The sequence below is a fragment of the Anolis sagrei genome, chromosome 5, assembly GCF_037176765.1.
Source record: "Anolis sagrei isolate rAnoSag1 chromosome 5, rAnoSag1.mat, whole genome shotgun sequence".
Classification (NCBI taxonomy): domain Eukaryota; kingdom Metazoa; phylum Chordata; class Lepidosauria; order Squamata; family Dactyloidae; genus Anolis; species Anolis sagrei.
In genome coordinates, this window is record NC_090025.1 from 138126322 (window position 1) to 138235493 (window position 109172).

The 109172-nt window shown below is 39.0% G+C and overlaps 1 protein-coding gene across 1 annotated transcript; it reads right to left on the bottom strand.

Moving 5' to 3' along the window:
- Positions 1-10365: 10365 nt before the first annotated feature.
- SLC38A1 (solute carrier family 38 member 1) lies at positions 10366-81169 on the bottom strand. The gene is made up of 16 exons (XM_060777565.2): positions 80542-81169; positions 61378-61560; positions 57947-58022; positions 55293-55408; positions 42611-42684; positions 40657-40749; positions 38796-38877; positions 35579-35661; positions 33595-33653; positions 31592-31726; positions 28469-28548; positions 26136-26236; positions 24968-25086; positions 23234-23375; positions 23033-23130; positions 10366-21712 (listed from the first exon to the last, which is right to left on the bottom strand). Exons 2-16 carry the CDS (start codon positions 61494-61496, stop codon positions 21617-21619), a joined length of 1473 nt encoding a protein of 490 aa, XP_060633548.2. The 5' UTR covers positions 61497-61560; positions 80542-81169; the 3' UTR covers positions 10366-21616.
- Between the last annotated feature and the right edge of the window lie 28003 nt (positions 81170-109172).

Genomic DNA, 109172 nt, shown 5'->3' on the forward strand with positions numbered 1-109172 from the left:
GACTGCTCACTGGAGAGAAGGATATTGGAGGCAAACATGAAGTACTTTGGCCACATAATGAGACAACAGAAAAGCTTTGAGAAGATAATGATGCTGTGGAAAAGGGAAAGAAAAAGGAAGAGGGGCCAAGCAAGGACAAGATGGATGGATGGTATCCTTGAAGTGACTGGCTTGACCTTGAAGGAGCTGGGGGTGGCCATGGCCAACAGGGAGCACTGCGTGGGCTGGTCCATGAGGTCAAGAAGAGTTGGAAATAACTCAACGAATAAACAATACAATATACTTACTCCTAGATGTTTCTGTATCTAGTCTGGCTGCCATGTTTTGAACCAACTGGAGTTTCCAAACTTGGTACAAAGGGAGGGTAATGGTCTGAGTGGTTCAAAGATAACGGCAAGTCTTCTTTTATTTTCAGTTGGGATCTCAAGTAGGATAACTCCTTCAGTCTCGGACACCCCGAGTCTTAGACTACAATGGATTATATAGTTGGCATGTGTACAGACATTCCATTCTCATTGGGTATCTCTAAGTCTCATGATGGGGTCATACACCCTGGAAGTGTCTAATCATGTCTTAAGCATTCACTGATCATGCTTTGCTACTGAATCTGCACAACCTACTGGTTTACAGATATTGCCTTTCAGTAGCCCAACTGAAAAGTGCATTGCAGAAGTCCAACCATGAGGTGACCAGTGTGTGAACTTCAGGTCCTCCGAATCTAGGAAGGGGTGCACCTGGTGTATCAGGTGCACCCCTAGTAGTACACTCCTGACCGTTATATCTACCTGGGATGACATTTGGATCCAGGAGCACTCCCAAGCTGTGAACACAGTCTTTCAGGGGGGAGTGTAACCCCACCCAGAACTAGTTGACACACCTCCACCCCCAGATTAGGACTCTTAATGACAATCATCTCTTGTTTTGTCTGGATTCATAGAATCAGAGTTGGAAGAGACCTCATGAGCCATCCAGTCTCAATTAGATTTTCATTACCCAGGCCATTACCTGGATGATATGAAAAGAGTTCTCGGTGTGAAAAATTTTCAGTGTCTCACTCTTGGCAATGCTAGAAGATTGGGGACTAAACGAAAATTGAATTCTGTGGGGCAGAATGCTTATTGGGAGCAATGTTCTCATTTTGACACACACAACTGAACTGTGTTTTACTTCTGTGCTTTTAATGAGTTGCTGTCTCAGTTCAGAGTCTAACTTTCCTGGCCTCAGAGTCATAATTCATCTATAGAAAATATCATTAATCACCTATGGTAAAAAATTAGTTAATATCTTGAGTTTCGAGCAACTAACGTCCAGACATTTCAATTAATTTGGATATCACAGAGTCTGTAGAATGAGTGCTGACATTTAAATCAAGTATGGATTGTGTGAAGAATTTGTTTATTTGCTCAGCCATTGAAACTCTCATTGGGTGACTTTGGGCAAGTTATACCCTCCCAGCCACAGAGGAAGCCAATGACAAAACTCCTCTGAAGAGAGTTATCAGAAGTCAGGGTCAACTTGAAGGTACACAGGAACAATAAAATATGCCTTCCTGAACATTTGCAGAGTGTTCCATCCCTTGTTTGTAAATCTCAGTTGAATTATTTTGCCTGACATGGTTTTGTATCCTTGTATATTCTGATTACATGAATTGGTCAGTGTGTTTTGTATTATATTGCTTTATTTGTTGTATTTTATCTGGACGATTTAGTTTGCAATTGTATTGTAGTTTTGTGTTGTATTCGTCCTTCCCTCTGTATCTGTATGTTTATGCATATATATTTTAAATTGCATGCCTTTGGAAGGACTAATTGGTTTTTAGTTATTTTACTGTAAAAATCCATGTACATTTGATGATGATGATGATGATGTGTGCATTTCCATACAACACATACATACATATGCACAACAACAATAGAGGTGCAAATATCTATTGTGCAAATAGAGGTACATAATGTGTTGGTTTTAGGAAATGGAGAGTCCAGTCTGAATTAAGAGTTCTTGATTCATTGGGTGAATTGTAAGTGACCATTTTTCTCCATTATGATAGATTGGGAGTCCCTTTGGACATACAGCTCTTACTTTAAAAATGCATTCTTGAATCAATTGAACCATTCATGATCCAGCTCTGCAAATATGTTATTTAGGCATTGTATCCATTGTTTTAGTTTAATTTTAATAAATGGAGCCCCCTGGTGGCACAATGGGTTAAACCCTTGTGCCGAAAGGACTGATCAAAAGGTTGGTGGAGGAGGAGGATGAGCTCCCGTCTGTCACCTCCAGCTTCTCATGCGAGTACATGAGAGAAGCCTCTCATAGGATGGTAAAACATCCAGGCGTTCCCTGGGCAACATCCTTGCAGAAAGCCAATTCTCTCACACTGGAAGTGACTTGCAGTTTTTCAAGTCACTCCTGACATGAAAAAAAGTCTTAATATGTTGAAGCTGTGTGGATTTCAATGGCAAAATTGTGATCTAATTCTCAGATCTGTTTGTTTCCTGGAACAGAAAAATAGAATCTGTAAAACTGAACAGTTATGTATAACTGAAGTTTCCATGCTGTGTTTCATACGCCCAATTGACAAGCAGTGTCATCTACTGGTAATGGCAGGAGACGGAAGAGACCATGAATATCACTTATGTCTTCCATAATGTTCTTTATATCCCTGATTGGGAGCTCATTTTTAATAGGAGAGTCATATTATCAATAAACCAGATGAGAGTGACACTGACCCTGCTAATTTCTTCACTTGGGTTTAAGGAAACTCATAAATGAAGGCTCTAATTCAGTGGTTCTCAACCTGTGGGTCTCCAGATGTTTTGACCTTCAATTCCCAGAAATCCTAACAGCTGGTAAACTGGCCGGGATTTCTGGGAGTTGTAGGCCAAAACACCTGGGGACCCACAGGTTGAGAACTACTGCTCTAATTTCTTCAAAAGATCAATCCTTTAGAGATTTCAATTAGTTACATATACAAGCAATGACCTAGCATGCAGAATACAAACATGTAAAGGTCTATCAATACTGGCTCAACTGTTGAAGGATTGCACTTGGTACATTTCATGGAGATCTAGTGGTAGCAATCCCAACAGGTTGTGAAGCAGGGAGAACAGAAATTATTCCTTTGCCTCTTTTGAGACCAGCTGTCTTTGGTCTTATTTCGGTTTGGTCTTCCTTCCATCTAGCAGCCTCCATGTCAGCAGGTTACTTGAAACATTTCTTTCCAGCTGGTCGCTGAACAAACTGGACTTTTCCCTCTTCCCTCCTCAACCTTTTATCCTTGTGCCTCATGTCTTCGATTTAGATTATAACCATGAGGGGAAAGACAATTGAGCTTTTATTGTTTAATAATAAAAATACATTTTAAAAGCAAGGATGGAAATCATATAGCCTTCCAGATATTATGCTGATCGTTCCAGAAGCCCTTGCAGGCTGAACCAATGAACCATCCAACAAGATCTGGAGGGTTGCATGATTTCTTCTCCAGGGCTAGTTTTCTTTTATCTGTTCAACAACCAAACAAGTCTGATTAGTAGTTATCATTCGTACAAGCATGTCTGAAAGAGGCCTCTGCTTGTTTCCTCAGCATGGTGAAAGCTGCTTGGGAAAAGCTCCCCTCCCCTCCAAAGGTAAAGTGGTTGTAGGCATTCATGACTATTATTCAACCTTAGCTGCCATGTTTCCATGCTGTAACATCCTCTAGCTTGTTTGTGAGCTGTCTTGGGTCCTGTTCTGGGAGAAAAGTGGCATATAAATTACATAAATAATATGAACAAACTGCAACAGACTGAAACTTCTAAATACTCCTCCCTAAACCCCTCCATAAGACGGAACTCTGGCAGTTAATTTGGAATAAAAGCTCTATAATTCTGAAGTGTAAATAGCCCCTCAATAAACACCTATACTTAGTACTTGTGACACAATCCAAACACAGTGCTCATTCAGGATCATACTATCCCCCCCCCCCCCGAATGTGAGTTTTAGAACATGTCATGCATAATGATGCAGTCCACATGTGTCAAACTCAAGGTCTATGGGTAGAATCCGGCCTGCCATGTCATTGTATGTGACCTTCCAGATACTGGGCTACAACTCCTGTATTGAGCATTAGATATGACTAGAGCTAATGGGAGTTGTGATACAGTAACATCTGGAAGGCTTCTGTTTCTTCTGTTTAGTCAGGATAGTGGGGTTTAAATTTAGGTAAATATGTCTGACTTTAAAATGTCCTTTAACCTTTACTCAACCTTCGAGCCACGAGTGCTGTTGGGTTGCAATTTCCATTATTTCCAGTTCGCATGATGGATAATCAAAAGTTATGAGGGTTGTTGTCTAATAACACATGGGGCCCCAAACTGGTAAAAACTAAAGACATCTACCACTATGTAAAATTTATAGTTGTCCCTCTGTATCCACAGATTTTCCATCCATGGATTCAATGGCCCTTTGAAGGCAACCATAATGCTGATGTAGCCTTTGATGAAAGTGAGTTTGACACCCCTGATGTAGTCTGTATCTTGAATAACTAAGGGCCCTTCCAGACAGGCCCTATATCCCAGGATCTGATCCCAGGTTTTCTGCTTTAAACTGGATTATATGAGTCCACACTACCAGATAATTTGGGATAAACAGAAAACCTGGGATCCAATCCTGGGATATAGGGGCTTTCTGGAAGGGACCTTGGACACCTAATTTCTTTTTAACCATAGAGGGGTCAGAAGCAAAATTCCTGAAAGCGAATGGTTTCTGATTGCTCATATTTTGTTACAGAGCTGCATTTGGTATCTTCATGTTTTCTAAGTTGAAACACCACTTTTTCAAAGGTGTATATGGTCAAATCAATAGTTCTGGAAGGCATATGATCAATGGGATCCTGAAATCATTGTGGAACCTGTAAATGCACTCTTGAAATATTTGACATAATGTAAAGTTTCTGAGAAAGAGGAATAAATCTAATTTTACTTGAGATGGATCAAGTAAAAAGAAAGAGAATGCCAAGGGCAAAGCCCTTTCTACAACCTATCTTCTTGTACAAAGTCCTGCCCAAAAGGCTGACTACAGAGGATGATAGTGATTTACTGTTAACTACTGTCAGCTTCGTTGTTTGTTCCTGCAGCAAAATTGAGAGGCAGCCGCATGGGAAAAATAAATAGCAAACTATGAAATGATCTGATACAGATCTTTCTTTGATCTCAAGAGACAGAAAAGGTTTTTTTTCTTTTGCAGTTTTAGGAACTCCGATTCTGTGGTATCAATGAATGAACTAGACATGTTTTCTATCAGTAACTCAGTTAATAATGGCCCACATCCCTGTTTCTATGTAACTGTGAATCCCTCCAGACAAAGCACACTCTTATTATTAATAAGTATGAATAATTACTGTGAAGTAAAGCTTTCCTGTGTTTAGGGCATTGAAGAAACAGGATATGAAATACTTATTTATGATTTATGTTATATATACCACTTTGCTATCTCATTTGAAAGGAAGCAATGTATGTTAACCCCTTGTGAAGCACTGTGTTCCACTTATTGCAAAGCGGATTGGGAATTCCCATCAGTCATGCATGAGTATGTGCCACAATGCATTTATTCATTACTCTGTCCCCTTAGGGGCAGACATCTAACATGATGAAAAATGTTGAAATATTAGCTGGATCTATGTCAGGAATTATGAACATGTCAAATTCAATTTGCAAATCAACTCACTTCAAATTTGGGTGGCATTGTGATTTGGAATTGGACGTGTGGGAAGAAAAGAGAACCACCCGCTGAATATAAGAACAAAAGGGAAGAAGGCTGTAAGACTGTGAGGCAACAATAATTAATCTGAGGATGAAATCATTCTAATTATGAAATGAGGGTTCATTAGCTTTCATACAACAGAATCGAAAACAACATAATTAGCAAAACATATAATCTAAAACTGTCAGTAAGCCAATGTTACTTGTAGTTGGATCAGTCAAAGTAAAAATTGTATGGAGAAATATTTTGGTTTAGTGAGATCTAACAGATATTTGCCATGGCTATGGAGAGATCCAGGGCTTCACCAGAAAAATAAATATCCTTATTCTTGTGTGGTACTTAAACCATGATTTTGTATTCTCCAGAACATGGAACCTCTGTTATAACAAAACTGCCACTGGATGGCAGCAATTCTCACTTTAATCATTTGTATATGTTCCAAGGCAAATGGTGGGAACACTGATGAACCATAGCTTTAGGATCAACTTTAGAACAAGGTACCAACAAATAGATGCTTGGGATGAAATAGACCAGCTGATTTTCCAGCAAAATGTAACAGGTTATAACATTACTCTTAAGCTTTTCTCTGGAACAAGGGAAGATGTGCTGGCATGTGTATTTAGAATTGGTGTACAATTAACATAAGCTAGTACCTTACACTCTGTAACCAGCATCTACATTTAAAACACACACACAACTTTGTCTTCCATTGATTTAGAAGAGATTGTATGCGTGCTTTAAAGTGTCCCACTGACTGCAATCAGTACTTTGGAAGCATTTCCTTTGGAGTGGTTCATGATCACACCTCTCAAATTGTCACAGTAAGGGACAACGTTGTGCAATTGAATTTTCTAAATAGCATTAATCCATTCACCCTGAATAATGATGCAGAGTACATTTTTGGGCTGGAATGGGAAACGTTTAAAAAATTGGGGGCTGAATTACAATTTAGGAAGGATCTCAGTAGTACGCAAAGCTATGGGCTAGACCTAAACTACATGGGGTTTTATGTTCTTTAAAGTTGCCTGGAATCAGACTGGCATAGATTTAATAAGATTAAAAGTCTAAAAGTAAAAGATCTGTGGCCATTTTTGAAACATAATAAAAGATTAGAACCTGATGCCCTCCAGTTTTCATGACTTATATCTCATTTGTGCTGATGTTCTTGTTAAGAAGTCAGGCTGATAGTTTTGGCCCAGTCTGATGTGCTAGTGGCATTTTAACTGTATTAAATGGCAAACATTTAATTAGATCAAGCCAGGTTCTAATTATTGCCTTCTGCATATACAGAAGATGTATTTATATTTAAAGAGCAAACTATTGTTGTTTTTGAGCAGTATAATCTTAAGACAGCACATAAATGTTTGGGGCAGATAGGATCCCACTTGCATTTAGAGCACTGTTTTTTAGTTCTCAAGAAGTCCCCCCGATACCCTCACAAGGACCCCCATTTCAGTTCTGGGACACTTCCAGGACACGCAAAAATATTTACACTCATGGGGGTCTCCTCAAATCTCTCCCCAAGCCCCCCCCCCCCGTCACTTCCAGATTTTTCCATCCTAATGTGCTCTATGGCACATGTTGGGGACAGATGTTTGGATGCAAAGCCTTTCAGAGAAACTCCTTATAGACCCCTTGTCAATTTCTATGATATTCACAGAATTATGTGCTTGAAATTCCTCAGAAGACTAAGTTCCTGTGAACCTATTCCTAAACAGACCAAACCAAAGATGGTCCACACATGGAGTGACCTGTTTTTGACCATGCCTCAAGCATTTCAGCTCCAAAAGTTGACTTGTCATTTTCTTTCATCATAATAAACCATAAACATTTGTTAGCAGTTTCTTGAAATGTTTTCCAACTATTAGATATCATTTAATTGGATGCCAAATTGTAAACATCTCTGGACCATTCCTCTGCATCCACAAAGATAGTACTGATGAAAATGCTATTCTGCAGTATTTAAAGAACCTGGACTTCTTGGCTTGGTCCCTTAATAAAGTGCAATGAAGTTCTAACAAATGTATATGGTAGAGTGTGAATTGGAAACATTCAACATACTCCTTCAATGCTTTTTGGCAAACTGAAGCTTTTTATAGGCACACGGACATTTCCTACCTGGTGTTGTGCTGCCATGTTTATGGAAATGAAAGGATGCAAGCTGACGTACATAATGACGTACGCAGAGTTCTTCCAGTGATATCAATATACACAAAACCAGAATTTGTTTCCAAACAGGGAACACTGTGTACTCAAGCATTTTATCTAGTACTACAACGGACAAAACTATTGTGGCTGCCTTTTGAAAAGAAGTCACAACCAGCAAGCAAAGAAACTAATGATCCATGGAATGAGTGGGCGTATCACAACAGATACAATTGTTAAACTCATTCCCACTGATTAAGTAACATTAGTCACACATGTAGAAATAGGCTACCGGAAGAGGCCAATGTTGAGCAGAAATCCTGACACAAGTAATGGAAAAGGCCGCAGCTCTCCTAGATGTGAATGCAATGGTATATATCTCTGCACAGCAACAATGTACAAGCAACTATGCCAGCCATAGACTTAAGTGGGATAATGTATAGTCTCATTTAGCTAACAAGAGAAATTTGTTTCCATGGAAACCATTTTTTAGAAAACAATGCAGGGGATACTCCAATCATGATAGCTTTGCAGTACAATAAATGAACAGTTAATCTGAAAGAAATAAATGATTTGCTGTTTTTACTAGGATCAATATTCAGGAAAAGCAAACAATAAAGAAGACAGTTCTGTTCTTTTCATATGAGCTGAGACGAAGCATAGATGAAGTAATATAATTTAATAAGCAAAGAAAATAAATGTTGAGTCTTCCTATTAAATATTGGCATTAGATGGAGCTTCTTGGCAGGTTTGTTAGAGAAGCAAAAAGTCAAAAGTGAACATCACAAAGGAAGATCATATGGAATCAATGTATGTGATTAAAATCCGAGAACTAGGGTCCTGATGAAACTCAATGACCATGCAAAATAGGGCACTGTTCTGTTGAAACTGCTCTAAGCAGACACATTGCACTAATTAAAATAGATGAGGTAAGCGGGACTCAACCCTACTGAGAGTAAACACAATTAGACGAGGCCAAATTATTGAGAATTTCATGCTTTCAAGCCTTCCCTCCTTTGAAAAGCTTAGATAAAACGATGACATTTTTGATGGCTATACATTTTGCGAAAATGACAGTCTCCATAACTGTCAATGTGATCAACGCTTTTGTGAAAAAGTGAGAAGCCAAATTCCATATGGATTTTTGGAAACCCATGTAACATGCACAGAAACCAGTTTTTGTTTCAGTGATGCAGTTATAGATATGGGAAAATATTTTGGCATGTACATTGGTACATTTGGCATGATGCTGTTTTTATCTTAGATCAGAATTACATCTTCAGTCATGAGAATCCAATAGTTGATTATTGGTAACGAAGAAGTCGTACGTTTCAGCTGTCTTGTCTTTTTGGAAGTTATCACTTATAATTTGAGACTCTTCACAAAAGCATAGAGACATTTAAACTCTTCTGTATGTATGTGTTTTCAAATCATCTGTCAATTATGGTGACTCCACCTTTTCTCTTTCCATGTTAAAGTAGATAGGTGATACTGTGATTGGTTGCTCATCTTGCTAATCTACTTTAGCCAACTCATAGGACAATGATATCTTTGAAGTTGGCATATTCTGAATTTGCAGGCTGTAATATAACCAATGTCCCGACAGGCTCCTCTATAATTTCCCTCCCATTTCTAACAATGGCTTGCAATATGACAAAAAATTTACACACCAGTCCCAGTGGTGTCATAACCCCCCCCCCCCTCCCCAGGAGTTTGTTGAACTGGTGACTGCCTTGATTGCCTTCTCTTAGTACATGTTGAGTATCTCCTATCTGAAATGCTTGGGGCCAGTTCCTGTGTTTGTGTATATGAACATAATGAGATCTCTGGGAGATGGGACCCATGTCTAAACACAAAATTCATTTATGTTTCATAGATACCTTATATTCATAACCTGAAAGTAATTTTATACAAAATATTTTTAATAATGTTGTGGATAACACAAAGTCTGGCAACATTGAAACCAGAAGTGTGGATATTTTTGTATTTTGGAATATTTGGGGGTTTTGAATTCTGGTTTAGCAATGTTCAACATGTATCAGAAATAAAAGGTCTGCAAAAATGTCCTTACTGGTGGGGAGAGAGGATGTAAAATCAGCTATTGTATCCCTCAAGACTGGAGCTCTTTATCTGACCTCCAAGTTCTTGCTTATGGTCACTAGTTGCAATTTAAGGGGTGAAAAGAATGATCTGAGAGCCATCTGAAACTCCTCCCAGCCTGTCTGTATTGGAAATTATTTAGGTCTACCCCAGTGCTGACCTAACTTCTTCATCTTCTTTCTTCTTCAGCAGTTCTATTGGCAGACTGCTTTCAGAAAATAAATTTAAGCTTAAACTCCTGATATCTGGCACAACTTTAAATTAGGATTGCACTGGCCACATAACAAGCATACCCAATTGTCTTATCTTTAACATGAAGAAATAAATCTTATGATATTAGGACATACTTTTCACATTTCCAATCTATATATATAACAGGAATTTCAGAATTCAGAACCTTGTTTTATTTACATATAGTATCATTTATATGTATATCATTAAATACAAACACAAGGAATGATAACGTACAAGCCAGAGCGACAACAACAAAATTACAAATAGTTCTTTTTGAAAAACAAGTGGGTAAATAAGGCAAATATTAACATTGGTTCAGACTTCAAGAATCTGATTTAATCCAAACAAGTGTAAATTCTGTTCATTTCTTAAGAATCAATGACATTTCTTTCAGTACATTCAGTTTTAGTGTTTGCAGCACCAGAAAGAAGAAATAACACAGTAATTTGAAAAGTAACAGTTTAAGCCCCCCCCCCCGAAATTGATGTTCATACTTAAAACTGTAGCTCTTTCAAGTTCTCCATCATAATCACAAAAAATTACCCTCAAAAATCTGAACAGATATATTTCAAATTAGGAAAATATTATTAATATGAAAAAATTGAGCAGGATTATTGTTTTTACTGTAAGGCCCAATTTAGTAGGTAACTGAAAGCATGGCAAAATATTTTATCATTGAATACTTAAGGTCTGGATTGTCCTACAAAAGACCAAACAAAATGCAATTATCAGTGCTCACTTAACATTTCGGTGAACGGTGTTTGTTATATTTCTATATATGGGAACATTTCCTTGACAGTGAATAGGAAAGAGGATAACCCCTATCAGTAAAGAATACATATCACGCCCTCCCTCTAGAATAGTAGTTCTCAACCTGTGCATCCCCAGATGTTTTGGCCTTCAACTCCCTAACAGCTGGTAAACTGGCTGGGATTTCTGAGAGTTGTAGACCAAAATACTTGGGGACCCACAGGTTGAGAACCACTGCTCTAGAAGCAGAAAAATAACTTCTTCATGAATGCAAACTGTCAGAATGACTATCTCTTATTCCTTGTCTATAGCTCACTTTTGATACACTATAATGAATGAGTCTAAAATCAAACCAAAGAGATTGAAGGATTAGCACTGATTCCCATTGTCACAGATATACAATAGCTTCCTCAGGCAATGTCACTGAAAAACCTCAATTTCAAATGTGCTTATATGTACAAGTCTTTTTGGAAAGCAGCTTGAACCAACAGTAGCCAGTGAACACCCAGCAGTATATAATCAGTCATCTTGGTATAGAAATCACCTCTTGGTTTATTTCTTTTCTGTATGGAGCTGTACCATCTGGAGATGAGCTACACCTTGCTGACAGAACATATATATATAAAGTTCAATCGTAAGCCTTTTCAACTCACATAGCAGAGGAAAACTAATATTTGGAGAACTTAATGTCAGTACACCATTGGGCTACATAAACCACACAGTTGGCTTCTTATAATGTTGCTTTCATTGTTTGTGGTCACAACTGGGCACACATAAAGCTCTGGATCACAGTACAGAACATTAAAGACAGATCTTGGACAATTGCCGTTCTACCCCCAGTAACAATGCACAGTTTCCCAAGCTCTAGTTAAAGGGCACTGCAAAAGGATTACAAGCTATTTCCTGATGACACAGATAAATCAACTGTAGTTAGGAATAAGCTCTGGCATTTCATGGGATTGTGCTCTTAAGAAATGTGCTACAATAAACAACGCAGTTGCAGAACCATTACGATTTGCTCTAGGAAACTTTCTTACAGAGTGAAATGGTACACGACAGTGGAAAAAAGGAGAGGGCAGATGTAATTAAGTTAAAAGCTAAGGCGTTAATGCTACTATTCAGATCTGGCTGCAAACACTTTATATTATTCTTACAGATGAACTAACTCAACACCTTTGTTTTTATGGAATACACAACTGCAAAAATAGAAGCATCCTATTTATTTACAAATATATATACATACATACATACACAATAATAAACTTTATTTATACCCTGCCCCATCTCCCCGAAAGGATTCGGGGTGGCTTACAACACAAATGAAACATTTCCTACAGTACCACACACCTGCATAGATTCTTTTTGTTGCTGTGAACAAAAATCAGTCCCAGGGATATATATATATATATATCTATATACAAAGTATGGAATATCAATAAGTCCTTCAACATTATCATCTTCACATTTGAAAACAGAAGGCATTACACTGTGAAACAATGCGAACATTCAGTTTAGAACTATGCACACTACATTCACAAAGTGATAACTTCTGACACCAAGCAGCACTTTCAGAGATACTTATTTTAGAGAGAAGATTTGAGGGTCTTTTAGAAAATCCATCTGAACAGATACATTCTTTTGGGGTTTTATAAGAATGACTTCAGAGTGAAGGACCAAGGAGAGCTAGCTAAAGAAATTCTAGTCTTAAATTTCATCCAGATTGTATTTGGTGCTGAAGCAAAAGTGCAAATTCATACATAGGGGATGAAGAGCATATGCTCCAACACTTCCCCCAGCTGAAAACTGAGATACACAAGGCCAAGCAACAAAAGTCAGTAATGGGGAAGAGCGCATAAAACCACCATTTTAAGTGATTAAGCCCAGGAGTTTATATATATTATATATTGAGTTTAGGAAATCTTGGGAGAGGGGGATCCTAATGGGAAGGCCAAGACTATGCTCCTTCTCTCCTTCTTGCTGGTTTAATTCAACAGTTCAAACTACTAGGTTCTTGTGGGTTTTTTTCGGGCTATAGGGCCATGTTCTAGAGGCATTTCTCCTGACGTTTCGCCTGCATCTATGGCAAGCATCCTCAGAGGTAGTGAGTTCAAACTACTTTTGTACTCTGAATTCAGCTTGCATCAATAAAAGAATGAATGATGGAAGAAAGTGAGAATTAGAAAACTGGGGCACTTTAGAAAGGGGCTGGTAAAACTGGGTGCCAAATGGTTAACCAGCTCTGTCCCTGACAAACCAAGATACTGGATCCAACCCCCATGTTCTTCATTTCTTCTTCATTTGATGCAAAATTCTCCTGTTTTGTATGTGAGGAAATGTGGCTTTTCTCCAGCAGACATCCTACCAAGTTAGGCAATGAAGAGGTATTTGGATCCTTTACAATAACTGTACACTTTTTGTTCCATAAAGCAATGCTTAGGGGTGACCTTCAACATGAATTAGACAGCTGGTTCCAACTACTAGATACACTGAATCAATGGGATTAACACAAATGATGATTTATCATCCTAGCAACAGAATTAATGCATCTGCCCTAATAGGAAAGAACAGATTTAAGACTTTGACACGCTGTCAAAATCTAAGAATCCTGCTGTACAAAACGAACAGTTCATCTAATCCAGGGATGGGCCAAGTATGGTCCATGGGCCAAATGTGGACCTTCCAGTCTGTTTTAGAAAAGCTCTACAAGTCACAATTTTTCTTCAAAAACCCCCCTTTGCTTCAAAATTACCACTAAGGAGACCCCCCTCCCCCAGAAAAGTATTCTGGATCTCAAAGGTGAAAACAAATTTTAATTTACATGAAAATGGCTCAAATGTCAAAGAAAGTCCCTAAACAAAATGGGAATAATGTCACATCACCTAAAAAGTGATTAGGGAACAAAACATATTCGATTTTTTTTGTGGGATAGGTAAAGTGGAGATTGCAGTCCTCCAAAGTCTTGGGGGGGGGGGGGTAATCCAACTTCCTAGCTGTCCATACTTGTCTATCCCTGATCAAATTTCTTCGCCAAGGATGTCAACATGAGACTCCATGCTCCAACAGCAGTAGCATGACTTCTAACATACAGCAGCTGATGAAATTGTGTCTCTGTTTGATGGACTCACCAAGTATCACAGCAATTATATTCTACAGTACAAAAAGATATTTGAGTATCTTTTAGCACCATAGAGACCTGGAGAAGAGGACAGACAATATCCTTTCCTTTCAGAAGAGAAAGGAGAAAAAAGGTTTCACTGCACAGTTTCTTTAGAAGCACTATCCAATGGTGATCAGGTCCGCATGTGACTCACATGTAATGATAAGAGGGCCTGGTGTTGCCCTCTTATCATTCATCCCCAAAGGAGTCAGGAGAGCCCACAACTAGTCTATGGTGGCAGCACTATTCATAGTTAGTGATTAATGGACTGGTACTCATGGGCACTCAAGTGTTTCCATTGTTAACTGTTACTTAGCAAAGCTAACAGTTGTTGATAGATCTCTCCTCCGTGTATTTATGGATTCATCCTTTAAAGTCACCTAAGGCAACCTTCCTGAACCTGGCATGCATTTGGTGTGTTAAAATTACAATTCATGTCATTCCCAGCGGAAGAGAAGTGTAATGTACCAGTTTGGGAAAGGCTGTTTTAAGGCAATAAAACATCACTCCTAGACACAGAGAAAGTGCAGGGAAGCAGCACACTGACATTAAAATAGAAAACTAAGTAGAAAGAATTCTGAATTATTCTGTTTGAAATCTCTCCATAATTTTGTTTGGAATATAAAAATAACCATAAGAAATTCTGTATTTCTTAAATATATGTGACCTAGCTATCACTGAACTTTCACAACATTACTATTAATCCTATATGACCCTAGAGATGTGCTTTTTCTGTGCTCAATGCTTTGTGTGCTATATACTCATTACAAATAATTTGCTAATTTATCTGGAAGCGTGCCACAATATTTTAGTGACTCCTAAGACAGTCACCAAGTAAATTATTTTATCTCATTAGTTTTTAAAATAAAAAATCTAGTGCAAAGCTTCATAAGTCAGATCAAATCCATACACAATTTCCCCTACTATTCTTTGAACCTGTCTATATATTGTATTGTCGTAGGCTTTCATGGCTGGAATGACTGGGTTGTTGTGAGTTTCCCGGGCTGTATGGTCATGTTCCAGAAGCATTCTCTCCTTAAGTTTCACCTCTATCTATGGCAGGCATCCTCAGAGGTTGTAAGGTCTGATGGAAACTAGGAAAATTGCTTTACTTACTAAGGCGATTCCTCGTTGTCTGAGTAAGATTGTCTTCCAAGTTCGGTGTCCTGGCGATGGGTACATAGGTGACTGGGAGCCCTATTCTTGACCTGCATGTTCTCTCGCAGTGAGGGCATCAGTTTCCAGGTGGAAGGTGGTCCCTGTAGGGGGTTGGCTTGATGCGCCTTCCTCTTGACACATTTCTCTCATTCGCCCTCCATTCATGCCTCTTCAAATTCTACAGCACTGCTGGTCACAGCTGACCTCCAGTTAGAGCATTTATGGGCCAGGATTTCCCTGTTCTCAGGTTGGCTTTGAGTCCATCTTTAAATCTCTTTTCCTGTCCTCCAACATTCCATTTTTCATTCTTGAGTTTGGAGTACAGCAAATGTTTTGGGAAATGGTGATTGGGCATTTGGACAACATGGCCAGTCCAGCGTAGTTGATGGCAGAGGACCACCACTTCAATGCTGGTGGTCTTTGCTTCTTCCAGCACGCTGACATTTGTCCACTTGTCTTCCCAAGAGATTTGCAGGATTTTTCGGAGGCAATGCTGATGGAATTGTTCCAGGAGTTGCATGTGACATCTGTAGACAGTCCACGTCTCACAGGCGTATAGCAGGGTTGGGAGGACAATAGCTTTATAAACAAACACCTTGGTATCCCTACAGATGTCCCGGTCCTCAAACACTCTGTGCTTCATTTGGGAAAATGCTGCACTCGCAGAGCTTAGATGGTGTTGTATTTCAGTGTCAATGTTGACTTTTGTGGAGAGGTAGTTGCCGAGGCAGCAGAAATAGTCAACATTTTCTAATGTTACATCATTAAGCTGTATTTCTGGCATTGTAGATGAGTTGGTTCATGACTGCTGGAAGAGCACTTTGGTTTTCTCGATGTTCAATGAGAGGCTGAGCTTCTCATATGCCTCTGCATAGGTGTTTAGAGTGGCTTGTAGGTCTTCTTCTGAATGTGCAGAGACGACATTGCCATCAGCATATTGGAGTTCTATAATAGATGTTGTTGTGACCTTGGTTTTGGCTTTCAGTCTGTTGAGGTTAAACAGCTTGCCATCTGTCCGATAGACGATTTTCACTGCAGTGGGAAGCTTCCCATCAACAAGATGAAGTATCATAGCAATGAAGATGGAAAATAAGGTTGGGGCAGTAACACGTCCCTGTTTGATACCCGATTCCACCTTCAATGGGTCACTTTGGGAGCCATTGCTGTTCAAGACTGTTGCCATCATGTCATCATGGAGGAGCCACAGGATGTTCACAAATTTGTCAGGGCACCTGATTTTTTGGAGGATGGCCCAGAGAGCGTTGTGATACAGATATATAAAACCCATCTTCCAGGAGAGAATGCTTCTGGAACATGGCCATACATCCCGGTAAACTCACAACAACCCACTGTCTGTATATATATGTATTTTTTTAAACTGTTTAACAGACACATTGCTAGGCTTAATCTGGAGACCTGAATTCAACTCCTTGCTTGGCAATAAGCAAGTCATTTTCATTCTTGGCCTCAGCTGTCCATCTGTAAATGGAACTATTACCAATCTACTTCACAGAGCAATTTTGAAGATGAACTATGCGATACAGATAAAGCACTTTGAAGAAGTGATAAATAAGACATTCCAAAATAGTACACATTCCACAAAGAGGCAAAATAGTTACTGAATGGAGCTCATTAAGTAGGTACAGGTGCCCCTGAAAATTTTGGTTTAAAATATACAAGTGGCTGAGTATCAGGATGACTAATGGTTCCAGAATCAGAACTTGATAAAGTAAAGACTTGTAACTGCAAAACATGAGTAATAATGATCCACAAATCATTATATAAAAAGAAGAAAAAAGCTCTCTGTATTTGATAACAGGCGCTAAAGCAGTTGGATGCTAAACCCAATGAGAATGTGAACCAACAGCAGAGAAGCCTTTTCTAACCTAGTACCTTCCAAAGTTTGCAGAAAACCATTCCCATCAATCCAGTCAGTATGGCCAGTAGGCATGGATGACAGGAGCTGTAGCTGAAAATAAAAAAAGGGCACTGGGTGGGGACGATTGCATTAGGTTTCGGCTACCTTTCAAAGCAATTGGTTTCGTTTGATTCCACTTCATCAGAAACTTACCTATTGAGTCTAAATAGCTGACTATACTAGCTGATTGTCTGGACTGCATTCTTAAGCTGCACAATTACCTACAAGTAACTCGACTCAATGGGAGTTAATATACATAAGGACACAGTCTATATCAGTGGCTATTTTCTCTTGACTGGTTCCAAAACAAATCTCTGTGTCATGGGAATCTACAGGAAAACCACATATCTCAATTTTCTGTATTACAGATGTTTACTCAAAACAATGTGTGGAGCTGAGAAACATATGATTGAGTTGATAGGTACACAATGTAATTTACACAGGTTAAATTTCTTCTTTTATGCCTATTTTATCTCGGACCTGCATTTTTATGAACATTCTAGGAAAAAAACACCTGGGAACACTCTGGGAACCTCTAGGTCCTCCAGTATGAGTCTATGTGCAACTTCTGATGGACTACAGTTACACTAGAAGATTCCTAGAGATCTCCACCACAATTCAATAGCCAACCTTTTAATCAAATCCATGAATAATCAAATTCACAAAAATCAGAACCACAAATGTGGTGGGCAGACTGTTATAAGCTAGAGGACCTACGAAATGAAGCCACAAATGGGGAGAAAAGATTACATATTCTTCTCCTTGTGGTGGTGGAAGCTTCTTTTGAGGAAAAAAAAAAGACATTTGCTTCCATGTAACTCAGTGTAACCCAAACAGTTCATGATGTGTGGAACTTCCCCTACTCCTATTACTCATTGGCAGCATAACTAAATTTATATATGTTATACTGTAGGTATAAAGCACCACTATGAATTATGTTCAGAAATGACCCGGCAACCAGTGTAGTGTGGTCTCACAATGGTCACAAAGGTGACTAAAATGAGATTGTAATATTTTGGACATATCATGAGATAATGATGATAAAGTAGAAAGCAGTGGGCAAAGTGGGAGACTGCACAACAAGTAGATTGATTCAATCAAGGAAGTCATGGCTCTGAGTTTGTAAGACCTCAGTAGAGGATATTGGAAGTCTCCCATTCACAGAGTCACCATATGTTGAAGTCAGCTTGACAGCAAATAACAGTAAAGATTAATGTCACAAGATCGTGTTGTCCCATGCTATACTGTCCCATGTCAGGCAATAATATTCCATTCTTAAAGTTTCTCATGTGGAGTGCATTACAATAATCTATATTTCATAGTCTCTTGTCAAAATGGAGACTGATCAGAGCTTAGGAAAGTTAATTTCCAGAATTCAACTAGCTGTGTAAGGAATGTTGGGAGTAGTATTCCAAAAAAGATTTTTTCCCAAGCTCTAGGATATGCCTGCACTAGGATATGCCTGTGGCTCTTCAGATTTTGTGGATTCTTGACCACTGACTCAAGAGTTGGAGCCCAACATCTGGAAGGCCATTTGTACAGGGCTGCTTTAGGATTATGGTGAATGAGTACAGACAGGTATATGGAAAAAAAACTCTCTTTTTATCATTTTGAAGAATGAAAACAGAGTGGATATAGAATAATAGACTCACAGAGTTGGAAGAGACCTTGTAGGCCATCCAACCACCTGCCAAGAAGCAGGAAAATTGCATTCAAAGCATCCCCGACAGATGGCTATCCAGCCTCTGTTTAAAAGCCTCCAAAGAAGGAGCCTCCACCACACTCTGGGGCAGAGAGTTCCACTGCTGAACAGCTCTCAGTTAGGAAGTTCTTCCTGATGTTCAAGTGGAATCTCCTTTCCTGTAGTTTGAAGTCATTGTTCTGCATCCTAGTCTCCAGGGCAGCGGAAAACAAGTTTGCTCCCCGAATGAATCCAAAGGAAAAAACAGCAATGGTCAAGGAGATAGGGAGTTTTAAAGGATCTAACAAATTAAGTATACTACAAACTAAATAGTGTGATACACCATCCTGAAAAGCCAATGCAATTCTAGGCTTGATCATCAAGGGCATAATATCCAGATCAAGCAAAGTAATAACACCACTCAAGTTTGCACTGGTCAGACCACATGTGGAATGTTATTGTTTTGTGCCTTCAAAGTCATTTCCTACCTATGGAGACCCTACAGTGAAGCTATCACAGGTTTACTTGGCAGCATTTGCCTTTGCCTTCCTCTGAAACCCAGAGAGTATGATGTGACTGAGGTCACCCAGTGGGTTTCCATGGCTGAATGGGGATTTGATCCCTGGCATGAAGAATCATAGTCACCTTTGTGTTCAGTTAAAGAGGATACTGACGAGCTGAAATATGTCCAGAGAAAGGCAGTTAAGAGTATCAAAAGTCTGAAAATCAAGCTTCACAAAGAATGTCTGAGGGATATGGGCATGTTTAACTTGGAGAAGAGAAGAGTGAGAAGTGACACAATAGATAGTTTAAGTATCTGGAGTGATGTCACATAGAATATGAAAAAACTTCATTTTTGCTGCTATAGGGACTATGATAGACACCAATGGATTCAAATGATAAGAAAAGAGATTCCACCTAAACATTACAAATAACTTCTTTACTGATGGAACAGATCAACAGTGGAGTTACATGCCTTGAAGGCTGATAGAAACTCCATCATTTGGGATCCTTAAGCATAAGTTAAATGGTCATCTTTCAGCAGTACTTAGTTGTGCATTCCTACATGGCAGGGGCTTAGACTACAAGGCCCTTGTGGCCTATTCAAACTTTCCAATTCTATGAAACCTTACTAATTTAGGCTTAGCTTTAGTACACAGTCATACGTGTACTGCTTTAGGACTTAAAATTGTTGCCTATCTGTAGCCTGCATGAAACGTTCCTCCTCACTTGTTTTTCAGTAAATTAATTTTCTCTCCCTACCTCTCCAAGATGGTTTACTTTTTAAACACATGGAATGCTTATGTATTGTGCTTTTCGGCTAATTCAGCTTCATAACCATTGCTTTGTAGAAGCAACTTTGAATCCAACTTTGAAATGTCTAATCCAGGAGCAATGGATCTTTGATTTTCCAGATGCTTATGCCCCAAATGGCATGGTCAGCGGCAAGGAATTATGAAACATTAAAAACAGCTGGAGAAGCAAAGGTCTAAGCAATCCATCCTTTTTTTCTTACAACAATTTAAGACATTATCAACACTGCAGCTTCTGCTGGATTCCAGCATTCTGCAGTTGCTAGCAATTCACGTGACCAAAGCCTTTCTGATCATTGTCTCTCTGATCCACAGTCTGTAAATATTATTTTTTTAAAACGATAACTCCCCAGGATTCCCTACCTTCTGTTCACTGGCTAGTAAGGAGCCACTGATCACGCTGGTTGAGGAAACGTGAGAGCTATAGTCCAAAACTTAACTGCCAAACTCTGACTCAAACATAAACCATAAACTTTTTCTGAAAAAGAAAAACACCAGGTAATATATATGCATTAACTTCCACGGATTAATACAAAATGTAATATACAAAGATGATTCTCTTAGGGTGAACTACTAAGGCTAAATTGTGTACAAGCTTTGTTTACCAATATCAACAAGCTTCCAGATTTGACTGGTTACCAACTACTAAGTTATGTATCAATTTACCACATTGCTATACCAGTACAATTAGGTAAATGCAAAGTTACCTAAAAGGACTGAGAACTACATCTGATTAAGGCTGGCTAGTTGATCTTAAACTGAAAATGAATTGAGGCATGAACTTGCAAGAACAGATTGAGTATCCCTTGTCTCAAAATGATTGGAACCAGAAGTGTTGTATTTTGGATATTTTTTTTGGATTTTGGAATATTTACATGTACACAATGAGATATTTTAGAATGGGACCCAAGTCTAAATCCAAAATTAATTTATGTTTCATATACATCTGGTAAACATAGCCTGAAAGTAATTTTATACACAATTTTTAATCAAGCTTGTGCATACACAAGGTTTGTGTACACTGAACAATTAGAAAGCAAAGTTGTCACTATCCTAGCCACTGATGTGGACACTTACGGATTTTTGAATTCTGGATAAAGGATACTCAATCTAAGTATAGTATCCTACTTCCATTATTTTTGTAATAATAACCACACACAGAGTACCTATTACTCATGAACAAATTTGTGAATATGTAGAATTGTAATAACCACAATCATAAACTTACTACTGATCCAGTAGTTTCTGAAACAGAAAATTGAGTGAAGCATTACAGTAAAGTGTCTGTCTCCAGCAGGAAAACATGGGCTGCTAGTATTTTGATGTCAAAAAATGAAGAATGGGATATACTGACAAATGGGCTGGATCAATTTTGGTGAGTAGCAAAATATACATGTTTTCTTCTCAATGTCTCAGTGGCCTCAGTCAGCAGTGTCTCCTGAGTGTACCCAGTCGTAGATGACAAGAGGAATGCTGACCAGGGAAAACAATATTCCCAGTGCCAAAAAGAGAGAAGCCTAGAAACAGAATTACAGAATATTTCAGGTAACAGAACTTCTTTGATAAAGACTTAAACAAAACAATAACAGACTTCAAAACCAAACAAGATATCTCAGGAGAAGACAGGTATGTGCTCAGAATCAGGATTTTTACCAGTTATTCATGAAGATCTGCATCATGTTCTGTGATTAAAGCCTTTGATGGCATTTCCTTTAAAAGTCATATTATTTATTGAATTAAAATACCATTTGAAGACAGAAGGCACTCTCTGCTAGAAGTCATGAAATTAACATCATGTGGAATGGACATGATTGTGATCCCTGCATCCCTACTAGCCCTGCTCCCCACTTTCCAAATATTGGAAGACATCTAAATGTATTATTATTATTATTATTATTATTATTATTATTATTATTATTCCTGCTCACCCATCTGATTGCATTTATGCAATCACTCACAGGAGTCAGACTTCCCTCACCTTATTTTAAGATTGCAAGGTAGATAGAGCCAACAGGAATTACAACTGGATAACTGTGGTGGACATGGGCTCACTCTGTGAGTGAAGCATTATGTGATATGAAACATGTGGTGGTGGAGGTGGTGAGGAGGTATTGATTCCACAGGGCACAAAAAGTGAAGAGTCTGGTAATGTTTTTCCAAGATTCCTGCACCAAGTTTTATTACATCTAAATAATATCTCAATAGTTAGGAACACCTCCTGGGAATTGGGTTTTTCAGTAGTACAAATACTTCAAACCCAAGTGATCTTGGAGATGTCATCTTTTTATTACCCAAACTTTTTATTACCCTTTTAATTTCTAACTTACAGAAGACTCTGGGTCCTTCCAACTCAGAATATCAAGGCAGAAAACCCCACAATCTCTTCTTTGAACTGGGTTATCTAAGTCCACATTGTCATACATTTTAGTTCAAAGCAGATAATGTGGGATGTTTATTCAGCTGTGTGGAAGGGGCCTCTAAGATATCAACACACATTTTTGCGAGCATGAATTTGTCCCATCTTCACTGAAATGATCTAGAATGGCAGTTCATACTGCAATTCAATTTCTGTACTGAGGCACACACGGGGCTCTTTATGGTGGTGAAAATATTTTCTTTGATATTTTATTAATTTTAAAAAATGTACAGTTTTTCACACTTTAGGGGAGATTATGATGGTAAAGCCTGAAACCTCTAGCGACTGAGTCTAATTACTAATCCCAATTCAAGTATACCTTTTGAATAAATTTATGAGTGATGAAAGAACACTTAACTAATTCTCACTGATTCTAATTAGGACTGACAATTAAATTTAAGTTCGAGTTCAGAAAACTTACCCAAATCCTCTGAATCAGTTTTGAGCCATCTTGGTGGGTGATTTTTAAATAGAGTGAAGATGGGAGAATAAAGATCAGCATGTTGGCAGAAGTTACCCCTGTGAAAACCAAACACATGCATTTTGTTTCATTTTGTTATAATAGACAAGAATAGACAGGAAAAAAAATATATAATAATGAAATGTAATTAGAATACTGTACCTACAACTCCAAAAATATCCTTCATGGAAGGTATGAAAATGACTAACAGATTAATAATCATCAGAAGGATCAAAGTGACTACAATGTGATGGCCTAAGTTAAATTTGGTTTTCCTAGCGAGCTCAAAAATAGAAGAGCGTACCTGTAGGAAAAGAAGGATACATCTGTCAGGCAAAATTTGCATAGAGAAGCTATCCTGCTCATCAATTTCTACCCTCCCTCTGGCTCTGTATACTGCACTTAATTTTTTTTTCTGGCCCCAAAGTTATTCAGGAGAGTGTATGTGACTGTGAGTGAAGTGGAAAGTGGGTTTAGGAAGAAAAGCGTGTATTTCTAGCAGATGCTATTTATTGCAGCTGCAGGCTTTTTATGTTAGCATTGTTTGCTTTAGTGTCAGAATGAATTATTCTTCTGCCAGGGTTGAAATTTCATCTTTTCTCTCACAGAGCCTAGCAAATCATACTTCTTGTGATGAATCAAACAGAAAGGGGAAAGGATAGAAATGGTTAGCTACATCAAACTATGTAATTTTCTTTGCTTTCCAATGCCTATCTGAGCCCACACTAAGATGTAGAATGGTATCCATTAAGGGTGGAATGGTTAGCTTCACAGAAACTAAATCTTGCATGTTATCTGGTGAACTTCCACATTCCTATACCAAGCTTGGCCTTTTGGAAGATAATCTTGGAGACCATAAACTCTGGACAGTTTATTCTTGCTGATTATTATTTGTCATATTGTTGTGTGAAGGAACAATGCAAAGTGTGAGCAGGTGTAAAGAAGTGTGAATCAGATTAGTGTGCATTGACTGAAAAAACTGAACACTGAGGTTATAAAGAAAGCTATTCTGTATTATACAGATTTCTGTATAATAGGATATGAGTGGGCAAAGAGATGGGAAAAACTTAGCAGTTTTGATGACTGAAAATGATGATTATCTGTCATCCTGTCAGAGTTTTCCTTCTGAATTTAGTTGAAATCCTCAAGGATCTTATATGTGTGCAAGCATATGTATGTGGATTCCCTTCTTTGATATACAGGCAGTCCCCAAGCTACAATCAAGATAGGTTCAGTAGGTTTGTTTTTAAGCTGAATTTGTACACAAATAAAAATAGGTTCATTTTAAAGTGTAACCAGCCCATATCCACACACACACACACAATCTACCTACCTACGTACGTACATCTTTTAACTTTGGATAGCATAGGAAAGGGTTCACACCCTTGTGGTGTTTGTTTTGCTGCCTGTACCCCTATTCAGAATATTTTGCCTCACTTTCTGTCCCTGCAGTAATTGGATTTTGAAAAATTTGGCTTGCTGTGGAAACACGGATTGGGAATAAAGCTTCAGTGCAGTCATCTTTTCCCATGATAATTCTTTCAGGAATGAATTTCCCTTTGCAAGGGGTAGATTCCTCTCACTTTCTGTTGCCTCACCCCTGTTCTTAACTAGTTATTTGTAAGTCGGATGTTTGTAACTCAGGGACTGCCTGTATTGCTGTAATCTATCCTTGTTGTTATACAAAGTATGCTGAGATGGCCTTGTCTCAGAAGGAAAGTTAAGATCCATTAGATTTATAAAAACACAACTCCTGATGGAGATGAAAGCAGACAAGCCAAACTGGATTCCTGCTAAAATGTGTCTCCTAGACTGAAGTCCAACTCTCAACAAGACAACATCTATCTATGAGGCTTCTAGCTAATAACTTGAACTACATTTATAAACATAACTTACAGTGAAAAACAACACTGGGACTGTGAGGATAACTGCAACGATGACAGCAACGCGGACTGTTAAGACCAGGATGTCATCTTTACTCTGGTACTTGTGAAGCAGATCTGATTGCACATTTTCTGCGGGGAAGACAAGGACAGGGTTGTTCCAGCAGTTAAGCAATTAATTTATAGAAGCTGCCACTTAGTAAGAGCCATCTCAAACAAAATGTGATTAATCTACAGACAACAGAGCTGGCAGTGAAGCAAGCTGGTTCAAAAACAGTCTTTTAAGCCATGCCCCAGTGAGCCTGGAAATTCACATTCAGGCTGAAACCTGATCTGTATTTGTTTGGGAGTAAACTCCACTGAACCCACTGGAAGCTTACTTTCTGCTGGAGTTCACCTCTTGCGTAGGGTAAATTCCAGCCTAAATGGCCCTGAGTAGAAAAAATATATGCCTGAATGCATGTGCTTCACTCCGAGCATTTTCCACAGATTCATTTAACTCCAGTCAGTTACAATCAAATAATGTAAATATATCAATGTTTTACAAATAGAACTAAGAAATAAGGATAATTTCAGACTCACTCGATCAGGACACAAGGTGAGTTCCCTCTTGGTCATGAAAAATCACCATATGACCTTGGGCAAGTCACATTCCCTCAGCCTCAAAGGAAGGCAAGGACAAAACCCCTCTGAACAAATCGTTCAGACAAAAACACCCTGACAAAGTCACTTTGGGGTCATTGTATGTCATGAATTACTTGAAGTCCACAAAATCAGTGACATTTTATGCAGGTTTTCTACTCTTATCATATTTGATTTAAAGATAAGGTATGATATATGATATGACAAAGGACTGTGGCCCAATTTTTCACAGTAGGCTGTGGCCCAGTTTCCTCCTGTACTTTCTCTCACAATACAAAAGAAAGTACAAAATTCAAGGGAAGAGAAATGTCATCTTCAAATATAGCATCTTTGATTTGTATACTTCCCACTCATCGTGTGGTGACAATAAAGATGAAATACTTCATGCCATTCTACAAAAATCAGTGAGCAAGGAATAATATGTATATTTTAAATAAACACAGTATCTCCCCATACCAACACTTCATTTCAAAAGAAAAAAATAAGGCTAAAAAGACTACTTAGATTTTTACACACATCAGCAAAAACTGCTTACCTACCATAAAATGTCAAATAGCCAAAAATGGCAGTCAGGAAGTACATAACAAACATGGCAAAGAAAGATATTTTTGAAACCATCTGCATCTTTTTCTGAGAACGACTGAAAAAAAAAGAGAGAGAGAGGAATGATATTGAATAATAAAGAAACAGTGACTAACCCTGGCTGGCAAGATTTTAACACAGATTACAAATTACAGCAGGTCCTTGGTATCCATCAAGGTTTGGTTCTGAGACCCCAGTGGATACAAAAATCTGTAGATGCTCATGTCCAATTATATACAATGGTGTAGTACAACCACGTCCCTTATGGCAAAATCAAAGTTTGCCTTTTTGATTTCCCCCTAATATTTTCAAGCCATAAATGGTGGAACCTATGGTTGCAGAATCTGTGGATCAGGAGGACTGACTGTAAAAGCAAAGTAGTTACCTGGGAAGCCCCCTTTGGGAAATAATTCCATAAATGGGCTTCTGTTTAGCCAGTAATAGCCTGCTTTAGCTCTAAAGGTATTGGACACCTGCATGTAGGCTTCCAATAACAATGTCAATGCACTGTAATTGCGGCATTGCAGCTACTTATCTGCAGTTGACTCAGGATAAATGAACTCAGTCTCAAGGTCAAACTTATGACATCAAATGAACATTATCTTTCTCCCTAAAAACAACAGGTGCTGGGAAGTTCAAAAGTATCAGGTCAACAGTGAGGGGCGAGTGGCTCCATGATGACAACCTCAAATACTTATTTGGTATAAAAGGGCCAAGAGAAGCATTCTTCCTTCAACAAGCACCATTCCTGGAGAGATAAAAGATTTATCAGAGCTTTGGTATGAGAAGAAATTAAAAAACAACCAGAGCTAGCAGGCTTGGAAATGGATAAGTCACGTCCAGTTTACAGCAGGCCTGATACTCTCTAGAACCCTGCCCTGTCAACAATACTAGGCTAGATGGCCCAATGACATTTTGTGTCATTATGAGGCAGGTTCCTATGTCTTTATGAACATCTTTTCTATCAGAGTATTATATCCCTTCTGCCCTATCTCTTAATCCAGGTCAGGCTTTTTGGTAGTTGTCATTTTCAAATGGGGGTGGGGGGGGGGGGAAGAGAAGATGCATATGGCATTAAACTACATGCTACTAAAATACATGGTTTACATCTTGTTGCTTATTAGATATGCATATTTACCAAAATATCATATTTCATTGCATAACAGTAGCCACCGCGTAATATTTCATGGTGCAATATGGTAAGTTGAGTCCAGCAAAAAAAGAGACTACATGTTTCATATTTGGATGCTTGAAATAATCTAGTTTAGGCTAGAAATGTGACAGAATTCTGGTGATCCCAGCTTTGATTTTAAAAAATTGACCTCTCAATTTATGGAAGAACAATCATTAGAAAGAGCAAGGGCATCATGTTTGAATTGGTTAGAAAAGAGAGGAGGAACCTCAAAACAAAATGTTTTCAAAACCCTTAATTTCCAGCTCTGAAATCAAATTGTGTCTCCCTCTCTTCTGTTATCGTGCCTGTACCTCTGTATCAAGGAAACAGTAGTTACCAGGAGATCTAATGATAAGAGCTTGGAAATCAACTTTTTGGACTAGAACTCCCAGAATCCAGCATGGCTACTGGTATGGAGCCACAACACCTTAGTGATCTGGAATGTGCTCTTTTTAGTCTAAGATGCCAAATTAAGAAAGCCTTATGGCTGCTTTGTGGCTTCTTCAAACAGAACCCTATTAAACCGTGCCTTTATAGCAGTGCCCCCCAACCTGTGGTCCGTGGACCACCAGTGGTCCGCAAGAATGAAAATATGGTCAGCGGCCTCACCATTACTACACTGTTGTCTCAAAACCCTGGTTTCTTGTGAAACCCTGTTAATAGTGCCGAGGTAATGGGGATGTCGGGAGGGGAGAGGCTGACTATCCACAAAAGATTACTACTACCACATCAGCTCTAGATTAAATATGGTTTTCTGTGGGTGAACGGATGGCAATTACTGGATGGCTTATGTTCTTTATCAGAAACTAGAGCTGACGTGGTCTATCCAATGCAGTTTTCTGAATCAGAATCCCAAATAACCAAATCAAATGTAAAGTTCACCAAAAACCGATTTGTAACCCTTTTAATACTACTTTTGAAGAGTGGTCCCTGGTCAAAGCGGTTTCTGGTTTTAAAAAAAAGTTGGAAACCACTGCTTTAGAGGGTAAGTGGATCCTGTTGTTTGGATGAAACAAAAGTTCCTTTGCTCTGAAAAGTAACAATGTAGACTCCAGCATCAACATTCTGGAGACATCAGGGTTCACGTTTATAATGAAACAATAAATATGTTCTTACTCTTTAAGTTCACTGTAGATTGGAAGGACTGAAGGGTGACACACAAATGCAAATGCAATGGTGGGCAAAGCATACACTGTCTGTTTAGAAACAAAAACAAAAATAAGAATCATTTCCAGTCATATCAAGAAAACTTCATTGATTCAAATATCTGAACTTGATACATACTCTCTATACAAGCCATTCCCAAACCTTTTGGCCATGGAATCCTTCAGAAGACTTTCCCCCAACTGAACTCTAACTCTGTCCCTAGGCATTGTGAACCCACAAAGTTTTCTTTTCTTTCTTTCATCTATTCCTATTGTTTAAGTATTTTTTGTATGTAGTAGGTTTGGAAATACAGAGAAAATATTTTAAATACAACCACAAACCTTTATTTTGGTACCAGAAAACATTTATTTGGTATAGGAAAATACTGGATCCAAACTGAAAGTGATGAATGAAATTATTTCATTTTTGTAGTTAAAACAGTTTTGAATTTGGGCTTGATGTCTGACAGCTGAATACATAAAAATCTGGGGCAGCAGCCAATTTCTTCCTAAATTCGTTGTTGGTGTAAGCATACGCTGAAAGCCTGATTTGCATCAATAGGTGGGCATAGAAGGGAGCGTTGCTTGGATAGCCTTTCCAGCTACTGATGGGTTTAAGTCTATCAGTCCAACACAACAAGTCACTCAGTGGCACAGATTCAAATTTTATTTTTAAAGCAGAGCTAGCTACACTGAATTTTAGCAAGATCTTCATTTTTTGGCACTTAAAAAATATTTTAAAGATTTTTCACATAACCTCTTGAATGCTTTTGCCCCAGGGTTCTGTGGAACAGTTTGGGAACCGCTGCTTTATACTAATTAACTAGGTTCACCACCTTTTTGCTTGAGGTGGGATGACTCCTTTGCCTTCAACTGCTGCATATCATATTTACTACTCCCCAGAGTATGGAAATATTCCTTCTATAGAATACAACTCCCAGAATCCCTTAGCCAGCATGGTCAGTGCCCGAGAGATTTGGGGAGTTGTTGCCTAAAATAACCTTTTAAAGATATACTGCTGCTTATATTGTAATGAGACCAGAAATGCTTTCATGTTAAAAATTCCTTCTGCTGAAGGAAGAATTGTCCTATCAAAGAAAGGGAGCCTTTTGAATTTTGTCTGCCCTATATACTCCAGAAATAGAAATAGAACTAGCTATAGCTTCAGTGAGAAGATAATACCTATTGAATAACGTGCATGCAATGACATTTCAAAAATGCCTTTTCACTACCAGAATATCTGATTACAATGTTGTCATTAGATTTGATTCTTTGACTGCCATGGAATAAGGGGGCATGGAAAGGTAAGGCTTGGCTTTAGTTCCTCTTCTCCCTTAAATGTCACCTCTTGATGGACAGCCTACTTGGTTGCCATGAAAAGGAGGCTGAATTGCTTCTGCACAGATCATTATAAGAATAGCACATTAAGGACTGATCCTTACGTTTGCTTTCTTTCTCTTCCCTCACCATATTTGGCACCCTTGTCTGTTATATATTTTGGTCCCAGTGGTAGTCCTGACTAGAGTAATTACTTAGATACAACTCCTGAGTGATAGCAGTTGCATAAACCACATTTTTTTCACTGGGCCTATTCTAATGCCAGTACTGTTTTTAGCCTACAAAGCCCTAAATGGTTCTTACCTGTCTGAACATATCTCCCTCTATGAACCATCTTGGAATTTAAGATCTGGAGAGGCCCTACTCTTGGTTCCACCTCCATCGGAGGCATGATTGGTGAGGACAAGAGACAGGGCCTTCTCAGTGGTGGCCCGGCTGTGGAATTCCCTCCCCATGGATATTAGATCAACCCCCCCTCACTCTTGACCTTCCATAAGAGAGTGAAAACGTAGCTCTATGACCAAGCCTTTGGAGAACTTGTACAATAGATAGATATGGAATGATGTGCAATGACTATAGGAACGGCCTGGATGATGCTTATGGATCACGTGATTGTGAATGTATTGTTTTAAATGTTTTAATCATTTTAATGTATTTTTATTCTATTTTAAATGTTCATTTTAATTGTAAATTGTTTTTAGTTGCCTATGTGTAAAGCCGCTTTAAGTACCCTCTTGGGTTGAGAAAGGTGGGGTAGAAATGTTGTAAATAAATAAATAAATAAATAAATAGTCCAATTAATGATTGGATTCAGGCCTGTAAATGTGTTGCATAATGCTTAGGAGATTTTAGGTCCTTTTCAAATATTAATATTTTGCATTTCTGCAAACCATATTCAAGGTAATTACCATTTCAATATGTTTTTCTTTTTCAGCAACTGACATCTGCTTCAATGTTACCTTCTGTTCTTTACTATGTGTGTGTATGTGTGTGTGTAAGCCTTCAAATATTACACAGGGGAAATTCCAGTAAGAAATAAAAGGCAGAACTGGAAGTGCAGAAGATAAATCTCAATGAATTTGTATAACCATGTTCACAGAGTTCTTCAGCTGGCAAAGTTCCCATTGGTCACTTAATTTCTATCTCTAGGCACAGCATATCTAATAGTCTCAAAAGATTTCTCACTAGCTTTTTCTTATATAAAAGAAAAAACATTTCACAACCTCTCAAGCCAGAAAATTCCAGCAGTAGACTGTTTGTTCCAACATGTAATGTAAACCCACAACTTTTACAATGGAATCCACAAAACTGGCCATTGCTTCTTATAGATGGTTTTTATCTGTCTTCTGCTCCCGCACTATGGCCTATGTTCTCCTATTAGATACCCACTGCAATGACATGTTTTTCTTCCTTTCTCATTACTGTTTCAGCCCTGCATGCAATCCGCTCCAGAGGGTTTCCCAAATCCCAATAGCAGGGTTTGAATGGTTGCAGTGCTGCCCCTTAGCAATTGCATCAATGGAATCACTCCTTGGGATTCTGCCTAAAGCAGAATTTTCCTCTTTTATACATTATACTACCTGGTTTATTGTAAAAACAAATTCAAGTTTCTTTGAACACTTCTGCCTTGGAAAGAGCATAAATCCAAAATGTAGCCTGTTCTAATTTTTAAAAAGCCCCAATTTTTCTCCTTTCAGAGTCCATAACTGTCTATAAATAGGATGATATGATAAGTGAATTGTGGAGAGAAACATACCTTAGAATTAAAGGTCACATACTTGGGAGTGCACATATCCTCAGAAAGAGAACTAGAGTTTGAAAATGCAGAGTCGGTTCTATTTGTGTTTCCTTCTAGAAAGGGACAGGGAAGCTGAAATTTCTTGTAGACTACCTGAAATAAACATTGGCAAGAGGAAACAATTAGAACATAAACTGCCAAGATATTATAACATGAAACAGTAAAGATAAAATACTAAGCATGCTAACATTTTAAATGTCAAATGGTTTAAGCCAACCATAAAAACACTAATGTAAGTAACACATTAAGTCCTAGACTAGATGGACTGAAACAATGTAATGTGAATAAATGGTGACTTAAGTTCCCATTGATTTATTGTGACAACTATAATTGGATTTAGGTCAAAATGCCTGCAAAAATGGAAAAATCTTATCTTGACAGTTAAATGTAAACAAAGGAGATGCCAAGTAAGTCGTCATAATAATATTCTACAGAGCACAGCAGGGGCTGGGTAGAGGAACTGGTAGCCAGTATTGTACCAGCGAGTTGTAGTACCCAAGAAAAACTTCAGGGGATGATTTGTCAGGCAGAAATTAGGAAAGAAGGGGCTCCTCCAAGTAGACTGTTCTATCTAAGTGAGAGATTTATAAAACTCAAGATCAACATTTTTAGTTGGGCCCATAATCTGACTAGCAAGTAGTGCAGTTATTGGTACAGTATTACAGTAATATGTTTGAAACGGTCCTGTTCCTGTGAGTAGTCTTCCTGGTGTATTCTACACTATTGACAGGTTCTAGAGCCTTCAAAGTTACTTACACATGCAGCCAACTGCAGCAAGCCAGACACTGCATGGATAAAATACAGTGAGGCCATCTTCCTCCAGATAAGGTTACATCCAGCATATCAGCTAAAGCTGGTAGAAGATACACATGTTTGAGAGAGCTAGATGTATTAGAACTCTCAGAATATGAAACTGTTCCTTTGGAAACACAACTCTATTTAGAGAAGGCAATTTAACCAATGGACAGCCAATATTTTAGCATAATTTCCATCTTGTCTGATTGAGTCACAGATTATCAGTCTTTATTCAGCCCGTTGCCATATCCAGCTATTTATTCAGGATAATCTGCTTTGAGTAATTTGATGGGAATAGACCTTAGTGCTGTTAGCACCTCACCCATTACTTCCAAATCTTCCAGTAATCTCACGAAGATGGAAAAACAACATGAAAATATACAGAACCTGAGGTCTAAACAATAGCAAAACATAATTTCAATAAACACAACTAGCTTCCTCCAACATTATCTTCTTGAATGAGTCATCCAAATAGGTATATAGTAATTCAGACTGCTGCAGGATTTATCATAATGAAAGGTCCTTGAGACCCTCTGCTTTTCCTCAGCAAAGGTCATATTTTGGCTGTGATAAAGCCAAGGCAACCATGGATGAAGAGTAGAGGAGGCTGGGCAGACAGAGCCAGCACTTTCTTTGTATCCTCATGTCTCAACTCTTGAAACTTATTCAAAGAATTGGACAAGTCTTTGACAGGGGATCCCCTAAAAGTACATTGTAAACCAGTCACAAATAAAAGGATCCAAATAGATATTTTGTTTGTCCATCTTTCAGAAAGGCAAACTAATCTGAAATATCTCTGCAAGGTTACAATGTGAGGATGTAAAAGTCTTCTCATTAACACTGATACCAGAGTATGGAACTTGGACTGGATCTTCTTCTGTTTGTGTTCAAGATATGTTCTTTTCACTGTATGCGGTGGAGCCTCATGGCTCAGTTAGAGGGAGCAAAGCACTCAGACACAATGATGTGATACCACAGGTCCCTCTAGGAGACAAAGACTTTGATATGAATGGCAGACATTTCAACAGGTAAAACCCTCACAGCTATCAGAAATCTGTTGGATTTTTGTTCCCTTCAGAGTGAGGAAAAGAGCCACAAGTGTAAATAAATGGCTTTAACATAGGTGTTAGTAATTCAAATTAATTAACACATTAAGTAAAACTTACCACTATGAGAAAAAATACCATGCAGGTCAGGGAAAAACCACTGGTATAGCCGAGATATCCTGGGAGGAATTCAAATACAACATATTCAGTAACTCATTCTGTCATCATATATATTTAATTACATAACAAATTATAGTTAAGCAAGGAGAAGTGGGTAAGAAATAAAATTATTATTTTTATGAATAATTTGTTTATTTTTAAGTATATATAGGCTGCTTTCCCACTAAATAATCATAAAACAACTCAGATAAAATGTAACCTAATTGCTAATACATAACATTAAGAGCATGGTTGAAAACCAAGTACAGAATGAGAAGAGAAAGCAGAAACCAAACAAAAAATAATTTAAAAATCCATAACAATGTCAAATGAATTAAGTGAAAGCAGATGAAAAAAATTAAAAACATATTTAAAACACATACTGAGTGAATTTCCCATGGAATAGAATTCCAAATTAAGAGACCCCCCCCCCTATTATTTTACCGGGTGACCGATAAATAGGACATCAGGATCAAATCCTAATAGCCAGACAAGCTTCTATGAGTGTTAGTGGTTCTTCAAATAACTTGGCCTCAAACTGGTGATGGTAAAAAATAATCACCTAACTTGGACCCATAAGTGCTCTTGACAACTATTGCATCTGCTATAGAAGCAGTATTATAAATTCTAGCTGTTTACATACAACAGAGCAACTTTATTTAATTGATATTTCTAAACTACATGTCCTACTTTATGGAGAATATCTGAAAATGTTCTCTATTTGAAGTGCACTCTAGTTAAAGTCCAGTTTAAAGAACCCTAACAGGGAAAGCAGGGACTCCTGCTCCTGGAAAATAGACCAATCAGGGGCACAGGTCAGTCATTCCTAGTATGGAGATTACAATTTAAATTATAATAATTATTTTTATATTTGCATCTATGAGTATATGTTGGCATGTGCAAAATTCATGCAAATGATTATATTCTCATGCTAATTTAATCTATTTGGTAATGTATTAGTGACTACTTTAATCCTCAAAATTAGCACCATGTGGAGATCATTACAGTTCTACTGAAAGGTGTCAAACATGCATTTCAATTTTCACATCACTGCGGGAGGGCCCTGCAATTTTTCTGTCTAAGGCAATTGCTTGTATTATTCTGAATGAAACACTTTCTTCCCTTTTCCAGGCTCAACCAGAAGTGCTACCCATAGTTATGAAAGTTTATTATGTATTTTATATATTTTTAACATTCTGACTCAACCTTTTAGCATTGAGGATGACAGAGTGCCAATAATATCCATTTAAAGAACAAGCGTTGAATTGTGCGGCAGGGAGAAGATCTTGACTGCACAGACAATTCTAAATGTTACAATCTGAGCGTATCAATGAATAGCGAGAGCTTTTACTGCACAAGGAAAGCCTGTTAAATAACCTTTATAAAATAAAAAAGAAGAGAACTTTAAAATTGCATAGTCTGGCTTTTTAAGAAGAAAGTCTGTCTGGAGACTTGGCAACAAGTCTGAGAGTTTGTGCAGAAAAAGCTGAAGAGGACTGGCAGAAAGAAAAGGGGTATTTTCAGAGGTGTTTGTTCATCTGAGGTTTACATATAATTGTTCACACACAAATTGATATCTGACAAATACATTCCTTAACCTTAACCCTTTTTATTTTGGGAATAATATAGATTTAAGTACTTAATGAGGCCATACCATTTATTCTGTCCCAGGGAAAATAAATCTGTTTTAAAAATGCAATCTGTGCTCAAAATAGACATGTCAAATGATCACTTTATTTCTCCTCAGGTTCAGACAGCCAAATGTATTCATACTGAATCAAATTGTAACTTACAGTTCTTTATTATAGTTCTCTATGTATTGTTTACTCCGAAGAACAGAGGGTAAGAATCTGCAATCAGACTAAGATGTCCCGGATTCTGAGTACACCTTAAATATTACATCTTAAAACAATACTTAACTCTAAGAAAGGTAATACATCCTTACCTAAATTCTTAAGAAGGCATAATGGAAGGATTATGCAGAATGTCACCGTTACAACAAGAACTCGCCCATCCACATACCAGGCCCTGAAAAACATTTTCAAAAGTGTGGTGATAGTATCATAGAGTCAGAAAAAGTCACAAGGGCCATACAGTCCAAAAATCAAAGGACAAGACGACGACAACAACAACACCATCTCCGCAAAGGGATTCGGGGCAGTTTACATATGGGACAAAATGTCCAGAAAACATAAAAACAAAAACAATCCATTAAACAAAACACATTAAAATAGGAGCATCATAAAATATTACAACCCAGATAAAACACACTAAACGTAACAGAATAAAACAAATTGCATTGGAGCTCCATCAGACCAAGTTCAACAAAAACAATGACCAAGATTTCTAAATTGGGCAAAACCAAACTATAAAAGGGCTGGGCAAGGGGCAGTGGAAATAGTGTACTATAGAGCCGGGGAAGTAGATGAAGTGCAAAACACAGTACTATCTTACAACCTAGGGACAGGCATATATAACTCTCAAATGCTTGCTGGAACATTCAGGTTTTCAAATCCCTATGAAAGCAGAACAGTGGGGGGGGGGGGGGCGTCACCTAATCTCCCTGGGGAGGGTGTTCCAAAGTCAGGGGCCACCACCGAGAAGGCCCTCTCCCTCATCCCCACTAACCACGATTGCGATGGTGGATGTGAAAGGAGGGCCTCCCCAGCATATCTTAGAGCCCATGCCGGTTCATAGGGGAAGATGTGATCACGAAGATAAGCGGGGTCCAAATCATTTAGGGCTTTGTAGGTCATAACCTGCACCTTGAATTGGGACCGGAACTTATCAGCAGATAGTGGAGCTGTTTTAACGGGCATTGTGTGCTGTTAGATGACATCACTTCATTATCGTGGATGTTCATATTTTATTCTCCCTTTTTAATCACTCAAAAAGAGGCTGAATATTCTCTAGCTACACTAGAACAGAGGAAGAACATATTGCCTTTTAGAAGTTGTTAGACTGTGAATTCCATCAGCCTTGATTGGAACAGCTAATGGTAAGAAATCATGGGAGCTGGATACCAGAGGGTACATACTATCTGTCCTTGCTTTAGATGGTATAACATATTCATTTCAAGAGGCTTTTCACTGAATCTAGGCCATATTCACTCAGTAAGAAAAGCATTGCTTAAGAGCTATGGGAGGGAGGGCATAATCATGCCAACTGGCATTAGACATGCCACAAGCTGTAAAGACAGGAAAAGATTACTCAACCAGGCAGGCAGTTCTTGCAATACATCTTTGTGGCCATGGAAGAGCAACACCTCTTTTAAATGAAAATCAATTCTTCAAACAAATCTGATTCTATGACTAGAAACTTGTTTAGTAATAGCTGCCTATTAGAAAAATAATCACCTACAGGACTTATTTCCATGCACTCCTCCTCTGCAGACCTAGTCATCCATCTGGTCAGCTACTGGGTATGGGCATTGATACCACAAATGTAAACACACTATCAGCAAGATGCTGGCACATCTAGAACCTGTTTCAATTAGCTACACAGGAACAAGTCTGGTCTTATTTTGTATCTTGTTGTAAATTATTTTCAGTTCCGATTATCCTATTTTGTCCTCAGGTGTGAATGTTGTTAATGGAGAAAGGAAAACAGAAGGAAACAAATCAAATATATCTCAGCCAATTTCAGTATTACATTCAGGGCCGTACAAGACTGAGGCACATGAAAAACAGATTGTATTATGCTACTGTGCACAGAATTAGTCTTCCTGGGAATGTCAGACTTTTTAATAGTCTTGTACAGCCAATTACCTTGCTAGTTGTGCCTTCTCTCTGCTCCCAAACTAGCATACAATTTCTTGTATAAAAGGGACAAAGGCCACAGTGGCATACTGAAATGGAACCCACCCACAAACTTTTACTTGCATTAAAATCAGTGTTCAAAGAGGGCTCAGATTTTAAAAACCTGATGTAGTATCACATCCTATAAGTATTACCTTTCTGGACTAAAACTACTGCAGTTGTGTATGCATATGACACATCCAGCCTAAAAGAGGTATTTCTGAAGCGTCAGGCAAGTAATGACTACCTTCCAAGTCTGGAGTATGTATAATCAGCACTCAAGACACTTGTCTCCAAATCCTTTAAATATGTCTATGTAAAGGCAGAGGCGGCCCTAGGTAATTTTCAACGGTAAGCAAACAGTATTTTGGCGCCCCCCCCCCCCCCCCAACCAATCATTGATATATATTTTCTGTTCGTCGTGGGAGTTCTGTGTGCCATATTTGGTTCAATTCCATCATTGGTGGAGTTCAGAATGCTCTTTGACTGTAGGTGAACTATACATCCCAGTAACTACAACTCGCATATGTCAAGGTCTATTTTCCCCCAAGAGTGACCCTGGGCAAAATCAACTATACTGCAAATGCTTACTTTGCATAATGGGTTGAGCCGCCCCTGTGTAAAGGCAAGACACCAACACAGTCAAGTTTCCATCACAGGAAAATAAAAGGGTCTGGCATGGGAAGCATGATGACATCTGTACTGAAAACACAGTGTGCAGATTTTTTTTGTTTTTCTATCCACATTATTAATGTAATGTCTGTATTAAATCTGCAAAGCTACATTATATGAAGACCATATTTTGTGGATCTGATCCAACATTTGGAAAGTTCTGATGGAAGATGATCCTGGCATCCCACAGATTTGGGGGATTAAAATGTATCTCAATGGTTTAATGTGGTATTTCTTCGCTATTTCTAAGACACAATTGATTGCAAGATGCATACTAATTTCAGTACAACCAACAGAAAATTATGTGTGTGTGTGTGGGGGGGGGGGGGAAGAGAGGGAGAGATGCATATAAAATCGCTAAAACGGAGTGCTACTTGAATTGTAGGTATTTATGCAATTCTAACATGCACTCAGTTTTTAAATATGTTTATATGGGGGGAAAGTGCATCTCAGAATGGAGGGAACACAGTGTTATGAAGTGTCCTTGTTTTACTGTTCTAATTTTTAAAGGCTTTCTTTTTAGGTTATATTTTCTTTTATCACCCTTATTAATTCTAATTGTAATCTTGATGTGACATATTAACATAAGGAGAAGGGTGCAAATACAGTACTTCTATCACTGAACCATTTATGTAAGTCTATAAATAAGCACAATAAATTTTTCAAGTCAGCAAAGCCACTGTTTAAACTTACGAAAATGATTCTTCTTCTCCCATAAGGAACTTTATGGCAGCAGGTAGTTCATTTTTAACTATGAAGAGATAGCTCAGCATTGCTAAGGAAAAGAAATTATTTTTAGAAAGGAAATACAATAAATCCTGATGCCAACAGAGAATGACAAACTTAGTTTTTATCCACAGTACTCAAGGGTTCATGTGAAATAAGATCTTAGAGTTAGGATGATAATATTTTGGGTATAAACCAGTCTTTATATACACATCCTGTACACAATCTCTTTTTCAGGAGCCAGATTACAAACTAGAAGGTTTTGCCATGTCAAAATGGGAAAACAGTGAGAAGTTTAAGAAAATTTCAAGGTATTAAACTAGCATAAAATCATATCATAGTTTTCCAGTTCGAGCTAAATGGGGAAAATTAATCCAACGCTTCTTGGTTAGTTGCTAGATCATGTACATAGGCTGTGCAGAAACAAAATGTTTATTCATATCGAAGTTACTCAAACTTATGCATATGTAAGTGGAGCCAATATAAATTCAAATATAAACTCCTTCTATTAAAAACTGAACACTGATCATGCTGAAACATAATATTCTTGATCCAATAAACCCAAATAGTATTGCTCTGGGAATGAATGATGAGGTTAAGCATTTTTTCCTCCTACTGTATACAAATAGAACTGACTTCCTGATTTGCTAAATTTCAGACATCTCATCTCTGCCAGATAAATGTAGTTTAAGTGCTTCATATACATGATTATTACAGGCAGTCTCCAAGTTACAAACACCTGACTTACAAATGACTCATAGTTAAGTACGGGGTGAGAACAGGAAGTGAGATCCACTCCTGGAAGAGTTATCATGGGGAAAAGGTATCTCAAATGAAGCTTTATCACCAATCTTTGTTTCCACAACAAGCCATTTTTTAAAAAAAAAATCCAATTATCACAGAAACAGAAAGTGAAATGAAATCTTTTGAACAGGGTGACAGAGAGCAAAGGAAACACCACAGGGGTGTTAACAATTCTCTATTCAAAGCATGCAGACAGACAGACAGATGGACAGACAGACAGATATATTGGTTGGAGTTACACAAAAAGTGTGCCTGTTCCAACTTATATAAAATTCAGCTTAAGAACAAAACTACAGAATTTATCTTGTTTGCAACTTGGGGGCTGCCTGTACAAAAAAAAAGATCAAGCTGTGGTTTATAGTTTTGCTCAGGGGTCACTGGAAACAAAATGCAGAAAGGAATTGTCAAGACCAATGTTGTCTTTGCTGTACATGTTACACTGTATCTGACCTTTGCACGTATTTATCTGAATTACACATATAAAACATGCATTTTGAATTGCTTCTCCTTTAAAATATATATGAGAAGGGCTTGATCCACTTTCCATTTGTGTATAATTTTAAAAAGTCAGATAATTAAAAATGCACATGATTCAATTTCAATTTCAGACAAGTGACATATGTATTTTTTAAAATAAAAAATGTATCTCCAAGTACAAAAACGTCTTCTCTGAAATCATTTAGGCGATGGTCTATGCAATACATAGTATTTACAGATCAAGATAGTATTACGATAACTATATAACTAGGACAAAACACTTGATAGCATGAGCTATATTACAAAAAAGGTCCAAAAAGCATTTGTAAGGCTCACCTGCTCTTGAAAAATACCACAGAAGTTTTATTAATGGTGGTGGATGAAAAGGGAAGATGCACAGAGTGAGCTTTGCCCAAAGAACTAGAAACAATCGAGTCACCCAAAATTTATTACATGATATATGGTTATTTAAGAGAAGTGATAATTTGACCAGACTTGAAAGTGCTAAGTGAACTACTCATTTTATCTACATGTATATTTTGTTTACCTCCAGTGTTCTGCAGAGATGTAGATCCAAAAACAATGAATTTTCCCGGAGTGCCAAAGACTTGCTCACCAAGTTTTTCATAAACCATGCAACCTGATGAAACCAATTTGAAGATGAATTATGAATTAATGCACAGCAAGGAAACAAGTCATTTCGTTTTCAACTTTTGTACCAACTGGGAGTAATGGAATTTGAAACAGGCAGTTAGGATTCTCTCTAACCTTGTCTGATCACTACTTCCTTGCCTATAGGCTAACATGTCTATGTCTGACCTTACTTCCTTTGACCTAATCATTTACCCAATAGCCAGGAGAACCCATCTTTATCCTTAATCTCTTCATAGTTGACTCAAGGATTCAATGTTCACCAATATGAATTGCATGAGAAAACGCTATTATCAACAGACCCACTCAAGTCTTTCAAACTCAGGGTCTTGGCTTCCTTGATTGAGTCTATCCCCCTCACAATGTCTTCATCTATATCAAGCATTATCATCTTGGGCTTCTAGTAAGAGATCGGACTTGCTCCTGGATACATTTGTCTTTTTTGCAGCCTGCTGTATCCCCAGATCTCTTCTCCAGCACCACATTTCAAATGAGTTTATTCTGTTTCTAACAGTTTTTTTTCACAGACCAGCTTTCACTGGCATATAAAAATCACAAATAGCACTGCCTTGGAGATTCTGACTTTGGTATTCAGTCTTTACACTTGAGGGTCACTGCCTGGGTCATTCAGACCAGAAGCTCCCACCAAATTCACCACCCCATTAACATGGAACATACCTACTGTCACTAAAAGCCATAACCAAATTTACCACCTCACTAACAAGGAGGCCACCAATTATCAATTTTCCTCATCAACACTGTCAACTGCAAACTGGAGGACAAACATTTGTGGCACTAAGCTTGCTAAATTTGTACAAACTCAATAAATTTGCATACATGTTCTATTTTCATGTATAGAACAAGTTGCTAGCCTGCAGAAGTTTATCTTACAACTTGTGAAAGATGAGAAGAAAAACAATGGTGTGTGGCAGAATGTGACTGTTATTGCAGGGAGCTCAGAATGCCCAAATTAAGGTTTCAAGAAGGTGGAATTTGAAATCAAATCTCTTCCAACTAAAGTCCTGCCTTGTTTTATGCCCAAAAGTGCTAATGTCTGCCCTTTGACGCCTCATCTTAATATGATTGATTTGTTGACTGATCATAATAAAAACAGCAAAAGACTGTACATCCAGAGCTCCTGTTGTAATGCTAGGAGAACAGTGCATTATTTTCTGGGACTATAATTTTCAGACTATAAACAGGCAGCAGCCTTGTCTTACTATTGATAACAAACAAATGGAATACTAATAAAAAATATGGGTACCCTCATTCCAGACTAAAATGAAATGTTCCCTGCCTGCCCCTCTACTTTGGCATGCCAGCAAAACACCAAACATACCACGTAGAGAAAAAGGATGGAAGTTGTTTGAAGCTGTAGAAGACTGTTGACACATTGTACCAATCCTAGGGATAATCCTTCCATTAGCTTAGCAACCCACCCATTTCAAGAACTCCCTTTATGCTAATATACTGCAATCGTGCCAACCATACACAAAAGTAAAGAAACTATCTTGTATTTCCCTTGTTCTCTATCTATCTGTGCCTTGTCTCAGAAGGAAAGAATGCATCAATAACAGGTGCTGCTCTTTCTTATACTTTCATTTTTGTCCCTATCTGAACTTTTGAATTCCAGCTCAGTTAATGTTAATTACAGTTTGACTTCAGATACTCTAGTGAAATAGATTTGAATTTATCTATCTATTGTATTCAGGGGCACTACAATTTTTCTCCCTTCCTCTCCATATTATAAAATTATGGAAGGTGTGCTATTCAGAAGGTTTTATTTTCCATATTCTTCAACTTTATTCTCTTTGTTGCTGTAGATTTAATTCAATGTTACTAGGAATTACCTGTTTCCTTGGCACAAATTAACAGGAGATTTATTGAATAAATAGAAAGCAGTGTCACTGAAATCAGAAGCATTCTATGAAAGGGAAATAAAAAAACATAGAATGTTAATCATTATTATAAACAAATCCAACACATAGACAGAAATATTAGTTTGCTTTAAAACCACAAGTGGCTTCATTTGGCAGCATTAAACCTCTCGGCTTTTTGCAATCTTAATAAACTAGTGAGAAATCAAGCACAACAAACCTTTGAAAGTATTTACTTTATTTATTTACAGTATTTATATACCGCCTTTCTCACCCCTGGGGAGACTCAAAGCGGTTACAGATGTGCATATAAAAATAACTGCCCTCTTATTTTCATCAAGGGTTGAAACAAAACCCACATATACACCATACTAAATCCTCTAGATGAAACAGACTATTGGTCCTAGAGTTTTACTTGGAAAGGCGGAAAAAAAACCCTCTTCCTCGGCCTTTTAATTTACGAGTGCAGTGATTTACATATAGCAATTCTTAATAGGCAATTCAAACAATGTTGACTGTAGAACTTGGCAGCAACTTTATTTATTTCTTTTTTATTCCCTCCCAAATGAAATTAGATCTCCCCCCCCCCCCCGACCTTTAAGAAGCTAGTGAAAACCTGGCTGTGGGACGAAGCTTTTGCGGAATGATGTCTGAGACCGGCAATTGACCAAAGTTACTGACCACAATATATGGACTGAATATACGGGCTGAGTTGGACATGATTTTATCTTGGTGAATGGCTTTTAGGTAATTTATCCTATATGTATTTGTTAATTTAATGTTGATGTATGATGTTTTAGATTTTTAGTGTTAGCATTGAATCCTTGCTGTCAGCCGGTCTGAGTCCCTCTATGGAGGTAGAGAAGATTGGGATATAAAAGTTTTAAATAAATAAATAAATAAAATATCTAACTGCAGTAAATGAATTCTCTTTGTAGTTATGCAGAAAACAATGCAGTCTTGAAGAGCCAGTTTATAAACACTTGTATAGATAATGCAAAAGAGCTTTATAAAACAGTACAACCCCCATATCCACAGGGTATATGTTCCTGAACTTTCTGCGGATGGACAAAAACATGAGTAATAGTGAACCTATTGAAATGAAGGACTTCTGATTCAAGGATAATAAAGTATTGCTGAAGGACCTAGAATATGTCTAGAAAGGATATACTTTATTGGATGTGTATAAATAAAACCATGGATACTGGTCGTGCAGATATAGGAGGTCATATAAAGAACTGCAGTGTTCTCAAGACTCAACAAAAAAAACTTCCCAACTCTCTTGTCCTGCTGAAAGAGTTTTCTTCAAAGGCTCAAGACATTGTATTTGGCTGAGAAATAGTAGCCAATGTTCAAGCTTTCCTGTAGGGAGTTGCATAAAGGGCTGGTAGAAAATATTCTGGTATAACAATGTGTATGGATCTCCAAAATAAATTCAGAAAGATCAGGAACAATATTTGGGACTTTCTGATCTTCTATACACACATGAGTTAATTGATAGATTAATCCCAGTCTCTGGAATGACCAAATCAAATATGGTGTTTTATATATGAATGAATGAGATTTATTGCAATCAACAGATAAGACAAACAAGTAGAATCATCGAGCTATCATTACCACGATCATACAAAAACAAATACCATTAAATACAGGTAAAAATTTCTCTAAGTTTATTTTGTAATTTTTAGTCGACAAAATGAGCTGCAGCACAAAACCCAACCACATTAACTTTTACCATTGGAGTCTGATCTGCCAGCAAATAGTGTATGTAAAACTCATCAGTTTTTGCAGGAATACTTTGTAGAATTGGGTGGATAACAGTATGCCAGAAGCCACTGTAGAAGGAGCAATATAATAATACATATCCATATTTTTATCTGACCTCAGTAGCAAAACAATGTGTGCCTAATTCAGAAATGTGTTTGGAAATGCTGTCAAATGCACACTCTTAATGCTTAGCTCTTCTTGTTTTGATGAGAGCTTTTAATACTTTCACTGGGCAATTTCATTATGAGACTTCCTGAATTAGAAAGCTTCCAGTTTTAACTCTCAGAATTGGATATCAATTACAGGATGCCCACCATCCAGCTACAGAGTAGGATATGGTACTATCTAAACTTTTAATATTTTGCTTTAAAAGAAATAGGTTCCCAATGATCTTTTAATATAATTAGCAATGTATATTCAGGGAATAGCATAAATCAAATCTTGTAATATCTAAAAAGATAGCAAAGTCAGTTCACAAAATATCAATCACAGTCTTCTCAACATGTTAACCAAAAGATACGCCGGAATTTAATCTCTTCCATATAATCCTATCACGAAAGAACAAATTGTATCCCTTAGAACAGGGAAGAGTATCACTGACCAATATTTCACTTCGCATCATTTAATAGCAAAGTGCACAGGAAATATGAGTCAGCGAGCTTTATGTAGCTTCTGTTGACTTAGTGACAGGCCTTTGATCTAGCCGAGAGGAACTAGTTGTGATGAAATTATTGTGGATCCGTTACTGATCTATATCTCTTAAAAGGACTTGGAAATTAGGACATCTGATTTTTATTTAAAAGTATTCCAGCTAACAGTAGAGTTCCTGAACAAGACTAGGGCAAGGCATTACACAGAATGAAATGTGATGCCTCATTCATTCTGTATAAAAAATCTTATGGAATACACAGTTGAATCTTTCATCAACACTAATGTTCAGACAACATCTTCCACACTAAAATGAAGATAATACTAGAATTGCAGAGATAATTATTGCCCCTCAACTTAAACAACAGTACATAATAACTGCATACAGTCAGCCCTTCACATTCAATGGGGTTAGGAACACAAAAATGCAATGGATAAAGAAGCTGCACTTCATTTAACCCGAGAAACATCTCTCTACAAATTTCTCGGTCTTCCAGCATGACTTTATGGTTGACTTTCACTGGGAAATGACATTAAAATTGCACTTGAGAATCTGGAGATTCCTAGAGAGGCATTATTGCTATAATCTCTAGGTTTTCCAGTTTAATTGGAGGAAGTAGACCATAGAGTCAAACTTGAGAAGGTAGAGATTCTGAGAGTGAACATTTTAATCAAATCTGTACATTTTTGTGTGTGTCAAGAACAACTTGAGAAAACTGCAAGTCGCTTCTGATATGAGAGAATTGGCCACCTGCAAGGACGTCACCCAGGGGATGACTGAATGTTTTTACTGTGGGAGGCTTATCTCATGTCCCCACGTGGGAAGCTGGAGCTGACGGACGGGAGCTCACCCCGCTCCCCGGATTCGACCCGCCAACCTTTCAGTCAGCAGTCCTGCCAGCACAAGGGTTTAACCCATTGCACCACCAGGGGATCCTATCTATATATTACACAATCTGCAAAAGTCAGGAGGATTACATGGAGGGAGGGAGAGGAGGCGGGATATAAATAAAGCTGTTATTCTTATTCTTATTACATACAATAGAAATCCATCCAGAAAACAATACAGGAGGATAGTTCAAAAGTACAGGGCAGGGTGCAGCATATACAGTACTCTCCTTACTGTTTTTCTCCTTCCCCTTTAAATCTGCCATCTGATGTTAGTGCCCTACTCTCCCTAAGGCAGTGGTTCTCAACCTGTGGTTCTCCAGGTGTTTTGGTCTACAACTCCCAGAAATCTCAGCCACTTTACCAGCTCTTGGGATTTCTGGGAGTTGAAAGCCAAAACATCTGGGGACCCACAGGTTGAGAATCGCTGCCCTAATGGCAGGATTCTCCCTGTTTTTTTAATCTACCCTGGGGACACTTAATGTTTACTTTTTATGAAAGAAAAACACTGCTGAAAAATTAAAAGATTCTCAATTCCACCCTCTGCCAATTAATTATTACACATTTGGGGTTTAAGGCATATCTTGGTGCAATAGGAAAGATGGTTTCATCTTGCCCAAACAGTTTGCATATGGCACATTTTGTCCTGTCAAAGCCAGAAGTTGCATACTCTTGTAATGATCTGCCTACAATCCATTTTCTTTAAAACATTTTGTTTAACAAGGAAATGAATGCATCTGTCAAATGCTGTCAGAGCCCTCTGGAAAAGCACCATTTCCTATGGGACTTCTCTAAGAAAGGAAACATTCTCTCCTATTTTTAAAAATAGATTCCAGTACCAGGTTGCTAATGGCTGTTTTAGTATTACATTAGCAACTATAACTTCATTACTTAAACAAGATTGGCTGAGCTTCAAGACTGTATATTTCAATTGCTTCTTCCTGCATGGCTGGAAGGAGATTGGAACTTTTTGAGTTTGCTCTCAACAAACATACTATGAAATTCATTATTGCAGTTAAAGAGGCACAATCTTGAGTTATGGATCCGTGTTTATGAGCGCTACACAGTCATGACTGTGGCACTATTGCCATGTTTATGAATACCCAAACCAACTTTACTAGGCAAATCTGGTAAAGGAGATTTGTTCACCCGGAAATTGGATAAGATAATGCTTCTATCACACTCACATCAATCAGTGATGCTATAGCAATCAGAAATGGACCTGTTACAATTTCTCACTGCAACCTCCTTGTATCTCAATGGCCAGCTGAATGGATGTCTTTCACCTGCTTCAACAGCTGCCAGGTAAATTCGATGTTGTGTATGTGTGTGTGGTCATGTCAGGGGGCACTATTTAGTTACAAATGTTAAGAATTGCAGCTTAAAATCTACCTTGTTAAAAAAAACAAGGCAGAAATCTAAACCACAGTTTGGAATTGTCTTGCTTCTCTTAACAGTCCTTACAGCGACGTTTGTGAGGTCTAGATGTAAGAAGTTACAATGGTTAGTTGAAAATGGCAGCAAAGGGCTTTGATTTTATTGAGGTTGTCCCAGAAGAATAAAAGGAAGATGAAAAAGTGAGAATCCTAAAGCTTGTGTGCATAATGTACAAGGAAGCATTTCTGAACATAGGGATAGGGTATCTAAGGTTATGAGGCCGATTTCAGCTGTACTAGTTTCCTCAGTGAGTCAGATAGTAATAATACCACCCTTTGATAGTTTCCCAACTTTTGTAGGCCCCCTTCTAAATGGTCAAAATATAATTAAAGCTTAAGGTTTCCCCTGACATTAAGGCTAGTTGAGTCCAACTCTGGGGGAGGGGTGTGTGCTCATCTCAATGTCTAAGCCAGGGGTCCTCAAATTTTTTAAACAGAGGGCCAGGTCACAGTCCCTCAAACTGTTCGAGGGCCAGATTATAATTTGAAAAAAATATGAATGAATTCCTATGCACACTGCACATATCTTATTTGTTGTGCAAAAACAGTAAAATAATTAAAATGAAGAACAATCTTAACAAATATAAACTTATTAGTATTTCAATGGAAAGTGTGGGCAGCTTTTGGCTGATGAGATAGGATTGTTGTTGTTGTTGTGTGCTTTCAAGTCATTTCAGACTTAGGTTGACGCTGAGTGAGGGCTGGGTAAATGACCTTGGAGGGCTGTATCCAGCCCTCAGGCCATAGTTTGAGGACCTTTGTTCTATGCTGGCATTGTCCACAGACACCTCCTAGGTCATGCGGCTGGCATGACTGCATGGAGCACTATTACCTTTCCGTCGAGGCAGTACCTACTGATCTACTCATATTTGCATGTTTCTGAACTGCTATATTGGCAGAAGCTGGGCTAACAATGGGAGCTCACCTCATCCCGCAGATTCAAACTGCTGACCCTCCAGTCAGCAAGTTCTGCAGCTTAGGGGTTTAACCCACTGCATCACCACAGCCCCTTATAAATATATATTTACTAGGACTTAATAACTGGCACCAAGAGCTTTAAGCTAAAACATACTGGCTTTAGACTTCACACACCTCCTGAATTGCCCTCCCACAAAATCACTGAAACCAGACTTCAGACCAAAAGAGGTCCTATATCTTTAGTTTAACACAACGTGGGAGTGAGTTCCCAAATAACTGTGCTACACTATGTACAGACATACAGTTTTCTAACACAGTAAGAATCTCTGCTAAGCCTGTTGCTGCTCTAGTCACCAATGACTCTGGGAAGGAAGAAACAGCCAATAATTACTGCTTGGTCACTAATGCTTATTCAACTGTTTTAAACAATGCTTTCTGCAAAAACAGTAGCAAAGATCCTAGCGTAAAACTCCTGGTGGCCTTGCAGGAGTAAAAAGGAACAGTTGTCTTTTAATCTGCCATCTTTTTCTGCTTTTAGAAGCCCACACAGGTTGCTATATGTATACTTATTTTTTCCCCATAGCTTCCAGTAAAGTTACATGAAAAGCCTCTTTGTGAGAATTGCGGCTAAGTCTGAAACAGATTGACCACTGCCACTGTGGCCCCAAAAAGTGGTATGAAAATAGCATCAGCTTTTTGCAAATGTAAAACATATACAAGGGAAGCTGAGAAAATGCTGCAGCATCCCAATAGATCTCATTTTTCATATATTAAGCCAAGCTAAAACATTCTTGTCAAAATCCAGCATTTTTTTAAAAAAACCATGCAAACTGAAGCAACTATATATAAAAACATTTACAGGGGTATTATTCTTCATTGCTCCACAGAAGGAAGAAAATAGTGTGTAAATGATGACACACTAAATTTGTTGGTAATGCACAAAACTCCTCAGACACAGCACCTTGATCATCCAACACTGTCAGCATTGGTGTGCTGAAAATAGGAAACAGCTCTTCACCTATTTCTGAAGGTTGATAAATGTTTACAAAGCAAACAAATTGCAGACAGAAGCACAAAAATATTACTTCGACACTGTGAAGTGTGGAAGAATATGGTGGCACCACACATAGTAATGAAAATAGAACAGAACATGCATAGTAGGTGGGCAAATATTTTCAGGTTGCATTCATAAAAGGCTAAGACAATTTAAGAAGGACAAGAAAATGTAGTATTTCAGTCTTAAAGCCATTTTATGAACCTTTCATATTATTTTAATTTTCCAATATTCTTTAAAAGTTGCTTTTGCTAGAGCGCATACTAGATTATGCAGTCAATTAAATATATACTGGGGAGAGCTTTCTTTCAGACCCTCCACTATCATGGGATTTCTAGATGAGGACATAGGATAAAACCTTCTCAACAGCTGCTCCTAATTCTCTCCAATGCAAGATATGCTGGTCCTTTTTCCTGTTCTCCTTTTCCTATCAGGATTTTTTGTTGCTGTTTAAGGAAGTTTTTAATATGTAGAAAGTTTCTTATTGGGGTGTGATCTTTATGCATGTTTAAACTTTTCTATAATTTAAACATTGTTTTATACTATTTCAAATGTGATGTTTTTAATTGTTTTTAAATATCCTAAGGTCAGGTTATAACTTATTTCTTTTGTGGTACACCTTAGGTCTCACTCCAGGAGAAAGGCAGCACATAAATGAAACATACACACCTAATTAGCTACTGCAGCTATGATTTCAACAGACTCTTAAAGCACAGAGCAATGTTTCTTAACCTGGGGGTTGGGACTTCGGGGGGGGGGGGGCGGAGGGAGTGTCAGAGGGGTCGCCAAAGACCAACAGAAAACACAGTATTTTTTGTTGGTCAAGGGGGTTCTGTGTGGGAAGTTTGGCTCAATTCTATCATTGGTGGGGTTCAGAATGCTCTTTGATTGTAGGTGAACTATAAATCTCAGCAACTAAAACTCCCAAATGTCAAAGTCTGTTTTCTCCAAACTCCACTAGTGTTCACATTTGGACATATTGAGTATTCGTGCTAAGTTCTTCTTGATTTTATATGTAATGTATCTGAGCCTTTGGGGAGTGGAGGTATATAAAATTGATTAATAAATAAAATAAGTTTGGTCCAGATCCATCACTGTTTGAGTGCACAGTGCTCTCTGGATATAGGCGAACTACAACTCCAAAACTCAAGGTCATTGCCCTTCCAGTATTTTCTGGTGGTCATGGGAGTGCTGTGTGCCAAGTTTGGATCAATTCAATCGTTGGTGGAGTTCAGAATGCTCTTTGATTATAGGTGAACTATAAATGACAGCAACTATAACTCCCAAATGACAAAATGAATCCCCCCAACCCCACCAGTATTCACATTTGGGCAGATGGGGTATTTGTGCCATATTCAGTCCAGTGAATGAAAATACATGCTGCATATCAGATATTTTCATTACGATTCATAACAGTAGCAACATTACAGTTATAAAGTAGCAACTAAAATAATTTTGTGGTTGGGGTCACCACAACATGAGGAACTATATTAAGGGGTTGCAGCATTAGGAAGGTTGAGAACCACTGGCATAGACAAGTAAGCTGCAATAATTTTATTTCCTTGTTAGGTATGTTATCAGCAAATCAAGCTGCTACTAAATTATGAGCCAAGGTGTTTGTAGTAGGTTAGATGGCAATATCTGGTAAAGGATGTATTTCCCATTCTCTTCTCTCAGGCCCCTTCCACATAACTGTATAAAACCCACATTATCTGCTTTGACCTGGGTTATAAGGCAGTATGGACTCAGATAATCCAGTTCAAAGCAGAAAATTTGGATTTCTACCTTGATATTCTGGATTATATGGCTGTGTGAAAGGGCCCACATTTCCTGTAAACAGAAAAGGTTAAAGACTTTAATTTTTTTTGTTTTAGCTTGGGTACAAAAGCCCTTATGCTCTGCATCTGATTGTTTTCCTGGTGTGAACATTTCTCCCAGGGCTGGCTTTTGCCAGCTCTTATGCATATTCACTCCCTGTAGCATATGGTGTTGGTCACTTGTGTGAGTCACCTGGAGCTATTTGTTCCACAGGCATATTATTTCCTGCAGTTCAGCTGCTCCTTGCTTGAGGCATTTTTCATGGATTATGTAGGTTGATTTGGGAGGCACTGATGAGCCCATGAAGTCCCAACCCTCTTTCCCTCCTACTAACTCCGTTCTGCTTGAGGAATAAAGAGCCAGAGAGCCTGAGACAAAGAAGACCTGTTCCCTGGTTTTCTAAGTCTAGCTCTCCCCACATCTTTCCCTGCGTCCAAGTAATTTCAGACAGAAATGACTCAGAGGATGCAAGGATGAGAAAACATTGAATAAGTGAACGAGATGATGTAAGAAGTCCTCACACTTTAGCTCATATACTTGATTATTCACCACACTTTTCTTATCTTCCATTCCTCCCACAACCCAGTTTTATGGCACCATGATAGGGATAGGATGGCAGGCATATGACGAGGGAGGAAGTTCAGAAAGCGAGGCTCTGGATTTTATTTACAGGTATTTCACATATTTGAGACATGGTTCATTCCATCTCACAGGTCTTAAATCAGTGTCCGTAATGGACTGTATGAGGGCAAACAAATTGAAATATAACCCAGACAAGACAGAGGTGTTTATAGTCTTTAGGTTTTAAATTGTATATTGTCGCTTGGAGTATCTTTTAGAAAAAAAAATGGTATATTATTATTATTCCAAATAGCAAATCACAACAAAATGGACAGATGGAGAATCCATATGCAACTTTTGAAAACCAGAGGTGGTAACCCTATTTCAACCCAATATATTTTTCCCTTCATTCTAACTTCATAGAAAGTTCTTTAGTTGCAACCTTGAATCCTTCAGGTGTGTTGGACTATATTTCCAACTAGCCGTCCCCTGCCATGCGATGCTGTGGCTCAGTCTGTGTATATGTGTTTTGTGTGTGTATATGTGTGTAAATATTTGTGTATATGTATGTATGTGTATATATGTGGTTTTGTGCATGTGTTGCAATGCAGGTTTTGTTTTTTGGCTTTTAAAGTCTCTTCTGCTGTGTTTTTCAGTGTTCCTATGAGTGATGGTCATTCATTGGTCTGATATGTATATTGTGTCCAAATTTGGTATCAATTTGTCCAGTGGTTTTTGAGTTATGTTAATCACACAAAAGAACATTACATTTTTATTTATATAGATGGCTGAGGATGCTGAGAACTGTAGTCCAACACATGGAAGGCAACAGGTTTTAAACGAGGGCTTTGAAGAAGTTCCAAACTCAAATTAAGGAACACAGCTGTGGTTTTGTGTTTTCGTTCAGCTTTGAGGGGAAGTTTCATTTCAGCAGCTGTAGCTGTGAAAACATAAGCTACTGCTTTTGATACATTTCATTATACGGAAACAGTATAACCACACCTTGCCTCAGAAACAAAGAGTTTTAGTTACATTGTACAAAAAAATTCCTAAAATACACAAAGTCTTTAAGATTTATCCTTGATGACGAAGCAATTTATTGTTCATTCATAACACACAGAGCTGCTGTTAGATACTTATCAACTTCCAACAACAAATCTGCATGGCAGGGTTTCAGGAGAATCTTAAATTGCTCAAGTCTAGCTTGGTTATTTAACTTTTATACAAGAGATGTAATATCAAATGTCATAATCTTCCTGCACAAATGCTTCTGAAATGAATCAGAAATATGCAACAGCACAGTTCAATATGGCGTACATAGGACAACTTCTCTATTTTCCGTGGGCCCATGCAATGCATACCCACACATACTTCCTGAGTTTAAGGGGACATATTCCAAAGAGAATGTGCTTAAGGTTGGAGTTTTGGTGCATGTTCTTCAAAACTTTCTTTTAAATCACTCATTAAAATATGAAATAGTCTGTCTGGACTTCAAACTATTTTTATATATTTCACGAGCTTGGCATCAGTCCATATTAAATCTATAAACCTGTCTAGTGTATGACAGCTCTTTTTTTTTCCTTGGGAATTAAAAGAACGGTGCCTTTCAGAAGGTTTTTTAAGACTGTGAAGTCACTGCTATGTTCTTTTCTTTTCCTTGACACCATGGGGAGACTGAAATAACCTTGTTTTTAAACACCATAAAGAACTTAGTTTTAAATGTTCTCTGAGCAATTAAAACCTCTCAAATGTGATTCTTTAGTTGATCTTGCTGGTGTATATGTGTGCCTTCAACTTGCCTGTCGACTTATGGCAACACCAAGAACTTCATAGACAAGGAATACTCAGAAGTGGTTTTGCCTGTTGCTTCCTCTTGGATACAGCCTACAGAACCTGGTATTCTTTGCTGGTCTACCACCATATAATGACCAGGTTTGTTGGTCTCCCACCTAAGTTAATCCAGGGCTGATCTGGTTTAACTTCTCATATCAGATGGGATCTGGTGCCTCTAGGGCAGTGGTTCCCAACCACTGGCCCCCCGGGTGTTTTGGACTTCAGATCCCACAATTCCTAACAGCTGGTAAGCCAGTTGAGATTTTTGGGAGTTGTAGTCCAAAACATCTGGAGGACCAAAGGCTGGGAACCACTGCTCTAGGGTATTTGCTGACACAGTTGTTGCTAAGATAGGACAATTGATGGAGAAGAAATACAAGCTGCATCTACACTGAAGGATGAATGCAGTTTGACAACACTTTAACTGCCATGGCTCAGTGCTATGGAATCACGAGGGCTATAGTTTTACAAGATCTTCAGCTTTATCTGCCAAACAGTGCTTTGAGTGTCACCAAACTAGAACTCCCATGATTTCATAGCATTGAGCCATAGGAATTAAAGTAGTTGTCAAATTGCACTAATTCTGCAGTGTAGATGCATCCAGTCTGGCTTAAATCGGGATCCTCAATTGGGAACTGAGACCCACTGATGGCAGGATGGGCAGAGCATGGTGCTAGGACCACATGTATCTCCTGGCTATTTTTTAGCTATCAACCTGCCAGAACACTTGGATGACCCTTTTCAGTCTTGTGGGTCACCACTAGCAGCAATTTACCATTTCAATAGTTCAATGATTTTGGTTTTGGTCTCTTTTTGTAGTTGCCCATTGCCACTCTATGGTAACATTATTGCTGGCAACTGGTGACAACATTAGTTAATGGGGATAAAATAATGACAACTTTGGAAACAACTTTTCTGTTTGTAAAACTTAAGAGAAAAGCACAGTGCATATCTTTCACCAAGATGTGGGAAGCTGACATCTTTTCAAGGAAAAACTTCACTGTTTGCAGAATCTTTTGCAAATGACACCTGCAGATTAGTCACAACACACCAAATCCAAGAAGATACGCTAAGAACTGAAACTTCTACTGTTCACAGGAATAATATCTTGCTTTCAGTACAAACAACAAAAGTAAATTTCATTATTTGTCTTACAGCATATCAGAACCAACCAGTGACTCTGAATCACAACCTTTTTTTCATTGACTTCTCTCCCGAAGCCCCTCATATTTAGTGTTGTGATCTAATATATTATCATTTTTTAGGAATGAGTGATAGGTGACCAGGCATATGAGGACAATGTTTTTCAAACTATATTTGTTTCTTGAAAGATAAAGACACATATCTTCAATTGTTTATTGTTTAGCAGTCTTCTCTGCCAGACTCTATTTTTGTTTCTTTATGATAACAATTGGAACTCTTAATACATTGAAAAAGAAAGATGAAACTTCTAAAATGAAGGTGAATCTGAGGATATACCCAGAAAAAGAAAAGAAGAATGTAACTCTGACTGGTGCGTTACAAAACTCTGGCTTCTGTAGGAAGTAAAGCCTACAGAAATTAAACTAGGAGTAGTAGTAAATTTTATGGAAGTTTGTTAGAAATGAGGCATGGTATTTATATATTAAAACAGCATTTAAATGAAACATGAACATTCACATCCATTTCACATTTGTCATTTCAATGGCAAAGTAAAAGTGAGTCAAGGTCATTTTGGATGTAGATTACTTACAAAAAGAGCAAGATTCCTGTATTAGCCAGCGCAAAGGCAAGACCTAATATACCACTGCCCATGATGGCATTGCTGAGATTAAAGACAGACATCCCCAATGATGTTGTTCCTGGGATCTGTAAAGATTTAATAAAAATAAAGATTTTAAATTAAAGTGCATTTTTTTAAAAAAAATAATTTTTAAAAAGTTAAAATAGTCAATTTCAGTTATTTATTGCTCCAGTTTTAACTGGTGCTACAGTTTCAAACTGTAAATGATGATGTTGTTGTTGTGTGCCTTTGAGTCATTTTTGGTTTAAGGTGATACAAAGGAAAACCTGTTGCTGAGTTTTCTTGGAAGGGCTTTCTTCTGAGGGTCTTTGCTTTCTTCTGAGGCTGAGAGAACATGATTCATCCTGGTCAGCCAGTGGATTTCCATGGCTGAGCAGGGATTTGAACCCTGGTCTCCAAAGGCACAGTCCAGTTCTCAAACCACGATAACATATATTTATATACAACTTTTCCAGAGCTGCTTAACTCTTAATCGGGTTGTTGTAGGTTTTTTGGGCTGTATGGCCATGTTCTAGAAGTATTCTCTCCTGACGTTTTGCCTGCATCTATGGCAGGCATCCTCAGAGGTTGTCAGGTCTGTTGGAAACTGGGATATCTCTTTATCATTATCTTGAATAGATCTGATTGTCTTTTCAGTTGAATTAACATCTTGAGACAGCTATCTTATCATCTGTTCAAAGTTTCTCTTAAAAACTAAGTCCCCGTCTACACTGCAAATAGAAACCATATTATCTTCTTTGAACTGGATTATATGATAGTGTAGACTCATACAATCCAGTTCACAGCAGATAATCTGATTTTTACTTCACAGTGTAGATGGGGTCTAAATAAACACATATCCTGGAGTTCAGTTGCATAAGATTTATGAATAACTGAAAATCAATGACAACAGTTCAAAAGAACAAATACACACAATAGGAAGAGCAACATAACTACAAGGAAACTGAAAGATCTGTTGGCACATATGCATCTCAAAATACTGGATAATGTTTTGAAAATAGTATTTGCAAAACTATTACTGCAAGCAGTTATATGTACACATCAGATGATTCACAGTGTATGCATTAGCTGACTCTCACTCAGCATTCTAGCTGAATGCAAATCTCTTCCTTAACTACTGGAAATCATGTTCATAAGATCTGTTTACACAGAGCACAAATCACTGTGTGCCTCTAGAGGCAAATTATTACACATTTACTTGGATAGATTTCATAAAAATGGTGCCAGTTAAAAATGATGGGCTGAAACAGGGAGACTTTGCTTCAGCCATGAAGTTCACTACATGACCATCACCAGTGAGCTTCTTCACCAAACCAAACACATGGTTAAAAAATGAAGGAAGACGTATGTGTTGTATCAGAAAAAATGCCTATTCAGTGCTCTGCTCCCAAAATTGTCAGTCAGGTACCTACTGAAATATCATAGCTGGGATTCTCTCTCGATACCTGGCCCTGAGATCACTAGGCGAGGACCTTTTTAAGTCTCACCAGCTTCACAGCTACAATTAGTGAGAACATAAGTTAGGATCTCCTTAGTGGCTACCCCTAGGCTTTGGAACTCCCTTCTCAGAGAAGCTAAAGGAGCCCCCCCTTCTTGATGTCCTTTTTAAAAAACTAAAGTTTTTAAGGAAAGGGTTTTTAACAGTATGATGTACAGTACACTATATTCATGGAGAATGTGTTCACAAACTTATCATGGATACACACAACCACAGATATGAAATGAAATGATGTACATCTGGCCTAATAATATCACAGACTCATACAGGAAGACCTAGAAAATGCCGAGAAAGGATATATTTTGTCAGACATGGAAAATTGAAACTGCAGTTACTAGTCTTATAAATATGAGAAGAGAGGGTCATGTTATATTATTTTGAACTGTACTGTTTTTACATTGTTTTAAGTGTATATTTTAAAATAGTTTAATGGCATTGTAATGTTATTTTGCTATGTTTTTAATTAAATGGTAACCATTTCAATACATACCCTGTCTTGAGTTCCAGGGGAAAGTGGGATATAAATAAAGATGGTGATGACAAATTTTATTTGTTACTTGGCTCTCTTCATGACTCAAGGTGGGGATGATAATGACAGCAGTAGCAGAAACAATAACCCATTTGAGATTAGTAGCCACTGACCAATCCTCTTATCCTTATCCTCTATGAATTTGCCTAACAATGTTATAACACTGTGCGGGCAGACAGTGATCATTACATCCTGTGGAAGCAAATTCCCCAGATTCACTGTGTGCTCTGGGAGAAAGTCTTCCTTCTAGTTATATTAAATATTCACCTTTGAGCTTCATTGGATGACCTCCATCTAGAATTATGAGGCAAGGAAATACATTTATCCCTATCAATTTCCCTACAATACGCATTCACTATGTTTATTGCACAGTAAATAGTAGGTAGTAAGAATCTTGCACACTGCCTTGAAGTCCTTGGAGATGAGATGGGGATGTAAATGCAATACAAACATAAAATATGAGCAAAGCATTCCACAAGATGAAAGGGATTACACTATTTCTGCTTGTTGGCGTGTCACAACTTCCACATAAACAATAAATTAAATATTTTTTGTAGGATGAGGCAAGAAACCTACGTATTCATCACATTTTTTCTTTTCCAAGTGGCTGTTGGTTAGACTTCTTCTGCTCTCACGGTCTGCAATAAACTTGCTGAAAAACAGCAACACGAGATTTATTTAACATGAGAACAACACATAGCAAAATACCCCTTAGCACTCTTTATGATCAGTAACTGTTGCTGAATTTTATGCCATTTCAGTTTTGATTTACATTGTTTTCATCAAGCTATGACTGTGTAAAAGGAATAGTGCAATACAATATATTGAATTACACCTAAAAGGGACAATATGAACTGGCAAACTTCATATAATATATAAAGAGGCAAATCCAATCTTATGATATAATACTGAAAGAAAAATCAAACAAAACAAGGTTACTGAATTCTAGTTTCCACCTCCAGAATTTTGTTTTGGCAAATGCTGTTTATATGCACATTGAGAAAATAAGTTTCATGAAATTACGAATTGTTTTGAAATGCAACTTTATTCCTATAGAAATCCCACACGTTCAGTGGGAACTGTTTGCTTATAACTCAATGAGAATGAACTCTGATACGATAGCTGGGAGCAGACAGGTTTTTTTAAAAAAAATCTTACAATATCAAAGCACACCAAGAATCTTGCCACATTCAAAATCAAAATATGGTACATTTTTATTATTTGTTAAATGACTCATACAATGAGCAAAAATACCAGAGAGACTTCGTCTAGCCACAACTTGGGAGAAAAACAGGAGAAGGGAAAACCATGCAAAAAGATTGAAATGCACTATGTGCTCTGGGAGAAAGTCTTCTTTCTAGTTATATTAAACTATTTCATTCTCTATGAAATGCACCAAAGTCTATCTGACTAACTTCTGCATATAAGTAAAATCATGTGGTAGAAAAAGTTGAAAACAAGGTATCATGACATTTGCAATCTTTTTGTAGTTCAAAAGGTAACTCTGGAAGTATCTCAAAAAGAAAATCAGACTGGTGTATATCTTGTTCACTCATTTCAACCCTATATTATAATGTCAGCGAGTCAAGCCTGATATTTTGCCTACAATTATATCTCACCATTGGCCAAGTTGGCTGGACCCAATAGGAAACTGTATTCAACAACAGATTCCCTGCATCCTCCCCTGGGACAAAAAAGCAGGGAATTGGGATTTATAGCAGGATGGAGAAATTTTAAGAAATAATTGGAGATTTTCCAGAGCCTGGGGAAGTTTCTCCCCCCTCCCCCCAATACAGCTTCCAGAATCTTACAGCTCTCATAGGACATTCAAACATTGAAGACTGAAGGAAGACTGGTGAGTATACATAGAAAAAGAGCTTTTATCCTGATTTAAAATGAACCACAGAAAGATTTGACCTATATATCTTTTTTCTTGCTTACTTCAGATGTAATAAATAGCACCAGACCTCTTGGCACTGTATCATTTCAGAATATAGGTGAAGACAAGCATGCTGAAAACTTCTGTGTGTGCGCACGTGTGTGTGCGCGTGTATATATATATATATATATAGAGAGAGAGAGAGAGAGAGAGAGAGAGAGAACTCTCTAGAATTCCAGTATATCTAGGGGGTGGCTAGACAATTACCATACTATTTTTCCTAATAACCCTTCCCCTCTTTTTTCTGCAGCTGGAGTTTTTGCCATATCAGCATTCAAACATGCACCCCACATGTACATTCTGAAACTGCACAGTCATAGAAAGATTATCTTTACATGCTCTTCCAGAATCTATAGATGAGCTCTAAACAATACTGCTTTAGAACAGGAGATGGAACAATGTGTTGTCAAAAACAGACGTGCCAACCTTGATGTACCTATCTAAAAGAAAATTCTCTGCAACATTCAGCTTTACATGCCAATTTGCATGCATTTGCTTGATGGAGAGCTCCACTGCAACAGAAAAATGGGAGTTTGGTGCATAAATAAAGCTGCCTATTTAAGTGGAGATCATAATGAAGAAAACTTTTCACAATATGAAAGCTAGATTTTCTATGTATGCACCAGACTTAAGGTAAAAAGGTATCATCTGAACCATTTGCAATCTGTCTTACCATTATAGGCATCCTTATAGTAAATATAGCATACTCAAATTTGAGCGGCCCTAAGAACCACAACCTGTGGCAGCAGTTGTATTTTTGCATAAAGCTAACTCACAGTTCAGCATAATGCGGATCTGTTATGTCAAGCTTTGTTACTAAACATCTTGCTCGCTGCACAAACATAAAGAGGAATTTCAAGGTTTCTACTTCTTTAAAAATAACTGTAGCTCTTTGTGGCAAACTGTTTATAATCTTAGCTATGATCAGGCAATCAATCTTTAAACTCTAGTTTATGAAAGTTTTTTTCAAAACTAGTCATCGTTTAGGATTTAAAAAAACAGTAAACCGTGGCTAATCTAAAATAGAAGTGGATACTTCTAACTGACTTTCAATATGACAGTGGATGAGTGGAGCTGGGAGAAAGATCATGCAAACCTAAGGGCCACTGTGGCTTGTCTTCATAATGCTAAATCAGAACTGTACAGAAAATAAATTGTGCCTTCTTTGACAGATCTGTAGTGATTTTTTCCAACAGATAAGCAAGGAATTCTGACCCTCAATTGTTGAACAATAACATTCTCCCAAAACCCACATAATAAAGTAAAAGTAAAGGTTTCCCCTGACATTAAGTCTAGTTGTGTCTGACTCTGGGCAGTTGTGCTCATCTCCATTTCTAAGCTGAAGAGCTGACGTCCGTAGACACACCCAAGGTCATGTGGCCAGCATGACTGCACGGAGTGCCATTACCTTCCTGCAGAAGAGATACCTATTGATCTACTCATATTTGCATGTCTTCAAACTGCTAGGTTGGCAGAAGCTGGGGCTAAGAGCAAAAGTTCATTTGAACTGCCGGCCTTTGGTCAGCAAGTTCAGCAGCTCAATGGTATACTGATGAAATATTTATAAAACTGAACTGTATGAGACAGATTTTGGTCTTAGGAGACTCTAAGGTCAGCATCTCTTTTTACATCTGGTTTCAATTTGCGGATCTTGAGGTTCTAGTAAAAAAGAAAGCAGATGCACAACATCATATGAAATCACAGTTTGTGTAACATGTGGACACGGCCATGGTCAAATATTTCCTGGAGATTTGATTCTGTGTTTTGAGTGACTTTTAACATGCTGGCTTTTTGGTTATATGGTATTTGTACATTTCTATTAAACATAGTGGCATTAAATACTGAATAAATGAGTACGCTTTGCTCTCTCTTGTTCTCTTCTCTCTCACACACTCACTCACTGTTAATGCCAATGGCCAACAGAAGTGGGGTATGAAATTCAAATTACTTCTTCAAATAAAATATGACTCAGTAATGAATCATTCATGAGCTGTGTTTCAAATAAAAATGCTTCATTTAAACAGTATGTTTTCATGTGGTAAATATGGGGCAGTGGAAAAATACTAACCTATTCATCTGCCCATTTTCTACCTCTGTGAAATCATTGGAATCATTGCTGACGTTGTCATCCTCCGGGATCCTCATGTTCTGCATCTCTGTTAGTTCTAGTCCTGTTTTGAAAGGCATGCTGGTTTAGGGAACTTATCTTAAAGTCCACTTGGTCTTTGGAGGTCAGGGAAAGCTTTAAAATCTGAAAACAGAAAGGAAAAAAGAAAACAATTGAAGTAAAAAAAAGAAAACTGCGCCCCATAAACATGAAAAATAACAAATCAAATAAGTCTGGGAAATATCTTTCAATATTTTAGAACCAAGACTTCACCTTGGACTTGAGAAGAACAATGCCATATTAAATTTATTGTCAATGTAGAGGTCTTCAAAGATATATACATCATTGGTTGCCTTTTCTCTCTCTCTGTAGTTATATTTAAGCTATAATTTGAAACATGAAACTTTCTGCTCCCTTGAGTATATACTCTGGAAAAGAATATTAAGTTCTGAAATGCACAATGTATAAATAGATTAGTTATATTAACAACTACACCCAGTGTATTATTTATTTATTATAATGGTGGTTTTCTTTCTCCTGCCACATTTTTGATCCTCACAATAATAATTTGAAATAGGTTGGAATAGACAGTAAGGACATCAAGCCTGCACACCAAGTTTCATAACTGACTTGCATTTTGAATGCTGGTGTCCCTGGTCCTAGCCTACATTCTAACCTTGACTGCTTTGCACAAGTATACAATTCATTATCACAGGAGCAACCACTAGAAATTATAAGGGGAGGCAGATTGAAACCGCACATTGGGTTCCCTCTGTACCCATTGGTAATCACATCTTTTGCAGCTGCAGCGTTAAAAATGGAATTACAAGATACAATTTGCCCTCAAATAAGCTATGTAGGGAGTGTGTTTATTTACAAGGAGATCAGTACTCCAGGGAGCCTCCAGGAAGGATTAATTAACTTGGAAACAAGCCAGACAATTCTCATGTACCTTACTTTAAGGGGAAATTACCCTCCCTTTGCCCATGTGCTATACCACTGAAATTCAACTGAATAGTAAGGGCAAGATGCTGGTGCTTTTGTATACAATAAGGTGTTAGTTCTCCTTATATCTTGTTTGCAAGATGACGAGTGTTTTCAGCATGTCATGTCCATTGTTGAAATCAGACAAGAACTGCATGGGTATCCCAAAATAAGAAGCATATGCAGCCTTCGGGTCCATGTAAACAATATATCTGACCTATTCAACATCTTGAGTACTAACAAAAACTGCAGGTTTGGAGCAAAATTGTTTCTACTTGCTGATTATTTCCCACAAATCAATCAAATGAATTATCCATGAAATTAATTCCTGTTATTATTTATCTGTGTTATGGATTTACATTTATCTGAAATGATTAAATGGATCATGTGCTTTTTAACCATGCTTTTGGCATTTAATATTATACATGACATTTAATATTATAAATGGTTATTTATGTACATACTCTTTATCTGGACAATGAATGAGAGAAGGAAATATGAGAAATGGAGGGGAGGGAGGGGGAAGGGAAAGGAAAGGGCGGAGTTTTGAATCCTGCTGAGTCTATATTTGAAAGAAATTGTTTCTTGACCTTAAAGGCTTGAAATGTCTACAGGTGAGGATAGCTGAAATCCTAAACCCTGGAGTAAGTGTAGAGCTGCATGTTGTATCCAGTAATGCACTTCCAGGAGTGGAACAAACACTGCTGGCAGATCAAATTCTTTCTCCATTTCCCCTATAGCTCCACACACATTCCTACCTGTACATTTCTAATAGACTCTCATGACATTTGGGAGTATGCATATGACTCTCTAGCCAAGATGAAATTCACAGTAAGCCTGCTTTTCTCAGATCCCAGCGAAAGCCAGTAATGAGCTCAGTTGGTGGGTACAAGAGAGTGGGCCTTCTTGATGGCTGCCCTTCAACTCTGGAACTCCCTGCCCAGAGAAGTCAGAATGGCCCTCTCCCTGTTTCCCTTCCCGTGTCAGGCTAAAACCTTCTTATTCAGACAGACTTTTAAAGAAAAAAAGTTTTTAAGATCAAGCCAGGGGGTTATGTGGTTTTTAGCTTTGAATATTTTTTAATGGATTTTAACTGTGGATTTTAAATACTGTTATGTTTAATTCTGTTTTAATGTTTGCACACTGGTAAATTTTAAATTGTGTGGTCATATATTTAACATAAGCCACTTTGAGACTCTTTCGGGAGAGATAAAGTGGGGTCTAAATAAACACAACAACAACAACAACAGGTTGACTACCACCACAACTCTTTCATTCAACCAGTTTCCTGCACTGCACTGAATGGCTGATACGTCCACATGTCAGAAGACCACCAGCCCTAGGGGACTTTTCAAGAGCAAAGCAATCGTGATTCAGAGTTTTTTAAAAACTGGGCAAATAAATTAGTAAGATCACATAAATAATCACATAAGGTTATTTTAGGTTTTTTAAAAGCAATAAATAGATCACTTAACATTTGTGATTCCATGTGTCCTTGGAAGAGTAACTATAGAAACAAATCAGTAATAAGTAACAGCTCCTTGTACTAAGCTTCCTTGAGGTATCCACAACCTGAAACAGTTGCCCACTTGTGCTGTACAGACTGGAACTTTACTTTTCCTCAACTTGGACACTATAGATTGAATTCAATTGGTGAACATCCATGGAAGAAGAAGCCTCATCTGTGAAACTAGTGATTCTCCATGTACTCTCAATAGGACTTCCTCCTTGTTTGTATCCCAGCACCAGCATTTCCGAAAATCCTGCTTTGGAGGGTTTCCCAGTTCTCTGGAGCAGATATGGAATATGCATATAGAAGGGGGAACCTTATCCTTCTAGTTCCACTGACAGAATTGCTTCTCATTTATAGCCTGGGCTTCCATGGATGCATCCCATGGTTGTTAGGAGAGCATGCAACCAGTGTAAGAAGGAACAGGATAGGAAAGACACCAATCTGGCACAGGGATGCATTTACCGATTATCCATCTCTTAAAAAAAAAAACCAGTACAGACTTGAGTCCGCCTTTACTTCCATTCAAATCAGTAGGATTTAAATTAGGCATTCTTATTTTCTCTCATTTATTTCAACGGAACTAAAGTGTGTTTCATGTCAACAAACAGGTGTAACCAGACAGCACTCATATCTTAACTTCACAGCATCATCTGCAATCACAACGTGGTCTGGTTTCCTCAATAAGTTATCCCATTAAAGATTTTCCCCATCACTCCCACTGATGGTAACATGTTTTCTCCAACAGACGGTGCAATACCATCATATTCCCTTCAACCAGACTTTGCAATATTTTTCCAATGTCTAGTTTTAGCTGCAAAGAGCAGAACCCCAAAGAATATAACTCATCGTTCCTTTATGACCAGTCATAACCTCGAGTGGCAAACACGCAGCACTTACTGAGGCACTGTGAGTCATGGCAGGGGTGGGATGTCGGAACAGTCACTGTAGGGTTTTTGGTATTTTTTCAATGTTTATTCATTCTTATAAAATTACCTTGGAATAGAGGGACTTGGCTTCATTCCACCTGTGATATGAATGTTAATTATGCATGCAAAGAGTAATTTAGACATTCTCACTGTCACAACAGTAAATTGTGTTGAAACATGAAATACAATCATTGGGGAAAGGCATGCATCTCTTACTTCTTTAGCACAACTATATTAATATCAACCATTTTCAAAAACTGTCTTCAATTGCCTTCAGAGGGGAAACAGAGGAAGTCGCCATAGATATGGAACATTTAAACCTTTAGGGGGAAACAGCTGTGAAATACCTTATCATTTGCTAAATATATTGTTGTCTATGACAATACGTTATGTTTATCAATCTGAGTTAAGTTATGCTTCTGCAGACATGAAAGCGAACACATGTTTCATGGAACTACAGAAACTTTATGAAAGCATCCAAGTGCACCATTTTTACAGCTGCACTTACCTCCACAGCAACTGATGGTGCAGCTGTGTACTATAAAGTAATGCTGGCTGGGACAAATAGATGGCCTAGAGATTATGGATGAGTATTTTCAGGAATTAAACCATATCCTGTTAACAGTAGATATTGAATCAATCTCTACTAAGGTTCTTAATATATTGAATTGCAAAGGGGAAAAAAGAAAGAACAGGTCATGCTGCTGAAGAAAAAATGGATTACACTGTATAGCAAGGATAGAAATCAAGTGGCCCTCCAGGTGTTGCTGGATTGTAACTCTCAGCAATATTAGCCATCACAGCCAACAATGAGGAATGTGGGAGTGGCAGTTCAACAATATCTGGAAACCCACAGTGTACAGTGCTGTGGGCACACTTCCTTAATGCCAGCCTGTTATAATTCTCTAGCTGCTTCTCAAATTGATCTGACTGATGAGCTCTAATGCAAGTTGTTAAATAAATGAAATATTTAAAAGTGTATCGAAAAAGATCAAACAACATGAAATATACAACAATGTATCCTAACACTTGCTTTAATACAAGTGATCCCTAGTATAGTGCTGATGAGCACAATATTTTTTATCTGCATATATGTATGTATGTATGTATATGTATATGTGGTCAAGGTTTCCCCTTGACATTAAGAATGACAATACTAGTGTATTGAATATAGGAACAGAGTTCCTTTGATGAGTCAAAGCACAGTATTTTCTAATCATAAGAATCATAATAATCAGTTGTAATAAGAGTATGCATCCCATCTCAATACAGTATGCATCCAGTCCTTTTAACAAAAGACTTGGTCATAATCTGCATGTTATACTACTTCTTATCCTTCTAGTTAATTAGAATGTTGATGTGTTCAATACAATTTACATTTTAATACATTTCAAATCTCTCTATCTCTTTAACTGTAGGCACAAATATACGAAATCAGTTGGGAATTCAGAAGCATAGCCTTATTCTCCATTTGCAATGCACTATGAAAGTCATGGATGGAATTTGAGAGAAAAAGAAGATGGGATAACAATAGCATAACCTTGCACTGTTCCACCTTCATTCTGGCTAAGGTCTTTCTCAGCTTTGAACAGTTTGCTGTTTTTAGCAATATATAAGATACTAGCTGTACCCGCCACAAGTTGCTGTGGCCAAAATTCCCTCCTTTTCTCTCTCCTTCCTTCCCCACTTCCTTCCCTCCCTTTTCTTCTTTCTTTATCTCCCTCCTTCCTTCTCTTTTTCTTCCCTTCCATCCCCCCCACCTTTTCTTTCCCTTCCTCTTTCCCCTCTTTCTTCCTTATCTACCTATTTTTGGACTGCAACTCCCAGCAGTCCTTCTGATTGATCAATCAATCTATCCATATACCTATCTATCTCTATCTAATCTAGCTATCTGGAGGATTGCTGGGAGTTGTAGTCCAGGAATAGGAAATATGCAGGGACTGGGATGCTCTCAAAGAAATCCAAGGAGAAGAAAGCTTGCAGCTTGGAAGCAGTGCATTTGGATCATTCTCCTCTCCTAAAGGGGGATGCTGGGAGCTGCAGCCTGGAAGAGAATGTGGATATGCTATTGTGTATTTTGTTTGCCTGGGGGAGTTGTTTTTGTACATGCGCTGTAGCATCTTCTTGCTTTTTTGGCTTTTTAAGTCCCTTCTACTGTGTTTTTCAGTGTTTTTATTAGTGATGGTCACTCGGTGTCCTGATAGGTGTATTGTGTCCAAATTTGGTGTCAATTCGTCTGCTGGCTTTTGAGTTATGTTAACTATCATTACATTTTTATTTGCATACATTTTAACGCCCTCAAAGACACAGGCCAATCCTATACATTTTCCATTGGAAGAATGTACTGTAAGCCAGACTTACTTCTAAGCGAATATAACAATTTCAACTACAATCAAGAACATATAAGTATGCAAGTGGGGAGGACACAATAGAAAACTGAAAAGTCACGAAGTTGGGTTATCACTTGCAAGAACTAAGCAGTACTTTCATGGATGCTAGGTGCCATTATCGGCATATGGTACTTTTAAATCATGCACTTTTCTGACATTTTTCCCCTTGAAAAATGACACTGCTCACCTCCCCCATAATTATTCTAAGGTGAAATTATACTGAGGTGATTCATTGCTTTCCAGTTTAACAGTCTAATATTATAACCAGAAGGAAGAAGTTCTGCTGTATTCAACAGACCTTGGTCCCAAGCAAGTGTGGTACAGGACTTTGCCCTCAATGTCCAAGAGTTCTTCTTCAGGTAAAAATATCTCAATGACTGAAGTTCTTATTCCTGCAATACTGCCCAGTGTTCAAGTCTACAAACCTATGGTTACAAAAGAGTATATTGTATATACTTACAAAAAGTATAAAATTTTAGTTAAAAAATTGACTCCAAAACCCTGGGTTGACTTATTCATGAGTCAAGTAAGTATTGTACCTTAACTTTTATTAAAAATGGTACCACTTAGTCATATTGAGTCCCTATATTCGTAGAAAGGCAGGACAGATATTAAGTGAATAAATAAAATGAGTAAGTGATCCACTTCCTTGAGTTAAGTAGCAAAAGGCCTTTTTGAATGTCTGGGCAGGGAAATGGCATTGGTGCCCGACAGCTGGACCCTTGAAGCTGTGCTGGCACGTACCCCTTTCTACAGAATGAACTATGACTTATCCACAAATCATAATCAAATTAGTTATTTTGGTTCTCAAACTTGTCTTCTACATGAGTATATAAGGTATATGAAAGTGCCATCATTTTCATCATCTATAATAATAATAATAATGATGATGATGATGTTAGACTATAGGAATTGATTATATTGAGGACTTAGTTGATTATTCCTCCTTGCACTTACAGACTGATATTGATTGCAATTTGTTTTAGATTTGCTGCCACTGATGCATTTTATTAATTTTTAACAAGTGGGGTTTTTCGTTTTATGCTGTTGTTACTGTTACCGTTATTGTGCTATGGTTTAGACACTTATTGTATTTTGTGTGTGTTGCACCTTGAGTGCTTTTGTGAGCTGCCCCAAGTCCCTTCAGGGAGATGGTGGTGGGGTACAATCATTTTTGTTATTATTATTATTATTAGCTATAAGATCATGAAACTTGAAACATGGCATCTGAAACATGGGATAGATGATAAAGACAATCTCACAGTGTGCACTTATTTAGTTTTGTATGGATTAATTTCACTTCAAAGAGATCGGGAATGTGCATTATCATCTTCAGTCAATAGGTGGCAAATATCCCTAATCATTTCTAACATATACAGAGCAAGTTGCTAGCAGACCCAAGATACTCATTTCTCCAAAGGGTTCCTGGATAGTGTTTCTTTACATTCTTCCTGAGTTAAAAGTAGTGAGGAAAAGAATAAAGAAAACATGTCAGGATAGAAGGAAGAAAACACCAAGAAAGAAAGACAAGAGGGGATGGTCAAAGAAAAGAAATAATACTGTACAGTGTAAAAGAAAGGTTCCATTTTGGGTAGGGAAGTAAAGTGTTTCTAGCCTTGCAAAACTGCATACTACTGCTAGTAAGAACTGTATAGACTCTGAACAAATAACTGATTAATCAAAGAGACAGCAAAACCTATGAAATATTTATCTTAATTTAATTTGGCTGGAAAGAACTATGCAGTGAAGCAAAAAAACACATCAACAGTAGTATTCAAAATGCAGTCATAGAATCTGAAAGCATTTATGGGGTATTTGCCTATTTTATTTTATATTATCCCCGTTTTCATAGGAACTGTTTCTACCTGGTTTCAGGTAGCTGTGTGTCAGAGGATGTGAGTGTTCTCCATAGAACAATTTGCTGGCAGACTGAAATTGGATTCAGTTTTATGTTCCCAGATAGGCTGAAGTTGCTAGAGGCTCCTTAGGTGCCTTAGTGAAGCCTTCAAACCCAGGGTTTGAATTTCACATAACTGCTTCCTTTGTGTAACGACTGAGATGTGATATGTATCTCCTTTGTGGCCCTTCTTCTCTGCAGCCTCACCTTTTTGAAAAGAAGAACATTCTATAACTAGAAAGAAACCAAAATCCATAAATAATATAAGAGGACATACAGAATTATTACTTTGAAAAACCTGTCCCTTTGAAATTAACATAGAAACACAGAAGGAAAGTTACAGCAGGTTTCTGTAGCCTTTTAAACAAAAGCCAGTTATTTTTGCTAAACTGAATATAATTAAGACAGAAGCTTTTGAAGGAATAAATTGCAGGTCTGTTTACTTTTTTAAAAAGAAAGCCTGATAATGATGATGAAAGTGAAGCTATGATATTGCTTCAGAATTTCTGAAGATAAGCTCAGGGAACAGAATGTTATAATTTCCTCTTCTGTGAAATAGCCCAAATACTGTCCCTTTCTGTTGTTCCTTTTCTTTGGGGGTGTCCTTGTGGAATAATATCCTTGTGGAACTGAGATTTAAAGAAAGGAACAAGTTAGCTTCAGGGGCAATTAAAACAGCCCTGACAAACAGTAAAGTCTGAAGCAACTGATGGAAGCGAGCAGTGACAGAAGACAGGATCTGACTTCCAGTTTTCCTTGTAATTCAAGGTTATCTAAATGGCTGTCCTTAAAAATCACTAAAATTCTTCTAATATTAGGGATGAATCTGGAAATGTATGGAATGAGAATATTGCTGGTCCTCCTCATCCATGGATTCTATATCCATGGCTTGAAAATACAGTACAGTCTTGCTTAACCAACATAAGTGAGCCGGTAGAATGTTGGATAAGCAAAAATATTGGATAGTAAGGAGGAATTAAGAAAAAGCCTATTCAACATCACATTACATGATTATTTTACAAATTAAGCACCAAAACATCATGTTTTACAACAAATCGCCAGAAAAAGCAGTTCATGATAACAGTATGTAGTAATTACTGTATTCATGAATTTAGCACCAAAACATCACAATATATTGAAACAGCTATGAATCTGGGCAGGAGGCAGACTGCACTGGATAATACAGAATGTTGGATGAGCGAAGGTTGGATAAGTGAGACTCTATATATTTTTTTATTCTACAAAGAAAATCTTGATTTTGCCATATACTATATGAGGGAGGCCGTTTTACTAGGCCACAGTATGTAATGGGATTTGAGCAACCACAGATTTTTGTATCCAGGTGGAATCGTGGAACCAAATCCAAGTAGATACCAAGGCCCCACTGTACATAAAAATATATTAACTGATCATGTTCCAAATGAATATAACTCGCTACTAAAGAATAATAGAGAAGAGCTTCCAGACCAGAAGGCTTTGTTTCCAAGTGGACATGAGTCAAATAATTTCCTTCCCTAGAAATTAAGTTCTTATATCAGCAATAGATGAAATATTGCTTATTTATTCTCAAAGGACATGCAACTTAAGTTAGTACAGGGACAGAAATGAGAAAAAGGAATTATCTGATATGAGATTTCATTCGCCCATGCTCACATCCACATGACCAAATTGAAAATACCTAATTTATGGAAGTCAGGGAGCAAGCTTGTCATTATAATCTCCCCTCTACTCAATCCAGTACATTGCATTCTGGACTGTTGTACTCCTTTTCATATTACATTCTAAAAGTTTAGGTGCATGGTAAGAAATTATCTGAAAGGGAGATGATCACATTGTACATGTTTGTAAACTCTGTTTTACTGGTTGGAAGCTAGATAAGTAGATAAACAATTGTTAAATTCTAATCTGACCATCCTTACTGATTCATAACATAGCTCTGGGCAGATCACATAAGTCATCAAGAGAAAAAATGTAAATTATTATAAGATCACAGTTCTTTATGACCTTTCTAAGAAGGCTCTACAAGTGAAAATGTGGAATGTCCCACCCTGGGCATTCCACAGATATATAAACCTCACTTGCCCAGTTTCCAATAGACCTCACAACCTCTGAGGATGCCTGCCACAGATGTGGCAAAACATCAGGAGAGAATGCTTCCAGAACATGGCCATACACCCCCGAAAACTCACAGCAGTCCACTGAAAAAAGCATAGTTTGAACTACTTGTTTCAGCCACTGAGAAGAGATGCTGCAGCCTATGATGTGTGGTTTGTGAAACCAGTTAAGCTTGAACAGACTGCCCAAAGTGGTCATATGGATCTCTTGCCCCTAAATCTAGGCATGTGGATAAAACCCAACACAGCCACGAGGAACTACAACAATTTGACATTTAGTGCTATTGTCTCTGGAAAAAAATCCTAATTTTCAGCTACATGTACAACAAATGTATTCAGTCAGAAAATAAATCATTCTTACATCTCTTATCAATAAATGATCAATATTTTCAATATAACATGGTAGCACAGATATTATTTTAGAGACAGGATAGAAAAATATTAAATTATATTAAATATTAAACCCAGAAATTGATTTGTTATACTGACTGTTACAAATGAAACAGTATTGGGAACATCTATGCCTATTTTATCATCCTACATGTTGTTTGCCACCTCAGATTTCTGTAAGACCATTCTTTCATTTGGAAAACAAATAGATATTTTATTATTTTTTAAAAAACTGGTTTGGTTACAAGTTAAACAGCACAGGTTCTTACATAGTAGCAATAAAACAAAAACAAACCATCATCAAAGATAAAGATCTGACCACATCTCCTAAAATGTTACAGCCAGTACTGAGGTTAAAAAGCTTAAAACAGCTACTGTAGAGAATATTAGCTGCCCAAACAAATAGCCTTACATTCAATTCATATTAAATGCATTATTGTTATTATTTAGGATGTTAAAACTCTTCAATAATGACACGAGTTTAGACCACATGCCCATCTAGCTCAGACCTACTCAATTCTCTTTATTCTTTGATTCATAACATTAAATAAATTGGACTGAAGGGCTGTTTATGAAACAGAAAATCAACTGAAGACTGCTTTGTTTTTTTAATGCCTTTCACTGTCTATTCTGTATTTTAAAACTCACATTTATTTAATCCTAAACAAAGAAAAGGAATGGAGGTAAATAGATGGTATTAAAATGCTGCTTGAAACATTGGTACTTATTCTACATGGAGTAAAAGCATTTTTGTGATTTCCGATCACAAAAACACCCAGAAAAAAGAGAAATAATTGGCATGGTTGTCGAGCAGAGGAGTCTGGAAATAACAGTGCAGACTTTTAAAAAAATGATTTAGATACCGTTTCTTGATACAGCAGAATTTATGATAAATGATCTGCAGTTCTGAGAAAAGTATTTTCTTGTTATTCTAGTGATACATTTACAGTAAACATAATTTTCCAGTTTGGTACCATAAAATGTACTTTCAGTATTTAAAAAATCGGATGTGTAATTTAGCAGATGAAGCTCTTTTACTAAAACCTAAATCATGGTAAATAAAATTCCTTCAGAGGGTTTTTGTTAAACTTGTATCTTCTGTTTCTCCCATCATGGGTCCCAAAGAAACAGAGATGATTCCTAGACATTTGGGGAATAAGAAAACCTAGAACTCAACAAAGATCTGCAGCATAGGCCTTCAAATGACTGTAAAGATGTGTAGAATTGTATGTGGGCCGAAAAATCCCCAGTTCAAATCTACTTGAATCACAAACCTGAGATGTGACAAACCACTACGCACAGCTAGATTAATGTCCTATAATTGTATGTCAAAATTACTGCTCAAGCAGGGAGCTTTGAGATGGTTGAACAGAAGCTCTCTAAAGCTCTAGGTGCTCTTACTGCCTATTACAGGGAAAACCAGCTGATCCCTAGTCCATCTAAAACACAGACATGCGCCTTTCACCTTAAGAACAACCATCCCGAGCTCTGAGGATCACCTGGGAAGGAATATCACTGGAGCATTGCAGCGCACCCAAACACCTGGGAGTCACTCTGGACCGTGCTCTGACCTACAAGAAGCACTGCCTGAACATCAAGCAAAAAGTGGGTGCTAGAAACAATATCATACGAAAGCTGACTGGCACAACCTGGGGATCACAACCAGACACTGTCCTTGCACTATGCTACTCTGCTGCTGAGTATGCATGCCTGGTGTGGAACACATCTCACCACGCTAAAACGGTGGATGTGGCTCTTAATGAGACATGCCACATTATCACGGGGTGTTTGCGCCCTACACCACTGGAGAAATTACACTGTCTAGCCGGTATCACACCACCTGACATCCACTGGGAAGTAGCAGCCAATAGTGAAAGGACCAAGGCAGTGACATCTCCAGCCCATCCCTTGTTTGGGTATCAGCCAGCGCATCAACGACTTAAATCAAGAAATAGTTTTCTAAGATCTACAGAGACACTCGCTGGAACACCCCAGTAAGCGAGAGTCCAAAAGTGGCAGGCTCAAACCCAGAACCTCAATCAATGGCTGATACCAAATGATAGGCTCCCCCCTGGGCACACAGAAAACTGGGCGACTTGGAAGGCACTGAACAGACTGTGCTCTGGCACCATGAGATGCAGAGCCAACCTTAAGAAATGGGGCTAAAAAGCGGAATCCACAACATGCGAGTGTGGAGAAGAGCAAACTACTGACCATCTGCTGCAATGCAACCTGAGCCCTGCCACATGCACAATGGAGGACCTTCTTGCGGCAACACCAGAGGCACTCCAAGTGGCCAGCTACTGGTCAAAGGACATTTAATCAACTACCAAGCTTGCAAATTCTGTGTTTTGTCTGTTTGTTTGTGTTAAAAATGTAATACAAATGTCTGGTTGCTGATGACACGATAAATAAATAAATAAATAAATAAATAAATAGTATGCCACAATGGTGGGAAAATAGCAAGAAAGGGCTGACAGGTGAGTATTAATATAACTGGAATTCATCTCTCTTCTCCCACTAATTCTTCCTTGCAGTCTTTGGAGCATTTTCTTCCTTAGCAAGACCCATTTTAGTTTCAAAGCCCAGCTGGGACTTTTTAAAAAAGAGAAACTGCTATGAAAATTGCAGAGAACTTATGGCAGCAAGAGTTAAGCACTCTGTTAAAACTCTCAGGTCAACCTTATATGTGCTCATCATGAGCATATTAACATCATAAAAAGAAATGGAAGGAGGGCTTGTATTTCCTCCAAAGCACTAGGATTTATTTTAGGGGTCTGCAACTTCCAGTTCATCCACACTACACAAATATAGTGATTTCATTCTACTTGCCATGGCCCCATTCTGTGAAATCCTGGAATTCGCAATACAGGTGATTTAGTCATTATTAGCCAGAGAGCTCTAGTACCTAATTCAGGATTCCACAAGATGAAACCATGGCATGTAAAGTGGAATAAGTAAAGGTAAAGATTTCCCCTGTCAGTTAGTCTAGTCGTGTCCAAATCTGGGGTTGGTGCTCATCTCCATTTCTAAGCCAAAGAGCTGGCATTGTCGGTAGACACCTCCAAGGTCATACGGCCAAAATAACTGTACGGAGCAGCATTATCTTCCTGCAGAAGCGGTACCTATTGATCTACTCACATTTGCATGTTTTCAATCTGCTAGATCTGCAGAAGCTGGGGCTAACAGTGGGAGCTGACCCCACTCCCCAGATTCGAACTGCCACCCTTTCGGTCAGCAAGTTCAGCAGCTCAGCCGTTTAACTCGCTGTGCTGCCAGGGGCCCTTTGGAATAACGGCACTATAATTCTGTAGTGTTAATGGGCCATAGAATTCTCCATACAGCATGGTCAGTGAAAGAATGGATTATATATGATATTGGAAGCTAAGTAGGTCACTCCATGTTAATATTTAAAAGAAGACAACATTAATAACACACTTCCAGAAATCTCCGGGATTTTGAGAATTATAGCTCCAAAATGTAATATTCTAAAGCTCCAGATTCTTCTATAATGTTTTGTTTTGCCCTGTGTTTGCAGTGCAGTAGATGGCATGAGATTACCTTACCACTGTATACTACACTCCTTTCAGAGCCAAAGATCTTTCCACTGTAATCTTTATAACAAAGTAGGTTATTATTTCCATATGGACATTTCCAGTTGGAATGAGATAGTGTTTCAGGCTTGTCATCTGCCAAAAGTTCACCCCTTTCCTGCAACTCACATTGAAGGTGTTTGAGGTCAGAAGAAACGGTGGCAGGGTGGAATCGCATCTCAAAATATGCTGAACCAGCTTCTTGTTTATATTGGCACAGGCAGCTGAAAATACTGAGGCAGCTGAAAATACTTTTGACAGCTTATATGCAGCCCTGAACACTGGAAATGGTTACTTCAGTACTAGTTTGTGTGTGCAAATATTTGGTAAAATTATATCTATTTCAACAAACTAATAAATGGCTTTACCCAGAACCAGTTTCATCCTGAACCAAAATCTTTTTACTAAATATGAATATAGATTTAGAATGGATTTTGAAAAGCAACAATAAAGACAGAATGTAATTTTCATCATAAAAATGTTACCATGTTCAAGGCCTGGGAAAAATAAACAAGGAAAATGTGGCCATTTTCAAGGAAAATGGAGGGCTGAAGAAAATACCTCAAAGGAATATAAACAATATGATGGGATGTAGGATAATCTCAGTTTGGCAGGAGAATGAAACTGTGCTGTCAATTAGAATATCAATGACAATGACTTCTGCATGTACATCTATTTCTTTACAAATTGATGGTAATACATGGTATCAACAGGTTGTTTCCTAATTCTGTCTTTCAAGAAATAAATGATGTAACAGAGCCCTGTTGTACATGAAAGCCAAAAACACCCCAATAGGAAATGTTTTCTCATAGATAGAAAGGAAGACTCGGAAAAGATGCTAGGCCTCTATAGATACATGCTGTGGCTTAGCCTACATTCTTAGCATGCCACACCCCCCCCCCCCCCCAAAGAAGTTACGTGAGACACTGAGTCAACTATAGCGTATTATCTTATGTCACTTGCAGCCAGGAAACCCCAAAGCATCAGTTACAGCACAACAGCACATTTTAATTCATACAAAAAGAGGAAATGCATCGTTTTCTACAAAAAGATGAACCGTCTAAACTGAATGGAAGAGAAAGATTACCAGAAAGACTTTAAACTGGTGGTGATTCCTAGGTCCCAAAAACACGAATCTGAATGTAATGTTAAGGTGGAACCATTTTTATTTGAGACATAGAGTATTCTGATCAGATTGGGCTGCCACCAAAGATGGAAAGTAGGCTTTAAAAATGAATTATTTAAGAAACCATTTTCAAGATACATATAAATTGAACCAGGTGGTAATAAAACCGCCCACAGTAAATGTTCCTGAGAGTGAGATGAAAAGTCTTCTGTTTGGGAAGATCAGTGACACAATGTTCCACTTCAAATTTAAATTGAAGTGGAACATTATTTTTTAATTTAACCAGTGCTTATTTTTCTAACTTTGCACCACTTTCCCACATTTTCATTTGCTCGGCATAGTCTTCTCTGAGTGCCCTTCCGCAGGCCCTATATCCCAGGATCTGATTCCAGGTTTTCTGTTTATCTCCGATTATCTGGCATTGGGGATATATATAATCCAGGTTAAAGCAGAAAACCTGGGGTCAGATCTTGGGATATAGGGCCCTGTGAAAGGCATGCAAGGAAGACATTGTATCCTTCTCTGCCAAAGGTGGGCGGGAAGAGGAAGAGGAATGAAAGGCATTCCTTCTGGTAGAAGACACCCTTCTACTAAGTGAAAACAATGAAGGCTCTCATCCTGCTTTCTTCTCTTCCTCACTTTTCAAAGCACCATGAGGTTGCCTGCTAGCCAGCATTCACTTATTTCGGAGTGGCCCTACCCTTTCTTTGGAGAATATTATCTGAAAGAACAGAAAGTTTTTTCTCTTGCATGTGTGTTGTATGTGCCTTCAAGACACACACTGACTTATGGTGACCCTATGAATTTAATATGGTTTTCTTAAGAAATGGCTCATCAGAGGTGGCTTTGCCGGTTGTTTCCTCAGAAATACAGCCTACAGCACGTTGGTGACCTCCTATACAGGACTGACCTTTCTTAGAATCCATGATGAAACAGGATCTGTTATTTTTTTTTTAAAAAAAAGACTGTCAAAAGCAACTTGAGAAACTGCAAGTCACTTCTGGTGTGAAAGAATTGGCTGTTTACAGAGACGTTGCCCAGGGGGTGTCTGTGGAAGCTTCTCTCATGTCCCCACATAGGAAGCTTGAGCTGACAGATGGGAGCTCATTCTGTCTCAAAGATTAGAACCACCAACCTCCAGGTCAGCAATTCAGCCAGCACAAGGGTTTAACCCACTGGTTCTCAACCTGTGGGTCCCCAGGTATTTAGGCCTACAACTCCCAGATATCCCAGCCAGTTTACCAGCTGTTAGGATTTCTGGAAGTTGAAGGCCAAAACATCTGGGGACCCACAGCTTGAGAACCACTGGTTTAACCCACTGCACTATCATGGCTCCTCACAGGATCTTCAGAATCTTCAGGAGATTTAGGCCAGGTCACATACTGCAGTAATTGTAGTGAATCAGTCCTTTTAGATCAGGCATGGGCAAACTTCAGCCCTCCGGGTATTTTGGACTTCAACTCCCACAATTCCTAACAGCCAAATCGAAGTAGTAGATGCGGGAGTTGAAGTCCAAAACAACTGGAAGGGGCAAAGTTTGCCCATGCCTGTTTAAGATGCATCTACTATAGAATGAATGGGGGTCGACACTGCCACTGTTTCAATGCTATGGTATTAGGGGTGTTGTATTTTGTTGGACTAGAGCTCCTACAATTCCATAGCAATGAACCCTGGCAATAGTCAAACTACATTCATTTTACAGTATAGATGCCCCTATGACTAAAAGGGACAGCTATGAAGGCACCTGGGTAAAGATCCTCAGGATCTATCACTGAATACCAAGACCAGGCTCACCCAAAGTGGTAACAAACTGCATTCATGCTACCTCTACACCGGCATGGGTAAACTTGGGCCCTCCAGGTGTTTTGGACTTCAACTCCTACTATTCCTAACAGCCTCAGGCCCCTAACAGCCTCAGGGGGCTGAGGCTGTTAGGAACGGTGGGAGTTAAAGTCCAAAGCACCTGGAGGGCCCAAGTTTGCTCATGCCTGGTATAGAATCAGCATGCCTTCATAACCTTTAACAAGCAAGGTGTTTGTGGAATGAGTCAATCTGGTTTTTTTTTTAAGGTATTTAAACCATTTCTCCTTTTCTTCTTTCCTTTTTTTTCAAAGATCAGAAAGGCGTAAATGACAAAACCAGCGTCACACGCTTTACTTCCTCCGCGCCTTTTTGCTTGAAAAAAAATGGAGAGGAAAATAGTAATAATAAAGAAATACGTTGGGGAGGGGGCGGAGAGAAGAAAGGCAGTATGGAAGACTTGCACCCTGAAGGGCACCTCAATGCAGGCATTTACACTTTAGACAGAATGCAGTTGTACACCACTTTTCTACTTTATCACACTAGAAAATGAATCCTCTTTAAATCCAGTTCCTGCCTCCTACAGAATTTTAGGGTTTATAGTTTAGGGTGGCTGTTAAAGGCTCCTCCCTAAACTACAAACCCCAGAATTCTGCAGGAGGCAGCAACCAGATTTAATCTGGATTCATTCTCTAGTATGATGGCTCAAGGCTATAGAATCATGTGGAGGTTGTAGTTTGACCAGCAGCTACTTCATCACACTAGAGAATGAATCCATTTTAAATTTGGTGTCTGCCTCCTGCAGAATTCTGGGGTTTGTAGTTTATTGAGGCTGTTAAAGGCTCCTCCCTAAACTACAAACCCCAGAATTCTGTAGGAGGCAGCACCCGTTTTTAAAGGGGATTCATTCCCTAGTGTTTGGGCTCAATGCTGTGGAATCATATGGACGTTGTAGTTTGACCAGCAATCTACCATGACTAAAGGCTATGGAATCATATGGAGGTTGTAGTTTGACCAGTAGCTACTTCATCATACTAGAGCAACCCGTGGTTCTCAACCTGGGGTCCCCAGATGTTTTTGGCCTAAAACTACCAGAAATCCCGGCCAGTTTACCAGCTGTTAGGATTTCTGGGAGTTGATGGTCAAAAACATCTGGGGATCCCAGGTTGAGAACCACTGTACTAGAGAATGAATCCACTTTAAATCTGGTCTCTCCCTCCTGCAGGATTTGGGGGTTTGTAGTTTAGTGTGGCTATTAAAGGCTCCTCCCTAAACTACAAACCCCAGAATTCTGTAGGAGGCAGCAAGCAGATTTAAAGTGGTTTCATTCCCTAGTGTGATGGCTCAAGGCTATGGGATCATATGGAAGTTGTAGTCTGACCATTAGCTACTTCATCACACTAGAGAATGAATCCACTTTAAATCCGGTTTCTGCCTCCTGCTGGATTCTGGGGATTGTAGTTTAGTGAAGTCTCCTCCCTAAACTACAAACCCCACAATTCTTCTGGAGGCAGCAAGCGGATTTAAAGGGGATTCATTCCTTAGTGTGAAGGCTCAAGGCTATAGAAGCATTTGGAGGTTGTAGTTTGACCATCTACCATGACTCAAGGCTATGGAATCATATGGAGGTTGTGGTTTGACCATCTATCATGACTCAAGGCTATGGAATCATATGGAGGTTGTAGTTTGACCAGCACCTACTCATACTAGAGAATGGATCCACTTTAAATCTGGTCTCTCCCTCCTGCAGGATTCTGGGGTTTGTAGTTTAGTGAGGCTGTTAAAGGCTCCCCCCTAAACTACAAACCCCAGAATTCTGTAGGAGGCAGCAAGCAGATTTAAAGGGGATTCATTCCCTAGTGTGATGGCTCAAGGCTATAGAAGCATATGGAGGTTGTAGTCTCACCATCTACCATGGCTCAGGCTATGGGATCATATGGAGGTTGTAGTTTGGCTATCTACCATGACTCAAGGCTATGGGATCATATGGAGGTTATAGTTTGACCAGGATGTTTCCCCTTCTCTGCCAAAGAAGGCTGGTGCCTTCCCAAAACGACAACTCTGGCGACTCCAGAGCCTCAAAGCGGTGTCAAACAGCATGGCTTTTACAGTGTAGCCAAACAATGCCCTCTTCCTTCGGAGGAGGAGAGAAAATGGAAATTAAAACCCGCGCCACGAGGCTCTGACGAGGAGGAAAAAGGATGCTGCTTGCTTGCCTGCCTCCTTGGAAAGGAAAGAGAAAAGGACACCTTGAAAAGATCCAACGAGCCCCTCACTTCCTCGCATCCCTCAAATCCGTCATTCCTGCCTGCCATGTGCCCTTCGGGGATGCTAAAGAGGAGGGGGAAGAGGCCCTCTCTCTCTCTCTCTCTCGCCCATATCCAGCACCTACCTGTTAAGCAGGGTTTTCCTTCTTCCTTCCTTCCTTTCTTTCCTCCCTTCCTTCTTGGCCCTCGGTTCTTTCCAGAGGGGAGAAAGGCGCCCAAATCTCCAGCCAAGGTGCCCCGCCTTCCGCGTCCTTTGTTCCAAGAGCAACCTCGCGCTTTCTCCAATTTCGAGATGGGGACCGCTTTGGGGAGGGTTTTTTTCTCTCTCTTTCAGCGGGAAAAGCTCTCAATGGGTGGAAATGAAGCCCTCCTTGGTCTCCTTGACTGGCTTTCAAAAGCAGGCTGGATGGAGGCAGGCGAGGGGAGCGGGAAGGCGGGGAAGATGCCGCCACAGCAGCAAGCAACGACCTTCACGAGGCGCCTGCTCCTCCTGCTCCTCCTCTTTCTCTCTGTGGAAATCTCAATGGCGAGATGGAAAGGATAGCCAGGGAGCCTCTGGAGCCTGGGCCCAAACCTTGGGCACAAGAGAGGCGCTTTGGGTGTCCGTTTCCACTCAAAATGGGCTTCGAGAAACCCTTGCGCGCCTTTTCCGTCTCCCTCCCGCTTCCTCCCTCACAGGTGGTGCTGTTGCTCAGAGAGAGAGAAAGAGAAGCAGGGAGAAGGAGAGCTACTCCTCCAGGGAGGGACTGCTGTGGTGGGTACACTGGGCAAGCACCAAGCTGCTGCCCACTCGCAATAATCCCCCCTCTCTCTGGGGGACCCTTCCACACAGCCCTATAAGATCCACATTGAACTGAATTATATGGCAGTGTGGGCACAGATAATCCAGTTCAAATACAGGGCCAGGTTTTAGCACAGCTGGTTAATCACCAGCAGCAATAAATCCTTCCCAACCAGAAGGTTGAGCGTTTGAGCCCGGGTCAGGGTGAGCACACAACCTTCAGCCCAGCAGTTCGAAAACAGCTGTAGCTGTGAGTAGAGAATTTAGGCACCTTATTTTATGGCACCATAAAAAAGCCCCTGATCAAGGAACAGGAGGAAAGTTTGTGTTCAAAAAGGCTCGCCTTCATAGAGGATGGAGCAACAGCACCCCCTGTGGCTGGAATTAAGCATAACCTCCAGGACACTGAAGTTGGAAAAATGCTGAGACACATACCTTTATTTATTTATTTATTTATTTGCAGTATTTATATTCCACCCTTCTCATGCCTCAGGTGACTCAGGACGCATTACAATGTACATGTACATGGCCAGGCCCGTACCCAGGATTTCGATTCCGGGGGGGGGGGGGGACTGAGTCTGAGTGAAAGAGGGTCTATCCTAGCAAACCTTTTATATCATTACCCCAATACCCCCATGCATATGGGATATATTGAGCAAGGTGATCAGATCATGATATGAATAAACATAACCGTTTAAATAATGCACCAGTAAGGCCTTTTTGCGAACCACCATGAGAATTCCGGGGGGGGCGGGGCGGCGGCTGAAGCCCCTCAAGCCCCCCCCCCCCGGCTACATGCCTGTACATGGCAAACATTCAATGCCATAGACACACAACATATATAGACAGACACGCAGAGGCTATTTAACATTCCAGCTTTTGATGAGAGTATTCTAGCCACCAGGGGAGCTGTTGCTTCACTGTCCATTTGTCACACTAATGAAGTTCTTCCTCATTCTTTGCATGCTTGCTGGATTTTTATGGCACTGTCAATTAGTCTCCCTGCAAACCAGAGTTGAACAGATGCAGGAAAGTAGGATGGGCTGCTTACAATTCCATTAAAAGGAGCCACGGTGGTGCAATGGGTTAAACCAGGGGTCCTCAAACTTTTTAAACAGAGGGTCACGTCACAGTCCCTCAAACTGCTGGAGGGCCGGATTATAATTTGAAAAAAACATGAATGAATTCCTATGCACACTGCACATATCTTATTTGCAGTGCCAAAAACACTTACAAACAATACAATAATTAAAATGAAGAACAATTTTAACAAATATAAACTTATTAGTATTTCAATGGGAATTGTGGGCCTGCTTTTGGCTGATGAGATAGGATTGTTGTTGTTGTTGTGTGCTTTCAAGTCATTTCAGACTTAGGTTGACACTGAGCGAGGGCCGGGTAAATGAGCTTGGAGGGCCGCATCCGGCCCCCGGGCCTTAGTTTGAGGACCCCTGGGTTAAACAGTGGTTTCAACCTGTGAGTCCCCAGGTGTTTTGGCTTACAACTCCCAGAAATTCCAGCCAGTTTTTACCAGCTGTTAGGATTTCTGGAAGTTGAAGGCCAAAATATCTGGGGGACTATAGGTTGAGAACCTCTGGGTTAAACCCTTGTGCCAGTTGAACTTCTGACCTGAAGGTTTGGCAGTTTGAATCTGTGAGACAGGGTGAGCTCCCATTTATTGGTTCCAGCTTCCCATGCAGGGACAAGAGAGAAGCCTCCCACAGGATGGTAACATATCCCAGCATCCCTTGGGCAACATCCTTGCAGACGGCCAATTCTCTCACACCAGAAGCAACTTGCAGTTTCTCAAGTTGCTTCTAACATTGAAAAAAAATTCAATTAAAGCTGCTGCACACTCAACCAGAAGTACATCTCTATGAGCTCAATTGTTTATACCTGCCCTATGATATGGTGCAGAGACATGCACAATAACCAAAGCTCTCTCAGAACAACTACGGGTTGCACATGCCTCCCTTGAAAGATGGCTGGTTGCGATGTCTCTCTGAATGCAGAGGGAACGCGGACTGCACAACGAGGATATTCAAAAAATGACAAAAGTGAAAGATCCTCTACACCACATTGCCCAACTCTTGATTTTTTTATGAACATCTTCATTGTGCAATCTATGTTCCCTCTGTTTGGAGAGACATCCCACGTTGCCCAACTCAAAAATTGCTTTGCAGGCCACGTGACACGCAGAACAGATGGGTGCTGGAGCAATACCATGGTGACATGGGACCCATAGGAATGGATGAGACCTCTTGGTCATCCTCCCATCTGATGGTCTGATTCAGGCCCGTAACCAGGATTTTGTTTTGGGAGGGGCTGAGTTTGGTTCGGGGGGGGGGGGGGGGCTGAGTCTGAGTGAAAGAGGGTCTACCCTAGCAAACCTTTTGTATTGTTACCCCAATACCCCCATGCATATGGGATATATTGAGCATGGTGATCAGATCATGATATGAATGAACATAACAGTTTAAATAATGTACCAGTAAGGCCTTCTCGCTGACCACCATCAGAATTTCAGGGGGGGGGGGCTGAAGCTCCCCAAGGCGCCCCCCCCCCCCTGGCTACATGCCTGGTCTGATTCATTCTGTGTGACGTATAATGTGAGAGATGAACATGGTCAATATCTTCACATGTATCAACCTCATGTCCACAGGGCAAATTTTGCCATCATGTCATTTTATGTGACCCTCCAGATGCTGGGCTACAACTCCTGTATGTCGTGGCTAGAGCTGAAGAGAGTCTTGATGGCGTAATATCTCAAAGAAGGTTGCCATTTGTTCTGTTTTGTCTGGATACCAGGCTTGTGGATATGATGATGTCTGGTGTTAAAATGTCTTTTTACCTCTCCCCAATCTCAGAGCCACAAGTGCTGTTGGGTTGCTATTCCCATTATCCCCAGTCCACATGGCAAATAATCACAAGTGATGGGAGTTGTTGTTCAAGAACATCTGGGGACCCAAACTTGGTAAAACCTAAAGCGCACTGGCCACTTGGTAAAAAAGCTATAGTTGGCTCTCTGTATTCATGGATTCTCCATTCATGGATTCAACAGTCCTTTGAAGGCAGCTATAAGGTTAAAGTAGCCCTCAATGAAAATGTGTTTGACATCCCTGATCTACACTGACCACTTAAAAACTAGCATCAAAGAGAATAGTTTCACAATGCACTGCTTTCAGTGGCTGGATGGTCTTACAAGCACCACAGAGATTGGCATGGGATTGTGGATTTTCACTGTGTGATGTGGTTTATACCAGGGCTACTTAAGCTATTCAGCTCAAGACCCCATGTATATAGGAACATAAATGTTAGAGGGAGCTCATCCGTGTTCTCCCCGGATTCGAACCTGCAACCTGTAATAAAGCACTCCGGGTTCAAATTATGGAAGAGGAAGGCAAACCTTCTCTGAACCAATCTTGCCAAGGAAATCCTCTGATAGTGTTGCCTCAGCACTAGAAATATTTGAAAGCACATAGGAAGCAACAAACAAACAACAGAGTCCTATATGATACCCACAACTATGCACCTTAGATAATTAAGTTTTCACCTAATTATTCCCTAGCCTCAAAGTAATTAAACAGTTCCTATTCCCTGTGTACTTCAAACACCAAATATATTGAAATAACGTGTGTTACTCAGGTATCTATAATGTCTGCATATTCAACCAAGACAAAAGAGTAGAAATTATAATTAAACCATGTAATTCCTCGTATACTACCTGTGCAGTGTTTGCCGACAAGGTTCATCTCTTCCCTCTCCTTTGTTTCTTGAAGACTAAATCCTAAAGCATATTTGCTTGGAAGGAAGCTCTACTGGTTCTGGGCAAACATGCCAACAGTTGTAGGAACCACAGCTGTCTCCGCTTGTAATACGCAATTGGACAGGCATTTCATCCCACTCTCTGAAAATATGACACTTTGCTAGGGAATTAAAACAACATTTTCATGAGGATATGAGCATGTACAAAGACAGTAACAAAAGATATAGCTGCAAATATTTCAGCAGAGGATGGGCAGACCATCTGTCACAGATCTTGTAGTAGGAGCATCTCACATGCTTGGATTGTGCAGAAAACTGGATGAAGTGTCATGTATGATATTCCTCCCAATTTTATGATGGAAAGGAGATTCCATCTGAACATAAGGAAGAACTTCCTAACTGTGAGAGCTGTTCAGCAGTGGAACTCTCTGCCCCGGAGTGTGGTGGAGACTCCTTCTTTGGAGGCATTTAAACAGAGGCTGGATGGCCATCTGTTGGGGGTGCTTTGAGTGCAATTTTCCAGCTTCTTGGCAGGGGGTTGGACTGGATGGCCCATGGGGTTTCTTCCAACTCTATGATTCTATGATTCTGTGAACCTTTTTAAAAAAGAGGAATCTTTCAACCATGCTTCTCAAATTGGTGAAATGTATTTAATCTAGATGGCCATGTGACAGAAAGGGATCAGATTATGAAATCTGAAGTGAGTTTACCTGTACAATACTCAGATTCTGTTGTAACTTTTTCATCCTTGCCTCATATTCTTTAACAGGAGCATGGGTGTCTATTACTGAAGAAGGGTTTATTGCTGCTTTAGAATTAGGCCTGCTAAGGTTGCATATTGTCACATTCTCTGTGATCCAGCAGCTTGCAAGTGTGATGCAGACACATACATATTCCAGCATGCTTAGCTAAGAAGCTGAAAAGTAATTTTACATGCAGAATAGTGGCTTTCTTGAGAATAATTGGAATTCTGTTACGTGAAGCAAGAGGGATCATATGGTCTGACATCAAGCAGATCATGTGATGGGAAAGCAGGTGACCAAGGAAGCTCAAATTAATCCTTATGGCTGTGAGAGATAGGTAACTCTGTAAGAGGGCAATGAAAGCATGGTATATAAGAATGTTACAGTGCCACCATGGGGCTGAAAGATTTGCCTGAATCTAATTAATTATGTACATTTACTAGAGACTTTGCACCAACCATCAATATAATGAGGGAAATGTAAAACAATATATGTGATGCTGTGCTGACTACACTCAAGGGAAACAATAAAAACCAAAGATTAATGCTATCCTCTGGTTACATTTGAATATCTACTTAATTTCAAAAAAATAATGTATCAAGTTTCAGTAGAGGAAACAGAAAACAAAATTCATACACATAGACACTGTAAGAACAATCAGGTAAGATGGAGAATATAAACAGACTGTGTGAAAACATGCACAAATTATGTCATAGAAAACATGATGTTGCATGATGAAAGAAGGCTAGAACAGCACAGACAACTGACTTCGGGTTGCAGCAGTTTCTCAGAAGTAAATAATGCAATAAAGCTTGAGCAGCAAAACAATAAGATTCTACTCTTGCTAATTTTATCATAGCCATGTGTGCCAGCCTATAGCAGGCAATGTAAAGAACAGCTGCCTTCAGCATGTCTTATTGAGCAAGCATTAATAGCAAGAAAAATAGGAGAGGCCGGAAAAGCCTGTCTCATGAATCCACCCCAATACATTAAAAAACAAACAAATATTGATCTATAAGTTTGGCTATCTAAATGGAAATCATAAGAAGAGTGGATGCTTGTAAAAGGAAATGTCTGCCCTGGATGTGTATTAGAAGAGGCCTTCAAGTGGTTTCCAGAAAGTTTAAAATATTTACTTATGCAATGCTTACTTGACTTGGTTGTTTCATTTTTCATGCACAGTAGAGTCACACTTATCCAACCTTCACTCACCAAGATTCTGTATTACCCAACGCAGTCTGCCTCCTGCTTGGATCCACAACTTTTTCAATACATTGCAATGTTTTGGTGCCAAATTCATAAATACAGTAATTGTACTATATTACGTTACCATGTATTGAACTGCTTTTTCTGTCTTTTTGTTGTAAAACATGTTTTGGATCTTAATTTGTAAAATCATAACGCAATTTGATGTTTAATAGGCTTTTCCCCATCCCTCCTTATTATCCAACATTTTTTCTTATCCAACATTCTGCCGGCCCATTTATGTTGGATAAGCGAGACTCTACTGTACATAGTATATTGAGAATTTTGAATGAACATTGGTTGAAACATGTTGAACACTTTTTCTTTCTTTTTTCTGTAATTCTTTCCATTTTATTTCTGCATCTGATACCATTTATTTGTTAAAGAAATAATGCTTGGAAACACATTTGCTTTATTAACTGAGATATACTTGCTTAGGGTAACTAACAACTAGGAAGGTTTGGATTCTCAATAGGTATTGCAGGAAGGCTATAGCTTTGTAATAAAGCAAGCAACCTGTACGCAGTCTTATGTTCATTTTCCAGCAGCTCAAAAGGTCCGAAACAGCAGACATTGACACTGCTGGTGGACAGAGCAGACAACGTGAGCTTCAAGGCCAAGTTTATAAACTTTGTAGAAGGCAACTTTGTAAATTCACCTCACCAGCAAAACTGTGTGCATTCCATGAGAATTCATTGTGCTCATAATTTCAGTTTATATGGGAGAAAGAAATACATCACTAGTCCTTGAAGCTTTAAATACACCTTGAAGTACGTGACCAGTGTTTTAGGACTCACCAGAATATCCAGTGATTATTATGATGGACAGAACCTATATATCCCATGTCACTTTCTGGCCCCTTCCTGGTGGCTGCAAAAATAGAAAACCATATATGAAATAAGAACAAGATGTTTAAAATATGTTCAGTGTACCTAATTTATCAAGAGAACAGGATTTGTCTCCTCTTTCCTCACAGTGTAGCATTTTAATTCTATAGGTTTTTAATTTGTAGTGCACTATACAGTAAATATCCTCCTGTGATAGATCTTTCACAAGGAAATAATACGAACATTTACAATGCAATCATATATATATGTACTGAGAAGCAAATAAGTAAATTCTACTGCATTCCTGCAGCCTTAGTGACGATCCGTGCTGCATTTCCTGGGTGTAAAATCCCTCTGGACAAACAGTAGAGTGTCATGAGAGAAGCATTTCAAAAATGTTATATACAAGTTATAAATGTGTGCTGCGCAATATAGCATTATTGTGATTATGGATGACTAAATATATGGTATAACAGGGTTAGTCTACGGTGAAATTCTGGGTGCGGCAGATGTAGTTACGGGTAATTGGAAACTAGATTTTAAACAGAAAAGTTAACTAGATTAAGGACATAGTTTCTTCCTCAACTAAGCAGTACTTTTTAAAGAAGTAACTATGAAAGCCTACTGGTTACACCCTTCTGTAAGCACAACATGCTACTCTTTAAATAAGAACATTTATTTCAACTTTTACATACTTTAATCTATTTATTCCATATCTATAGCCTAAAGCCATGGTAGCACAGCGGGTTAAACTGCTAGCTGCAGAAAAGCTGCTGCTAGGAAGGTTGGCAGTTCGAAGCCACAAGTCAGGGTGAGCTCTCAACTGTCTGCCCTAGCTCCTGCAAACCTGACAGTACGAAAGCATGCAATGCAAGTGTATCAATAGGTACCTCCTCAGCAAAATGTAAAAGGGCACCCCATGCAGATATGCAGACATGCTGGCAACACAATTGGAGATGTCCATGGACAACAGGCCCCTAGACATGGAAAATGGAACAAGAACACCTCGCCATGGCCGGAGTTGAGCATTGCCTCCAGATGCCAGAGATGGAAAAAGGGAAAGACTGTTACCTTTATCTGTGTTGTATATTTTTGTGTAAATGTGTGCATGTAAATGACATTGAATGCTTGCCTCATATGTAATCCACTCTGAGTCCCTCTGGGGAGATGAAGTGGAATATAAATAAAGTGTATTATTATTGTTATTACATAATTAGATTGTTTGTTAGGACAAAAAAAACTCTTCGGGATCAAGTTTGACATTCCAGGCAGATCATATCATTACAGATTGTGTGCTAGGGTAATAAAGTTTGCAGTGAAAATAGTGGGAATACAGTCTGTAATTTTATTAATTACTTAGTCAAGCTTAAAGGTACCAGATCCCATGTGATATTGGAAGCTATGCTGAGCTATGCTATACTTGATTATTGCATGGATGTTGTGAGGTATAATTCAGAGGAAGGAACTGGCAAAATCATATCTGAATATTTTTTTTTCCAAAATATACAAAACCACCTCTGAGTGTTTTTTCCTTCTCTGAACAAATATTACCAAGGAAACCATGTGATAAGTTCACCTCAAGGTTGCCACAGACAAAAATGACTGGAAGACACACAACAGCATTAACTCCTATGACATTTGTGGGGTTGCTGTGAAGTCAAAAGACAATTTGAAAGACAATTTGTATGTATGTGTTTTCAAATTTTCAATTAACTTTTGAATCTCCACGAATTTCATAGAGTTTTCTTAGTCAAAGAATACTCAGAGGTGGTTTTCCCTATTCCTCAGAATGTGGCTTCCCCATATACACTCACCAGAAATAATATTCTGTGGCCGTAATTTTTGTTTTCTCATTATGCAGCTTGAACTCTACATGTATAGCTGTTGGTTATATTTCAGAGGATGAAACTGTAAAAGCCACCACTGAATATTCCTTGCCTAAGAAAATCTTATTAAATTCATAGGGTTGCCAGAAGTCAGCAGAAGACTTGAAGGTGCCCACACAGACAGATGCACACACAGAGTTATGTATTCTTGGCTGCTTAGCCTTTTAACCATCATAAATAAATGTAGAAAATTAATTGACTTCAGTTTACAGAAGAGCAAATTCACTCCCAATGGCCATTATTGTAATTTCTGTTCCACATGCAGTTTGGCTTGCTTCATGCTGTTCTCTGTTATGAGTTTGCACTATTTGTGAGATCATCTATAATGTGTAATGTCAGCCTTGAGACTTCAGCTGAATGGGTCCCAGTTCCCGTTCCGAGTTACATCTATGGTTGAAAGCCTAGAGAGAGAGTTATGCTTATCCAATGTTTAGTGGCAACGTGTAACATTTTAGACTTGAGATTTAGAACCGTTTCAGTAAATTTTGGACAAAAACATATTTGCTTACAGTGTATATAAATGTTGAAAGGCATTTCTCTTGTCAAGGCAGGTAATAAAACAACTACAACTTTGACGATTTTTTGGACAATTAGGTTTTATTGTTGTTTTGTACCAGAAACTTCAACATACACACACAAATACCCGATAAGATGCTTGCTAGTGTTATAGGTAATTTGGGACAAAATACATCTGCTCTGGCATTGTAGTGAATTCTTGACATCACTTACAAAAAATATTTTTGTTTTACAGTTTCCATTATGCCAACGCTAACTGTGGGATTCTGTGAAGTATAGTAAAATTCAATTTTTCAAATTCTTTCACATTAAAAACTAGGTGTGTGCTGAAAGTTGAATATTTGCTCCTGATTTTCATGATAACCCTAGGTTATAAAATTATTTTAAAGAAGGACACACACATGGCAACAAGAATGATTGACAACTGGGAAATAGAGGGAGAAAATGTGGAGGCCGTGACAGACTTTGCATTTCTAGGTGCAAAGATTACTGCAGATGCAGACTGTGGCCAGGAAATCAGAAGACACTTACTTCTTGGGAGGACAGCAATGTCCAGTCTCGATAAAATAGTAAAGAGTAGAGACATCACACTGGCAACAAAGATCCGCCTACTCAAAGCCATGGTATTCCCTGTAGTAACCTACGGATGTGAGAGCTGGACCTTAGGGAAGGCTGAGCAAAGGAAGATCGATGCTTTTGAGCTGTGGTGTTGGAGGAAAGTTCTGAGAGTGCCTTGGACTGCGAGAAGATCCAACCAGTCCATCCTCCAGGAAATAAAGCCCGACTGCTCACTGGAGGGAAGGATACTAGAGACAAAGTTGAAGTACTTTGGCCACATCATGAGGAGACAGCAAAGCCTAGAGAAGACAATTATGCTGGGGAAAGTGGAAGGCAAAAGGAAGAGGGGCCGACCAAGGACAAGATGGATGGATGGCATCCTTGAAGTGACTGGACTGACCTTGAAGAAGCTGGAGGTGGTGACGGCAGATAGGGAGCTCTGGCGTGGGCTGGTCCATGAGGTCACGAAGAGTCGGAGATGACTGAACGAATGAAAACAACAACACACACACACACGTTCTCCTTTTCTTTTGGAATCCTTTTCTGAGTGGGTTAATGCAGTCTGTATAATTATTATTAATCTGTTTAGAGCGATAGAAAATCTTGCTGAGTTGGGTCTTTAGTAGTACAAACATGACGCTTGGGAGTTCTAGCAATCTCTGTAGCAATAATAGCTAGGAGAGATTATATGCTTTTTCAGCAGAATCGTTCCATTAATCCACTAACAGCAAGCAAAGGTGCTCTTCCCTTTTCACTAAAAGAATTCAAGGTCTACCTCAAAGCTTCTGGGAATGTCTTGACTTCATTTGTTTTAAGTGAATGGGGTCTAGCCAAATAAATGTAATAAAACAACCTACCAACAAATAGCCAGGAAAAAATAGACTAGTTGTAGCCATGTGTGCAGTGCATAGATTTTACATGGTCTAAAAGATACTTTTCACTACCACATTAGACGTCAACGCACAGTAGAAGATCAAAAAAGTATGGCTTCCTGTTACTGGTAAAATAAAATAATAACAAATTAAATCAGAATGCACTGCCATTTCATGACATCTACAGTGAGTTACCTGAAGCCATCCTCTAAATGTATTTGCTTGTACAACAGTAAGTAGACATCTTCAGCAGGTTCAGAAGACAATTCTCCACTGCTGAAATTATTTGGTGGCAACAGTGAAAATGGCATTACTTCTTGTTATTGGGAAATGGCATTTAAAGCAAGGTGTCAAATGCTGCTTCTGCAAAGCCATTTAATCTAGCTCACAGTGTGGATTAAAGAGAACTGGTCAACTATGGAGTGCCTACATGGGCATCCAGGAGCGGCTCAACCCATTAAGCAAAGTAAGCATTTGCAGTATAGTTGATTTTGCCCAGGGGCGTTCTTCAGGCACTCTTGGGGGAAAATAGACCTTGACATATGCGAGTTGTAGTTACTGGGATGTATAGTTCACCTACAATCAAAGAGCATTCTGAACTCCACCAATGATGGAATTGAACCAAATATGGCACACAGAACTCCCACGATGAATAGAAAATATATATATCAGTGATTGGTTGGGGGGGGGGGGGGGGACCAAAATAGTGTTTGCTTACCATTGAAAATTACCTAGCGCTGCCTCTGTGGGCATCCCATGAACCAGCTGGAAGCTGGAATGGTTGCCACAAATATCTGCTGATTGCGGATTGATCTGATACAAAAATGTTTTGTCTACCTCTTTGAGCAAGATGTGCTGGATAGAGGCAAGTTGTCTGTTGAGAATCAGTGGTAGGATAATTCAGATAAAGCAAGAAAGGGAACGTGAGCATTCCCCATGGGAATCCTGTGATTTCCTGCAGTTTCTTGCCTAGGGAGAGATGTTTGTTTACCTTCTGGTCAAGCTGTGCATCCAGTTTCTTTCTTTAAAGGCTTCAGAATCACCCTGTCCAGATACCATAACTGCTCTGCATTTGGCTTTCAGCTTCCTGCTCTACATTGTTTATACACTAATGGACTTTAGCATATTTTATGGTTTGATCCAGAATTCCCATTGAGTTTTCTTAACATGCTGTTTCTAGCTAGATGCATGTTGCAGTGTGCATTTTGTAGACAACTTTATCTTGAACTGACTTCAAGTTAGATTTTAGTATCTGTGTAGAAAAGCCCCAAGGAAACTGTATCTTGCATTAAAAGATAATTAATTCAAGATGGCTTCTGAAAGTAAAATTTGCTTTTAATATAAAGTACACTTGGCTATGAAGCTCTGTCTTGAGTTTAGCATAGTCTCCAAGCCCAACCTATTTCACATTGAAGGAAAGATGGGATATAAATGAAATCATCAATAAAATAACATAAAATAAAGAATACAGCAATTATTCGGATCATGGTCTATAAATTCAATTGTGTTCTCTCAGATCTAGTTAGTGGGGAGAGATTAATCTCCACATTCTTCTCTTCCCAGTTCAAGACTTATCTTTTTTCTTCTTTTATTGTTCTGTGGATAGCAGGGAAAGATTAAATCATTTTTCATTTTCTGGGCAAGAATAAAGCCTTCCCTCTCCCACACGAATATGTATCATGGAAACAAAATGATACTGACTTTAGATTAGGTTTGTCTCCTAGATTTTTTTTTCAGAATGCCAAATGAAAAGAACAAACAGCTGACTGATCTTATTCTAAGCATAAATCTCAACACTAATCCAAGTCATACATCTAAGTATAAAATATGTCCGTTTGCATGTTTCAACTATATTGAGAAATCTGTCAGGAAATGAACTACGAAAATATCCTGAATATAGTGCCTAATGCAAGTGAAAAATATCATTTATTTTTTGTATGATCCTCTTTAAGGATTAACTTTACCTCTTAGGATACTTGTTTCTATATATAGTAAGGGAGATAAGAGACATAAATGATAGTAAAAGGTATTCAGAAGTTACATAATGCACTTTCCATGAGGGAATGAAAAATGCATCTGAAGTTAGTAATGAATTGTATTACAGTAATCATTCATGGGATGACAAAATCTATTTTGGGGTGACCTGAGATTGGAGCAATCTTGGTTGTCTTAAGAGAAATAAGCACAAGGGTTTTTAATGATATGAAAAAACATTATCATGTCATGTGATTATGAAGGTGCTTCGGAGTTTGGTCTTCATTCTTCTGAACTGATGTAATGTCTAGTTTGGAGAGCTTCCACATTAATTTCAGCATAGGGGAATGCCATGTAGATCCATCACACTGTGTACATGGAGTTGTCTGTACAACTAAAGTTGATAAGAGGACTTTTTACTTTAATATATTGTTAAGTAAGGAGATACATTTAGAAATGAGTAAATTATACCTCCTTGGTGTGTGTGTGTGGGGGGGGGGGAGGGGAATGAATAGAGATATATTTATTATAGCTTGAATATCCCTTATCCAAATATTTGGGACCAGAAATGCTTTGGATTTGTAGTGATTTTGAATAATTGCATATATATAAAGAGATATCTTGGAAATGAGAACCAAGTCTAAACACAAAATTCATTTATGCTTCATATATATACCTATATATACCTATTTTTGTGTCAGGAGCGACTTGAAAAACTGCGAGTCGCTTCTGGTGTGAGAGAATTGGCTCTCTGCAAGGACATTGCCCAGGGGACACCCGGATGTTTTACCACCCTGTGGGAGGCTTCTCTCATGTCCTCATATGGGTTTGACCCACTGTGCCAGCAGGTGCTCCTTATCAACCTGATGCATATAAACTGAAAATTATTTTCATAATTTAATAATTTTCTTCATGAAATATTTAACCATCAGAAATATATATATCCTCTAGAATTAGATGCATTTGCATAAATAGCTGCTGGAAAGTGAAAGTAGGGTGTTTATTTATTTATTTACAGTATTTCTATACCACTTTTCTCACCCCTAGGGGGACTCAAAGCATAACTGGCAAAACTTCAATGCCATACATTGGACACTGACGCGATGCCAATCCATAACAATCACAATAATAAAACAACAATTAAGCATAAATCATAATTAGACAGTACATAAGCAATAATTAAAACAATAAATAATAAAAACAGTCTCGCCAGTCATATTGCCATTCTAGTCCAAGTCCTTTAAAATCTACAAACATCTACTGTCCGAAGGCCTGGTCCCAAAGCCATTATTTTAATTTCTTTCTAAAAGCCAGGAGGGAGGGAGCAGATCTTACCTCATTTGGGAGTGTGTTCCATAGGTGAGGGGCCACCGCCAAGAAGGCCCTGTCTCTCGCCCCCGCCAGACGCATTTGCACAATTGATGGGAGCAAGAGCAGGGCCTCTCCAGATGATCTTAGATTACGAGATGGGATGTAGGGGTGGATGCGTTCTGACAAGCAAGCTGGGCCAGAACCGTATAGAGCTTTATAGGTCAAAGCCAGCACTTTGAATTGGGCTCAGAGATGGACTGGCAGCCAGTGGAGCTGGCACAACAGGGGGGTGGTATGCTCCCTGTATGTCACCCCAGTTAGTAATCTGGCTGCCGTCCGTTGGACTAGCTGAAGTTTCTGAACCATCTTCAAAGGCAGCCCCACACAGAGCGCGTTGCATTAATCTGTTCGGGATGTAACCAGAGCGTGGACTGACGTCAAAACGGTTGCTAGTTCACTGATGTTTTGTCGTGGTTCCCTTAATTTTTCTAGATCCTTTAATTACAGCTGAAATGTAAAATATGTTTTAGTTAATACGAATATTAGAATGTATTATTATTAATTAGGGTGGCTGTCTTTCCCTGTTGCCTTAGGAGAAGGAGTATTAGAATTGGAGGGGATGCACCAGATGGTTTGGTTGTTAAGCTGGCTAACCTGTGTGACTTCTTTTGTAAGAGAAGGGATGAAAATAGGAACAACTTCCCGGAGTCCTGGTCAGACTAGAATAGCTGGATTTGTTGAATAGGACATCTAAGTTTGAGAAAGATGGAGGAAAAGAAAAGAATAGAAAGAAGTGGGGGGCAGTATGTGTTGGAAAAGAATGAAGATGGGTGCAGCTTCCTCAGCAGCTAGTCAAGGCCAGCAAACTGCAATGGCCCCTTTAGAAAACCAGGCCTTTTAAACCTGAAAGGTAGCAATCTCCCACATCCCAATTGTTGTTGTACTTGCATTGGATCAGTGTCCTCTAACTGAGATCAATCACACAAACAAAGCATTTGAAGAGCAAGTGAGATATAAATTTTATGGAGTTGCTTTAGGATTGCTATACATTGCACATGGCTTGAAGGCACACAACAACAGAAGGAAAGAGAAGCCTTTGAGAGACCAAATGAAATGCTGGGATTGACCGGATATTTTGGAACACATTTCCCTAACTTGAAAGCTCCCAGACATCACATTCACAACCTTTTGAGGCAACAATCCAAATATAGGTTTTGTCCTCTATGTGAAGAAAAATTCTGTGTTGGAGGAAGGCAATTACAAAAAGAACAGAAGAGCCCTTTTGAAAGCGGCACTATCAAAATGTGTTCCCTTAAGGTCAACAATGTTAACCTGCATACCATTCTCTGCAAATCTAATGGTGTGGCCCAGACTAATATTTCAGTGCACGTTAATTAACTTAGCTGATTAAAAGAACTACTTATTAGTATTTATATACTGAATTAATTTTCCAGTTAATTCAATGGAAACATTATTGAATTAATTTTCAAACATTTATGTTCCAAGCTCTGAGTGTTTTTTCCCCCTTGCAGGCAGATCATGTGTAATGTCTGGCAGCATTTGTAAATGTAAGTGAATCAAAGGACAAATTGAAAGAACACTTGTTCAGATCATTATGATTTATTTAGCATGTTTTCCAGGCACATTGCTTTCACCATTTTGAAGCTAGGTGTCCTCACGCGCTTCAAAATGAGAAGTCATAAAACAGTTTTTCCAACCTTTGGTCTTCAGATGTTATTGGTTGAGTATTTGAACAGCCCAATAATAATAATAATAATTAATAATAATAATAATAATAATAATTAATGTGTATTCTGCCCTATCTCCCCGAGGGGACTCAGGATGAATTCCAGCATACCCAAATACAAAGGCAAACATTCAATGCCTAGAAACAACCAAACACAGATAAAGGTAAAGGCTTCCCTTTCTGGTTCTGAGGGGTGGTGCTCATCTCCATTTCTAAGCCGAAGAGCCACCATTGTCTGTAGACACCTCCTAGATCATGCGGCTGGCATGACTGCATGGAGCGCCATTTACCTTCCTGTCGAGGTGGGATTTATTGATCTACTCATATTTGCATGTTTTCAAACTGCTAGGTTGGCAGAAGCTGGGGCTAACAGCTTCTGCCATCCATCCCATGGATTTGAACTGCCAGTCTTCCAGTCAGCAAGCTCAGCAGTTCAGCGGTTTAACCCATTGCACCACCGCAGTCCCTAAAAAACATTGCCACATCGTCAGGCATGATGGGGGTGGCCAACTACAGAAATCTAGGGACTGTGTTAGTCCTTCAGGAAACCTTGGTGGGCCATCTACTATAGCCATTCCTGGGGGGAAAATATCAATATCTTTTCCCCTCAATGACTTCTATTTATTTATTATTTATTTCCAACATTTGTACTGCGTCCTTTTCAACCCCTGAGGGGAGACTCAGAGCAGCTTGCACGGCAGCAATTCGATGCTGGCAACATACAAAAACACATTACATACAACATAGGTAAAAACGTTAGGTTAAAACATTAGGTTAAAACATTTAAAACATTATTATTCACCATATAGTCAAATCCACGTCTGATTTAACAACCAACGACCCAGTCCAAAGCCTGTCATAGTCAGATTTCAAATATTATGATTACTGCCAAAACTACTATCTGAATGCCTGGTCCCAAAACCATGTTTGAGCTTCTTTGTAAAAGAGAGGAGGGATGGAGCTGAGGACATTATTGCCATTTTAAGGGGCCTTCTTGGGCCCCTCAAAGGCATTTTGAAGCACATCCTCCCCCCAATTCCTTTTTGAGACAAATTGCAACAATTGTTTTCAGTTCTGGGAAGCCTAGGAGGACACCAACATGGTAGAAAGGCTCTCCACATCCTGTAGAAGACATATTATTTAAATTATTTGAATTATTTAAAAAATGCCCGGGACATACAAGTCAATTCCTTTTTTATAGGTCAACAACATTTGATGACAAAGGGTTTAAATCCTTGTGCCAACAAGACTGCTGACCGAAAGGTAGTGGTTCAAATCCAGGGAGCAGGGTGAGTTCTTGTCTGTCAGCTACAGCTCCCCATACAGGGACATGAGAGAAGCCTCCTACAGGATGGTAAAACACCCGGGCATCCCCTGGGCAACATCCTTTCTGATGGCCAGTTTTCTTACACCAGAAGCGACTTTCAGTTTCTCAAATTGCTTGTGACACACACAAAAAAAATCTGTGTATTGGAGAATTACTGTCATAAAACACTATCACAATTTGAATTGGTGTGAAAGACCTTTAGCCTTTTGAAGGTTAAAAGAAGCAATAAAGAACATTCTAGGACAGCCAATGTTATTTTTATTACTTCTGTTCTGGAAAGGGAGAATAAAGTCTTCCTCTTCCCCTCACCTGTATTAGGTTTCTGGTTTTACTAGACAAATTTCAAATACATGCACACACATATTTCATTAATATTTTGTCCAGTACCAGTAGCACATAGCACATCGATTTTAGATGGTTAACCACATGCACAAATGATGATTGATTTTGAGCACTGAGCTATAAAACCCTTTAAATCATTCTCTGAACCTGACAGAACTATAAAAGAGATCTGTGATCAAAACTTCTCTTTTGAAAACAACACTTTAACATGTTGTAGAAGCTTTGATCTCAATTTGAGGAACAGTACTGAATAGCTGGAATGATTAATAGAACGGGGAAAATTGATCGGCATTCAGATTCTTGACAAAAGCATGAGTTTGACAGCATTCAAGACTCAATACAAGCCACAATGTGTCCAACCTCTGAATTCAAGATATTTGCAAGGCCTGTGCAGAAATAAAATAAACACAAAATCTAGGCGATTAAAAAAAATGAACAACCTCCTCTCAAATGCACTAAATCTCTCATGCAAGGAAATAAATACTTCTCATAACCTGATATGAAAGAAGGATGAGAAGAGAATTTAACATACCCAAATAAATCTGGAAAGTTTGTGATCACAGGTCTCCTGAATCTCTTCTGATTTGTCATAAGGCCTGAGAAGCCATAACTGACTTTTCCCAGTACTGTACAGCTATGATAGTGGTATCTGATAGTCCTTTAGCTATGTAATGCTAGTCACTATATTTGTAATTTTGGATTTCTGTATCCATAGCTGTCCACCCAACCATCAGGTCACTGTTCCTTTTTAACCATAATGTTGCTGTTTATGATGAAAACAAGTCCTCTCACACCGGATAGTCTATTGTCAGGGTAAAAAAAAAAAAGAAATCTTGAATGGTAACTGTGGCATAATGAAAATCACGCATAGTTCACATTTTTACCAGTCCACACACTGTCTTGTCAGAGAAAGAAAATATGCCACACAGATGATCAGTAAAGAACAAGTAGTTTACTCTTTGTAATGCAGAGCAACATATATACAACCATGTGAACAGTTGCATTGACTCACACAATGTCCTTAGAGAGAGATTTAAATTGTCTTTCAGTGTCCATGTGGAAGATCTTCTTCCAGCAGCTCATGAAGCAAGAACTGTCTCTCTCTCTGAGCTCCTGCACAGCTCTAGCCTGAAAGTGTAACTGTTGCCAAAACTCCCAAACTCAGCTAGCTCCTCAGGTGTGGCCCAACCAATCAGCTTAGTGCTTTGCATTTTCAGTTAATACACTTACAAACTAATTTCTTACATGCCCTAACAGTAACCTCATTAAATCTCTCTCTCTTTCTCTCTCTCTCTCTCTCTCTCTCTCTCTCTCTCTCTCTCTGTGTATATATATATTGTTCATTTGTTCAGTCGTTTCCGACTCTTCATGACTTTATGGACCATTGCACACCAGAGATCCCTGTCGGTTGTCACTACCTCCAGCTCCTTCAAGGTCAATCCAGTCACTTCAAGGATATCATCCATCCATTTTGCCCTTGGTCAGCCCCTCTTCCTTTTTCCTTCCATTTTCCCCAGCATAATTGTCTTCTCTATCTTTCCTTTTTTCTCATGATGTGGCCAAAGTACTTCATCTTGGCCTCTACTATTCTTCCCTCCAATGAGCAGTCAGGCTTTATTTCTTAAAGTATGGACTGGTTGGATCTTCTCGTGGTCCAAGGCACTCTCAGCACTTTCCTCCAACACCACAGTTCAAAAGCATCTATCTTCCTTCTCTCAGCCTTCCCTATGGTCCAGCTCTCACATCCGTAGGTGACTATGGGGATACCATTGTTTTAACTATGCGGATCTTTATATATATATTTACTTCATTTTTACCCTGCCTTTCTCACCTGAGGGGACTCAAGGTGGCTTACAGCTTTGTTTACATAGGTTATCATTTGAAATAGTCCAAGGTATTGGGGGCCTAATAATTTCAAACGGCGAACCTTATTGTAGTAGGAATTTTCTACAGGCCACCAAATCCAAGACAATATGGTGTATGCTTTCCTGAAACAACTGTCAGAAATCTCCAAGAAGGCTGAAATTGTCATTATACTGAACTTCAGTTAGCTTAATTTGGGGGTGGGAGGATCATTCTGCTAAGCATAGGTTCTCCAATACATTCCTAGTGTGCCTTGCTGATAATTTCAATTTTCAAAAGGTAGAGAAAGGAACAAGAGGATCTGCAATCATGGATGTCATCCTAATCAATATGTGGAACTGGTCACTGGAATCAAAGCAGTTGGTACTTTAGAAGGGAGTGACCATGTAAATCAGGCGTGGGCAAACTTTCTAACTTGTGGGCTGCATGCTAGTACTCCCTGCTAGGAGGACTAGCTGTCGGATGATGGAAGAAGAAAGGGAAGGAGGAAGAGAAGAGAGAAGGAAGAATGAAAGGAGGGAAGGGAAGGATGGAAGGAGAAAGAGGGAGGTAAGGAGGGAGGAAAGAGGGAAGGAAGAAAGCACAAAAGGGAAGGAAGAAAGGATGATTGGGAAGGAGGAAGGAAAAAGAAGGAAGGGAGGGAGGGAGGAATAGAAGGATGGAAGAAAGAAAGGGAAGGATAAAGGAAAGAGAAGGAAGGAAAGACAAAAGGGTAGAAAGGAAGGAGAAAGAGGGAGAAAGGGAAGGAAGGAAGGAAGGATGAAAGGGTGGAAGGGAAGAAAGGAGGGAGAGAGAAAGAGGGGGAAGGGAGGGAAAGAGAGGAGGAAGGAAAGAGGAAGGAAGGAAGGACAAAAGGGTGGAAGGGAAAGAGAAAGAGGGAATAAGGGGGGGGGGGAGAGGAGGAAGAATAGGATGTTGAGAGAGAGGAGGGTCTGATAAAAGGGCCTGGGTTTGCCCATGCCTGGTGTAAATTCATTATTATGGGACAGGCCAAAAAAGAATACACTTGGCTTTCCATATGCACAGATGGATTCAACTATCCTTAGATTGAATATTTTTAAAAAACTTCAAAAAGTAAAACTCAAATTTGCCATTTTCTATAAGGAACACCATTTTACTATGCCACTGTATGTAATGGGACTTGAGCATCCACAGATTTTGGTATCTATGGAAGGTCCCAGAACCAAACTGCAATAGATACCAAGGGCCCACCATATTGTTGAACATGAATCTTGTATTTCAGGGAAGCTGATTTGATCAAGGCCAGGGAAATACTTGGCAAGAGAAGCAAAAGAGTCACCCAGCATGGGTGCGATTGCATGAGGAAGGAGCTGCTAAAAGCACAATTACAAGCCATTCCACAGAAGAAGAAAAATGGGAAACACCTGAAAGGCCTATGTGGCTTCTCAGTAAACTCAAGGAGGAAGTGAAAAAAAGTGTGTGTATAAATAATGGAAGGAAGGATGAATCACTAGGGAGGAATACAGATGTATAGCCCCAACTTGAGCTGAAACTGTCTAGGGAGACGAGAAGCAAAAGAAACAGTGTTTTCAGACATGTCCAAAACAAGAAAAATGTTGAACAAAATGGTGGGATGCTGCTCAGCAAGGATGGTAAAATGCTAAAAGGTCACAGTGAAAAGGGAGAACTGCTCAATATCTATATTGCTTTAGCTTCCCCTCAAAAATAATCTGTATACTTCTATAACAACAGCAGAGACCAAGGAATCTGGGTTGCAAATTGATTGATGAGGAGGAGTTAGCTAGGAAAGGCTGCCACAGTTTGCTTTTCCATGAGCCTATTGGAAAGAGAAAGAATCTGCTTTTTTTGAAATTTTAATTTAGTCCCAGTATACTGAGGACAAAGAGGGAAAATGGGAGGAGGAAAAAACTGGGACATTTTAATAGCAACTCAAAAAATAGGACAAAAAAAAAAGATTCTATGGGGTTGTTTGTCCCTGCCAAATTGAGACATTGTTGGAAGGGGCACAATAGTAAACCAAAGGTATCTATTTAATATAGTACAGTGGAGGTATGCTTTCTGAGTAAACTTCTGTTGAGTTGTAGCCCCCCTCCTTAACAGAGAGATATGTCATGCTCTTGCTCGGAGGCCCCAGTTACACTGACCATTTAATGCAGTTCGAAACTAGCTTCAAACTACCAGACATCAAGGGCCTCGTCTACACTGCCATATACAATCCAGATTATCTGCTTTGAACTGGATTATATGGCACTGTAGACTCACATAATCCAGTTCAAAGCAGATAATGTGGATTGGCTGCTGTAATAATCTGGATTATAGAAATGTTGATGTACATTGGTGCTCAGTGGTTTGTGAAATCATCATCTGGGCCTCTAACTGGTTCCATGATTTCCTATGCACAGTGAAACTGATGCGGAGCATCTTTTCTCCCCTCCCCCAAGTATTTGTAGTTCGCCAAGGGCCGGACAATGGATTCTGTTGCTTCCTGACCCAGCACACATAACTGGGTTCCTGTTTCCTCTCTGTGAATTCTCTGGTTTGTGCACTGGACCCTGGCCCCTGATCAGGGAAATGTAGTTTCCCAAAGGACACTGCTTCACAGATCGCAACCCAGAAGCCCCCTTTGAACTCTCTTGCTTGCCCTCTCCTATTGACTTTCTGCTCCACATCCCGGACTGTTTTCAGCCACACTTTTGGACTCAAACCTCAGACCAGGCTAGCTGGGAGGGACAAGCAGCCTCTAGCCTACATGCGCCTTCACCAAGGAGACTATGATTCCAACAAGAATGAAATACATTCATTAATGTTGTCTTTAATAAACTTTGCTGGGTTGGGATGGGGATCCCTTTATGAAATATATGAAGAATATACATATTTTGTATAAGATGAAGTCTATGAAATGTACCCTTGTCCTTTTCCCCACCTTTTCCCTCTGAACTTTGCCCCACTAAGAAAGAATGTGACCTGAGGTTACTGCCAAAGGAGGAAATCCCATTTCCTCCAAAGTAAATCCATGTTTGCATCTGCATGGCCGCAGTTGCTCTTATCTTGAAAATCCATTTTCAGAGCAGACAATGGACTTTCGGATAAGTCAACAGAAATTCTGGTAAAAAGATGATTAAATCAACCATGGTGTTTGTGTAGCTCCTTTGTGATTAAGGGTCCCCTTGTTTACAGAGTTTTGAGATCCAAATGCCACCGATAGCCCCTTTTCATATCTATACACATCTGCAATCAAGGAATCAGGAAGCCTTTTGTTTCTCCTGTCTGCCACCCCTTGACAGACACAAAGGCTCGGAAATCAGCTGGCAGGATGCCTCCCGGGCATTCCACCCCCTCTGAGCTGTCTAGCCATGACCCGCATCCTGGCTGCTGATTGGACCATCTTCAGAGGCGCTAGGGAGGCTCCGATTGGCCCCCTGGAGGCAGCAGCGCCCGCTGGTTGGTTGAGAGGCGGGACCTGCAGCCAAGCCTCCTCCCAGCTGTTCCAGGGCCAGCCAATCAGGGCAAAGCCAGCTGAAGGAAGGCGGGCGGAAGTTTCAAACTGTTTTTCCTTTGTTCTGTCTGTATAAATATGCCAAAAAATCACTGTAATGTTATGCTTATGGTGGAATTATCCCTGTAACGCATCCTTTTCAGCTGAATCGCAGGAATAAACGCTTCGGTCTCTGATACCTCTTCAAGCCTCTGGTGAGATTAATTCTTAGTGTTTTTGCATCTTTGGATTGGCGTTCGCTGGCTGCTCACCAAGGTCAAAGACCCCCTTGGCGGTCTTCTGGGGCCTTCCTCGCTGGGAAAGCCCCCCAAAAAAGAGCTCGATATCAAAACCACTTCCTTAAGTGTTAGTTTGAAATTGCATTAAATTGCCAGTGTATATGGCCTCTGCGGGCGCTTCCACACAGCCCATTATCCCAGGAGCATTTGCGTTTAAACATTGCAAATGTTCCTGGGCCCCTATCCACACCCACCCCAGAAAGCGTGTGTTTTCTGGGGTGGGTGTCCAGATGTTCTCCTGGGATAATACCCAGATACTCAAACCCCCTCCCCAAAAGAACCCAAAAGCAGTATAAAAAAGCAAAATACTTAGCTGGCCTCCATTAGAGAGCTGGCGGAGCTCTCCTGGCATGTACAAATGAGGGGTGGGGGAGGAGTGATTTTCCTCCTCCCCCCTTTCTCCTGGCATTTGTACATGCCAGGAGAGCTCCGGCAGCCCTCCAATGGAGGCCAGGCAAGTTCTTTCATTTTTTTTACACTTTTGTAAAAAGGGTCTTTTGGGGAGGGGTTGAGATTCTCACAGTTTTCTGGACTAATTTAGCCCAGAAAACTATGGGAATACTGTCTGGACTGCAGTCCAGACACCAGAAGTAGTGGGTTTATCCCACGCCTTCCAAGAAGGCATAGAATAAACCCATTAGCAAATTAATTCACCACAAACCAGGGCGAATTAATTTGGGTTTGTCCAGGTTGTCATCCGGACAGCCCCCTTTTTATTGCGGTAACTCCTGCATTAAGGAGGCTGTCTGGTTGCGCCCTATGACTTAGGTCAGCCAAAAAAAGCATGCTTTTTGTGTTACTATCATGCTTGTCCTATAAATGTGGGTTAAGAGAATGCTTTTAAAAAGACTTCCCAATATAATGGCACTCCAACTAGAAATGCATGCATGCATAACTTCATAGTTAAAGAAATCCCTCCGTCATTAATCTGATTAAAAGCACATGTGTCCGATTAGCATGGGACGGGGCAAGAGGGGATTCTCAACATAGCTGGACACTTGTTCTCTCTGAAGTAACCACATTTCTTATTGAAGACCTGAGAATAAACGTCTTAAGTTGAACTGCACTTTGAAGTCTGACCAGACTGCTGATTTGCTTCCAATGCTGAGGTAAGCTCCAGATGTGACCTTCTTAGGAGCAAAATCCTCCTTTCCACTGAAGTGCTTTCTTAAATCATATCAATAGGCCATCTTTATAAAGATAAAAAACAAAAGCAGGATGGAATTTTGTTGATAGACCCACAGAGAAACTGGAAACAAGGAGATTATATTTATGATGTTTTGTTACATTTTGTTTCTAGATGAGAATGTGCTTTCCCCATCAAAAAATAATATGCAATTTTGAGGGCATTTTCCTGGAAATGAAATGAGGGAAGCATTTTTTCATGTACAATATTCCCCTGCAAGTGGTTCTTGGTATCCTTTGTTGAGTTTTCACTCTTTCACAGGTGGCTGCTGTGAGCGATGTGAACACTAAAAACTACAGCAAGAACAAAAGGGAGGAAAGGAGGAGTGATAAGAATAAGCTTGCTCAGTATTGCCCTATGGTCCATTCCCTGCGTGAGAGAATAGAAGGTCTACAAAGTTAAAGAAGGGGGAAAGAATGAATTGCAGAATGTACAGATACAGAATGGGGGATGCCTGGCTCGATAGCAGTATGTATGAAAAAGATCTTGGAGTCTTCATGGACAAATTACACATGAGTCACCAATGTCATGTGGCAGCTTAAAAAACCAATGGGATTTTGGCCTCCATAAATAAAAGTATAGCGTAGATTCAAGGAAGTTATCCTATCCCTCTATTCTGCCTTGGTTAGAATTCTGGTCACCACAATTGAAGGGAGATGTTGACAAGCTGGAATGTGTCCAGAGGAGGGTGACTAAAATGATCAAGGGTCTGGAGAACAAGCCCTATGAGGAGCAGCTTAAAGGGCTGGGCATGTTTAGCCTGCAGAAGAGAAGCCATGTATAAATATGTGAGGGGAAGTCATAGGGAGGAGGGAGCAAGCTTGTTGTCTGCTGCCCTGGAGACTAAAATGTGGAACAATGACTTCAAACTACAGGAAAGGAGATTCCATCTGAACATGAGGAAGAACTTCCTAACTGTGAGAGTTGTTCAGCAGTGGAACTCTCTGCCCCAGAGTGTGGTGGAGGCTCCTTCTTTGGAGGCTCATAGGCAGAGGCTGAATGGCCATCTGTTGGGGGATGCTTTGAATGCAATTTTCCTGCTTCTTGGCATGGGGTAGGACTGGATGGTCCATGAGGTATCTTCCAACTCTATAATTCTTTGATTCCATGAGGAAGAAAGGAGGAAATAGAGGAGTGCTGACTTCTCTTTCCTTGTCTTTTTTTATTGCTATCCCATCACACGGTATTTGCTTGTTTCCTGACTTTGATGTAAGTGCATTTATGGCTTATCTCACTATTTCCTTTCACTGGTGGGTGAGAAATTAGGTTCTCAAAATCCATGTAGTTCTGTTTTCTTTGTTCCCAAGCTCAAAATAGCAAGAAGACACAGGAGGGAGGAAAATCACGGAGCATATTTTTCACCTTCATTCTAATAAAGTGATAATAGTAGCATATAAATTGTATATTGTTGACTGTTGTACCTTTGTTGTAAACCGCGTTGAGTCGCCTGTTAGGCTGAGAAACTGCGGTATACAAGTAAAGTAAATAAATAAATAAATATAAATGGAAATTTAAACTCCAAATGAGAATTAAGTAAGTGCAATTATAAAGAATCATCAAACATGAACAATATCTTATTTTCAATGTAAACCTAATCAATATAGGTTTTCAAAGTTTTGTAGTGTAAATGTATATTTCTGGATAATGAGTTGGATTATCCAATGGACAGAAGGATTCTGTCACAGTAAAATGTACTTCGTCAGAAGAAGAGAATTTCTGAATCCAATCCATTGAGTACAGCCAATTTTCTCTTAACTGAATGGGTTATCAAGGGTCCTAATCTGGAGATGGATGTGTGTCAATTAGCACTGAATGGGGTTACACTCCCACTGAAAGTCTGTGTACGCAGCTCTGGGGTGCTCCTGGATCCGTCTCTCCAAATGACAGCCCAGGTAAATGTGATGATCAGGAGTGCTTACTACCAGCTTCAGCTAATATTCCAGATTCACCCCTTCCTAGAGTTGGAGGACCTGAAGATGGTAGTGCATGTGCTGGTAACATCAAGACTGGACTTCTGCAATGCACTTTACATTGGACTACCTTTGTACCAAGTTTGAAAACTCCAGTTGGTTCAAAATACAGATTGGTTACAGGAACATCCAGGAGTGAACATATTACACCTATCCTAAAGTCACTCCACTGTCTGCCAATTCGTTTCCGGGCAAAGCACAAGATGTTGAGTTTGACCTTTAAAGCCCTACATGGTTTGGGTCCAGGTTATCTACAGGATCACCTTCTCCTGTACAATCCATCCCACACACTTCGGTCTTCTGGGAGCATCTGCTCCACCCTCCACCCAGAGGATCTATTCACTGGCCTCCCCACAACTGTGGAACGACCTGCTGGAAGAGCTCTGACAGCTAGATTTTTTTTTGTCGTGTCAGGAGCAACCTGAGAAACCTGAGGATCTATTCACTGGCCTCCCCACAACTGTGGAGCGATCTGCTGGAAGAGCTCTGACAGCTAGATTTATTTATTTTTTGTCGTGTCAGGAGCAACCTGAGAAACCACAAGTCACTTCTGGTGTGAGAGAATTGGCCGTCTGCAAGGACGTTGCCCAGGGGATGCCCGGATGTTTTGATGTTTTATCATCCTTGTGGGAGGCTTCTCTCATGTCCCCGCATGAGGAGCTGGAGCTGATAGAGGGAGCTCATCCACCTCTCCCCAGATTCGAACCTGCAACCTGATGGTCTTCAGTCCTGCCAGCACAGTGGTTTAATCCACTGCGCCACCGGGGGCTCCTGACAGCTAGATAAGCTGCCAGAATTTAAAAACCAACTAAAGACCTAGCTCTTCTGGCAGGCCTACGCTTCCTGTTTTAAGCATAAATTTTAAACCCATGTATTGTGTTCAATCTCTGTTCAGTGTATTTTAATGTTTATTTTATAGAAATACATTTTAATATGTGTATTTGTGGTATTTTTTTTTACAATATTTAGGTTTTTATTATTTTGAGAGCCACAAGGAAAGATGGGTAAAAAATAAAATTGTTGTTGTTGTGGGTATTATTATTATTATTATTATTATTATTATTACTATTTTAGTTCCCGTTATAGTCAATCAAGTTTGCACTGACTATGAAATTTGTAAATGGGTGTTTTCTTCTAGCAGAATTTGGGGGAAAATACTTTTTGAACACCTAGTGGCTAAAGGGTTATATTTTATATAATGTAGGCTCAGGCATAAGCAAACCGAGGCAGCCCTTCCAAGCTTACATATTCTTCCTCCTTTATAACCTTTGTCATCTGTCCCTTCTTTCATCCATGAAATCTTGGGGGGTTTATAAAATGGCAAAATAGAACCAAACATGCTAAGAGGGCATTTTGGGGTATTTTTTCTGTGTGGTGGGCAAGATATGTGTGTGATTGATCCTCCAAAGTTTCCTGATGGGCTGTTGTGGTCCTACAGTTGCCCACTTTGGCTTTAATTAAATAATTTCTGAGTTGTAGGGAGAAAAAATGGCATTTCCTTGGTGATAATCTGAAAGGATTAGTAAAGCCTAAATCGGTTTTCTATAGTCCCAACTAAAATAGATCCATTAAATGAATTCAATTTACATAAGAATAGGTTGACCTTTCAGCAATCCTTTCAATGCAGTTAACATGATCGGAGAGAAGTAAGTGGGTTTAGGATTAAAAATGGGAATTTTACTCTCTTAATCCTAATTTTCCCTTTCCCCTGGTAGTTTGAAATTATCTGAGTACCGTACAGAGTTAAATTGATTTGTAGAAAGGTGGCAATAGCCAGAATCTCAACTAGTGTCAAATTATTTATGCAAGTTTATATGATGAAACTTGAGTTAATTAAAACAATTCACTAATACCAGTACAGCTGTCTACCCAGTACATATTTGTAAATCATCATGGTGAAATCTGAGGCCCCTTGATGGAAATGAGAATTGAGTGGGTCAAGGAGATGTCATAGACAAGCCTTTCTGCTCCATCTGGTAAGTGGCCTCATTCCAGTTCAGAGAAGGATCCAAAACACCAAACATTTCATCACCAACTTGCCTTCATGTATATAATTTCAGCTAAGCAGCCCAGAAATGAGAAATGAG

What these genes read in the sequence shown, in the direction of transcription:
- SLC38A1 (XM_060777565.2), bottom strand. Translation starts at nt 61,496, where the DNA reads ATGCCTTTCAAAACAGGACTAGAACTAACAGAGATGCAGAACATGAGG. An exon ending in AGAAAAAATGTGATGAATAC is followed by an intron (nt 55,409 to 57,946) that starts GTAGGTTTCTTG and finishes AAATCTTTACAG; the next exon opens with ATCCCAGGAACAACATCATT. An exon ending in TGGTATTTTTTCTCATAGTG is followed by an intron (nt 31,727 to 33,594) that starts GTAAGTTTTACT and finishes TGTTTATTTCAG; the next exon opens with GTAGTCTACAAGAAATTTCA.